At 41.2% G+C, this 144,179-nt stretch overlaps 2 protein-coding genes across 6 annotated transcripts; one reads left to right on the top strand and one right to left on the bottom strand.

Moving 5' to 3' along the window:
• Positions 1–51,267: 51,267 nt before the first annotated feature.
• Positions 51,268–143,716, bottom strand: LOC121553172 (protein FAM204A). Of its 4 annotated transcripts, none has more exons than XM_041866111.2 (7): positions 143,433–143,716; positions 77,582–77,672; positions 77,010–77,052; positions 76,468–76,570; positions 68,969–69,058; positions 52,045–52,154; positions 51,268–51,591 (listed from the first exon to the last, which is right to left on the bottom strand). In XM_041866111.2, exons 1-7 carry the CDS (start codon positions 143,436–143,438, stop codon positions 51,540–51,542), a joined length of 495 nt encoding a protein of 164 aa, XP_041722045.1. In that variant the 5' UTR covers positions 143,439–143,716; the 3' UTR covers positions 51,268–51,539. The 4 variants fall into 4 exon arrangements, with proteins under 4 accessions (XP_041722045.1, XP_045067454.1, XP_041722043.1 ...); XM_045211519.1 differs by lacking the exon at positions 143,433–143,716 and adding an exon at positions 81,010–81,108; XM_041866109.2 differs by lacking the exon at positions 143,433–143,716 and adding an exon at positions 78,124–78,812.
• LOC121553170 (phosphoinositide 3-kinase adapter protein 1) lies at positions 115,898–137,174 on the top strand. 2 transcript variants are annotated; one of them, XM_041866107.2, is made up of 17 exons: positions 115,898–116,025; positions 118,821–119,246; positions 121,121–121,362; positions 121,739–121,883; positions 122,089–122,231; positions 123,098–123,230; positions 126,446–126,642; positions 126,882–127,068; positions 127,176–127,247; positions 127,398–127,631; positions 127,738–127,800; positions 127,888–128,087; positions 128,214–128,286; positions 129,600–129,767; positions 130,246–130,316; positions 130,664–130,764; positions 136,905–137,174. In XM_041866107.2, exons 2-17 carry the CDS (start codon positions 118,823–118,825, stop codon positions 137,017–137,019), a joined length of 2,568 nt encoding a protein of 855 aa, XP_041722041.1. In that variant the 5' UTR covers positions 115,898–116,025; positions 118,821–118,822; the 3' UTR covers positions 137,020–137,174. The 2 variants fall into 2 exon arrangements, with proteins under 2 accessions (XP_041722041.1, XP_041722042.1); XM_041866108.2 differs by having other exon boundaries at positions 115,898–116,061.
• Positions 143,717–144,179: the final 463 nt, after the last annotated feature.

Genomic DNA, 144,179 nt, shown 5'->3' with positions numbered 1-144,179 from the left:
GCCGTTTCCAGCTACAATAGCCATTTGCAACATTAACAATGTCTACACTGTATTTCTGATCAATTTGATGTTATTTTAATGGACAAAAAATGTGCTTTTCTTTCATAAAGAACAAGGACATTTCTAAGTGACCCCAACATTTTGAACGGTAGTGTGTATATATATATATATATATATATATATATATATATATATATGCTGTATATATATAATATGCTGTATATATATTGTGTTGAGCTTTGTCAGTTTGTACTTAGTGAAACAGCATGATGTTGCATCCAATGGTATACGCTAGGGTCATGACACAGATCCTTAATTTGACAATTTGTCAAACACTTTCATGTATTACCCTATTAGAAAACAGTACCTCAATCTCTCCATCTTGTGTGGGACGTAAACATGAAAGGCATTGCATTCCAACATCACCTGTAGCCTTTTATTATTTTCCCCTGATAGAGTAAAAACTGGCATATTTAAAAAAACAAAAAAAACATCAAGTCATAAATTAAAGAACAGTAACGTATGGCCTCAGTCTATACTTTCCAGGGGAACAACGCTGAAGCACTATAAACTGTCCAACATGTAAAGGGAACCTATATTGCATGGCAGCCAGGTCCACATGTTGAGCCATATTAGGCATCCCCTTTAAAGGCCACAGTCTACCAAGGGTCTCTCGCCACGGTCAGGCAGATGGTTCTGGTTTAGCCTCCTTTCTTCAACACTATATAGGTTGTATTACATTTATTAAACACTTTAAAAAAATCTCTGGCTGCAAGGTTGTCCATCTGTTGTGGGCAACACAATATACTATGAAGGAAGTATGAAGACCGGTGGGGAGAGGGGAAATCGTTGTGATGTCAGTGCTGCTCTTAATGTGGTGCAGGTCTAAGTTCGGGATGGGATGATTGATTTAAAAGGGCCCGCTTTTAGCTGAGCGAACATTTAGATCACAGATGAAAATTTAATACAAAAAAGAAGGAGAAAGACACACAAATCACCCCTAGCTTTACTCTCTGGAATGTTTTTGCGCACAGGTTTGATATATAGTGGTGCAGATGTGCGACTGGCCGTGACGGAGAGAGCTAAAAGAGTTGCTAAACCAGGGGAATGTGTCAGCCTGGTGGCTCCCAAAAAGGCCTTTTCTTAATAACCCCTGATTCAATAGTGTTTATCGGGGAAGCATCCCTATCCTATTCACCCTAAAATTCACCTTTGGTGTGGTGGCAGAAATCAGTGCAATAAAGGCCAACACAATGATGCTGATGCACATATAGTTGCTTTGGCCATGCACAACAACAACAAAAATATATCAAATCCCATGAAAGGCTGAATAGGTCCACTGTCATGTTGTATTTTCCCATGTGCGAACACACACACACATTAAACAGCTATTCAACAATTTCAAAAATGCATCAAAAACATTATTTAATACATGTGGGAAACTGACAAATGTTAGGTCTAGTTGAAGGAAGAATAAGGAAAGAAGAGTTATAGGACGAGTTATATATCCTCAATTCTTTCCGAATTTACATAACCCTGTGTTGAATAATTTGCAAATCATTAATTATATGTGAATGTTTTAAAATAATATTCAATTTTTCCATATGAATATTGAAATGGTGCATCTTGACGGTATTGTTCATACCTCTTGTCAAATGCCGTCCAATGTGTTCCTGGGGGTATCATCAGCAAGGGTATGACAAACAAATTGAATAGATTACAGTAATTAAAAGAGTTGATTCCACTAATAGCATGACCAATGCAAGCAATTATGGGTGCAAATGCATGCAATTAAGAGGAATGAGACGCACCATCTTTCCAACATTTGATGTGGCAGTAATTTCACTGGTTGCTTTAGTCAGAGAGGAAGAGGCTAAGCGAGAGGTTTTACTCCACCCAAAACGTTGGTCAACAAAACATTTAATTGCCAATTTTCTACATGAGGCTTATTTGATCTAAAATATGTTTCGTAATGGTTAGGTTGTTACGAATGCACTGGTATAAGGGGATGCATGTGGCATTTCGGCAACTTTAAATTGGAGTTGTGCCTGTTGTCATTGAGAGGACTCATAACCCGTTTTAACATGAGGGCTTCCACCATTTTAAAGTAGTCAACTGGGTGGGGATTCCTATGAGTTGGGAGCAATCAGCCAATGATGAAGAAGAATATTGACTACTTTAAAATGGAAATAGCCTCAGTGGCACTGCCCATGTTGTCACAGACGCTATAATGGCACAGACACAATGATGAGTCCTCTGTCTATCTCTATGGCCTGTTGTTCATATGCGTATCTGCCCTCTCATTGGCTAGAATGGTCCCACCTGATCTCGCCTCCTCCCGCCTGCCTTACATCTTTGAGGACATGTATTTCCATTGTTAGAGCAGTCAAACGACTATCTTGTCAATATAATTGACAATATTTGCTTTAGTTCCGTTTCTAACACAGCAAATCCATAATCAAATCAAATTGTATTTATTTGCCACATACGCCGAAAACAACAGGTGTAGACCTTACAGTGAAATGCTTACAAGCCCTTAACCAACAATGTAGTTTTAAGAAAAATAAGTGTTACGTAAAAAATAGATAAGTAAAAAATAACAAATAAATAATAAATAATTAAAGAGCAGCAGTAAAATAAAATAACAGTAGGGAGGCTATATACCACCAGTTAGTCGAGGTAACTGAGGTAATATGTACATGTGGATAGAGTTAAAGTGACTATGCATAGATAATAAACAGAGTAGCAGCAGCGTAAAAGAGGGGGTGGGGTGGGGTGGGTGGGAACAATGCAAATAGTCCGGGTAAACATGATTAGCTGTTCAGGAAGGAGTCTTATGTCTTGGGGGTAGAAGCTGTTAAGAAGCCTTTTGGACCTAGACTTGGCGCTCCGGTACCGCTTGCCGTGCGGAAGCAGAGAGAACAGTCTATGACTAGGGTTGCTGGAGTCTTTGACAATTTTTAGGGCCTTCCGCTGAAACCGCCTGTTATAGAGGTCCTGGATGGCAGGAAGCTTGGCCCCAGTGATGTACTGGGCCGTACGCACTACCCTCTGAAGTGCCTTGCGGTCAGAGGCCGAGCAGTTGGCATACCAGGTGGTGATGCAACCAGTTGTATAACTTTTTGAGGATCTGAGGACCCATGCCAAATCTTTTCAGTCTCCTGAGGGGGAATAGGCTTTGTCGTGCCCTCTTCATGACTGTCTTGGTGTGTTCGGACCATGATAGTTTGTTAGTGATGTGGACACCAAGGAACTTGAAGCTCTCAACCTGTTCCACTACAGCCCTGTCGTTAAGAATGGGGGCGTGCTCAGTCCTCTTTTTTTTCCTGTAGTCCACAATCATCTCCTTTGTCTTGATCACGTTGAAGGTGAGGTTGTTATCCTGGCACCACACGGCCAGGTCTCTGACCTCCTCCCTATAGGCTGTCTCATCGTTGGCGGTGATCAGTCCTACCACTGTTGTGTGTCGTCGGCAAACTTAATGATGGTGTTGGAGTCATGCCTGGCCATGCAGTCATTGGTGAACACGGAGTACAGGAGGGGACTGAGCACGCACCCCTGAGGGGCCCCCGTGTTGAGGATCAGCGTGGCAGATGTGTTGTTACCTACCCTTACCACCTGCGGGCTGTCCGTCAGGAAGTCCAGGATCCAGTTGCAGAGGGAGGTGTTTAGTCCCAGGGTCCTTAGCTTAGTGATGAGCTTTGAGGGCACTATGGTGTTGAACGCTGAGCTGTAGTCAATGAATAGCATTCTCACGTAGGTGTTCCTCTTGTCCAGGTGGGAAAGGGCAGTGTGGAGTGCAATAGAGATTGCATCATCTGTGGATCTGTTGGGGCGGTATGCAAATTGGAGTGTGTCTAGGGTTTCTGGGATAATGGTGTTGATGTGAGCCATGACCAGCCTTTCAAAGCACTTCATGGCTACAGACGTGAGTGCTTCGGGTCGGTAGTCATTTAGGCAGGTTATCTTAGTGTTCTTGGGCACAGGGACTATGGTGGTCTGCTTGAAACATGTTGGTATTACAGACTCAGTCAGGGACATTTTGAAAATGTCAGTGAAGACACTTGCCAGTTGGTCAGCGAATGCTCGGAGTACATGTCCTGGTAATCCGTCTGGCCCTGTGGTCTTGTGAATGTTGACCTGCTTAAAAGTCTTACATCGGCTACGGAGAGCGTGATCACATAGTCATCCGGAACAGCTGGTGCTCTCATGCATGCTTCAGTGTTGCTTGCCTCGAAGCGAGCATAGAAGTGATTTAGCTCGTCTGGTAGGCTTGTGTCACTGGGCAGCTCGCGGCTGTGCTTCTCTTTGTAGTCTGTAATAGTTTGCAAGCCCTGCCACATCCGACGAGCATGGGAGCCGGTGTAGTACGATTCAATCTTAGTCCTGTATTGACTCTTTGCCTGTTTGATGGTTCGTCTGAGGGCAAAGCAGGATTTCTTATAAGCTTCCGGGTTAGAGTCCCGCTCCTTGAAAGCGGCAGCTCTACCCTTTAGCTCAGTGCGGATGTTGCCTGTAATCCATGGCTGGGGTACGTACGTACGGTCACTGTGGGGTGACATCATTGATGCACTTATTGATGAAGCCAGTGACTGATGTGGTGTACTCCTCAATGCCATCGGAAGAATCCCGGAACATATTCCAGTCTGTGCTAGCAAAACAGTCCTGTAGCTTAGCATCTGCATCATCTGACCACTTCCTTATTAACCGAGTCACTGGTGCTTCCTGCTTTATTTTTTGCTTATAAGCAGGAATCAGGAGGGTAGAATGATGGTCAGATTTGCCAAATGAAGGGCAAGGGAGAGCTTTGTACGCGTCTCTGTGTGTGGAGTAAAGGTGGTCTAGAGTTTTTTGGGGTTGGGGATGGGCATAAACTGCGAGCTAAGGCTCCGAACATCGCGGGTTCAATCCCAGAGCTAGGCACTTGTTTTGTCATTTTCTTTTTTTGTTTTAACCCTAACCCAAACCTTAACCCTAACCAGTTGGAATTATATTTGTGATATGCCTAAATTTAACCCTAAATTTAACAAAAGTCTCAGGATTAATGCCTAAATTTAACATTGAGGTTTGCGCAGTTTGACTGACAGCTATAGTAACAGATAGCAACACACTCCATAATCTACAGACGGCACCACACTCCGTAATTAAAAGGCAACATGCCATAATCTCTGTTGCCTGCAGTTACTACAAATGTCTCGATTTGCCTTAGAGGTTGCTGTAACAAGGTGAGTAGGACGGCGCCAGGCGCAGGAGGTGTGATCTAATTTTGTGAAGAAGCGTGGCCCATGCATTGATTAGATCAAAGAGGAAATGAGTAGAGGATAACTATAGCGAATCAAATCAAATCAAATCAATTTTTATTTGCCACATGCGCCGAATACAACAGGTGTAGACATTACAGTGAAATGCTTACTTACAAGCCCTTAACCAACAATGCAAAGTAAAACAAATTAAAAAAGTGTTAAGCAAAAAAAATAAAAGCAAATAACTAAAGAGCAGCAGTAAAATAAAATAATAGTAGGGAGGCTATATACAGGGGGGTACCGGTGCAGAGTCAATGTGCGGGGGCACCGGCTAGAATTGTAATTGTATTAAGTGCACGGTAATCAATGCAAGGGCGCAGACCCCCATCTTTCTTCTTCATGAAAAAGAAACTTGAGGAGGCGGGTGAAGTGGAGGGATGTATGAACCATATCCTCCGTTTCAGCCTGCGACAGGGGATATACATGACTCCTGGGCGGCACAGCGTCTAACCGGAGGTTTATTGCGTAATCCCCCGAGCGATGGGGTGGTAATTTGGTCACCTGCGTTTTGGAAAACGCCAAATCGAGGTATTCGGGGGGAATGCGCACGGTGGAGGCATTGTCTGGACTTTCTACCATGGTCGCACCAACGGAAACAGCTTGACACCTACCCTGACACTCTCGCGACCACCCCGTGAGAGCCCTCTGCGGCCATGAAAAGGGGGGGGTTGTGTAGTGCTAGCCAGGGAAGGCCCAACACAACAGGGAACTCAAGGGACTCAATAATATGAAACGTGATTTGCTCATTATAGGTCTCCTGCGTAATCATAGTGACTGGTGCTGTAACCTCCCTAACAAAACCTAACCCTAATGGTCGATTGTCAAGTGCTTTGACGGGCAATGGAATAGACAAGGAACCAAAGTAATACATAGACTATGAGCTAAAGACCTGTCCATAAAGTTCCCAGCGGCGCCTGAATCTACCAGCGCCTTACACTGGGGAACTACCGTGTAATCAGGGAAGTTGACATGGATGGTTGAATGCGCAGCAGAGGGCTCTGAACGAGTGTGGGTTTGTGCTACCAGGGGTGACGCGAGAGTGCCCTGCCTGCCTCCTCCAGAACCAGAAGAACTCTGACAACATCGTGGCAGAATGTCCTCTTCTGCCACAAGAGTGACACTGGATCTGTTGTCCTCCATTCTCCCGGAACGCTGCACCACCCAGCTTCATCGGAAAGTGAGCCGGGGTGAGGGGGGGTGAAACGGGCAGGCCCCTTCCAGGATGTCCTATCGAAGCCAGCAGGTTGTCCAACCGGATGGCCATGTCCACCAGTTGGTCGAAGGTCAGAGTGGTATCCCGGCAGGCTAGCTCCCTTCGGACGTCCTCACACAGGCTGCATCAGAAATGGTCAATGAGGGACCGCTCGTTCCACCCGGACCCAGCCGCTAGGGTTCTAAACTCCAGGGCAAAGTCTTGCGCGGTCCTCGTCCCCTACCTCAGATGGAACAGACGCTCGACCGCCTCTCTTCCTTCGGGGGGATGATCAAAGACTGCACGGAAGAGGCGAGCGAACTCTCCGTAGCTGTCCAACGCGTCTCCTCCTTCACTCCAGACCACGTTGGCCCACTCCAGGGCTTTCCCCAAGAGGCAGGAGACGAGGGCGGACACCTTCTCCCGATCCGATGGAGCAGGGCTGATGTTGTTGAAGTAGAGGTCCAGCTGCAGGAGGAAACCCTGGCAGCGGGCAGCTGTCCAGTCGTATTCCCTCGGTAGAGACAGGTGAATACCTCTGGTTGCTGGTGTGTGGGTGGCTGGATCCGGTCGCTCAGCTGGTTCCGCAGGGTCGAATCCTCTCTTCTCCAGGCGATCCATCGCTTCGCCCAAGCTGGCTAACATGGTGGAATGCTCCCGGACCCGCTCAATGACTCCAGGCATATTCCCCGCTCCTGCAGACTCCATGCAGTTTGGGTTTGTTATTCTGTAACAAGATGAGTAGGACAGAGCCAGGCGCAGGAGGTGTGAATCAAAGAATATGGTGTATTTGGCCAATACAGCAGTCCGCAGCGATGCGTAAACCAAATACAGTGCGACTTAAATACGTACTGGGAAAACAAAACACATGGGTGAATATCCCAGCGATAAAAGAAACATAATGCTCAAAATGAGCTAACGACACCTCCACATGGAAACAATAACACACAAAGACATGGGGAGCAGAGGGAATACTTATACAGAGACTGGTGAGGGGATATGAACCAGGTGTGTGTGAAAAACAAGACAAAATAAATGGAATGATGAAAAGAGGAGCGGCATTGGCTAGAAGGCCGGTGACAACGAACGCCAAAGCTTGCCCGAACAAGGAGATGAGGCAGTTGCATTGATAATTTGTTATACTGTAATAACTGCACTTCACTTCTATATACTTTAAATATCTTAGCATCCATTTAGGCTAGTTGTAAAGAGAGATATGTAAAGATATTAGAGATAAAGGATTATGTCAACAAATTACACAAGTTACAATATCAATGTAAAGTGTATTTCTGAGTTCTTTGTAACAGAAAGGTGTCTGAACATATGGTCATTAATGTACTTGTACATATGGTCTGCAAATCTGGTTGAAAGAGAATATCAATTACATGTCCCTGGTCTGGAGGTCTGGATGATTGCTTAATGTTTTTGAGTTTATAGTGACACGGCTGCTCAAAAACTGACACAAATAATGTATAAGCATCAAATCTGAATATACAATTAATGTAATGTGCTTTTTGTTCTCTTGTCACCTTACTGACAGCGTTACTTGCTGTCTTATTGTGGGATATCTTACACAGTCAGTCTGAAAATGGTGATCTGCTGAACTGTACCATTGCATATCTGAGTTGGGCAGAATGTCTCCAGTTCTATAGGCTGCCATGTGTTAAGCAGCCACGATGCCTAGAGATTGACAGAGCTCTGAGGTCATGTCTTGTGGGGGCAGGAACAGGTGTCCTTCCTGCTCCAGTTTAAAGAAGAAAATCGACCAAGGCCTAAAGGAAGCTAGCAGGCAGGCCCACATGTGTGTGCCCCGCGGCCTCTCCCAGCCTCTTACAGGATGAAATGATCCTTCAGTACAGTGCTGAGGAGGCATTTGAGGTGTAGAGTTCAGAAGCATGCTAATGACAAGTACATGTTGGGAGAGAGAAGAAAAACTGCCAGCTTTGAATAAATTGGGGAAGACATCAAGGGAGGTCATTAGGCAAAAAAATATGCTGTACTAGAGGGCGCTTGCAAAATATCCCGCTGAGATTGGTCGAAATAGCATATGCCTCAAAGCCAGACTCTAAGTCTCGCGCTAGCTAGCTAATGAATGTCGGCCGAGAGAGATTACCAAATTGATGACCTTTGTATGCACGCTTATGCTAAAGGCCATGAGCATGTGTTCACAACCTTGAATGATATGTTTCACAGATAACACCATGGATGATTTGACGTGCACCTCCAGTGTTACGTCAGTTTATGTAGTGTCAGAAGCACAAACTTGGACGTTTTTAGTGACATACAGATGTCTTGACTTTTTCCACATTTTGTTACGTTACAACCTTATTCTAAAATGGATTAAATAAAAATAAATCCTTAGCAATCTACACACAATACCCCATAATGACAAAGCAAAAACATTTTTTTCGATGTTTTTGCAAATGTATAAAAAAAACAAAAAAACATAAATACCTTCTTTACATAAGTATTCAGACCCTTTGCTTTGAGACTCGAAATTGAGCTCAGGTGCATCCTGTTTCCATTTGTCACCCTTGAGATGGCTGTTGTCCCCTGTCTGTTGCTGTGTGTCGCTACACTACTGTTGCATGGTGGATATATGCTACATATTTATGTCAAGAGACTAGCTCTCAAGCACAAGTATATTTGTTGTGATGAATAGCTAATTACATCCTACAATAATTACTTACATTCAATACACACAGTGGTAAGAACAGACATTTTTCCTATTAGCTCTTTATATCCTTACAATCTGAAAAAATAAATATGCATTTATTTTATAAAATAGCTCATTTTCCCATAGCTTTTAAATGCTCAAAATTATTCCATTGGATTCTACATAGCCTCAAGTGGAAGATGTAACGTGTTGAATGAGTCGTTCGAAATTACCATTGGAGAAGAAAAAAGGTAGGAACCACATTTGCATACTATTGACATATTTGCGCAATGCCTACATGCAAGAGAGAATATATTTATATGAAAGCGAGTATAAACTTATGGTGATCATGTATTTAAAAAACAACAACATAGTATTACCTTGGCATGAAAATCCAAGGAGTGGGATGTATCATTACATCTCCTCAGCTTCAAAGCTGTAAAGCAGAATTTAATAAACGTATTACCAGTCACTATATGGATGAACATCCCACTCAGCAAGTTAGTCTGTACATGTAGTAATTTGCTTACATTAAAGACCCAGTTCAGTCAAAAACGTGATTTCCCTGTGTTTTGTATATATTTCCACACTGAGGTTGGAATAATACTGTGAAATTGTGAAAATTATGATAATGCCATTTTAGTGTAAGAGCTGTTTGAAAAGACAGCCTGAAATTCCAGCCTGTTTTGGTGGGATGGAGACCACTCCCAGACAGTCAGCTAAATTCTTGCATGAGAAATTGCTCTAGCTAAGAAGCTATTTTTGTTTCTTTTTGACCATTTTGATTGAAAACAATCACAGTACGGTACTTAATTGTTACCCAGAAATGATTTGATATTGAGATAAAAACGGCTGCATTGGGCCTTTAAGCATTGCATTTGTATCATATATAACATATAAACAATAAATGTTTGAAAAAATCCAAATATTCCAAAATGATAGTGGATAGTCAGGTAAGTGAATATATTATTTGAAAGGAGAAAGAGAGAGAGAGAGAAAAGAGAGAGAGAGAGATGTTTATTTCCAAGTCATTGTTGCATTGTCACTCGATAGAGCAATTGAATGCAAAAAAAGTTGATATTTGGCCATTAAACACTATCTACTGTAGAGTAATGTCAGTAAGGTCACCTGAGATAAGATAATAATGCTTTACCAAATTCATAGTCTTGAGCCAGACTCTAAGTTTTGCGCTAGCTAGCTAATGAATGTCGGCCGAGAGAGATTACCAAATTGATGACCTTTGTACGCACGCTTATGCTAAAGGCCATGAGCATGTGTTCACAACCTTGAATTATATGTTTCACAGATAACACCATGGATGATTTGACGTGCACCTCCCGTGTTACATCATAGTTTAGGTAGTGTCAGAAGCACAAACTTGGACGTTTTTAGTGACATACAGTGTCTTCGGAAAGTATTCAGACCCCTTGACTTTTTCCACATTTTGTTACGTTACAACCTTATTCTAAAATGTATTAAATAAAAATAAATCCTCAGCAATCTACACACAATACCCCATAATGACAAAGCAAAAACAGGTTTTTAGAATTTTTTGCAAATTTATAAAAAATAAAAAACATAAATACCTTCTTTACATAAGTACTCAGACCCTTTGCTATGAGACTCGAAATTGAGCTCAGGTGCATCCTGTTGCATCCTGTTTCCATTGGTCATCCTTGAGATGTTTCTACAACTTGATTGGAGTCCACCTGTGGTAAATTCAATTAATTGGACATGATTTGGAAAGGCACACACCTGTCTATATAAGGTCCCACAGTTGACAGTGCATGTCAGAGCAAAAACCAAGCCATGAGGTCGAAGGAATTATCCGTAGAGCTCCGAGACAGGATTGTGTCGAGGAACAAATCAGGGGAAGGGTAACAAAAAATATCTGCAGCATTGAAGGTCCCCAAGAACACAGTGGCCTCCATCATTCTTAAGTGGAAGAAGATTGGAACCACGAGACACTTCCTAGAGCTGGCCGCCCGGCCAAACTGAGCAATCGGGGGAGAAGGGCCTTGGTCTGGGAGGTGACCAAGAACCCAATGGTCACTCTAACAGAGCTCTAGAGTTCCTCTGCGCAGATGGGAGAATCTTCCAGAAGCACAACCATCTCTGCAGCGCTCCACCAATCAGGCCTTTATGGTAGAGTGGCCAGACGGAAGCCACTCCTCAGTAAAGGGCACATGACAGCCAACTTGGAGTTTGGCAAAAGGCACCTAAAGACTCTCAGACCATGTGAAACAAGATTCTCTGGTCTGATGAAACCAAGATTTAATTATTTGGCCTGAATGCAAGCGTCACTTCTGGAGGAAACCTGGCACCATCCCTACGGTGAAGTATGGTGGTGGCAGCATCATGCTGTCTGGATGTTTTTCAGCGGCAGGGACTGGGAGACTAGTCAGGATCAAGGCAAAGATGAACGGAGCAAAGTACAGAGAGATCCTTGATGAAAACCTGCTCCAGAATGCTCAGGACCTCAGACTGGGGCGAAGGTTCACCTTCCAACAGGACAACGACCCTAAACACACAGCCAAGACAACGCAGGAGTGGCTTCAGGACAAGTCTCTGAGTGTCTCAGCCAGAGCCTGGACTTGAACTCGATCGAACATATCTGGAGAGACCTGAAAATAGCTGTGCAGCAACGCTCCCCATCCAACCTGACAGAGCTTGAGAGGATCTTCAGAGAAGAATGGGAGAAATTCCCCAAATACAGGTGTGCCAAGCTTGTAGCGTCATACCCAAGAAGACTCAATGCTGTAATCGCTGCCAAAGGTGCTTCAACAAACTACTGAGTAAAGGGTCTGAATACTTATGTAAATGTGATGTTTCCATTTTTGCTTGGTCATTATGTGTAGATTGAGATTTTTTTATTTAAATAAATGTTAGAATAAGGCTGTAATTTAACAAAACGTGGAAAATGTCAAGGGGTCTGAATACTTCCCGAAGGCACTGTATATGTCAGTTTTAGTGACATATAACTACAATGGTTACACAGTATGTCACTATTTTTTCATATTGTAATGAGAGCATGTTGATAATAATATAATAAATAATATAATAAATAATATAATAAATAATATAATATAAATAATATAAACAATGTTGATGTTGTGAATATAGTGGATTAATAAAAAATCACAATGCAGAATGTTGCTTATTCCACTCAATGCGCACACCTTTTTAGAGGTGTATATTTATACTGAACAAAACTATAAACGCAACATGCAACACTTTCAAATGTTTTACTGAGTTATAGTTCATATAAGGAAATCAGTCAATTGAAATAAATTAATTAGGCCCTAATCTATGGATTTCACATGACTGGGAATACAGATATACATCTGTTGGTCACAGACATCTTTTTTTTTTAAAGGTAGGGGCGTAGATCAGAAAACCAGTCAGTATCTGGGTTGACCACCATTTTCCTCATGCAGAGCGACACATTTCCTTCGCATAGAGTTGATCAGGCTGTTGATTGTGGCCTGTGGAATGTTGTCCCACTCCTCTTCAATGGCTGTGCGAAGTTGCTAGATATTGTTGGGAACTGGAACACGCTGTCGTACACGTCGATCCAGAGCATCCCAAACATACTCAATGGGCGACATGTCTGGTGAGTATGCAGGCCATGGAAGAACTAGGACATTTTCAGCTTTCAGGAATTTACAGATCCATGCGACATGGGACCGTGCATTATCATGCTGAAACATGAGTTGATGGTGGCAGATGAATGGCATGACAATGGGCCTCAGGATCTCATCACGGTATCTCTGTGCATTCAAATTGCCATCGATAAAATGCAATTGTGTTCATTCTCCGTAGCTTATGCCTGCCATACCATAACCCCACCACCACCATGGGGCACTGTGTTCACAATGTTGACATCAGTAAACTGCTCACCCACACAACGCCATACATGTGGTCTGCAGTTGCGAGGCCGGTTGGACGCACTGCCAAATTCTCTAAAACGACGTTGGAGGCAGCTTATGGTAGAGAAATTAACATTAAATTATCTGGCAACAGTTCTGGTGGACTTTCCTGTAGTCAGCATGCCAATTGCACACTCCCTCAAAACTTGAGACATCTGTGGCATTGTGTTATGTGACAAAACGGCACATTTTAGAGCGGCCTTTTATTGTCCCCAGCACAAGGTGCACTTGTGTAATGATCATGCTGTTTAATCAGCTTCTTGATATGCCACATCTGTCAGGTGGATGGATTATCTTGGGAAAGGAGAAATGCTCACTAACAGGAATGTAAACAAATTTGTGCATAACATTTTAGAGAAATAAACTATTTGTGCGAATGGAAAATTTTGGGGATCTTTTATTTCAGCTCATGAAACATGGGACCAACACTTTACATGTTGCGTTTATATTTTAGTTCAGTGTAGTATATATTTTCAATGTTTTTATGATCAGTCTCAACTTGTATGTCCCATAACATTTTCCAAAGAACAAAACTGACATTGGATATATAAAAATTGTACCAATAACAGAGTGGGAGATCTGTGTACATTCAGTATGAACCTAATGTTTGCAGTCTTTGTACACGCCTCTTGTATACATGAGGTATCTGGTCATTGCTCCCTGGAGTCGTACCTTGTGCAGGTCATGGAGACATACAGGTCTCTGCTGGTCTGTCACCATCACTCTTACTCTCCCACTCTGGGACACGTCAGTAGTTCACTGCAAACTTACATGACCATAGGACAGCAATAATGTTTTTTCCAGATGTTGTGATCAGGTCTCTATGTGACTTGTGTACTTTAATACTACTATCTCTTAGCTTGATCATCACTGTACTGTAGACCTTTGCTTTTGTATGTATGTTAGTGAGTTTTGCTAGCCTGGGTGCCAGCCTGTTTCTCTGAATTGTCATGCCAAAAATGTTTTTAGCTTGACAATGACAATGGAGTAGGCAAAAGCACAAACTGATCTGGGACCAGGCTAGAGTTTTGCATGCAGATTATATTGATATTGATATTACTGATCTTTATTGCATGACAGCTGAGGTGACAAAACATGATGCAGTTACTAAGGAAATTAGTCTCAAAAATAGTGTTGTTTCTTGTGTTTCTTGTATCCTTTCAGTAAAAAGGGCATGCCCTATCAGAGTGGCATGATGATGAGGAAATGATGGAGTATTGTCTGATTCTAAAGTTGTATCCACCAGCTATTGAAACAACAATCATCAAGCTGAAACTCCAAAAAGACTGAATTAAAGCTCTGCGCATAATACAACCCAGAATACAAAGACTTTATTGCAGATGTTTTCAGAAAGGAAACATTTTATGCCCTTGGACAAAATCAATGATGTTGTGGACAAACATGTGTCGAAGATATTTAGTTCCTGTGTAGACCATCCCAGTAACATAACAAGCCCAGCACCCAGCATGCAATGGCTTACCAACTCACTATTCCTTTAGTTTAGTGTATCGTTTTTTAATTCCATCTTCACATCAGCTATAGGGCTGTGAACTCTAAGCTTTGTTGTCAGTGTGCTTGTAAATAAAAAATAGGATTATAATTAAATATTTTCTATTGGACCACATTATAGCCCCTGCTACCCATAGAAACATTTTCAATTATAAAATATTTAAATCTCAGCCTTATACTGAAAAGTCACCCCAAAATAAGCCCTTTGCCATACATGTGCAACATTCCATTAGAAAGGCCAATTTGATGCTGATCATGTGCCCTTGTTGTATGATACCTTGAGCAGTTCAAAGAAAATCAATGCAAAGAGGGATTACATATTTCAGTATTTTGCTAATCATTTATGAAATGCTTAATTATCTCACCCACATGTTGAGTGGATTAGACTACATTGATTTTTTCTTTCTCTGTAAATAGTACTGTACCTAAACCTGACAAACTATGTAATAGATATTCTTGTGTATGATAAACATAGTTGGCAGAGCTTCATTGAGGTTCATATTGCATGCAATGGGAATGTCTAATCCTTGAAATGTGTGGGTGGGGTGATTAAAACAGACAGCAGCACTGGAAATATGTTTGCTTTGAAATTGAATATGATATGACTATGTCACTATGAATAATTGGCAGAGAATGGGAGCCCACTTAGATTTAGAACTCAAATGCAGTTTATGAGTAATTGTGTTAAGTGAAAATAAAGTGCACTTTTGTTCTTGGGATAATTGGCTTTTTTAAATGTTGCACGAGTGATTGTGGCCCACTTGGGCTCCAGTTCTTTTGGAGTGAGCCCTAGCTCCCCCAACGGGTAACATCGCTTGTTGCACACCACTTAGAAGACAGGAGTTAAGCATCATATTATAGTAAACATTATGGAGGTCTTGCTGTGACAAAATGTGTGGATCCAAATAAAACAATTATAATTTTCACAAATTATATTCACATTTTCTTACCACAACATTTTAAAGCTGCAGGGTATTGTTCATGCTCCCAGAGTGAACATGTAGTGGGCTAACACAAACTATGTTTATTGATTGTACTAGTTTTATAGTGTTTGGATACATTTTCTATAAATAATACGCAGTATCGATGGACATTTTCTCTTGTTACCAGTTTCCAAAACTGAAAGGGAACTACTAAAATCTGAACCAGTCTCCTTTGGATGTCGTCATATAACCATTAATTTACGCGTTTGAAAAGTACTTTGCACAGTTGTCATTTAATTCACCACTGTGTTATTAGTTCCCCACTGGCGACTAACTTAATCTACAGCTTTGATGCTTGTATATTTTAGTACCCATCATGAGCAGAGAAGGTGGATACCGATGAAGGTCTGCAGAGTTTTTTCTCATGTTCTCCACACACCCCACCCCACATCATGTCTGCCTCACACTCGATCCCAAAGGTTTGGGCCAGAGCTGGCCTGCTCTGCCTGCCGACCGACCACTCAGAGCCTGGGCACTGGATAATTGGAATCAGTTATTCAAAACATCTCTAAATGTGATTTAAATGGTGAGGATTTATGAACGTAGAAGGAAACCATTAAAGCGGGGAGGCAAATTCCGATTTAGGAGCAGAAGACGACGACGAGGAACGAGGAAAGGGGTAGGGGGAGGTGAAGTAAGGGGGAGAAAGCAATTACTCTATGTAAAGGCCACGAACAGAGCTCCTGCCGTCACTGAGAAATCAAATCTGTCAGCAATTAGGAGGATCTGAGGAGGCCAAGCTGCACTCGCCAATGGACAATGGGGCAAGGGGAGAGGGGGTTAGCAATTATGAGAACTGATAGAATAGCTTTATTTATCTAAACAGCAGGTTAGTTGCCCAATCGGCTCTTTTGTCACTTGCTGCACACATGTGAAAGGGGCACCACTTAATCCGAATGGTGTTCCTTGTCGCAGCCAATCGGTATTGTAGGTGGGGGTAAGAGCTGGAGAGGAGATGCTATTTCCTTTCAACGCTGGGTCAGAGTAACCCATTGGGTTGATCTAATGCTCTTGCAATGCTTCCTTCACTCCCAAGAGCTGATCCGAATCCTTTACATTTGAAGCTATTTATTAAAGGGTGGGGAAGGGGGGCACACTCCTCTAAAACATGTACTCAGTATCAAAGACTCCAAAGACTCCTGCTCCCTGAAGAGGCCAAAAGCCTCACGTTGAGGACAAGTCTTAGGAGGGGTATTGAAGATCTGCAGTGCTTACCTTTCACTTGAGACCCTACTGCAGACAGGGCACATTAATAACTACTCAGCAGTTCGCTCAGAAATATATAGGATAAGCTCACAAGCTTGGGGAGATTTCTCTTTCTTTAACACAACAAAGGCTTGCAAGAATCTTTACACAAATGTAGGATCATGCACATAAAAGCATCAGCATAGCTATCTGGATCATTTCCCCTCTTTTATGTTCTAATTTGGTAAGGAAGTTTGTGTCTATGTCTATACCAGGTTGTATTGGTATTGACAAAGCCAAAGGTCTTAACCTAGCCTAATAGTGTCAATAATGGCAGATTCAATAGGACCCTCACTAGATTCCAAGATATTGGTATTTAAATACTTTCTGACATTTACCATACACCATTGGTATGTTCTGTAATGAAACCATTTTAAAGTTATTTATGGTAAGACGTACAGTATGCCTTTGGGTGTCATCTGTTGTTAATGGTTCAAATCTAAGTCTTAGAGGAGAACATCAGAATGATTTGAAAACTGTGAGGAAACCTACACCTGCATACATCAAGGATCTTGTACAGTGACTCCAATTCAAATGACACATGCTTTCTTACAACGCCAGCTATCTGCTTTGACACAGGAGAAAATAGAATGTGAGGGAACACGTCTTTAAAGTGTCAGGAGATTCATTATGAATCATTTTTTTTCTCAAATCAGTCCAAAATGGAGAAATATGTAATTTGCTGATGATGTATGTTCATTTCAGTAATGACGTACAATTGTAATTGAATCAAATTAATATTTCTCTGGTTTGAGTACATATGTATTATCAAAAGAAAAGAAAAAACATCTAGACTAATGCATACAATCGGGCGTCATAACTTCATTATCCTGATGCTGACATAGGCACAATTCTAGAAATAGCCAGAGATAGAAAAAAATAAACTTTTCATTTATGGAGCTCATATCAACATCATTCTTCAAGTGTTGTGTTACATGAAGCGATTAATTAAAAGTCCAATTGGAATTATTGAAATTTTAACTACATTTGTAAATATCAGGAATAATTTACATTTGAACTTTGAAGTAAGGAGTTTCAGCTACTTGATACATTTCTTAAAATTGGTCCAAATCAATCTATTCATTTATAATAACATCATATTGCAATGAGTCCATGGAAAGTGCTTGATACAGCATAAGCATAATGCATTATATCAAATGTATATTATGAAGTAGGTCTTCTGTGCCAAGGATACTTACAAATACTTCACAAAGCAAACCCATGTCAACTGTTGCTTCTCCAGAGGAACCTGGACCTGCAAGTGAGGTCTGTGAAAATAACTTATTGATTACAGTACAAGACATGATCCCTTATTGCAATACCTAAAACAACCCAAATGGAAGAAGCATATGAACTCAACAGATCCTCTTGGCAAGTATGAATATCTCAAACTTACATTTCTGGTTAAATACATGCTTCACAGTATATTTACAGAGTTGAAATTGACACCATATACTTCTTGAATTTCACAAATGCATAAAACTTTATGATTCACCATATACCACCCTATTACTTCTGATATATTCAAGAAATATTTTTTATTACGTAATTACAAGGTACAATTTGTCATCCACATGCTTGACTCTGCAGCACACCTTGCAATGATACAGTAAGATTGTCAATAAAGTATGTGGACGGTCAGTACCACAGCAGGCAGTATCTTAAAATGTGATTCATAAATGGGAACCAGATGTCCAAAAATGAAATCCCATAAATTATCTAAGGTTGATTATCGTTCTTCATTTCGCAATTGAAAAATGTACCAGGACATCACTCATGGCTCTAAGCAGATTTCCAAAGATTACAGGGCTGCATATTTTCTAAATGGTGCAAGTTTTTAATGTGGTTTAGAACAGAGAACTCCACGGAGCAGGCCTAATAAGCTGGGGAGACCAGTGTCCCATTCTTTAAGTAGACATTTAGGTATTTGCAAGTCTCTCACACATGCTCACATGTGTTCACCAACTACACCGCTGTCATGGTGACATACAGGCCATCCGAGGGAGTATTCATTTGCGTTCGACCTTATGCATGATGGAGCCCTTTTCTTATAAACAATATATTACAATGTTGTGTTGGTACACTGTTATGTGTTCTATTCATTTAGATATAGAATTGGAAAGAAAGAGTATCTATTCAGGTAAATTCAGAAACGTCATCATATGAAGTCATATGTTCCCTTTCAAATATACGCAAACAAAATCCAATACTTTTTTCAGCATTTATGTCAAGAGAAATTTGTCTGATTGAAAGACTTGTCAGGGGGAAATAGGTGGGCAAGGAGAACACATGAAGAACTTTGTTACCTTTCTTCAAAATGCTTTCACAGCTTAAACACATTTAATAAGACTCTTTTGATTGACAGGAGCGAGGTCTCCCACAATGTCTTCTTCTTGCTCTCACATTCCTCCTCAGCAGCTGTGTGCTGTTTCGATCCGGCACAGCTCACGTACTAACTGAACTATTAACTATTAACCATTTATTCATCTGTGACTGTGCAGTTCAGTTGACTGCACACTAGTCATGCCTTGTATTTGTGATGCAAGTACTACTTATACTGCATAAATTGTGTTGGGGGTGTGCAATCTTTCATCAAAGTTCTCTACAGTTTTCTACAACAATTAAAGGAGTCCTCCAATTGAGAGGAAAAGATTTATAGAATAAAAGTCCAAACCGAGTCGTTTGCATTTATCTTTGTGTTAATGTACATTTATCCAGGAGTTATCTAACCATGTATTGGTGTTGTGTCAGACGGAGTTTCCAGCTCTGTGCTGAAGCCAGGCTGAGTGAGTGTGAGTCAGAGGCACTGTGGAGGTCTGTGCAGGTGGCATAGCTGCAGAGCCCGGCGGGGCTTTCTCTGCTCCCTCTCCACAGGTGCTTATTAACACATAGGAGCTGCCATATGTACCTGAGGGGGCACAATCAGTCTTTGCCCGTAATCTTCACAACCTGACCAGGCCTTGCTAACAGGGGCACATGGAGTAGCGTTTATGTTAGCGAGGCAAAAATATAGCTCAAATATTTTTTACATTTTTTTTGTTGAGGTGCAGGACCACCTTTCTCTGCATCTCCCCTCTATTTCCATATTCACCCTGTTCGAGTTAAAAGTCAGCTTGAGAAGTGATATGTATGTACCGAACAAACAAATAAAACAACACCTCACAGTACGCCTCTCCACTCACTATCTGACCTAAATAACTCTTAGGCTTATGTACTGAATATGTACTGTTGTGTGGGTAACTGACAGTAGGACCTTTTTTTGATTCTATTGTTTTTATTTTAAATGTGTGTAGTTCAGTCCTTGAGCTCTTCTTGTCTATTGATGTTCTGTATTATGTCATGTTTTATGTTTTGTGTGGACCCCAGGAAGATTTTATCTGAATAAAATACTAAGAACATGTAAGAGACATCTATTCTCAGAGGCCAAGAATGATTCAGGTTCGGCACATTTCATTGCAAAGTGTTCTTTTAACAGATATCAAACAGCTTTCGACTTCACCAGCGGTCGAAATGTCTCACACCTGGTCAGCATGACAGAAACCCATTGTCATCTTAACAGCCCCCCACTTTGTGAAATGTGAATGGTTCCGCTGTGAATATGTGCGAGGGCAAGAGTGGGGGGTGTTGGGGAGGATGGGAGCTGTCCGTGTTTGAAGTGGGCATATGGTCGTCGCATTTGCATTTAATGCCCTTCAGATTACTTGTTTTAACTCGTGCTAAACACCTCACTCCGTTGAGGCTAATTTGATGAGGTCATGGTGTGACCCGATGACCCCCCTCTCTCCATGTTCTCTAAGTGAAACCAGCTGAGCCAGAGAGAGAGAAAGAGGGCCTCTGCCCCACTGACTGTGTGTGTGTATAGCCCAGGCTACCCCATCCCCAACCCAACAATCTGGAGCTCTGTGCTCACTTAGCTGCACAGTGGGCCGCTGTGTTGTGTCCTCATGGAGTAGACTTAGACCCTATTCCAACCCCCTAAAAGCTAAAGAGCTTCACAATCCTCTCGGCCAGCGAAAAAGAAAAGAGTAGTCAAGTGTAGTCAAAACACATACAATTGATTCTGGAAAGAATAATACATGTATCAGTTCCATATCACACACTTTCCACTTTGAAGATGTTTGCAGGAGATGTGAGCATGACCTGCAGGACCCTCATTAGGTTATTTATTTTAATTTCCAAGTATATACTTTCTTGTGTTACAAAACATTAAATTACTGCCACGTGATGTTCATCGAACTTGTCCTCTGAGAGGCTTACAGACCTTTCCCACAAGGAAAATTTGTCATTTTGAATTGTTTCTAATCTTCATTCTCAAAGCTGATAACTGTTTCAACTGAAAATGAAAAGCAATGAATGACTTGTTTTAGAAGTTGAGCGTGTTTAGGATGTAAAACGTTTAGATTTTTTGGTATTTGTATCAACACTATGATTTGGCAGAACATTTGCATGAAGTTTCATTATAAAACACTGATGTCCTTTAAAAATAATAAATGGTCATCAAGCAGAATTAACAATAGTGTAATTATAATGTTAATTTAACTGTAGAAGTTAAAATAAACATGAGTTACGAAAAGTGTTTACAATATTAATTTTTCTCTACTCGAAAGGTGTTTGACTGATGCAATATATCCAAAAAGAAACTTACAGTACAATACAATTCTGCTTATGTATTTGCTTTAGATCACAATATCATCTAGAACACAACTGACACATACACTCGCAGGAATGCACACTCACACACACACACACACACACATGCCCACGCACACACACACCCACACACACGCACACCACACCATGAAAGTCCCCACATACAGTATAGAAAAGCACTCTTAGAAACGTTCAAGGTTGTTGAGGACACCGATATGCAGTGAGAGAGCAAGTCCATGCTGCTGGAGAGTAGGCTCAACTGCTGTCCAGAGAACAGTCTGAAGGGGCTACGTTTTTCTAACCTCCAAGGCCACTGCCGCAAGGGCGCCTCAAGGGAGTCCCTCTCGTGTCAAAAGGGGAAAGCCGTGCAGTCTGAAGACGGCCCAAGCCTTTTGATCAGTTCACAAGTTACAGGTTTGCTCAGACCTTTTTTTCATGCAAATGGGAGTTCATCAAACACAGTGCCGAAAAACATCTCTTTCTTCTGTGCCTTAATAGGATGTGCTCTTAACATGGGAATTTTCACAGCCAAGGACTTGCCTCAAGAGTGTACTCAGACTACTGAAAAATAGCCTCAATTTAGGCTACAGGTGTAGACTGGTCCCTTCTAAGAACTTTTTTTTTGGTCCAAAGTTCTTTCCAATTGTTTCCTTTGTGTCCTTAGCAGACCACATTGACTCTCAATTAAGGGATTAGGACACACTACGTTCAAACACTTTCCCACAGTATCGATAATGATCATTAGGTTGAATTCGTTCTCTTCTGTAAACTTTTTTTAGTCAATGTTTAATAGTGCGGCTGTGTTTCTGAATATTCATTTTGTAACCAGTATTTCCTTCATCTTATTTTGTAAAAATGTTTTACAATCAATTAAGGTTATAGTTTGAGCAACAACTACATTCTATTGGACGATCAGTTCAGGCTTTTTATTGGGTGTGTATGTGTTTCATATCATGTGTGTGCATTGGCTCTCCAAAGCTTTTAATTATGCCCCTCTTAAAGTTCATGCTGGTGTAAATTGGGAAGGGGTGAGTCGAAACTCTTGTCAAGGTCATGTTCCAACGGAAAGCGCCAACAATGCCACAGCTAATCCCTCCCCCTCCAACACGGTCGGACCCGGGTCCCATCGCTTGGAGGACTCAGAGGCTGGTGAAGCCTAGAGGACAAGGGGCCCGGCTCGCTCCTAGTCATCCTCGCATTAGGCATCCTGGATTATCTGACAATTAGCACCAATTGTGGTGGATGGTATTAATGTAATGTTCTATATATTTTAATACTGTTTCATTTCTGCTCCTCTTTTCTTCCACACTTTCTCTTCAGCACAATCGAGATTGTCAGCACTCTCCCTCTGTCTTTTCTTATTTAAAATAAAAGAGTTGGGCTTTAATGAGGTATTAAAGAGCGTAGAATATGCCCTGCCAGCGCTTGTTGGAGAGAGAGAGAGAGAGAGAGAAGGGAGTAAATCATTTTATGGGGGATACTGTGAAGGACTTGTTTGAACAGGCCCCAAGCCTACCAGTGTTCCCTAATATTGGTGGAAAAGCCTGCTTTGTGTTGGAAGAACGTGTTGCCTAACTAGTATGCCCCATATGGTGTTAGGGTTCGGTGAGTTAGGATTAGGAGACTCCATTACATTACCCTAATAACTGGATCAAGCTGCCTCATCCAGTGCAACTGATCCTCAAGTTTTAGTGCTCATGGCTCGTTAAGGCATTTCAGTGGTTGATCTGAGGACTATTATTACAGAAAGTAAATGTTTGAAACCTACTGAGTTAGCTATTCATTCTTTGTCTCTCTCTATTCGATGTGCACATATATTTGTATTTTCCATATAAAGTTATGAGTCATATTTCACCTTTACCCTTAACTTTTCATTTACAAAAAACTCATATGAATCTCAATATCTGTAACTTTGAACCAACTCTGTATGCTAACACTCAAAACCACTATAAGAACACAATTCATGAACACATATGTACAGTAATTGTCATTTTCGAGACTACTTTAAGAGCATCTCAAGTCGTTTTCAACATCCCAAAGTGAGATTGTGGTACAAATTGACAGCCTTTTCCCCCCACACCTCCATGATTACTGTGGAAAATGACAATAATTAGTCGGCTATGTGGGGATTTCCAGATGGGTTAGAACTCTATGGTGCAATTGACTTCATCCTAACTTTAGTGCTACCTCAGAGTATTTACAAAGGACATCACAGTCAAGTACCACCCTAAAATTCCCCTTATGATTGCAAGTCTTTCTGTCTGAGTTTATTGGTCGTTACAGACAAATATAGTTTTGTGTAGTTAGCAAATATCCTTCTGTGTATACTTCTTGATTATGGAAAACTGTACATTTGTGCCACATTCATTCATTACAATATTAATGCTTGCACATGTTGCACCCTTTAAATAGATCAGCATATGATTTTTAAGCAGACTATATTTTAAACTAAAATGTTAGTTTCTTGGATCACAATTGCATTTCTAGGACACAACACATAGGGTACTTAACAAGCTATGGTACATTTACAAAACTTATGCTATACACCATAGTGTTGTTCAAGCAAAATATGTTTGGGTATAATTTAAATATGTCCTGGATATATGTAAAGTAATTGCTTTAGGGAAGGTCAAATTATTTGTTTCTATGCGTTATGGTGTTCTTCTAATGGTCCCAATTGCTTACAGTAGCAGTGATTTTACATAGCGACAAATTTATATTTTCTGTGTGTGCGTGCCCATGTGTACTGTATGTGTGTGTGTGTGTGTGTGGGGGGGTGTACAGTAAAGGATTCTTATTAAAATGCTAAACTTAGTGCATTTACATCAAAGCAAATTGCTGGAGAATGACCTTCATTACAATGTTTGAAAAAAAAATGTTATGGTCTGTATAAGGATGCGGTAGAGGCATGAATGGATTACATATAAAGCCCATCTCCTTTGATGTTAACTGTCCAGACCAATTAGGCCTGGGGACATCAGTGATTTCTGATGGTTTCACGGTTTCAGGTTGCAGCATGAGCTTTCACTGTGCTGTTCTGCACCGGAAAACCAACCAATCTACTGAGATTTGGCTGAAATCAAAGCAAATATCTATCACGTTTTTTTGAAGATACAATTCACCTATTCACTGAAAATCTTGTAAAAGTTGCTATTACAGTAAATCAAATCAAATGTTCGTTGTCACGTGCGTTGTAAACAACAGGTGTAGAGTAACAGTGAAATGCTTACTTACGGGCCCTTCCCAACAAAGCAGAATACAATAACAAAATACCAAAAATAATAATAGAAAACAAATGTGTAACACAATAAATACATGCACAATGAGCAATGATAGCTTGGCTATATACATGGGGTCTAAAAGAGTTTGTGCAAAAAGGGTCAATGCAGATAGTCCGGGTAGCTATTTGGTTAACTATTTAGCGGTCTTGGGGGTAGAAACTGTTCAGGAGCCTTTTAGTCCCAGACTTAGCCCTCCGGTACCGTTTGCCGTGCGGCAGCAGAGAGAACAGTCTATGACTTGGGTGACTGGAGTCTTTGACCATTTATAGGGCCTTCCTCTGACACCGCCTGGTATAGAGGTTCTGCATGTCAGGGAGTTCAACCCCAGTGATGTACTGGGCCATACGCACTACCCTCTGTAGCGTCTTGCGGTCAGATGCCGAGCAGTTGCCATACCAATCGGTGATGCAGCCAGTCAAGATGCACTTAATGGTGCAGCTGTATAACTGTTTGAGGATGTGAGGACTGTGTTGGTGTGTTTGGACCATGATAGGTCCTTAGCGATGTGGACACCGAGGAACTTGAAGCTCTCGACCTGCTCCACTACAGCCCCATAGATGTGAATGGGGGCATGTTCGGTCCTCCGTTTCCTGTAGTCCACGATCAGCTCATTTGTCTTGATCACGTTGAGGGAGAGGTTGTTGTCCTGGCACTATGGTGTTGAATGCTGAGCTGTAGTCTATGAACAGCATTCTCAATAGAGATTGCATCATCTGTGGATCTGTTTGGGCGGTATGCAAATTGGAGTGGGTCCAGGGTTTCTGGGATGATGGTGTGAGCCATGACCAGCATTTCATGGCTACAGATGTGAGTGCTACGGGGCGGTAGTTATTTAGACAGGTTACCTCCCGTTCTTGGACACAGGGACTATGGTGGTCTGCTTGAAACATGTAGGTATTAGTAGGATTCGATCTTAGTCCTGTATTGACGCTTTGCTGTTTGATGGTTCGTCAGGAGCCCATAAAACGTTGGCTATGCATCCAAGTGCCATTGTAACTTGTTTTACTGAGGTTTCTGTTCCTATGTTTATGCAAAGGATCATGTCTACAATGGAATAGCTCATAAATGTTCAAATAAACCTTGACTGGAAGCAGCTGTAAAGCAATAAAAAGCTGTCAATTAAGGGAAATCACACTTTGCAAGTTGTACGGTCTAAAAGGAATTGAAGTAGGTGCATCCACTGTACATCCCTGAGTCAAGTTTTAACTTAAAACTGGTTCAGACTTTCTCTGTTGCTCTTTCCCAAAGTTATTATTACCAACCTGTCTCCAATATGAGAACCTAGTGTCCAGAGGTATGTGCGCTGTATGGGTGGGGTGTTATGCTCAGGTGGGGCCAGAGGCCAGTGGTCATTAGCAATCCAGCTTCCCTTTATAGTGTTAATATGGTGTCAGGCTGTGGGCTAAAAAGCCTCGGCCACAGCTGGCACCTTCGGTGTCTCCATGGCCGGTGTTTTCACTACTGGAGAGAAAACAATCCACCCGCTGTTCCCCCTGGTCCGCTGGCTGACCTTGCCCTTGGGCCACACCACCATACCCAGCTGCTGTCGCTCTGTGGCAGGGGGAAAACGGACCAGTGTGTCCCACTTGCAGGGACGTTCTCTTGTCTACGCTGTGGGCCCTTCCTGCAGGTGTTCTAGGGCCCTCTACCTCCCCTCTGTTTGATTATCTCACAGGCCCAGCGCTTGGGACTTCTTAAGGCTTCCCTCCACCCCAATCCTCTGACTGATTCAGGACCTCCAAATACCTTTTAGAGCCCTAATCCAAAACACTTAAGCCCTTCCTGATGGGTTCGACTCCAGGTCCTGCTGGTTTAACCAATCCAAAGAAAGCACAGGAGCTACGAGTTCTACCTACCTTTAACCTTTTTGTATTATTATTTGCTCTCATAACTTATTTCTGCTGGGAAACAATATCTAGGTAGAGTTATTGTTATAGCACACTTATAAAAGTGTGTGTGTGTGTGTGTGTGTGTGTGTGTGTGTGTGTGTGTGTGTGTGTGTGTGTACAGAATGTGAATATACAGGTACATACTGTAAACATATAGTAGTTCATGCTTGGTCAGCATGTTTAAACATGCAAATATAAGAATACACACGTAATACAAATGAACATTTGGACACACCTGACATGTCTGCAGACAGGAACACCTCCCTGGAAATGTCAGAAGCCTTGGGCTAAAAGTAAACAATATGTTTTGAACGAATAGTATGACAGTGTGGAGTTGCCGCATCTATTACAATGAAAATGTAATAGATGCGAAAATGTAATATAGGGTAACAGCTTTTATAATTGTTTTAAAGATGCAAAGTAATTGTCATTTTTTTTGTTTCTTTACATGTCTTGCATATTTTACCTGTAAGTGCTGCACTCACACAAGAGGCCGGAGAAATGTTACTGTTTCTTGTGTATACTTGTGTATAAGAGTTGGTGTACGCACCCAAACTGCCACTATCTCATTGCTAAACACTATACAAGGGTGGTATTTCTTCAGCACTGCTTCTACCTCCCTCATTTTGTTTGGGTAAATAGTGGTGTCCAGGCCTCCACCTGTTTTGGGCTGCTTGAGAAATATACTTTTTCTGAAAAGTCCCTTGACCTCTGATCTCTGAGGAGCAGAAAGGGGCTGCCAGCGAACCAGTGAGCCAGTGCCCTCCTGTGTGGCCAGCTACCATTTAACCCCCTAATTGTTCCAAGGCAGCTCCTGGCCCTCAAAAACTTGGTTTCCGGAAATCGCTCTTAAACAATCAAATAAACGCACATGCACGGAATTCGCTATGCCCAAGGCCTGAGAGAGAGAGAGAGAGAGAGAGAGAGAGAGAGAGAGAGAGAGAGAGAGAGAGTTTGTGTGGGCACACTCACTGATTTTCTCAGTGGTTTGCCGAGAGAAACAACATATGACAAATTATGTGGGATTTTCTAAAATCTCGAGGCCATTTTGGACAGAGTATACAAAATATATTTTGACAGATTAGTAAGCTTAGTATTGCTGTCCATTTGAAAAACAAATATACAGTTGTCGTATTCACTAGGCATATCAACCATCAAGAGTCAAGCTAAAAAAGATTAAGCATAGTTCAAGAATTCACTAGGTGGCACCCAATCTGGTCTACTCAGCGTTCAGTTGCCATTTCACACAAATCCTATAAAGGCTATGAAAACAGTGTTATTACAGTCCTAATGATACACAAATTCAAGTTCAAATAGGGTGCAGTAATATTAAGTTCAAACACAGTGCAGTAATATAATTCCTACCTTAGGAAAGTGATCAGTTGAATGTTTATCTTCCTTTGTTTACATTACACCAGAGAAGATGTCTCAAGATGTTGTTGTGCATTTAGTAGTATTGTCTCACACCAGGCCTCAGAAAGTGTTGTCGATTTCCTCAGTACTTTTTATCATGCTATGTGCTGTGGCCCATCAGGCTCTCTATGTGGTTGGCTGCACTAGGCAATTTTTTTCCATCCCTACACATTTTCTTTTTGCTTTGGCATTCACCTCCGGTGTCAGGCTTAGAGTGTTTCCCAGCAGCCTTTCTGATATCAGTCCTCGTCGTGATTGCTTCCCAGGATCAGAGCAGCGAACGCCAAGAGCAGGCGGCTCAGCATACCACACATGCTGCGAGATCAAAGGTCATTCTTGGAAGCCTAGGATTATTGGGGAGGTAAAAATATATTTTTTATCCTTCTGCTTTGTTTTTGATCACCCTAGCTGACCCACCTCAACCTGTACTCCCACGTCACCTCATCTTAGACCTTAGACTCAGGTGTTATTTCTCAAGAGGGGCTCCTGTGGGGCGTAGGGGTTGAAGTTCGGTAACTTAAACAAGAGACAAATGCAACGCAACCTTGAGCACCGGCAAATGAGATTTGGAGAGAGTTCTAAAGAGATGCCAAGGTCAGTTGATGTGGGAACTGGTGTTCTGTCCCGAATCTACTGGAAATAGAGACTGAATCAAAGGCAGCTCATGACTGATACTTCCACGGAGGTCACATCTATTTTATTACTGCAAGCAGAAAGTATCAAATATACATTACAGTAGCTAGCATATCCACATTGACAGATACTGTACATGATAACCTCTTCTTTATTATGTCTGTAAATGACTGGGTTATCATACTAGTTACTGTGCAAGTAGCTACTAATGTTTCCACAATTGTTTCAGAAGAATTGTTAGTGTAATGTAAAATGTTTCACTTTGTCCCACATTTTTTATCCTAAAAGTTTTAAGGAATTTACTGTGAAATGCTTGAATACAATGCAATAGCTTAAATCCTTCATAAGATCTATCCAGCCTTTAACTTTAAATGTTTGAAGCTAAAGAAATATACAGTTTTTATATTAAAAAGCAATAAAGATAATTGCACGCTGGTAGGAACCCTAAAAGATCATACGTTTTGTGCAAATTGCAAAATGATTTGTTCAAAATGATAAACAATACGATGAGACGTACTTTCTCATAAGACATTCTTATCGCTTACTGTAACTCAGCCTTTACATTTTTGCACAATTGAAATACTATAATATTACTTACAGTATTTACACTAACAATTACGTAGTAAAAAAAAGCCTGAATATTCATACAAAATAAATTGTGAAAACAATGTCTGAAATGGTGGTGGGTTAATTAAATGCCACAAACAGATGTAGTTGTTTTAACATACTAACACCCATCATATTACCTGTATTGATAAGTCATATAGGCTATCTTTAATTCAAAATGTGCAAGAAACTGTATTAAATGCATATGAAAATTGATTACATAGTATCACTGTCATCACGATTTACAATTAATGACAATTATAGATAATGAGCATGACAAGTGGTAAGTATAGAGTCACAGTTTATGCTGACATAAGCCGTTTTTAAATAGTTAGCCATTGGTTTGGATAAGATTTTATTTGTGTCTTCTTGATTAAAACAACCCTCACCAACCAACCACAACTTCCTGTAAATCTGTATTGACTAATGTGTATTCAAACAGTATGATTGAGTTGTGAAAAGCTACACGTGGTACATATCTTCATTTGCTAAATGAACATGTTCCGTTCAGTATGTACAGTGCCTTCAGAAAATATTCACACCGTTTTCCACATTTTGTTGTGTTACAGCCTGAATTTTTTGGTCACTGCCCTACACACAATACCCCATAATGTCAAAGTGGAATTATGTTTTTCGAGATTTTTAGAAATTAATTGAAAATGAAAAGCTGAAATGTCTTGAGTCAATAAGTAGTCAACCCCTTTGTTTTGGCAAGCCTAAATAAGTTCAGGAGTAAAAATGTGCTTACAAGTCACATAATAAGTTGCATGGACTCACTGTGTGCAATAATAATGTTTAACACTGAGGATGGATCAACAACATTGCAGTTACTCCACAATACTAACCTAAATGATCTGTTCAGAATAAAAATATTCCAAAACATGCATCCTGTTTGTAACAAGGCACTAAAGTACAACTTTTTGTCCTGAATACAAAGTCTTATGTTTGGGGCAAGTCAAATACAACACATTACTGAGTACCACTCTCCATATTTTCAAGCATAGTGGTGGCTGCATCATGTTATGGGTATGCTTGTAATCGTTTAGGACTGGGGAGTTTTTCAGGATAAAAAAGAAACAGAAAGGAGCTAAGCACAGGCAAAATCCTAGAGGAAAACCTTGTTCAGTCTGCAGTGCAGTTTGACAGTGTTGAATACTTTTGAAAAGAATAGTGGGCAAATGTTGCAAAATCCAGGTGTGGAAAGCTCCTAGAGACATACCCAGAAAGACTCACAGCTGCAATCACTGCCAAAGGTGCTTCTACGAAGTACTGACTCAGGGTGTTAATACTTATGTAAATGAGATATTTCTTAATTTCATTTTCAATAAATGTGCAAAGATTTATAAAAACATGTTTTTACTTTGTCATTATGGGGTATTGTGTGTAGATATGTGAGATAATATATTTAATACATTTTGAATTCAGGCTGTAACACACAAAATGTGGAATAAGTCAAGGGGTATGATTACTTTCTGAAAGCACTGTAATATTGCTTCATTGGGTAGAGTTTATACTTTGTACATGTTTCTCTTTAACCTTGTAAAATAACTTTTGTGATTTATATCATTTTTGTATTGTTCTTTTGAACAATGATTATAAAAAAATGAGTATTAAAGGTTAAGAACTTTGATATGCAATGTCTGTGTTTTTGTTATACTTTGAAACTAAAGTAATGCCATTATAAAAAAAAAAAGTAGCATCAGTTTTGTGCATGGTGTCTCTAAAAGCATGTGTTACAATTACTTTAGGTTATCGTATTGATTAAATTGTTATAGCAAAAATTAATTATAGGGTCTTCACAAAACATTTATCATACAGCTTTGATGACCCACTGTCCATAACCCATTTATACATACTGTATTTACTGTACATTTTCCACAAAAACAGAAATCATTAAATACAGGTACACAGTATGAAGAGGTTGGTTGCTTGTCTTGTTATTGGCTAAATATGTACTGGAGTGTATTGCACTAACTACATGAATGCTACAGTGCTAAATCAAAATATAGCTATGTTGAGCCGGAGCGCTCAAGTCATTGAAAGCTATTGTTTTAAAAGGGAAGAAATCATCTTTGTACAGCTTTCAAAGGAACAATACATTTGAAAAGTCAACATTTTCACGCCCATTTTAGATTTCATAAGAAGATCCTCTTCAAGATTTCAAGAGAAGATAAAGAACCTTTCTGTCCTTTCTTCTAAAATTCATTGAAATAACTGTCTATATTTGAAAGACAAATAATGATTTGTCATCATTGAAATTATATAGACTGTTATATAGACTGAGTCTTCGCTGGTCACATATGACTTCCTGCTGTGTGTTAAGGTCAACAGGAGTAATGTTATAGAGGAGGGGAGGCTCTGGAGTCAGGACTGCGGTAGAAGACAGACACTGTCCCAAAGAACTATGGGTTTCTCTCCCTCTCCTTCTCCAAGCCCCCTGTGATTCCAATGCTATCTCAGCGTGCTATAAGGGAGTCGGCAGGCCTGAGAGTGCCATTAAGTGGTGGGTTATTTACACATCGTAAGCCATTCTATTACATTGACATCCAGAGGGCCATTTTCACCACTGTTCTCAGTGCGCCAGGGCCTTGCGCTCTGTTTGCTCTCGGCCCTGCATACTGATTGGGTGATTTTTGTGTTATGACATTCCAATACTGTGGACCATGCGTAAGGTCGCTCCTCTGATATAGTCTGAAAGCATTCGTTATTTGGGGAAATATTAGACAAAAGGTCAGTGATGGGGTGGGATTGGATGGGGTGGGGCGTTATGGAGTGGAGGTGGGATTTACAATTGGATGGGGGATTAAGTTCTCCCTCTTATGTCTCTTAGAATAAATCCACACGTTGCCATCCAAAATATCTTGTTTAAACTGGGGAAGACCATGAAGCAAATCTTTGACTTATTTAAAATTCATTGAGTTCAGCATAACATTGCTGGTCAGGGTGAGCCCTGAGACTTTAAAGGTGACCAGTACTCTCTGATCCAAAATGTTGGCATTTTCTTCTCATTGTCATCCGAAAGCATCAAAATATTTGACGTCTTATAATAGGATCTGTAACTAGTGTTGACATAGGTGCCCCCAGGAAAATAAATCTGGTTTAGCTATTGGTGTGAGTGACCCTTGACTTAACCCATAGAAAGCCTTAATGTAGGGGATGGATTATTAAGTTCCCCACCTACATGTACTCTAGTACCTGACCACAGATATATTAGTGTAGCACAAATCGGTATGACACAGTATAGCAGTGGCGGTTAAGAGCGTCTGGCCAGTAACCAAAAGGTTGCTGGTTTGAATCCCCAAACCGACTGTGAAAAATCTGTCGATGTGCCCTTGAGCAAGGCACTTAACCGTAATTGCTCCTGTAAATTGCTCTGGATAAGAGCGTATGTAAAATGTATAGCGAGTGTCGATACATTCACTTTGATGTATGTGTTGAAAAGCTGCAGAATTTACTCAGCAACACAAGAAGCACAACAATACAAGAATGCACTCTCTCAATGAACTTATGCTGTATTATGCATTATGTATTTACAAAAATACAAATAACACAGCATACACGGGACAGTAACTCCCAGCACCACAAAGGAGACACGCTTGGTAGTGTGCGTATTAACCCTCTTCTAAAGTACTATGTACGTATTTAGCCCATGTGATTTTGCATGATATTTTGCAGTTTATAACAGGTTATTATTATTATTATTATTATTATTATTAATAATACAATTTCAACCTCAAAGCGTTGAGCATTCAGTGTAACTAAAAGTTACAGGTCATTAGAGGGGAATATGCTGTCCAACATATGAGACAAAGCTGTCTATATAACTGTAAATGATACGTTTACAGTTCATTATGGGGGATACACAGTGGTCCCACAGAACCTTAACACCAAATGTGTCACTAGTGTGATGAAAGACTTCACCGCTCAGACATAATGCAACAGTTGTGAGCCAAAATTAAAGGACGTGTCAAGTCCCTCTGCTACTCCAAGAGTACAGTATGAGTCATTTGAAATCGATAGGCCACTCCAACAATCTGGTGTTAGGGACAGAAATGTGCACCAGCCATCATGTTGTTAAAGTAATTTACAACTGACTTTTATTGGTCTGTCCCTAACAATGAAATTTCCCATCTGTAAAGACAGCCATAAAAAATGATAACAGTGTACTGCAAGTGCAAAGTTTTCATTCGTGGAAAAAAATACAATAAATCATGTACGGAACCTGTGAGAAGGCAGATTGGAATCTATCGTAAAGTCTCCAGACTGTTCTCCACTCCTGTCTCACATCCCCTGGTCTCTCCTCTATCCAGCAGCACCTCACCAGAGAGTTGGACTCAGCCCCAGTGGGATCCGTCTCTGTGGTTATCATACACCATCTAGTGGCTACAGCAGGTTAAAGGCGATGCAGCAGGCCACCGTGACCAGCACCACTCTGTCTTAACCTGGCGGTGTGGAGAGGAGCCTCCATTCATGGAAAAGGAATGAACAGGGTTGATGATAATGCACTGCGAAGCCCAACAATACAGCCAGTTGCGGTATTATCATCTGTGTTCTAGTTCTATGTTAGTCACGTGATGGCTAAGAAAAAAATGCAGATGATGTGGATGTGATGGTAGAAAACAATTGTTTGGGAAATATTTTATAAATCATAATAATAGTTAATTACAATTAGGATAAAAGTACAGTTAATCACCTAAATGATTCACAATGATTTATTTATTTGACAAACATTTTATATAACCTTTAACCTGTAAGTACAAAATATGTGGTAAATACACATGCCATGCAAATACATGATCACATTTCTCATGCCATATGGCTATGCCATGCAATACCATATGCTATTGAGATTATACTGAATTCATATAGGGCTAAAATACAGACATGAAAGGCATAATTTGTTGCTATAGACACAGCAATGATGTACATATAGATACTCAGTGAGCATAACTCTCCTAACCCTCAGCCTGATCACTGTAATCCTAATCTCAACATGGGTTTACAGAATTATAGGTCAATTTGAGTTCAAAGGGGCAAGGGTGATTGAGATACTGTATTAGTTGAGGAGATGAATACAAGGATTCAGTATAGTATAATGGTGTACGCAGAACGTTGCCTACAGGTTCAAGGGGAATGGTATAAACATGTCAAATTAATGTTATCTTTATCATTTTAGAGGTGTTGAGATATGAGATTCAGGTTGTCCAGTCTAGGTTGCTTTGAATCATGATGTGTGAATTGAATGTGATCTCTAAAAAGGAATTGAGATTTGAGCAGAATGTGGTTCACATTACAGAGACACATTACAGAGATATATAAGAATGTGTGAAAGCAATGCACTCGCGATCCCCTCATTTCACAAGCCTATTATCCAATTGAAAACTGATCCTCAGTGAACTCCCATTGTGTGCCTCTCTCAAAGAAGAAATGTACAAAATTGATCTCAGGTCTCAAAAGTTGAGGCTGTGGAGTTTGAGTTACAGATGTGACCATTTTTTGTGTTGAAAAAAAACTAAGAGTTCTTGCACAGAGAACCTGTTAGCCAGAAGTGCTCCACCTGTTTCATAACCTTGTTGAAGCTGGAGCACCATTTTATCTGACTTCTTTGCCCTGGAAGAAAATGTCTCAGTGTGACAATGTCAAACAGGGTGTGCTAATGATTCATCCCTGTACAGTAAGCATGTCATGGTAAAAGAGCTCCCACTTGGTGGATCTCCTAATGGGTTGTGACTCCTGCTGTCAACGGCTCAGCTACATGCTCTCTTCCTGTAATTTCCACCCATCTTCACTGTTCACTGATGTGCTTTCAAAACCAATAGTTTACGTCAAACCAGGAAGAGGAAGTCTATCGTGTTTGTAACAGCAGGTTTATAGAGTTTATGGATAAACCTTTATAGGAGAACAGAAACCTCTGGCTGATAACTCTACATTATCGTTAGGAGAAGAACTACAGAGGATGCTCTCTCTTCAGACAATATATTTGAACACAAACATATTCCCATTTTATGTCACATACTTTAAACTGACATTACAGTCTATAGTTAGATTTCCCATTTTGCTCTACAGCAATACCCAATAGCCATGACTGGGAATCAACCAGGACAACAAGTAGAGCGTGAAACCCTTCTTTCTCAGTGTGAAATAAAAAGGTGTCACAGGACACCTCAATGTTTAGCTGAGAAAAAGAGAACTCAGCACTTAAGATATTTTCCAAAGGATTTATTTTAATCAAGCCGGAACCTCCATTCCATTTGTTCATCTGACTGGTGATGCAATCCCTGCAATCCAAAAGCCCTCCACTCATTAGATTGTTTTAATGTGACTGAAAGCACTTGTGCAAATAAACAGCCAGTTACAGTGAATAGAAAGGAATCCCTGCGTCCAAGCATGAACCAACAGTGACTAATTCCAAGTTGTGCCTTTTAATTTATTAATCCCATGCAATGCAGTTTGCAGGTCTTTGAAAAGACTTATGAATTACATCTAATAGGCTTCAAATCAAGTACTAATTAAAACTGCATTAACCTTAATGAATCGGAAAAATGGAGACCCCAAATTATTGGAGTTGTGTTTATACAACAGCTGGTTTCAATAATACATGACGCAACCTGCTCTTTGGGATGAACTCCTCTTCTTAATGTGAACCTCCTGTGTGTCTCTGAGTGTGTGTGTGTGTGTGTGTGTGGGTGTGTGTGAATACGGTGTGTTTGTTCCTCCTCGTTATTACAAGCCTCGTTAGAGGTTAACTTAGCAACATTAAGGCATCTTTAGAACCAGGAAAACAGACGAAGCAGCATTGTGCCAATCAGCGTCACAGGTGTTCATAATTGTCTGACTAATTGCTTCATTACTTATTTGAAGGCCTGAGCCCCGTTGAGCACCGTCTGTGGTTCCATCACATCTGCATTTTGTGAAGCCCACTTCAGCTTCCATGGGAAGTCTCTCCAGAGTTTTAACATGTATCTGCTTGTTACCTTGATTTCCCACGAGGACGTCATTTATTTATTCGCTGATTCCAACTCAAACGCCTTTAATGGAAATTCCCATGGCGGTATATGAGCTATGCGCGAGGTGCTTATGACAATTTGTTGTCGGCTATCTCATTAGTATTTGAGAGAAGAGTGTTGTAAAAAGACCACATAAATGATTCCATTCAAGTCATTGTTTTAGTCCTATTGTTTAGGTTGCAGTGTCCTAGTGAGATGTAGGCTAATACTGGCAGATCTTTCATGACTGCTGTGAGTTACAGCCTCAGTCTGTTGCAGAGGGGACCCAGAAGAGACCTGCCGTCCACTGAGACCTGCCATGCTAATGAATCAGGGACCACAAATGAGTGGAGGACCTGAGGAAACACTGTGATTTTCTATCACTGAGGCATCAGCATAACCGCCAGCTAACCAGGGATCTGATTTCAACCTATGATATGATCTCGGTCATGTCAAGATGTGTGTAAATGACAAAACAAAGATACTAATTTGTCACCATTTTGAACTAGAATGTCCATGGCCATCAAAGTATGCTATGCTTGTATGGTCATTATATTTTGAAGTATGAACAGAGCAGGAGGTCATCAATAGTAATGAGACATTTAAACATGCTGTAAACAGGAAGTACAGTGAGAAATCCCATCTCCTAGACCAATATGAACCCCCCCAGGCATATGGATACCCATGTGAAATTACTTGAAAAAAGACCACTCCAACCCGAGCCACCTTTGCCCACCCACATAGGCAATGAGGCAGTTATGTATCCATGCTCATGTATTCAAGTCTGGACTTGTGCAGACCAATTATCTCCTAATCATCTATGGATGTGACCTGTGACTTATGGCAGATGTTTGTCAAAGCCCTCATGTATCTGTCTGTATTTCAGAGGGATTTGAAGTGATGCTGGGAATGTAAAATGTCTCCTAACCTCTGATGAATCAGTCTTTTCCCAGCATGAAATGCTTCTGGTCAAATGTTATTCATGTAATATTTGTCTATGCTGGTTATCCCATTGAGATAACATCGATGTGTCCCAAAATGGCAACAATTTTAACATTCAAAATAACAATAGTGACACAATGGCAACATATACACTTAAAATTCAGTCCCATTAAATTACATAAATTACAATAAGTGTTAGCTAACTATATATCTTGCAAATCATCAAATAATGAACTAGTGTGGATATTGCATCTCTCTAGCAGTTTGCATGCCCCTGTTACCATCATGTTAGACCTACATACAACACGCCTTGTTCCTCTATGTATAGCCCCTTCTATCTATAGGTTATCAATAATAATAGTCAGATAATAATAGCCTGTCATCTCTATGACTTTTGCTCCAGAGATTCAACTGGAAGTCCCTTTCAAAAACAATAAACACATTCATCAAGACCTGAGTGCAAAACTTGAAAAGTGATGCACATACGGGCTTACAAAGCAAGACAGGCACCTTACATATTTACATCATCTACACCGTCCTCTAAAATTGTTATTTCCAGAGGAAAGCGTTAATTAAATTACAAAGCATTTAAAAGTAGAATATCTGTCTTCTCCTTGCCAGATGATGGTGGGCATGTCCAAACTTGATTCTCCCTGACAACACAGCTAATGGTTGTTATAGTCATTCAGGCATGCTTAAGCCTTTAGAGAATTCAGAAGTGTCTCATGTAATGTCAACATTCTAGCCAAAACATGCTATACATGATTTAAATCATGGATCAGATCATTACAATTATTGCTACGTAGGGGATAATGGTAGTAGAGTTGTAAAGAAACATCAGACAGATTAGACTGAGGTACTATGAAGTGGAGCAAAAAGAAAGAAGAAAAGTAGTTTGACTTTAAATATATTATATGAAATAATAATATGATCAGTAAGTCAAAGCATTGTCCATGTTGTTCCTTCAACAATGGGTATTTCAAAAACAAGTGGTGAAATATTTCATGTTCTTTGCAGTTTATGTGCTATAGACTTGGCGTCAATACAATAGCTATGGGAAGTGATTTATTTTCTTAAAGCAATTAAATGCCTACTTGATCATTTTTCTGGGAACATATTATGAGAATGTGGCAAAGAAATTAAAAGAGCACTCCATGACTAAACCTATCCCTAGGATTGGGTTGAAACATCGCATTTATATGGAAGCCAAACCTTTTAATCTACATTGGCGGGGGAGGGGGGAGAGGGGGGGGGAGTTGAGAAAACAATTCTGAAATGTGCATTCTATTTATGTATGCAGACGATTATTAATTTCAATTTATGTAACCCCACTTACTCCCACAGTTTAATTAATGATGCTTGTTATCAGCTGTGTTTAAGAGGTAATGGACAATGTTGAATTTTGAGTGTTTACAGTGCTGGTAAAAAATCCTGCTTTACCCCCTTTGTAATGCATTGCCAGCGAGCAAGGAGATTAACAGTGTTTGTCATTCTTCCTACTGCTATGTTATAACGTAAACCAAGGAGAGTAGAGAGGGAAAAGCGACGAGCGTACAACTTGGTGACTTGAAATAGCTACCATGGTCAGAAGAACAGGCATCCCACTCCATCACCTAATCCACACCGTAATTCCTGATCTAATTGGAGGGCCAGCTAGGGTCCCACAAAAACACAAGAGGAGGAATGGATTGTGAGAGGGGAGGAAAGAAGGAAGGGAAAGTGGGGGTTGAGGAAAACATGGCTGTGTCAAGGCCTCGCAAACCATCGCTGGGGACAAGCTCTGTGGCTGCTATGTTGATCTATCATCTTTACCATGAGAGATCATCATGATTCGTCTCATCTCATCTCACTGCAACTTCCACTCCGTGGACAGCTGGCGGATATGAAACCTGATTTCAATCGGCCTCTGTAGTGCCACCACGTAGTCTCTTGACAATAACTTGCCTGTACCATCTACTGCAATGGAGCTTATCATATACTGTACAAGTAAGTTTCAGAAGGTTTTATCAGACAGCACAAAAGTTATGGAAGGCAAAGGAAATAGACAGACAACACAACAGTGTATATTTACCAATACATTTTATTCCCCATCACTTATAGTGATGCAATAGATGCATGATTGGAGGACTATCACTCAAATAATTAACATAATTCAAAGACAGTGCTGCTGGAATAAAGAACAGCTGGCAAAACAGGATTATTGAATAATCATAAATCACTTCACCAGGGCATAATCATATTATGACCCACTTAGCTCTTGAGTCCTGTATCTTATGGGTACTTTACAAAGAAGAACTAATCCTTTATATGACATTTTGAGTTTATCCCATCAAAAATTATTATTTTAACATGAACATTATGCAGAGCACACTATATCGATAACACCACATGGTGAAAGTTTAGATCAGTTTACATCCTTTCAATTGACTGGATTGAGAGTATTTAGTCTATTTAGGGTTGAAAAGCATCTGAACAAAGGCAAAATAAGACAAATGTCCTTCCCCAAAGATGCAACGACAAAACAATGGAAAATATTTATGACTGAATAAATCTGTAAGCAGTGCAACGTTTTTGCATTTAGTTTTACATTGGATTACAAGAAAACCTCATCTAAAGCAATGTTCTTTACCAAATTAAATGAAGTAAGCAATTAGAATAAAGTATATTGATTGATAATCCCCCCTTATTCTTCGAAAAAGGCATAGACACTACATATTAGAAGAGGTAAATGGAATGCTAAGAGATGGCAGCTTACCCCTTTCATCCTTTCAGACCTATGTAACACAAATACTATTACAAAGACTAGCCTTTCTTGGCTTCAAAGTGTCTGTCTACTAAAAAAGATCAGACAGGGGTACTTGCTGCAGGTGCTTTGTTAGAATGTCCAGAGTTGATGCAACATAGGATGAGGCTTGGTACATTTCTATAGAGAGGTATTTTATAGCCATAAGGTGTAGTCTAAGGAGGAAAGAGTCAGAGGAACTTAGATTATAAAGTTAACAGTACACTGATTCATTATAGCTAGGCCAACCTTGTACAAAATTAATCAATTTATCTAATCAGTTTTTTGTTTGTTTACTGAGGTACAATTCATACAAAATGTTTTTTTCTTTCAAAGGAAGTTTATTCCAATGCTATTACGTATATATCATAAAAATAAAGGGCTATTTGCTGGTGGTATTGTTGCATAGAGCATTTTGATATATTGCACAGCTCATCATTTACAACAGGATAATTTGAGCATGCTAGCTGATCCTTTAGACTTCCAGTCATTGCGCTAAACATAGTTAGCAATGGCTCCAGAAACTACCTTCAACTTCCTTCAAACTGCACGCAGAGACAAAATAATAATAAATAATAATATGCCATTTAGCAGACGCTTTTATCCAAAGCGACTTACAGTCATGCGTGCATACATTTTTTTTTTTGTGTATGGGTGGTCCCGGGGATCGAACCCACTACCTTGGCGTTACAAGCGCCGTGCTCTACCAGCTGAGCTACAGAGGACCACAAAAAGATGGTATCGATGAGTTCATTGACAAAATGAGTTCATTGACAAAATGTCACACTATCCCTTTTATATAAGCTAGAAATAATAGAGGTCCAAGAATTAATCCCTGTGGAACACCACATTTGATCTCGGAGGGAGTTTAATTCCTTTTAGATTGCTGGAGAACCACAACAAGGACACAGCAAGAAATCACTCACACTTAACATTTGACAGTAGAATACGATAAAAAATGGTATCAAATGATTTGGCAATACAATGTTACCAATGGTATTGTTAGTTATGCTGCCACTTACACAAATGATTACATGGGACCTCCTGGTTAGATACAGTAAACTCCCTGGTGATAACTCCTTTCATTAACAATATAATACAGTACATTGATCCAGGAATAAGATAGACAGTGCTTACCAAGGTCAAGGAAGCTCCCAAGCATAATTACTAATACGGCAAACACAAAGGCATTGTTATTGGACAACTATAATGCCAGATATTACCAGAGCAACACGGCAGTCTATCAGGGAACAGCCTAGGAAGACATAGGGCGGGCATCAATTTAGCCTACTTATCTAAAGTCTCTAATTACTTGGTTTATTTGATAAACAGAACAAGAAAAATCCTTAAATGATTCCGCAAGATCCAAAGGGGATTAATTTCTCACTCCTTGAAAAAACAAATCACGGGTAGAATCCCTTATTTCACTCTTTAATCACGCATTAATTAGGAGCAATAGGGGCACCAGTTACACTTGGCATTTTGGAAGATTGGGGGAGAAAAAAGCCTCTATTAGCCTCTCCAGAGGAAGAGGCAAACACATCAGGCTAAGACAAAGGCTCCACAATCATGCAGAACAGCAGGAAGTGAGGGTTGGGGGAAAGAGGGTCTGGGCTCATGAAAGTCCTACACAATGCTGATATTTCCTCAATGCAGAGCCACACTAGAAACCATCAACGACACGGTCTAGAACACTGTTATATTAAAAAGAACAAGCCCAAACTCCAGTGGATTACACGCTGTCCAGGCATTATTATGGTGAAGTTACGGCATGGCTTGGAATTATATTTCCATGGCAATTTCCAACCGTCCACTAGGGGCAACGTGAGTGCCTGGGTGTTGGGGATGGGTTTAAGGATGAGCTTAAACCGTGAACTATGGCTCTGAGCATTGCTGGTTCAATCCCAGTGCTAGGCATTGTTTTGAAAAAAATAAATATATATATACATATATGGTTTTAACCCTATCCCTATCCCAAACCTTAACCCTAACCACTCCTAAGCTTAAGTTTCGTCTTCACTTTTGCGCAATTTCACTGACAGCAAACAGATGGCAAAACACACCGTCATCTCTTTTGCCTGCAGTTATGGCAAAGGTCTCCAAATGCCTTGGAGGTTGCGTTGAAAATATCTATGTGATTGTGTATATTATGGCCATTAAATTAAATGTATTGACTGATGTATCACTGACTTAATCAATTAATTGATTACCAAGTCACGGATTAGTGAAATGTCTACTCAAAACGTAATTTCTGGTGCAGGAGGGTACGTTATGTTTTCTTGTTCCCTTCACTGACTTCACCTTGTGCCTCAATCAGCAACATTTACTTAAATAATTGTAAATGTGCTCCTATTAGCAACTTGTACTCAAAAACCATGTGAGAGTGACCATGTACACCCCTGAAATTCACAAGAGCGTTAATATCATCTTCATCGTATATAGCGATTGAATATCATCTATCGTATTTAAGCCTCTATTGCACTAAACTAGCATTGATAGAGTTTATAATGGTGGCCAACCTTCTATTCAGCGTTTACCCATCTTCTTTACCATTACATCCCTGAATATAGCGTTGTAGAGAGGAATACCCAATCTAGACAGGGGAGAACAGTGGGATGCTGTCCCCCAACACCTGGCCAAGCTTCAAATGATAGATGGCTTAGTGATATCCGTTGACTCGTCATTAGAATCTTTTAGTTTGTTCCTTTACAAAATGAAAAGTTGTAAGGAACAGAGCGAAAAACAAGGCTCTTAAGTATGTTTTGAAATCATTATGCTCTCGCTCCGTTTTCTTATTTCGCCAGCTTCAATAAAGAGGTAGCTTTGCAAGCAATCTTGGCCTTGCTTGTTTAAGGTAATTACTACTTGTCCTCCCATCCTTCCAGCCCAGATGATGCATGAAAATGACCGTTCCCCTACTTCAATCAACGCTGAGAAAAGAAAAGGGAGAAAGGGGAACAGAAGAAAACAGATGGGAGTGGGGTGTTACTGAGAGAGGGAAACTCTGTGAGACACACACAGCTCCCTCCCTGCATGACAAGAAAGGGCACTGTCTCTGATTAATTAGCTGGAGTTGGTAATCAGTTTAATAAGTCTGAAGTTGACGGTGAGAGGTCCCGTTTGGCGGGGCTAAGCTTAGCGCTGCATTCGGGGCCCTCTCTTTCTTCCACTGAGTAAACACACAGTCTCTATTTACATAAACAGCTGTTTCTTTTTTGTTGGGGTCTATTTTGCCAAAACTGCCTGAAAGCCTCACACCACTGCATAAGGCACCACCAAACTAATACAATTGCAGTCTTTTGAAATATGTATAGGGTGAAGGCACCTTTGGTCACTGGTCCTATAAAGGAAGTATAATGCCTTAAAAGCTTACGTTAGCTTCTTTGTATTCAGTTCAGTTCTCTCCCAATCCAAACTCCAGAAATGGTCAGTCTTTTTCACTCAATCTGGATGGCAAATCTCATTAAAAACGTTTTGTCAGCTGAACATTGTGGAAAACATTACTTCAATGATCTGCCACAAAGCCTTACACTGCCGTAAGCATTGCATTACACTTGATAGAACATACTAGGACTGTTATTTTCTTGTTATAACAAAATAAATAACTTCCTTTAGCCAATGTGTGCGTTGGTATCTGCACTCATCATCATAGATGGGTGTGAGGTGGGCATCAAACATGTTCAGAAAGTCTAAGACCACCCAGGACAGCATTATCATGTCCTTTTGAAGATGATTCATCTTACATTTACATTTACGTCATTAAGCAGACGCTCTTATCCAGAGCGACTTACAAATTGGTGCATTCAACTTATGATAGCCAGTGGGACAACCACTTATATTTTTTTGTTTTACGGGGGGTGGGGGAAGAAGGATTACTGTTATACTATTCCAGGTATTCCTTAAAGAGGTAGGGTTTCAAGTGTCTCCGGAAGGTGGTCAGTGACTCCACTGTCCTGGCGTCGTGGGGGAGCTTGTTCCACCATTGGGGTGCCAGAGCAGCGAATAGCTTTGACTGGGCTGAGCGGGAACTGTGCTTCCGTAGAGGTAGGGGGACTAGCAGGCCAGAGGTGGATGAACGTAGTGCCCTCGTTTGGGTGTAGGGTCTGATCAGAGCCTGAAGGTAAGGAGGTGCTGTTCCCTTCACAGCTCCGTAGGCAAGCACCATGGTCTTGTAGTAGATGCGAGCCTCAACTGGAAGCCAGTGGAGTGTGTGGAGGAGCGGGGTGACATGAGAGAACTTGGGAAGGTTGAACACCAGACGGGCTGCAGCGTTCTGGATAAGTTGTAGGGGTTTAATGGCACAGGCAGGGAGCCCAGCCAACAGCGAGTTGCAGTAATCCAGACGGGAGATGACAAATGCCTGGATTAGGACCTGTGCCGCTTTCTGTGTAAGGTAGGGTCGTACTCTGCGAATGTTGTAGAGCATGAACCTGCAGGATCGGGTCACTGCTTTGATGTTAGCGGAGAAAGACAGGGTGTTGTCCAGGGTCACGCCAAGGTTCTTTGCACTCTGGGAGGAGGACACAACGGAGTTGTCAACCGTGATGGCGAGATCATGGAGCGGGCAGTCCTTCCCCGGGAGGAAGAGCAGCTCCGTCTTGCCGAGGTTCAGCTTGAGGTGGTGATCCGACATCCACACTGATATGTCTGCCAGAGATGCAGAGATGCGATCTTATCTCTCTCTCTCTCTCTCTCTCTCTCTCTCTCTCTCTCTCTCTCTCTCTCTCTCTCTCTCTCTTTGTCTCTTCACTGCATTTTCAAGCAGAAAAACCTGAAATTTCACAAAAGCAAGAGAGATGTGGTGCAGGTCTCTACACCATTTAAGGAAGAAAAATTTACAATTTCTATAAATGTGACACAACTTCTTCTAAATGAATTACTTTCAGATCAATCTTGTTCAGACAGGACATAATGCCATAAATCTGTCTTGCCTCCATAAATTGAAATATTTTACAATCTAATATGGGTTCTTGTCTTTATTTACAAAGTGTCAGGACTGTACATTAACCCTACCAAGTCTACTATGCCATGGGCACTTGCCATAAACAGAAATCAGTTTAAATGACATGTTATGTCCCACCCCACATGGTCTTATATAACAGCAATGTAGGCCTAATGATGGAGAGTTCAAATCATTTAATATTTTGCATAAAAACATCCAAGAAAATCGTACAAAAATGATCAAGTGAAAGATATGCTTATATTACTTGTGCTACTTTGCGTTCGTTTGAAAAAGTTGTTTATGCCATGGTACAGCAGTTGGTTCCAAATCAAACTCAAAGCCTCTGATAAGGGACTGCCACATAACCCATGCAGTTAATGATAGTCCGTTGTTACAACACAAAGCCAATCAAGTAGCTGATAGTGCACAGAAGAAATTTAAGCAGTGTTAAGTGGCCTATTGTCATTCAAATGATAAATATGCTTGGCAGAGGTTTTAGAATGGCTTTTACAAAGCATTGCTATTGTTTGTGTCGAGACAAGGTTTTAGGAAGTCAGAATTGAGGGAATTACTTTGGAGAGTTTCGAGAAGTTCCTTGGGGTTTGAAGACAAATTGGTTCCAAGCTCATTAGGCGTCCCTAACAATCAGATGAGCCTTAAACATCACAACCTTCTGCCTTGACTACAACGGCAAGGACAGGAAGCTGCAGACGAGAGTGATGAATGGTTCAAAGAAGCACTACATTTTGCACACATGTATTTTCTCCAAGCAGTTCAAGACTACCATAATAGGAACATTTACTTGTGTGTACATTACATCAATGCTAAGCTAACATTTTAAGGTACACATATTAGCCACTAACTTGTAGTTTATAAGTATGTATATAAGCAGCTTATAAGGCCTTTATGATGTCTTATTAGCCATATATTAGGCCTTAATTAAGTCAAACATTAGAAGTCATGTAGTACCAATCCTTAATAACCTCATTATTTGCCATAATAAAGGCATATTTACACTGAGTGTTCAAAACATATATGCTATTAAGACATCATAAAGGCCTTATAAGCTGCTTATAAACATACTTATAAACTACAAATTAGTGGCCAATATGTGTACCTTAAAATAAAGTGTTACCCAAATTTCAAGTGGGAACAAAACACAATTTTTTTTTGGTGACAATCTGCTTCATCCAATGTAAAAAAATAAATAATCTATGAAACAGTGAAAGACAATCCATAGTATTCTTTCAGCAGTGCTTGAACAACTCGACTGTAGCTGGTTGTTTTCAATCAAGCAAAGTTGTATAATTACGCAGCTTGCTGTATGTAGGTGGTTATTCTTTCTTTAGGAAGTAGAAAATGAATGGCCACAAAAGCCAGACTCACTGTGCTCATTCATGAGACAAATCAAGGTAACGTTAATTGCGTCACTTAAGTTCATTTGAGCAAATCCCCTGAAGCGATTTCTGATGACTTTGTGTTCATTTGTAAGACAAAGGAATACTTTTTGGTCTGTCAGTGCTGCATTGACCTCAAGGTTATGGTGATGCAGGTGTGTTTTTACTGTAAATGGCTGTTTCTAAGCTATTTATTCTACTCAGTAACTCTGCCCCAATTTCCTGGATGCGTGGTCACTACTCTCCCGTTTCTAGACACAGCATTTCAAAATAAAAGTCATATTACATGTTCTTGGACTACAGTTTTTCTAAAAGTGGCATATTATAGTACATGGTTTCAGTAGAGGTACTAAACAGAACCAATGGGTAAAACATACACAAATGCATACACATTGCATTATGTTGCATCCTACTGACTGTAAAACAAAGCGAGCAGGCAGATACATGTTTTTTTAAGCAGGTATTGCTCTGGTGTTGCTAAAGATGTCATTACCTTTGTGGGCATTGTTAAATAGTTATATAAAGAAAAATGAAATATTCATACAGATAAAATGCAATATGCAGTTTGCTTAGTGAAGATGAATGCATAATGACTGCGGGCTCAGCATATTTTTCTTGAGAACATTTTATTCCATTTCCAGATAGCAAAAAAAATAATTGAAAGTTAATTTTCATTTTGTGTTCTTTAAGTTATGTAAAATGATAATACATGATTTCAAATGCTTTTGCAATTTGCAGCTCATATAATGTAATAATTAACCCACATAATAACTAACCCACAGTCTTATTTTTAATTATTGTGGAATTGTATTTATAAGCATTCCTTTGTTATCAGATTATACATGTTATGTCTACTTGACCTCATTCCCATAGCTTGAAACAAGTTGCAGTTTTAGAAAACTTAGGAAAGTGTTAAATACAGCTAATCGAAGTATGATACAGTGGGCATATTTCTTGCTTGGTACTTGGCAGCTTGGGTATTGGAATTGATCATGAGTTCCAAACTTCAATTAGTGAAAGAAATAACATACATTCATAATTTGATGTGAAGCTTTGTGGTCACCCAAGAGATCCTCTGTTCTTGCACTGGATTTTATATGAAAACAGTCATATGAATCTGAGGTCCTCATTAATTACCCTGAGTTAGACAGATAATCTAAAAAATATAATAGTTTGTATATTTGCAATGTTGTTGCAAGGTATGTACTGTATTTCTCCATTTTACTTCCACATCCTTATTATATAGACAATAGACACTGTATAGACCATATTAACACTTACTAATTCCATTGTCTTTCACTCTCTCTGATACAGCCTACAATGGTGTTAAATTCTTTGAGAATGATCTTGATTCTTTGAAAGTAAGCCTTTGATTGCTGTTCAATACTGTTCTTTATAGCAGTTTTGAGATGACTTTTCCCATGCATTGAACGAGACATAATAACCTTATTGTAACATAGGTTAAAGGCACATACATACCTATAACACGTTATAAAGCATTATACCTACAGTCTTTAAATAAGACCACTCCATTGGACTGAAAAAAGTATGAACACCCAAACACTGTCAAACAAATATTTTCAAAGGACATGGGGTTAATTTGGCCCGGAGACTAATCTATTTTGGTGTGATTATTAATTGTGACAGACCCATAATCATTTAATGATTGTTGCATTCGAAATAAATGGCATGTATTTTGTGTTATAATTCTGCGCATCTTGACAAATAAGACCCATTAAACAACCCTATGGCCTTTTTCAAGAGTGATGATTACCCTAATTAAAACTGCAAAACATCTGTGAGGGCCGTGGATGTGCCAGAATTAAACAGGTCATTAAATCAGCCGGGGAAAATGTCAACATCCACATCGCCTGTCGCTCTGAGACTAGTTTACATTCATCAGGAATTAATGTTATGAATATGAAACACAACATACCTCCTTCAATAAGGAAGGAGCAGCATTGACACAAAATGCAACAAAATTCAAACGTTTTATTTGACTACAATTTGAGATTATACAAATTCAAAGCAAATGTTCTGTACATCCATCTATCTATGGATGTACGTGAGCCTATGAGAGATCCCTCTTCTTAGAGACTAGTCTATTGTCTGATATTTTGAATATTTCCCTTATCTGTAGCATCTCCTGGGGTCATATCCTGGAGCTTCTGGAGTTATGTCTGTTTATATGTTTGTTTGCTTTTATTACAAGGTACATGTGTCCCTTTTCACAGCAGAACCTACACAACAATGCATTTAATAGGATTGTTGTTTTTATTCCACTCCTAACAACAACCACTTTCCCCCATAAGTGTTTCAACATGTGCCCAAGGAGTTTGTCTATGCATTTCACAACAAATCAACATAGGTCAGAGGCCAAGCCTGGCCTGCAGTAAAAACCCATTGAAAATGACTCCTTAACATGGAGAGAAGGAAACAGGATTTTCCTGCTTAAAAAACTGTATCTTCTCTGCTCAAGGCATTATGTTCAAAGAGATGAATAAACAGAGATGCTATTGATACGGTGGCTACGTCGCTCTAGGCTGTACGCTGGCCATGTTCAATGAAAACATTTGTCTTGCTGACATTTAAATGGCTATATGGCTTTTTTACATATAGCAAAAGCCTATTCACAGATGTGAATTGCTTCTGGCCATTGTTTTGAGTCCACTGGTTCAACAGCATTATGCCAAGGACACAGGATGAGATGATGTACATATAAAGGGGTCTTTCCAAGAGAAGGTAAACATAACCTGAGAACAGGTCAAATGGAATATCACCCTCATGAAAAGCAGTCATTTTCTCTGAGAGTTGGGGGTTGTGCAATGTTTATGAAATGAACCACAATAACACACAGTGCTAGCAGTGCAAGTTCATTGTGAAACCATTTACATTACAGGAAGTAGTTTAAATGATGATCATCCAGAATGTTTAGATGCCACTCCTGTGGAAACACAGTGTTGTCATGGCGCCTAACACTTAAATGATCTTGATTGAATGACTTGCTTTTTAAAAATGTATTTCCAACACCCACAGTGTCGTGAGCTGAACACCGTAAAAAAAAGGGGGTCAATTTAAGGGTCAATTTAAAAAGTGGGTGTTAAAATGCTACGGAGATTTTGCTTGGCTTACATCCAGACTTTTGAAACAGCTAGACTTCAGTATTATTGAAAATGACCATAATTAACACTAGTAAATCCTGCTTGATGAATTACAAATGTTACATGTTAAAGCTATTTGTTAGAATGATTTGTCCAATTTGACATGGTGTAGATTTTAGTTTTAGGCACCATAAATGAACAGTCTAATGTTTTATGTATGAAAACCATTCCATCAATCTTTTGCTTTGTTCTCAATCAAGATGCATGTTTGACATTATTGTATTCAAAGTGAGGACAATAACCCATACTTTGATGTGATTAACATTGTTAAACTCTTCTCTCACTAAAGGACTGTTAAATAGATGAATTACCTCATCTTCATATCTAACAGCCTCTCTCACACACACACACAGTCCTATACTGTAGGCTCCAGTTTGGAAATTATTAGCAAGTCTTCACTCATTCAGACAATCGTCATCTGATGGTGTCAGAAACAAAATGAAAACATATACTGTAGAGCAAATTTGTTTTTTTTCCACAACAAAATTTCCACCCACAAATAAACAACAGTATCATGTAAAAGTGATTACGAAAACGATTGCCAATGATAACGACAGTTTTATGCTTAACACTAAAAGGCCCAGTGCAGTCAAAAACATGATTTTCCTGTGTTTTATACATATTTCTACACTATGAGGTTGGAATAATACTGTGAAATTGTGAAAAGATGATAATGCCCTTTTAGTGTAAGAGCTGTTTGAAAAGACAGCCTGAAATTCCAGCCTGTTTTGGTGGGATGGAGTTTTGGCCTGACATCACCAGTCAGTGAATTAGTTAATATACGATAAGAAAGAGTTCAGCTAGTTTTAAGACCACTCCCAGACAGCCCCAAGCTAAATTGTTGCTTGAGACATTTCTCTTTGATAAGAAGCTATTTTTGTTTCTTTTAGACCATTTTTTATTGAAAACAATCACAGTAAGGTACTTAATTGTTACCCAGAAATGAAAAACAGCTGGTTTTCTTGTCTGTGGAATTCATTGTAGTTCTCAGATGTTCAAAGTTTTAAGCTGCTTCGGTCAAGTAAATCTTTTATGCTGATGTTCTGCCCATTTTTCTTGCAGTGAGAGACTGATTCAGCATATACAGCAAGAATATGAGAATAGGATACAGCGTTTAGGAATGGGTGCACAAATGTGTGAAAAGCAAACAACTGAGGTGGATTAATCCAGATTGCCTTGGAGCAAAGCAATCATTTTGCATTGTTAACAAAATAATGTAGGTTTATGAATAATGGCAATTACCAGACTTGCACTTTTTCCGCATGCAATTTGAAATGACAATAATAATCATCGCAATCGGCATTGGGGGAAGCATTTGGGTTGGACCAGTTGGAGAGGAGGTCATTGCAGATCAAAAGAAGATCAAAGTGCAAAGAAACTATAAAGAGGAGCATCACATCTACTGGGTACACAACAACAACGTTGTTCATCGCTCAAACTCTTTACAGGTATAGAGCAGGCTTCTCAGAAATATCCTGTGCTTCTTGTTTAAGCTGAGGAACAATGGCATCTTTCTCAGCATGGGTGAAGGCCAACGCCAAAGCCTCTGTTTCATGTCTCATACCCTCTCTGTTGACACAATTTACAGTTTATGACTGCTCAGAACAGTTTACAGCAGCCAAATTTCATTTTGCACTGGCAAATCCTATCGCACATTATCCTGTACATTGCATTAGGACCCTAATCTCTTCTTTCTCTACCTCCTCAGAAGAAAGGAGCGCCTTCATGATTAACCCACTTTACAGCAATAAATAAACGCATCATCCAGTAATGTACACCAGATTTAATTTGAAGAAAAAAGGCCCAGAAATGCTCAAATCACAGAAATGTAATGGAACATAGCACACACAGCAGCCACCATGGAGTGCTCAGAGAATTAATTTGAACATTCCATAATTCTCATCTTATACAGACTTTATGTTTTTTTGTTGTTATTGTTCTGTACAGTATCTTGACGTTTTCTCACAAACTTTATTAAATTAACTGAGAAATTACACAAATCTTTACAAGAACCTTCATTTTCTTTCTCGTCGGTTTACGTCACATATAGCCCATGTTGCTTTTGGTTTCCCATCTTTGTTTGGCTTCAAACCTGAAACAATATTAAAATACTGATTTAGCAAAAACCTATTTTGAGTACTTGTAATAAAAATCCTGCAAAATGTATTCTCTTTTACAGAAATGACAACAATTAATTTCCGTATGAAATATACATATTTCCATGTTATCGAGAGCTTGAAATAACAGTAAGTTGAGTGTTGTTCTTATACATTGGCATAACAGATTTTACACATATTCGAACCATGACATCCACTGTGACAGTTCATAATGGTGTCCATCTAATTTTACGAGACGGCTACAGTACACGATTTCTCTGTATAGGCGAAAGCTAGCATGTACGCATACCTGTGCATGAAATAAGTGGGAAAGAAGCTGGCAAGCTAGGCAAATATGCATAATAAATGTGTGTCGCTAACAAACTGCGATTGAACGTAAATGAAATGAAGGAGATAATTGTGGGGAGGAGAGGAAAAAGACAACAAACCCCCAAGCGATTTGCTTCTTCCTTTTCTGGGCTGCCCGCGAAGCCTCCGCTTCCTGTTTGCTTTGCACAAAGTCACGGCAATCGGCGGCTTGAGCGATTTTCACGGCCAGCTATTGAGAGAGAGACAAAGACAAGGCCCATTAGAGGATGTAAATCAGTCTCTCTGGCAAGCAGAGCTCTTCCAACTGATGTGTCAGGGTGGCTTCCCATGAGTGCCTCCAGTCCCCGTTTTGTCTCACCCCGACCATGATGCAATGACTGCCATGATGGCACGTAGATCGTGGGTTGGTGAAGAAAAAACATGGTACATTCACACAGACAACTGCTTAACAGTAATCGAAAACAAGACAGTCAACCATTTACCATGAACGTGCAAAAAATTATGTCATGACATTTACTAAATCGTTTGAATGTACACTAAAGGAGACCTTGTGCAGTTCTTTAAATGAGAAGTTAAAGGAATGAACGTGACTGCAAGTGGCAAACACATTTTGTTCAAATCCCATGGAGGAAGTGCATGTATTGTTGAGCAGAATAATCCCAATAACCCCAGTCACACAGAAGCACGAGAAACAAAAGGAAAAATCCTGTCACTCCTGAGATAGGTTTATTATTCGACCGAAGGAAAAGTTTGATAAACACTTGGAACAAATCACCCTTTCTAAAATTCATAGAGTACAATCAGGGGAAATAAAAAAAGTCTTAAGGTAATGAAGAAATGTGCCACCATTTCTCAACTGGAAAAAAAAAACCTGCTGGTGATTTTTTTTCTTTCAATTATAATTAAGTGGGATAAACTTTATTAGAAAGACTGAAACTAAAATATCTCCTAATGCATGCTGGGATTAAGCAGGTCAGAGCGAGCAGCCAGGACAAATGTAACTCTAAAGGCTTTTTATCACCATATTTCAGGAACCAAGGGTGTAAAATGTTCTAATTTGGGATACATTAAAAGCCATAAAGGTCTTTCAAAAATATTAATGGTACTTTGCTTGGATTTAAGATAAGGGCTTCAGCTGGCTGCAAGTACTGGGCTCTGGCTGGGCCCTTGAGGCATTCATCTATACAGTCACTTGGAAGATTTGTAAAAGCGTCTGCATAACCTGAAGCTAACATACTATGACAGTTTTCTAATTCCTTGCCATTTTTTATAGGTTTTAAAGCCAATAAATCATGTTTTGCTGGAGAAAGGGAAAGTTATAATGGGTGATCATTCTCATGTTGGGAGTAGATTTGCCAGCAGATAATGCTCACCAGGGCGTTTTGAGCACCATGTTTAAGTGGTGTAGGTACTAAATGCAGTTGCTTGGCTGTGGCACACGCTGGGATCATATATCAGAAGATTTATTCAATTGTTGACAAATCTCCGAAAGGGACATTTGCCAAAAATAAAGTAATTGGGTAAAAGGCATAGTTTTGAGAGAAAATAAAATGAATTCGGAGGACACTAAATGGCTCCTTTTGATTTATATTCTTTACAACACAAGGATTACCCACATTAACCTGCTCTCCTGTGTGGATCATTTTAAATGCAAAGGTCTAGAAACCACGCCTTCCTAAACATTCTTCCGAAACCAAAATGAAAACCCTCTCACATACGCCCTCCACCCTTCCCTCTATTCTCTTTCAAATGCAGCCACTGAGCGGTTACTATATTTAAAGCGTTAAAGGTCTTTAATTTTTTATCAGTTCAGTCTACAATCCCTGATTGTCTTTACTGGGGCTCAACATTAATGTCAACCAAGTTACCTAGGCGACAGAACAGATCAAAGAGACAAAAAAGCCCTCAAATGTCTGATTAATCAAGCCTGCAAACAGCTTATTTCTTTTAGCCTGCATGCAAGTATGAAAATGAGATTCCGAGAGCAGTACATTGTGCAGATTTGTTCATTCTTATCTGAACAAAGCCAGCGGCAGCTTATTTCATGGATCACTGGCACTGTCAGCGCTGTGGCGCCGAGCAGGTGACGGCTCCTCTTTCTGTGGCGAGAACAAAATTAGCAAAAAGTCGGCACAAATTAGCCTCTCATATTTTCAGTAATATGACATTATTTTTCATTTACTTTTTTTGATCCACTTTTCAGGATTTTTTCTCCCCCTCCCCCTGCATCTTAGTGCCAAATCCTTTCACATCACAAGAAATGAAAAAAAATTGCTGCCAGAATAAAAAATACAAAGCTAGAAAAAAAGACATGGGCCTATACAACAGAAAAAACGAATGTGTTCTTTGTTTAAGGCAGTCACACAAGCCAATCTATGTTTCCTTAAAACCCATATTAAAAGAAGATTTTGTGTCCGATACCAAAACCATAGTCTTTTCTTTAAAAAGTATGTCCTGAGCACAGCCTCTGTTTAACACAAGGTTTATTCAAAGGATTAATACTGTGACCTTTGGAAGGTTTGCAGGCAGCATATTCATGCTGCATTATACTGCCGCTGCAGCAGCTTAGGACCACTAGGAGGGTTAAGACAATAGTAACGCTTTCTGTTGTCACTCATGTTTGGGTCATCATAGAGATTCAAGTGGACCTCCAAATACGGGGCCTCGCTATACTATATGTCACTTCAGCACAGACCATATTAAAGATAAGGCATGTCCAGACATGTCCATTGTATTGACACAATATAGTATTGAGTAATGCAAGGTATTGGTCATAGTCCCCGTTGAGCTGACCTGTATGCTACACCATAGCCTACTGCATGGACAGCATGGATGGGTCTTCTGTCAGTGACATCCCTTCCAAAATATGCAAGACATTGGGGATCATGCCGGTAGTTCTACCAGTTTACCAAATCACATTTTATTTGTCACATGCGCCGAATACAACCTTACAGTGAAATGCTTACTTACAAGCCCTTAACCAACAATGCAGTTTTAAGAAAAAGAAGTGTTAAGAAAGTATTTACTAAAATAAACTGAAGTTAAAACATGACTGCATACAGTGTTGACAATGACAGAATGAATAGTTATCAGTAACTCCTGGATCTCTGGATATCCCAAGATACACATTACAAACAACAGCAGCTTCAAAAGACAATGGTAGGGAGGGACGATTTAACTTAAAAACACAAATGCTTTTCTATACGAATACAATGTTCAAGCTGGTATTAACAACATGAAATAAATGATGGCTTTAAGGAAGAAATGGCCTTAAACCCATTCATAAATGTCCTATCCAGGGAAGCCTCTTCCAATTAAAACGTGTGAGAGGTGGATTAACAGGGGCTATGTGGCTTTGCCACACTAAATCACCACCCCGAGCTGCTCTGCTGCATTTGACGTGTAAACGATTAATGACCAGCCTAATTCCCTTATCACACTACCTTAATGCCTAAATAATGTGGCCTTAGTCAACTTTGGAAAGCAGGGCTATATAAGAATGGAATGAATATCAGATTAGCAGCTCATATGTAATTTCAATCTAATTTCGAAGAATCGAGGTAGGGAGGAAAAAAGGAAAATGGGTTTCTAGTCTGAAAAGTCTGATTGTTATACTTCAAATTGACCTTGTTTATGACACGTAAAAGCATCACTGGGACAATGAAGCATAAAGCAGTCTGTCCACTAAATTGCTTTGATGTCATTCAATCTATTTCCAATTATTGGTTGTCCTATCTGTGCAGGTTAAACAAAGAAATGACTATGCTGATAAGAAGAATTAGGTCTAGTTCAACCCCCTGAAAAAGCTAGGGAGGAAACATGAAAGTTAATATTCTGTGTATGTGTAGAAAATAAAACATTCGTGATCAAAGAGATAATGGATAACCGAAAGTCTTGACAATGATTTGAGTGAAGTCTTGCTCAAATTGAATGCATAGGCCTAAAGCTTTGCCTATACAAGTGTTAAGATTATGCTGATGTGCTCTTATTTCACTGTGAGCCAAATGTGTGTAGGGCCACTCAATATATTGTACATAGTAGCTACTTTAACCCAACACCTAGCTACAGTACCTCATCAAGAGGTTCTGAGTTTCTTTCGGCATAACGGCTACCAGGGGTTGGGATGACAATCCCATGACCAAAGTCTGAGACCCGGTCAGGGCTACACCTGAATTTGCGAATTGGTGTCAGAAGTGTGATGGCGCTACCGTGAGGCCATCGAAAGTGTGCCCAGGCATTAGGAACTTGAGATGGAGAAGGAAAGTGTAGAAGAGGGGTAGTGTAGCGACTTCAACCCAACACCTATCAACTTTGTCAAAAGGTTGGGATCCCTTGGTAAGCTAAGGTGTTGGTTGCAGGAACCGGGTTTTAAGTCCTGGACAGGGGTCAATAGGAATGTAACAATTCACCGATACGCATCGGTCCCCGGTTCAAATGTTTACAATATGAGTGCATCGGTCTGCGGGACCCCAAACTGATCCAAATGTAGCATGCATCGGAGTCAGAAAATCGATTCAAACGTCACGAATTGCCGGTTCACAAAAATGTTTTGCTCAAATGACTTTTTATACCTTCTGAAAATACCTCATATTTTGTGACAACTGTGTCCTCTCCTTCAGTGTCGAACTAAGCATGTAATTATGTTGACAGTCATTTTGCATGCCGAAGAACCCCAGGCAATATCAGTAGCCTAGTTAAACTGTACGCTGTTCACAGCTTCGCGTGCTGACCAACGAGAGGTAGGTCTATTCCTCATATGGCACATCTGCGCTTCACCTTCAGCATTCACATGTTTGTGAAATGGCTTGCGCAATATCAGGCTTTATTAGTTGAGTGACAACCAATGTAATTTGCTAGGTTATTTTTATCAAATGCACTGTTGAAAAAGGTGTTTTACTGGAATAAAAACAGCCTAAGCTACCGCCGGAGACAACTCTCATCTGGCTATAGGTAGGCTACATGCATATCGGGGCTTAGCCTAGATTAGATTTCATTTCGACTGTTCAGGTTCACCATCAGCAATTGTTTTGGTAGTTTTGCTTGAAACAATCAGTATCTATGGTATTTTTTTTTTGATATACAGGGTAATGTTGATCATTTCATAACAAGGACAGAAATCACTTTTGCTACACGCACTGCATGGTCGAAACGTGGGAGAAGAAGAGTCCATCAAAACGTACAAACTGTCTAATAATGTAAAATGTCTAAACCATTCGATTATGAGATGGGGGTGAAATTCAAAGTTGTGCTATACACTCAGTGGTCATTTTATTAGGTACACCCATTTAGTACCGGTTCGGAACCCCCTTTACCTCCAAAACAGCTTGAAATCTTCGGGGCATGGAAACATAGGTCCATTGATACCAATTGAGCAAAGGTGTTTCAGGAAAACATTTCCCACACCAATACACCAACAGCCTGTACAGTTGACACCAGGCAGGATGGGGCCATTGACTCGTGCTGCTTACGGCAAATCCTGACTCTGCATGACGCAACGTCCGGACCAGGCGATGTTTTTCCACTCCTCAATTGTCCAGTGTTGGTGATCTCGTTCCCACTGCAGCCGCTTCTTCTTGTTTTTAGCTAATAGAAATGGATCCCGAGGTGGTCGTCTGCTACAATAGCCCATCCGTGACAAGAACCGACGAGTTGTGCGTTCCGAGATGCCGTTCTGCACTGTTTTCGAGTAATTCTTGACCTAGAGCGGAAATTCTTGTTAAGGTTCCACCTCGAAGACTGACGCAGGCTGGTAATACATATTCAGGAATTGGGGGTGGGAACGTTGTGGTGATTTCCAAGTGTAGCAGAGAAATAACAACAAATAGGGCACTGACTGACAGCTGTCAGTGTAACTAGCTAGCATGCTAACCTTAGCTAGCTAATTAAAGTTATGTGAGCACCATTTCAGTTAAGACAATCATTATTTCAGAAAAAGAAATACCTGTCAAGAGATGAGTCTCAGCTAAACCGTGCCTATTCGAGCTGTTGACATGTTGATGTTTGTCTGACTCTTAACGTTTGATAATTCCAGTGAAACCGTGTCGGATTCCAGACATCATTCATATTTGGAAAACGCACACAGACATTATCAAATAGCTATATTCTTTGTTCTCTAGGTTATCATTTCAGCAAGCTAGCTAGCTATATATCAATGCATTATCTAAATTGCGACTGCGAATCCACAATAGAAATAGAACGAATATAAGCTCTGGTAATATGGATAACCTAACTATTGAACGGTTTGGAGCGTGTATTGAAGCAATGCAAAAGTTCGTTTTGTATGGCAGGTGCCCCGGGAGGGTTGAGATTTCTCTTTACGATCAATGAAATGGTAGAAAATGAGCAAACCCTGCACACCTGGCCATCCAAAATGAATTTGCCTAAAACGTTATTGGTCAAAACCATTAATCTTGTAGCGACAGGGGGAGTGGGGTTCTAAAATGCAATCATATCACGCAATTTAACATTTATGATTTTATGCAGATTAGCTAAAAAATCATTTCAATTTAACAAATTACCCAATGGATTATGAATTATGATAATTTGCTGGTAAAAAAAACCCAGTTTGGACAACATATTTTTATCTGCTCCATGACAAGGCGGCCAAGTGCAGGGTCGTCATTAGTTAACACAGCTAGTTAACTACATTTTCTCTACTTAAAATCAGATTTGAAACCTAACTCTCACCTTAACCCTAACCACACTGCTAACCTTAGCCTAACCCTAACCTTGAATTAAGACCAAAAAGCTCATTTTTGTTTTCATGAATTTGTATAGCCAACTTTGACTTTGCGCCTGTTTTATCTAGTGGAAACCCAAATATAGGCTACAGACAAAAGCTGTTTGGCTCTCATACGACTCACGTATTCAGACCCCTTGAATTTGTCCACATTTTGTTACGTTACAGCCTTATTCTAAAATTGATTAAATTGTTTTTCCCCCCCTCATTAATCTACACACAATACCCCATAATGACAAAGCAAAAACAGGTTTGTAGAAATGTTGGCAGTGATTACAGCCTCGAGTCTTCTTGGGTATCACGCTACAAGCTTGGCACACCTATATTTGAGGAGTTTCTCCCATTCTTCTCTGCAGATGCTCTCAAGCTCTGTCAGGTTGGATGGGGAGCGTTGCTGCACAGCTATTTTCAGGTCTCTCCAGAGATGTTAGATCAGGTTCAAGTCCGGGCTCTGGCTGGGCCACTCAAGGACATTCAGAGACTTGTCCCGAAGCCACTCCTGCGTTGTCTTGGCTGTGTGCTTAGGGTTGTTGTCCTGTTGGAAGGTGAACCTTCGCCCCAGTGTGAGGTCCTGAGCGCTCTGGAGCAGGTTTTCATCAAGGATCTCTCTATACTTTGCTCCGTTCATCTTTCCCTCGATCCTGAATAGTCTCCCAGTCCCTGCCACTGAAAAACATCCCCACAGCAAGATGCTGCCACCACCATGCTTCACCGTAGGGATGGTGCCAGGTTTCCTCCAGACGTGTCGATTGGCATTCAGGCCAAAGAGTTCAATCTTGGTTTCATCAGACCAGAGAATCTTGTTTCTCATGGTCTGAGAGTCTTTAGGTGCCTTTTGGCAAACTTCAAGCGGGCTGTCATGTGCCTTTTACTGAGGAGTGGCTTCTGTCTGGCCACTCTACCATAAAGGGCTGATTGGTGGAGTGCTGCAGAGATGGTTGTCCTTCTGGAAGGTTCTCCCATCTCCACAGAGGAACCCTAGAGCTCTGTCAGAGTGACCATCGGGTTGTTGGTCACCTCCCTGACCAAGGTCCTTCTCCCCCGATTGCTCAGTTTGGCAGGGCGGCCAGCTCTAGGAAGAGTCTTGGTGGTTCCAAAATTATTCCATTTAAGAATGATGGATGCCACAGTGTTCTTGGGGACCTTCAATGCTGCAGAATTTTTTTGGTACCCTTCCCCAGATCTGTACCTCGACACAATCCTGTCTCAGAGCTCTACGGACAATTCCTTCGACCTCATGGCTTGGTTTTTGCTCTGACATGCACTTTCCAAATCATGTCCAATCAAATGAATTTACCAGAGGTGGACTCCAATCAAGTTGTAGAAACATCCCAAGGATGATCAATGGAAACAGGATGCACCTAAGCTCAACTTTGAGTCTCATAGCAAAGGGTCTGAATACTTATGTAAATAAGGTATTTCTGTTTTTTATATGTAATACATTTGCAGAAATTTGTAACAACCTGTTTTCACTTTGTCATTATGGGGCATTGTGTGTTGATTGCTGAGGATTTGTATTTATTTAATCCATTTTAGAATAAGGCTGTAACGTAACAAAATGTGGAAAAAGTCAAGGGGTCTGAATACTTTCCGAAAGCACTGTATATACAATCACACGCACGCACGCACACACACACACAGACAGAAGTCAGCTCAGACAGATCCAGCTCAGAGGCCCAGATCATGAGCTCCATCAGCAGATTTTAATTAAGAATGGAAAATGAATGTGTTAAGCAACAAATGTTAGTGCATCGAATCGTATCGCATCGAAACACATCGATTCGTTCCTCTAATCAAACAGAACCACACCGAATCATTTCAAACTAAAACGTATCATTCCTGTATCATATCGGAGCCCATGTATCTAGATACGTATCGAATCGTCTTGAAAGGAAAAGATGCACATCCCTATTGGTCAATATAGAATTTCAGTCAAATGTTTTGTGACGACAAAGAGTCCTTATTCTGTAGGTGTAAAAACATAAGTCCAAGTCCATCAAAGCATTACTGTCATTGGTTGTCTGGTGAGACCATTCGACTGCTAATCTAATGAAAGCCATGAGCAGTATATCCTGCCCATATTATTTTTTATTCAGGATGCATTGTCATATTCTCTCAATAAAGATTACCATTATTGTCGTTCAGGGGGCAGTTGTGTAAGAGGTTTATGTAATCTTGCTGCCAATTTGACAAACAGCATTACATGACATGCAAAAAGAGAGTCACTCCTGGGAAGATACTGCCGAAACAGCCAGTGGTATAATGCATGTCTCTATTTTTCTGTTGCCTAATAATCTGATGCTAGATAATGTCATCTTTAGGGACTGAAAAAGAGTCTGAAAGTTTGCCCGCTTTGTACATATTCCATTATCTTGCCTCTTCTGAGTAGGGAAGGCTTATTAGCAAGCTTTGAACTCACACTTACAATAATGTACCATCAACAGTTTTATAAGCTAATTAGAAAAACAGTTTAATTAATGACTGACTGGCAATAAAATGGCAATCATGAAAAAAGAAACCGAGAGTGCTAAGCTTCCACTACCACCAATTAAGGCCTAATTACAAACAAATTATATATGTGTTTTGCTGTGGGCTTTAATTTAAAAAATGGCTTTAATTAAAAGAGAAAACATGCTAATTAATTAAACAGCACAAAAATCTACATTGAAAAGTATGCTTTGTCTATCAAGTAATTAATGAAATACAATAATCCAAATGAGATTCCCGAGCATTTGATAAAAGCTTAGTACCCATTTCAAAATTAATGGGAGAACATTTAATGTGAGATACAATAAAAGTTCATTCTGTGATAAATTGCTTATGCTGAAGGAAAAATGAACAAAGAAAATACTTTCCTTAACTGTTTCTCAGTCGCCCGGGGGCCTAGCATGGGTAGAGGAAGAGAGCCTCATGTTCTGATGTGGGGCGGGGACAGCTCAAATCTGATAACGAGTGTTTTCCACAAAAGCAATGCTCATTACATTTGTATTACAAACAAGCGGCATCGCAGGCGAAGGTACTGAAAAGGGAGAACACACAAATAACATAAATAACATGAAACACTTAGTTCAGCTCTTCGTCTCGTCTAACTAGCCATGTCTCGCCTAACAAAGCCTGTTGTGCCACCTTTGTTTCACAATACTTAAACAGTGCTTTCCAAAGGGATGCATGTCATGGGTGGTTCAGCATTCTTTCGTATATCTCTAGTTTCATTGAAATGGTAGAAGTAATGAGGGTTATAATAATATCAAATCATTTTGAGTGGTATGAGAAGTGCTGATAACCCCATGCAAGTTAGCCTGTGGACAAGGATGGGCCTTCAAGCAACCACCATTTACATGGCTCTAGGCCTATATCTCAGACCGACGATCTAATGCCAGATGACTGTTAAGTTGGTACTTTACACCTTATTTAGATACTGTAAGAATCTGGATTGCCACAAGCAGCACCTGTAGATCATTTGGCTTGGCTTCCTGTGTTCAAAATGTCACTCCTAACTATCTATGGTATGCTTAAGAGTGTCATTTCTCTGGGATCTGTACATTAATCTACCAGTGGTTAGCCAAGTGGTTATGATGAACCATGCAGGTGTTTCTTTCCAGAATTTCCATATTCTTTAGCTTCTGGAATTCCTGAAAAGGACAATTCCCGCCCTCCTATTGTGTCAGACTAGAGAGTTTCTGTTTTGAAGTGGTAATGCTACGCTAATAGCTGTGATCAGTGCTAGGGGGAAACTGGAAGCACTAACATGGTGTGACATTCTTTTGTCTTGTATTATTCTCACTTACTCTATAAAGTACTGCCGCAGAGTATTTCAAAAGGGAGCTTATTGCTCGGTTTGTACAGGAGAGGGAAATGATCAACTGTTGCGGGATGGATGTCTGCTTAAGAGGCAGTGAATTGCAATAAGCATTGGATTAAGTAGAGCATAGCTATTTAACCTACCTACATCTATGGTTAGGGTTTCCTGTTCAACTCTATAAACCACATGTGTGTAATGCATTATGAATGAATAATAGGCATGTATGCACTTGTGTAGGCAGTTATAAGGAGCCATGAGCTGTTATGAACTCTTATAACAGTTGCTGTACTACTGGATATCAGTTTTAACCGAATACAGCCTTCTTTGTTTCATTTTCAGGAATGCTTTCTGGAATCCATCTTTCAAATAGAGCTGCTGAATCCTATCAACTCTCTTGACAGAGGGTGTGCGAGTTATATATAGCACTTAATATTACGCTAATCAAGGAATTAATTAATTACTCTATATGTAACCTACAGCTGTGTAAAATAATGTTCAATAATCAAAGGATGGAGTCGCAAGTGCCCTTATTGGAAGACTTGCACCACTTAATATACTGAACTAGTATTAAGAAGTATTTTAGGGGCCAGGAGCTATTCCTAGTATTTTGGGACTTCTATACCGGCCTTTGAGAAACAAGAAAAGAACGGCTCGGCAAAAGATCAACAAACAAAACTGCACGTGAGAAAAGAAGAAAGACTGCCAATCCTATCTGCAAACAATGGTTTTCTAAAATGTAAAAGGTATTAAGGATGAAAACTGAAGGCTTCATCCGCAAAAAACAGTCTCAGTAAGGTACCAGTTAATAATATGAACAGATGCCTACGAAGGAACGTGATTGCTTTGTATCACCTTTTGGTGGACTTAATACTTAACTTCAACTTTTAAGAAGAACATAGCTTTAAAAAAAAAAGTACTAAAACAAAGAATTGCAGCCTCTGGAGAATATTTCAATATATACTTTAATGAGAACACAATCTCAAAGCAACCTGTAATATCCTTGCAGTGTGTTTCAGAACTCGGACAGATGAAAGCGCATGTATCAGAGAATTTGTAAGGAGCGTTCAAAAAAGGTTTTACCAAATTGTTTTCATATTCAGATTAAAAGAAGAAAGTAAAGGCAACAAAAAATTATTAATTGATTGCGCAAGCTCAAAACACGGCAGAAACAAACAATTCCTTTATTTGGAGGAACATTTTGACAGGCTTTCTTTCAATCTTCAGCCATTTCACTTTGGTTCAAAGAGATAAGTGCAATGCTGGTAGATTGAGTATGAAAATTCTGTGATACGTAGTTATTCACAGTGTACTAGGTTTTCTTTACAAACAATGCCTTGGGGGATAGTATTTCACAGCTATCTATTCCTTTTCCGTTCTTTCCGTGTTAAAAACCTATTCTGCCACTAAAAAGCCTAACATAATGTCTCTCAAGTGTTATGACCGTAAACAAATTAAACATATAAGCCATTACATACAGTATCAAATGAGACTCTTCAATAATAACCTTGAAATTGATTCTGGCCCCAGTTGGGAATATTGATGCTCTAAATGTTTTTCACCATAGGACTGTCCTGAATCAACACTAGTGTCTCAAACATCATTTGCACAGTGCAATGATGTTGAACTCAAGACGGATTAGACATGTGGGTGTAGAATTCTCCACTTACATTTCTCCAGAGCATGTTTCATACACCACATGCTATTATTTATCAATAATTATGGCCACGTAGCCACAACCTTTAGCCAAAGCGATTTACAGTTAATATACTTTCGGTTCTGTACGTGTCCAACACAGGAATTTAAGCTGCAACCTAGGAGCTTCCAGCAGCCACTTGAGCCATCTGTAGCAAACTACAATTCTCTCAAGTTTATCCACAGTATAGATAGAGTTTATTCGGTCCAACATGCACTACTGAGACTGAGCAAAACATCTTTGAAAAAGGGACATTGCAGCAGTAACACATAAGTAGGGTTGGAAAACTACTGGTAATTAACAGGTCATCTATGGCAACTTTGGTAATTTATACTTGAGTAACTTCTTAAAAATATATTCATATATAGTACTCATTTTTTATATCTGTGTCCATATTGTCCAAGAGGTTCTAGTGGATAGACCATATGGTTCAAGAGAAAATACCCTAATGAATTAAAAACATCTAAACAACAACGGCATTATTTTTTAACTCTTCCAACGATTGACTTTTTTCACAACTGCCACCAGCTTGGCACCAAAACACTTACAACAAAGAAATATAATTTATATAAAAAAATGTAAAATATATTTTATGCTGAAAGTCATATTAAACACCACTGGTATTCATTAAGTTGATGGTTTTTATTTATGATAATGTTTTACAGCTTTGACATTCGTGTAGCTCAGTTGGTAGAGCATGGCGCTTGCAACGCCAGTGTTGTGGGTTCGTTTCCCACGGGGGGCCAGTATGAAAAAAGTATGAAAATGTATGCACTCACTAACTGTAAGTCACTCTGGATAAGAGCGTCTGCTAAAATGACTAAAATGTCAAAATAAAAAAATGAATCACATTTCTTTATTATTTCATATATTTGACATGTGATAAGGCCACACAAAGGGACAGAAATAATTACAGACACCTGTGATAATCTGAAGTACCCAAACAGGCCACTGTGCTAAAATTCCCCCCAAAACTTGAAAGTTACAAAAATTCTGGTAGTTTACTGGTAAACGTAGAAAGTTACCAGTAATATACCCTCCCTTTGCCACCCTACACATCAGTAGGCTTGGGCGGTATACCGTATATACCGTATACGGGGGTATTTGGAAATAGCCACGGGATGGTCTTTCAATACCGTCAAAACTATTTATTTGAAGTTCTTTTTATAAATTTGAATATTTGTAGCTACTTTTTAGGTAAATACCTACAGTGAATTTGTGCAATATGTTAGGGGATAAAGATCACGTTCTTCATTTCAGCTGTCACATAATTAATTATTATGAAGCTTACCAGTAGTACACAGTCACATGGTGTTTGTTTACAAGCACACAACGACGAGAGACTGGAGCCTTGTGAGTCACTCACTGTTGTGCAGCACACCCAGTTGATCTAGTTACAGTCTGGAATTCACAACTAAATGTTTGCCAGCTAGATATCTTATAACTATTCAAGTGAACTGTCTAAAATATGCTAAATGCTCTGCAGTTGTGCATTTCGTTCGCTAATTTAGTAGCTAGTTAGCTATCTAGCAAAGGTTAGCTTTTTCCAAAATCAAGTTTTGCTTGCCAGTAACAGCAGAGAATCCCCTCCTGGAGCAAGAGCCTTGCTGTCTAATATTTGTTTTGTGCATGCAGCAAACTGTGAGTAGCATTTTTGAGTTACTTGTATAACTTTATGAGCTGGGATGTCTGTCCTGAAAAAAGTTTAGGTCAGAGACTGTAGAAAATGTTGATAATGTGATCGTTAGCATTTAGTTAGCATTTAGTTAGCATTCTCTATGGGATTTTACATGTACTTGTGCCGGTATTACCGAATATCCCAGTATGGCACAAGGTCGGTATGAGGGTATGATAATCTGGATACCGCCCAAGCCTATACATCAGTATCCACTTCTATGCAACATAGTTAACATACTACAGTAGAATTAATGTGAAATCTCTATCAATGTCCTACTCATTCATGGTACTGTATGCTGCTGTATTTTCCCATATTTTTTTACAAGACGTAGGTGGAATTTGTAGGTCAGTTGTCATCAGCTCTCATTGTCATTTAGAAAATGTTACTGTCAGGCTAATAATGGCCTCAAAAAAGTGTTACAGAACAATGAACACAGTCTCTGTCTCACCAATTCTGTTGTATGTGATAATTTCTTATTAGTTATTAGTTCCATCCCCCCCCCAGACACAAAAAAAATAACTTCAGTCAATTCACTGTTCTCATCATGAGGTAAACACATCTACAGAGTGAGCTATGGCTGCCAGACTGCTGTCAAGCCCATCCTTCATGTTCCTGGCAAGCCACAAGGGAGGTTACAGAGAGGCGAAGAACCTCAGCTAAGTCTACCCAAATCCACTAGTGCTCTAAGAGGCTTTCTGGAACTACAGGTGCCACTGTCATCCACAAAGCAAGTCATTTAATTTTTCTAGTCTTTTCTATGGCCACTTGCATTATCATATTTTATAGTCGGTTTTATATTATGCTGGGTACAATAATCAGCCTTCAACATCAGGCTGCTTGCATGTAAAATCAAATCACTTACTGTGCGTGTCCCTCTTCAACATTTTTAATAGACAACAAGGTTCATGTTTGATAGAATACGAAGAGCATCACGATTTGCGTGCATTGACTAACTTTTGTTGAAGTTCAAATGTTTACCTGAATGAAGGTTTAGGTACAGTGCCTTCAGCAAGTATTCACACCCCTTTACTTTTTCCACATTTTATTGTGTTACAGCCGGAATTGAAAACGTATTCAATTTAGATTTTATTTTGTCACTGGCCTACACACAATACCCCATAATGTCAAAGTGGAATTATGTTTTTCTAAATGTTTACAAATTAATAAAAAATGAAAAGCTGACTAACAACCCCTTTGTTATGGCAAGCCTAAAAAAGTTCAGGAGTAGAAATTTGCTTAACAAGTCACATAATAAGTTGCATGGACTCACTCGGTGTGCAATAATGGTGTTTAACATGATTTTTGAATGACTACCTCATCTATGTACCCAACACATACAATTATCTGTAAGGTTTACTCATTCGAGCAGTGAATTCCAAACACAGATTCTACCACAAAGACCAGGTAGGTTATCCAATGCCTCGCAAAGAAGGGTACCTATGGGTAGATGGGTCAGAATTACAATAAACAGACATTGAATATCCCTTTGAGCATGGTGAAGTTATTAATTACACTTTGGATGGTGTATCAATACACCCAGTCACTACAAAGATACAGGCATCCTTCCTAACTCAGTTGCTGGAGAGGAAGGAAACGGCTAAGGGATTTCAGCCTGAGGCCAATGGTGAATTTAAAACAATTACAGAGTTCAATAGCTATGATGGGAGAAAACTGAGGATGGATCAGCAACATTGTAGATACTCCATAATACTAACCTAATTGACAGAGTGAAAAGAAGGAAGCCTGTACAGAATACAAATATTCCAAAACATGCACCCGGTTTGTAACAAGGCACTAAAGTAATAGTGCAAAACATGTGGCAAATCAATTCACTTTTTGTCCTGAATACAAAGTGTTATGTTTGGGCAAATCCAATACAACACATTCCTGAAGCATAGTGGTGGTTGCATCATGTTATGGGTATGCTTGTAATCGTTAAGGACTGGGGAGTTTTTCAGGATAAAAAAGGAATGGAATGGAGCTAAGCACAGGCAAAATCCTAGAGGAAAACCTGGATCAGTCTGCTTTCCACCAGACACTGGGAGATGAAATCAACTTTCAGCAGGACAATAACCTGAAAACACAAGGCCAAGTCTATACTGGAGTTTCTTACCAAGAAGACAGTGGATGTTCCTGAGTGGCCAAGTTAGAGTTTTGACTTAAATCTACTTTAAAATCTATGGCAAGACCTGAAAATGGTTGTCTAGGAACGATCAACAACCAATTTGACAGAGCTTGAAGAATTTTGAAAATAATAAATGGGGAAATGTTGCACAATCCAGGTGTGGAAAGTTCTTAGAGATTTACCCAGAAAGACTCACAGCTGAAATAGCTGCCAAAGGTGCCTCTACAAAGTATTGACTCAGGGGTGTGAATGCTTATGTAAATGACATATCTTTGCATTTCATTTTCATTTCCCCCCCTAACATTTCAAAAAACATGCTTTCACTTTGTCATTATGGGGTATTGTGTGTAGATGGGTGAAAAATATATATATTTCATAAATTTTTGAATTCAGGCTGTAACACAATAAAATGTGGAATAAGTCAAGGGGTATGAATACTTTCTGAAGACAATGTACATGGCTGACAGACTGAAAAGTGTATGCTATAGTGATGTATTAATATCAGTGCTTCTATAAGAGAATCACATCTCAGTTAATAAAATTCAAGTTGTGACAATTGAACATACTGTAATCCCCAACTATGAAAAGTAGTAGCAGTGTCTTCTTAACCGCAATTATGGGTGTGTGGCCTACTTTTTCTGCTAAATTAGCTTCCAACCGCTTGATCCCCAATTCCTGCCAAGACGAGGGGTTTCGAAACTGCAGGCAGTACATTTAGCGACCTGTGCACTTCAAAAGGTATGAAACTCGCACCTTGAGAATGTTTTAACAGTTGGCTTGAAAGCAATGTAGCCCTTCATTAAAAAGCTGAGCCAAAAGTCCTTTAGACACAGCCGAACTCCAAAACTAAGGGGGAGGGCTTTCCATTAACTCAATGGGAAAGGGCTGCAGGACTTCTCAATTAAGTGTGCCTGTGTGTGTTTGTTCCCCTATTTCTTTGCAGGATCCATTAGTTCAATTTGTCACAGCAGGAGCGCCCCAAAGATCTCTTATCGGTACAACATACCTCTCGAGTGGCGAGTCTGTCGCTCATCTCCTCCGCCTTCCCAAAGTCCCCTTCAGCGATGGCGCTCTCTATGCTCTTTTCTAAGCTGGACTGGAGAGAAGGGGAAAATGTGGTGATTTTAGAAATAGAAAGGGGGGGGAATCAAAGAGTAACTTCAAAAGTCCCCTGGGCCTTATTTTTAATATGATTGCTATTACTACAAATATGTAGATTTTCCTTCACAAATGAAAACCTTTTTGATTGGATATTAGTGGGGAAATCTTCAAAAATTCTACTGGAGATTACCAAACATAAATGTGACTCTTTAATTACACATTTCCATTACAGGCAGGAGTAGAAGAGGGAGCAAAGATGCCCCTGGTTACCGATGGCCGGAGTGGTTCTCCAAAAAAGGAGACTATCCGAAGAAGTATAGTAAAGAGCATTTCTAAAAAAAACGGTCCATCTTTCACAGAACACACAAAAGCAAGATGTTGTAGTTTTAAATTAGGGGAGCCCTCTCGGAAGCATCTTCATAAGAATGATTCAAGGACTCAACTTGTTTATAGACACACACTCATCCCTCAAATTAATTTGGACAAAGACAGCAAGTTGAGCCTAATAATGATATGGTAATATAGTAATAATTGCAGAAAAACAAATAATAAAACTACCTGTACTACAACCACAACTTTACAGTGGTCTATTTGCTGGCAAAGTGGACTGAATTAAAGACAATGTTCATGTTCCAAAGAAAATATATTGTAAATGGGATTTCTATCAATAATGGGGCTAATGTGTGACAAAAAAATTTTTTTTCAATACAAAAATACAAATTGCCAAATTGACACACAACTCTGCCTAACAACAGCATAGACCTAGGACTAGCATTTATATCCTTTAAAATTGCAGGAGTAGGGTAATATGGACACCAAAATGTATTTGTCATGTCATTTCATAACCCGATCACCAGATCATATTGTGAATAAGCACTCTAGGCTACTTTGTCATTTCTTGTCATTCTAGGTAACACTTCACTTGACACCCAGCGTCATAACACGTTATGACACGGTCAAAACCATGTCATAATATGTCATAACAGCTGACATAACATGGTCATAACACTTATGTTTAGACCTGTTTTGACATATATTGCGTTATTTTATGGCTGGTTATGACACCTACATAAGAGTGTCAAAACCCACAAAACCTACCACACAAGGCAAAACGTTCCATTACACCATAAACATACTGTTGACAAGTAGGCCATGTTTATTTAAAAAAAATCTGAAATGTATCATATTAGATCATCACTGTAATTGTGCACACATTGATGTCAGACATGCAACTAGCCCAATGCTCTGATGACTGGGATGAATGCAGGAGCAGATTTCAGGAGCAGGACAAGACACCCTCTTTTTTGACTGATGACTGTACTGGCTTATATGATTATGAGTGTATTTGAATCAATGTGGGTTTTGACCGATATCGACAAACCATTTCTGTATGGACCTCGCTTTGTGCAAGGGGACATTGTCATGCTGAAACAGGAAAGGGCCTTCCCCAAACTGTTGCCACAAAGTTGGAATCACAGAATTGTCTAGAATGTCATTGTATGTTGCAGCATTAAGATTTCCCTTCACTGCAACTAAGGGGCCTAGCCCGAACCATGAAAAACAGACCCAGGCCATTACTCCTCCTCCACCAAACTTTACAGTTGGCACTATGCATTGGGGCAGGTAGCGTTTTCCTGGCATCCTCCAAACCTAGATTAGTCCGTCGGACAGCCAGACGGTGAAGCGTGATTCATCACTCCAGAGAACGCGTTTCCACTGCTCCAGAGTCCACTACCGACTACTGTGGCGAGCTTTACACCACTCCAGCCAACACTTGGCATTGCGTATGGTGATCTTAGGCTTGAGCGCGGCTGCTCGGCCATGGAAACCTATTTCATTAAGCTCCCGACGAACAGTTCTTGTGCTGACGTTGCTTCCAGAGGCAGTTTGGAATTCGGTAGTGAGTGCTGCAACCGAGGACAGACGCTTCAGCACTCGGCTGTCCCGTTCTGTGAGCTTGTGTGGCCTACCATTTCGCGGCTGAGCCGTTGTTGCTCCTAGACGTTTCCATTTCACAATAACAGCACTTATAGTTGACCAGGGCAGCTCTAGAAGGGCAGACATTTTACGGAACGGACTTGTTGGAAAGGTGGCATCCTATGACGGTGCCACATTGAAAGTCACTGAGCTCTTCAGTAAGGCCATTCTACTGTAAATGTTTGTCTATGGAGATTGCATGGCTGTGTGCTCGATTTTATACACCTGTCAGCAACGGGTGTGGTTGAAATAGCCAAACTCATTTGAAGGGGTGTCCTCATACTTGTACTACTTGTATATATAGTGTATGACCGCCAAGCACTTCTGGACATCAGATCGACAGTTACTAACCTCAATTTCAACTTCAAAGACGATGTCAACTCCGTCTCAGCTGTTCCACTGTTCATACCGGTACCTATTCCTTTGTTCCATGGGCTACCAAAACGCTGCAGGCGTAGACGAGGTAGACGAGGAGGAGTCCTGGTGAAATTGAGGCAAAGAGTAAAGCGAACAGCGCTCCTGTCTGTTCCATTGGCAAATGTCCAGTCACTCGAGAATAAGATGGATGAGCTTCTTTTGAGATTCTCCTGCTGCTTCAAGTGTGAGGGAAATCAAGCTTTTGTTCACCTTATATAGAATACCTCATTGCAAGCTGCAGACCCTTCTATCTACCAAGAGAGTTCTCATCCGTAATTATCACGGCTGTCTACATCCCGCCCCAAGCCAACACCACTCTGGCACTCAACAAACTGTATGGGGCCATAAACAAATAAGAAACCACTCACCCAGAGCCAGTGTTTTTGGTGGGCGGAGACTTTAACGCGGGAAGACTTAAAACCGTCCTACCTCACTGCTACCAACAAGTCTCATGCGCCACTAGGGGTGCTGAAACTCTAGACCACTTTTATTCTACACACAGAAACGCATACAAAGCCCTCCCTTCAGCAAATCTTACCATGACTCCATTCTCCTGCTTCCTGTTTACAAACAAAAGCTCCAACAGGAAGTACCAATGATGCGCTCACTACGGAAGTGGTTGGATGAAGCAGACGCGGGGCTACAAGACTGTTTTGCTAGTACATACTGGGATATGTTCCGGGCTTTCTTGTATGTGTCCATGTCCGTGTCCTATTCCTTGTAAGCGGTAGGTCTTTAGTCCAGCAGGTGGCAGGGCATTAACACCCGCCACCTGCTGGTAGATTTAGGTATTGGCGGATAAGAATGTCTATTTTATCAGCCACGATGGGTGGTCAATTTGCAGGGCTCTACAGTGTGAGCATTACATTTGCGAATAAAAATAGTAAAAAGTAAAGTATGTGCGATTTATTGTAAAAAAAATGCTACAGTAGCTGTTTTCAAAGTATTTCTGCTGTTTTGTTTCATAGCTGCAAATCGCACAAAGAAATATGAATCCTACATCCCACCTCAGGTAGCAACACTGCCTGGCGGGAGAGCTGTGCGCTCTGAGTGAAGTGCTGAAAGATTATTTTGGGGATTTGCACAGTCATAAAAGATGGTCTAATTTACTCAAGTCTACAATGTGAGACTTTGTCCTCGTGTTTCTTGGCTATTTACATCATTTTGTCCACAAGCTCGGTTGCTTTTAAACGTTAGTTTGAGTCTGCTGCTTCAACTGATAGTGAAGAGATGCCCTAGTCAGATCCTAAATCTCCCACACACACAGACACGACTCAAGTGGCCCCGTTACCACGGTAACCTCCCACCCTTAAAGAGGCAGCTGAACATTTTGTCTGATATTTTGGTAAAAAGACCCAGGTGACAAAAAATTCAAAAGAAATTGAGCAATATACCACATTACTTCTTACTTATACATTTCTTGTTTTAGAAACATTACAAAGCATGGTCTTCCATTTAAAAAAACTAAAAATTTAAAAAAAGATTCATAATTGTAAAGTGGTTATCCCACTGGCTATAAGGTGAATGCACCTATTTGTAAGTCGCTCTGGATAAGAGCGTCTGCTAAATGACGTAAATGTAAATGTAATTATGGCAACCAAAACAATTTTGGCTGGTAGAAAATCAGAGTGGCTGGTAGATTTTTTTATCTACCTGCCACAGTGACTGGTGGACCAATTTTAGGCCCTGGTTCCGGGATTCATCCAATAGCATTGAGGAGTTTACCACAACAGTCACGGGCTTCATCAATAAGTGCATAGACGATGTCGTCCCCACAGTGACTATAAGAACGTATCAAACCAAAAACCATGGATTACAGGCAATATCCGTGCTGGACTAAAGACCTACCGCTTACAAGGAATAGGACACGGACAGATACAAGAAAGCCCACTACAACCTCAGACGAGACATGCGAAAGGACAATATAGGAGGAAGGTGGAATCCTATTACACCGGCTCCGACGCCCGTTGTATGTGGCAGGGCTTGCAGGCGATAACGCATTACAAAAGGGAAACCCAGCCATGAGTTGCCCAGCGATGCAGAACTACCAAATGAGCTAAATGCCTTATTCTCAATTCGAATAATATAACACTGTGCCTTGCGTGAAAGTCCCTGTTTTTAAGGATGACTGTGTGATCTCGCTCTTCGTGGCCAATGTGAGCAAAATGTTAACAATCACAAGACTGCCGGGCTAGATGGTGCATCGAGAAGTTCGTGAGGGTCTTAAGGGCCAAGCCGAATTTCTTCAGCTTTCTGAGGTTGAAGAAGTGCTTTTGCTCCTTCTTCACCACGGTGTTGGTGTGGAGGGACTTGAAGCACGGCGAGGAACTTGAAACTTTTGACCTTCTCCACTGCGGCCCTGTCAATGTAGATGGGGGTGTGCTCTCTCTGCTGTCTCCTGTAGTCCACGATCAGCTCCTTTGTTTTGTTGACATTGAGGGATAGGTTATTTTCCTGGCACCACTCCAACAGGGTTCTCACCTCCTCCCTGTAGGCAGTCTTGTCGTTGTTGGTAATCAGGCCTACAGCAAACTTGATGATTGAGTAGGAGACGTGCGTAGCTACGCAGTCATGGGTGAACGGGGAGTACAGGAGGGGGCTGAACACGCACCCCTGTCGGGCCCCTGTGTTGAGGATCAGCGTGGCGGAGGTGTTGTTGCCTACCTTCAACACCTGGGATCGGCCCGTCAGGAAGTCAAGGACCCAGTTGCACAGGAAGGGGCTTAGACCCAGGGCCCTGAGCTTATAGATGAGCTTGGAGGGCACTATGGTGATGAATGCTGAGCTGTAGTCGATGAACAGCATCCTCACATAGGTATTCCTCTTGTCCAGGTGATTTAGGGAAGTGTGCAGTGTAATGGTGATTGCGTCATCCGTGGATCTGTTGGGGAAGTATGCAAATTGTAGTCGGTCTAGGGAAGGTTCTTCAATTCCGGTCCTGGAGGGCCGAAACACCTCTGTTTTTCATCCTCTCCTTCTAATCAGGGGCTAATTCAGACCTGGGACACCAGGTGAGTGCAATTAACTACCAGGTAGAAATAAAAAACAGAAGTGTTTCGGCCCTCCAGGACCGGAATTGAAGAACCCTGGTCTAGGGTGTCGGGTAAGGTGGAGGTGATATGGTCCTTACCTAGCCTCTCAAAGTACTTCATGATGACTGAAGTGAGTGCTACGGGCCACTGGTCATTTAGTTCAGTTACCTTCACTTTCTTGAGTACAGGAACAGTGGTGGACATCTTGAAGCAAGTGGGGACAGCAGACTGGGATAGGGAGAGATTGAATATGTCCGTAAACACTACAGTCAGCTGGTCTGCACATGCTCAGAGGACTCGGCTTGGGAAGCTGTCTGGGCCGGCAGCCTTGCGAAGGTTATGACGCTTGACTGTCTTACTCACGTCGGTGATGGAGATCGGGAGCACACAGTCCTCGTGGGAGACGGGGGCCCACGTCAGCGGCTAAGGTGCTGTTTTCCTCGAAGCGGGCGAAGAAGGTGCTTAGCTTGTCCGGGAGTGAGGCGTCGGTGTCCGCGACGTGGCTGGCTTTCCCTTTCCAATACGGGATTGTCTGGAGTCCTTGCTACATACGTCTCGTGTCTGAGCCGTTGAATTGTATCTCCACTTTGTCCCTGTACTGTTGTTTTGCCTCTGTTTGCATTACGTTGGTTTGGATCAGTTTTAATCGGCACAGTAGGAACAACATCCTCTATGGACTTCCTGATGAACCAAGTCACCAAGTCAGTTATACGTCGACACTTTTAGAGGCAACCCGAAACATTTCCCAGTCCGTGTGATCAAAACAGTCCTGAAGCATAGATTCCGATTGGTCAGACCAGCGTGAATTTAATTGAACATAGCTATGTTCCCCCCTATATCTTAATGTAATTATATGAAAATGTTTTGCAGATTATTATCAATGACTTATTAACAGCTGTAAAAAGTTGTCCACCACAGGAAATTCTCACTGGTACCGTAGTTTATAGAAAGACCCAAATGGATTCTAAATGCCTAGTGTGTAATTGACTTAGGCTAAAAAAAAAATTAATCTAATATGAATGTGTAAATGACATTGATCACTAATGAGAATGTTGACTTCAAAAGTTCTGTTTAATTCAGCTTCTTGTTAAATATATCTTATCCATTCAAAGTAGTCAGTTTTTGCTGCAGAAACGCAGCAAAAACTAAATTTGATGGTACTTTGAGATAAACGGAATTCAAATAACACTCCAAATAAGCATTACAAGAACTTCCCATTGAATTAGGACAAATTCCTCATCTTATAAACTATTATTATATCTGCAACTATTTTGCTTGCACGACAATTTACATATCAAAAATATGTATGTCTCTTTCTTGTTCTATTACACCAGATTTATCAAGTACATAGATGTATTTCTAAATGGATTCAAGTAAGAAATTAACTCATTTGTCCAAGAGTTGCTTATTAGGGCTATTCTTAGGGGACACACACACAACAGCTATTCACCTATTCTTTCCTGCACAAAGACGCATGGCTGAGAGATACACAAATAAAAGCAGGTGAGTGTCTGTGATGCCATTTTCCATTCACATTTTCATCAAAATGTAGGCTAGATCCATGGGTCTGACAATTAGCCTCTCACACTTTAAGTAGCCCATGTTATTGTGCGTGTACTGAGTGCACTCTGAGCTTTCCACATACAGAAACAAGGTGAGCGGGAGCTGTCAGGTATTTGTAGAGACATTCAGTACAGACACTTCTCTCTACAGCAAATCTACATCTTACTTTAATCTCAACCAAAAAAGTAGAGTGGAGAATCATCCCAATGTCAAGATTAAGGTAATCTTATCATTAAATGTAACACAATCTTTTATATTTTACTCAATGTCAGGTTTGAGTCTAGAAACCTCTTAATCCGCCTGTCATATTGAATAAAACAATGAGAAGTTACACAGGCATGGAAACGGAAAGACAGAACATGTTCAATGCTTTTGCCATAATTTGATGGCATTAAACACAGGCAGACATTTTTACCTTGGGAGCAGGCTTGTAACAGGCAGGGGGTTGAAATCTATCATTGATGCCAAAGTACTGCGTCAGCCCTTCCCAATGCTTGTCATGCTCCACTTGAGGCTCTCTGGTGAGGAAGGAAAATGAGTGTTCATGTTTATTATCGGTTCAGTACACGACTACAGCATATGTTAAGGCTATAAATGGGTGCTAAGTACCAATTCAATTTTTTGAAAGCCAGAGTAGAATAGGCTTTCAGGTAGGCCTACACCAACAACAAGGCTACGTCCCGATTCTCCACCCTTTTCCATAAGTGTGCACTTGGACACTCCCTGTCATGGATTTAAAGCATAGGATTGGTGTAGCCTAAGCATTGGCTGGAGGGAGTTTCCACCATTCTAAACTCCATGCAAGAAAGTGTGAAAGCTTTAGTGCACACTTCGGGAGAATGGTGGAAAATCGGGACTAAGCCTTGAAGACTCTTTAGTAGTTAGTGGAATACTGTATAGAACTGTGTTTGAACAGATTTTTTGATACATTTACAAAAACAGATAGGCCTACATTACCTTTCATTGTTTGATTCCATGTTCTTAGTCCCTGATTCATCATCTGTTTAGTGACATGAAACACAAAGAAATGACTCTTGTAAATTCCAAAATCATCCAATTCTACAGTCCTTCTTCAAAATCACCCAATTTGACAGTCCTTCGTCGTATTGTGTCATAACTCATGACCTCAGAAATATTAACGTACACTGTGATCATATCCATTCAAAACAGTGAAAAGAGGTAGACTGGCTGACTATTTCTTTCAGTGACTTCCGATGGAATTGTATATTATTTAATTATGTTCCACTAAGATCCATTCCAGTTCAGCTTTTATAGCCATAACACTATTAACTCAATTGTAATTATAATACAATTTTGAATTTAACAAGGCCAAACACTTTAACAAAAACACTAACGTTAGGGTCATGAGACACTTAGAATTTGGACACAGAATGAACCCTCTTCTTTCCCCGTTTCCATTATTTCTGGGCTAGGACAAGTAGGTTACATCTGACCAGGGCAAAGACGTCCTGGATCGTTCTCTTTTCAGTGGCTATTGTGGGTATGTATTAAAAAGAAGTGCGATGTACCTTTCTTATGCCGTCGTCTTCTCTGCTGTCTTTTTTGGGGGAACTTCATTGTCTTGATCTCATCTTTTTTCTTCTGTAGCTCTTTAAATTTCTAAAGAACATGAAGTGCAACCATTCACTTTTAGCAACAACAATGTATACAATAAAAGCATTTACCCAAATCATGAAAATCTCCCTTTCAACAGTTGATTAATTATGTTTGTGTAATGTGTATATGGTAGAAGTCTTTAGACAAACAGAAAAACATACAATGTAGCTTTACAAAGATGAGTAGCTTATCCACATTTGACTTGCTTTTGAAAGTGGCGCTGATGTTGGTTAACGGGAATAAGTGGTACAGCCAGGCTATGCAGCCATTTTGTTATAACACATTTTTGATTTCCATGCAGGTTTCATCATTCATGGACTGCCTGTCCAAAATTAGTAGGGGATGCTAGCTATAGAGTTTATAGGCGACATAGCTAACTAGATAGCTAGCTAACGTTAGCTTGATATGCAAGATAGCTATAACCTGACTAGCAAGCATAACATGTGTGACATACTTGCCACTTCTCCTCGGAAATCCCGGGTAAGCAGTCCAACGACTTATCATTTTCTATGACGGGCGGGATACGAGAAGAACTAATGTCTACAAGTGTCCCACAATTTTCCTTAAGACCACGCGAAAGTCCAACTGCACGACATTTGTTTGAGGCTAACGTTTTTTCTTGATTTGCAACAACACTTTGTCTTTGGTCGTCCTCATCATTTGAACTAATTTCTGCATCGCTCAGACCTTTCGGTAAAAGTCCGCTATACATGCTGAGAATGGCAAATCAACAGCAACTCGGTTTATAAGGTGTTAGTCATAATCCAAAACAAACGGATATTTTAAAAATGGTCAAAATGCATCGAAAACTACATTTTCACTTCCGGGTGGACACTGTGACTCTTGCAAAACAACTGCTCCGATTGGGGAAAACAATATAGCCTCTACCAATGAAAACAGTTATTCTATCGCTGCACTAAAGCCCATGGTTGCGTTTCAGGTCGTCTTTATTACAGTCGCGCTGCGCATCTCAGATTATTGCCGAGATGTTGAACGCTAGTCCCTCTCAGAATTAACATAATTATAGAGAGATAACCACCATAAATGTGTTGGTATTCCATGATTAGATTAAAAAGACATATCCTATTGCAGCTATTGTATTTTTCAAAAGGTCAGTACATTTATTTTATTTTTTATTTGAGTCATTTAGCAGATGCTCTTATCCAAAGTGACTTACAGTTAGTGCATTCATATTAAGATAGCTAGGTGGGACAACCACATATCACAGTCATAGTAAGTACATTCTTCCTCAATAAAGTAGCTGTCAGCAAAGTCAGAGCTAGTAAGGGGTAAAACAGTCAAGTGCAAGTGTTAGTTCACGAAAGGCCTTATTTATTTATTTATTTGGGGGGGTCAGATGATAGGATGAAGAGGTAGGGTTTCAGATGTTTTCGGAAGCTGTCCTAGCTTTAGGGGGAAGCTGGTTCCACCATTGGGGTGCCAGGACAGAGAAGAGCTTGGACTGGGCTGAGCGGGACCTTCCCTCCCGTAGGAGTGGGAAGGCCAAGAGACCAGAGGTGGCAGAACGGAGTGCTCGGGTTGGGGTGTAGGGTTTGAGCATAGCTTGAAGGTAGGGAGGGACAGTTCCTCTTGCTGTTCCGTAGGCAAGTACCATGGTCTTGTAGTGGATGCGAGCTTCGACTGGAAGCCAGTGGAGTGTGCGGAGGAGTGGGGTGACATGGGAGAACTTGGGAAGGTTGAACACCAGGCGGGCTGCAGCGTTCTGGATAAGTTGCAGGGGTTTGATGGCACAAGCGGGGAGCCCAGCCAACAGCGAGTTGCAGTAGTCTACACTATGTTCAAGACACTAGGTGTATTCTATTCAGGAAGTTATTTTTGACTGTTTAACAAAAGCCTACACTCACTGGTTTGCCAATAAGGGTAATAACTATTTGGCTTTCCCGATCTAGAAATTCAGGCAAAACTAATTTAGATTCACCCAACAGTATCGCCAAGTAAGTTATACAGTGTTAGTAATTGTAGGTAAGTGGTTTGTTACAACTGGCAAGTCAATGATGAAAAAATATAAATCTGTTATTTATGCCATGTTCTCAGGAAGATAAGCATTCTATTTTGTGACCAATGGTTCACAATTTATTCGAACAGCTGAAGGCATTGCATTATCATTAGAATGATTAGCATGCAAATCTTGTATAGCCCTTGGCATTGGCAAAGGAAGATCTACCCTAAAATTGCTAATTCAGAAAATCACATCAGTCTTTTTTAGTTGCAAGTGATTGCCAAACCAATAATCTACATGAATTATGTCTATACAAAAAATATTTCCTAAAATGAAGTGTATATTCCTGTTTATTTCAATTGTATTGTAGGATGTGGCTGACAACAATAAATGTGTGAATATTCTCTCTGGACAATATTGATTGGTAGACAGCGAACATTGTTGTTTACAGATTTCCAAAATATGCATAACAGGGTGAAAGTCACAACTAATGACCCAGATCTTCCTTAAAGGTGACCCTCAATCAAAACAAAGGTGAATGACCCAGTACTCTCCTTGACCTCCCTGCGCCCTTTGCGGGAAATGTTCTCTACTCTACTTTAAAGAGAAATGTAATATGCAAAATAAACCAGGGTGATAGGGCTTATGCTATCCTAGTATATTAAAATGTCATTCTGAAAATGTCAAATCTCTATCTTATCCCCTGAAATATGCTACCATTAGCTGCTATCACTCACTCAGAATGATTGCCCATTTAATTACTCATGTGACAATGTGATGGAAAAAAGCAGGGTGAACTCTGAAGGTAAATGAGGAACCACAAAGTCAGGGTAAATACGTATTTAACAATATGGTGGCATTAGAAGCTTGAATTGTTTTGTATTGATTACCAGACTTTGTGTTCTATTTCACAGTTGAATTATTGCCTCTCTGAGCTGTCTCGCTCTCTCCTTGGCATGTACTCCAGCTCATTATTTCCAAAATGTCTTGGTAATTGGGAGTTGGCTGTTTAAAACTTGGAGTCTCTTATTAAGTTTTGGCCATGGTGGATAAGAGGCAGCAGTACTGTAAGTGCAGAGAGATAAACGAATCATCTTAAACCCCTAATTATTAGTATCTTAGTGTGACAGACTGTTTTTTGCGAGCTCACCAAATTGAGCCTCAAATGAGGAAAGGCATATCTGTGGAAGTGGTAATAATTTTAAGTAATCTCGATCTGGCTTGGGGTGGCAGAATTCATTAGTGCAGATTAGCACTGTGTGTACAAAGTAAATGAGATATCTAATAGCAAACGTGGAGGTCCAGGGATTCTTAATTTCCTGCCGAAGATGAGGGATGATGTTGAGGCGATTATACATATATTTTAATATTCTGACTTACCCTATATGGATCCGTGTGTGCCGTTAGCCAGTCAGTTATACTTTATCACCTAACCTTTGACCTTTCACACATAGCAGTCAGCCACTTTGAAAGTTGTATCTAAAACAGAAAATATGAAGCGCAAATCAGATTATGCAGTGTTATCCGACAAGGTAGCAAGAAGAATTGTTTTCTGCAATGATACGGAGGAAGCTAATTTTGTGTGTAAGGAGTAGGTTGGGGGGAAATAATAAGATTACAAAGAATAATTTGCTGATATAATTACACCAAAATTGGGTACACACAATCATCAAATACATGTATTGCTTGACCTGGGTTAGCCAGTGAAATAAATCCTCCTTCTATAGCCTTTGTTAATTTGTTTTTATCATCTCCAAGTGGTGTTTGTGCAGGCAGTTCAATTTGCATGTGTAATTCCACTGTGCAAATTGACAACAAGTAGATAATTCTAGGAAACAGGCTGGTTGCTGGCCCCAGCTATCTTCCCAAGCCTATTCATTTTGAGGAACCACTGAGGCATGAAACTCATACATCAACTATTTCCTGACAACGCTCAGGCTTATTGTCCCCTAAAATGTCATTACAGACATTATTTATTAAGCTAATTCATTTATTAAACCATATTTACTCTGACGGAATTTGTCACATTTTATCCATATCCCACGCATTAGAACAATGTTGTTTTTATGAGTCAAGTAAATTCTCCCAAAGTTTTGAATTAATCTTAATGGGTTTCACACATGACATTGTTAAAATATATAAACATGTAAATGGATCATGGTTTTCGAAAATGAGTGCAATCTAATGTCATCCTCAGAAAATATTGTTGTGTTGGTTCTCTGTTATTATAGTCTGGTCTCAGATCTGTATGTGCTTTAGCAAACTACTCTGACTTTCATCGACAATGATATAGTTGAACAAGTTGGCTAAAATCACATACTGATAAGGCCACCACATGCAAACTTGAGGCAACCATTGAATATAACATTGTTATGTTCGCTATGTAGCCCCTGGGAGTTATTGTTGTGTTCCTTTTGACTCACCGTAGATTTTCTACGGGAGCCACCGTACCTTAGCTAAACAGCTGTTGTTATGCTAGCTCACGAATGTGAGGATCTTAGAGTTGTGGCTAATAAACCAGAGCCGTTTATAAAGAACTAAGTCTCGTTCTTCATCCACCCGTCATTCCCACCATCTCTCTGCCTCCTCCGGACTCGTTTCTGCCTCCTCCAGACTCGTTTCTGCCTCCTCCGGACTCGTCTCTGCCTCCTCCGGACTGGTTTCTGCCTCCTCCGGACTGGTTTCTGCCTCCTCCGGACTCGTTTCTGCCTCCTCCGGACTCGTTTCTGTCTCCTCCTGACTCGTTTCTGCCTCCTCCGGACTCATTTCTACCTCCTCCAGACTCGTTTCTGCCTCCTGCTGCTCGTTTCTGCCTCCTCCGGACTCATTTTTGCCTCCTCCGGACTCGTTTCTACCTCCTCCAGACTAGTTTCTGCCTCCTCTGGACCCGTTTCTGCCTCCTCCTGACTCGTTTCTGCCTCCTCCGGACTCATTTCTGCCTCACCCAGGCGATCCTGTCATTCCCTGGGAGCAATGGAAAAGCCTGTTTGAAATGTACCTCACAGTTATAGGACTGTTTTCTTTGCGACTTGCGGTAACTCTCCATGGTTCTAAATCAATAATGTCAGAAACATTAACTTGCTTGACCATGCTGTAGGTCATGTACAGTTGAAGTCGGAAGTTTACATACACCTTAACCAAATACATTTAAACTCAGTTTTTCACAATTTCTGACATTTAATCCTAGTAAAAATTCCCTGTCTTAGGTCAGTTAGGATCACAACTTTATTTTAAGAATGTGAAATGTCAAAATAATAGTAGAAAGAATGATTTATTTAAGCTTTTTTTATTTAATCACATTCCCAGTGGGTCAGAAGTTTACATACACTCAATTAGGATTTGGTAGCATTGCCTTTAAATTGTTTAACTTGGGTCAAACGTTTTGGGTAGCCATCCACAAGCTTCCACAATAAGTTGGGTGAATTTTGGCCCATTCCTCCTGACAGAGCTGGTGTCAGGTTTGTAGGCCTCCTTGCTCGCACACGCTTTTTCAGTTCTGCCCACAAATGTTCTATAGGATTGAGGTCAGGGCTTTGTGATGGCCACTCCAGTACCTTGACTTTGTTGTCCTTAAGCCATTTTTCCACAACTTTGGAAGTCTGCTTGGGGTCATTTTCTATTTGGAAGACCCATTTGCGACCAAGCTTTAACTTCCTGACTGATGTCTTGAGATGTTGCTTCAATATATCCACATAATTTTCCTTCCTCATGATGCCATCTATTTTGTGAAGTGCACCAGTCTCTCCTGCAGCAAAGTACCCCCACAGCATGATGGTGCCACCCCCGTGCTTCTGCTCTACCAATAGTTTTGTAACAAAAATTGTGGAGTTAAATAGTAAGTGTGCCAACACCTCGCAGATACAGTGTAGGTAAACTAGTCTACATGATGAGATTATTATGGATAAGAGCGAGAATATTTGTATTTGTCAAACGGCAGTGATGGAATTTTTTTGTCACGCCTGCTCCCGCGCCCCCTCCCTGGCGCTCGAGGGCGCCAGACTGCCCATCATTACGCACACCTGTCACCATCGTTACGCGCACCTGTCACCATCGTTACGCGCACCTGTCACCATCGTTACGCGCACCTGTCACCATCGTTACGCGCATCTGCGCTTCATTGGACTCACCTTCATCACTGTTTAATTACCTCCCCTATATCTGTCTGTACCAGTATTGGTCAGTCACATGAATGAAACAAAACGTTAATGATCAATTAATTATGCTAAATCATGCAAATATAACTTGTCTGTGTATAGACGTATATAAGACAACTGCTGGGACTGCCCGAGCAGAACTCCTGGTTGACATGTGTACATTTGGTGCATTAAGTTGGTTGGAATCTCTCCAGCACGCTAACAATAAACAATGATTCATTTAAGATTGACTTTGAGTGTCCCTAGTGGTAATTTCCACGACATGGTGTAGAATTTCCACGACACATCGATCATTAGGTCACCAGAATAAGACCCTCATAGTTTATTGGAAAGGAGCACCAACATCACTGTGCACTTTCACCACCCTGTGAAGTTCATCATAACTTATTTCATCTGTAGCCTAATAAACTGCATAGTTTCCTGAGTCGTAGTGGGAGGACCACACCATATCATCACGTGAATCCAAGTTTATACAATGGTTATTATATCAATATTTGCGCATAAAGGCGTTTCCACCGCCATTTCTTGCATAATTAGCTTTACTGACACAAAAAGATCCCACCATGTAGAACAAACACATTTTCTGTCACATTTATAAAATTGTACCGAAACTTCTGGTTTCCATCACAGCTGTCCTGATTTTTTTTTTTTAACGGTATGACTTTACTCACATAAAAACTGTGGTTAGACATTTTTTTTAAATTGTTTTATCTTGTCCCTCTGCAGCTGACATATGGTGAGCAATATGTTTGGAACATCGAATCGCAATAAAATCACAGTATCAAATCGCAATACATGTAGAATCGTGAGAATCGCAATACATACTGTGTCGTATTGGCACCTAAGTATCATGATAATATCGTATCATATCGTGAGGTCCCTGGCAATTCCCAGTCCTAAGAGGTATGATTAGATATGCAGGAAATAGATTGCAGGAAAAAGCTGTTTCAGGTGTTTGAAAATTTTTAAATTCTCCAACTGACAGACCGGGGGCATAGCCCCCCTACAGACCACCATCCTCACTTACTTTCCTCACTTACTCAGATTTTTGGGGTGCATGATGCCCCTGGCAGTATACCCTCTAGACAAAACTGTTTCATACAAAATGGTGGTGCATTTCCTGGAGCCAGAGATGGAAGGACAGGGGAAAGAATCATTGACATGGTGAGGGTTGAGCTCCGCATATGGGAACTATTGGTGCTGTGTTATTTCTTGTCAGGTGTCACGACTTCCTCCGAAGCTGCCTCCTCTCCTTGTTCGGGCAGGCTTCGGCGTTCGTCGTCACTGGCCATTTGTTTTGTCTTGTTTATTACACACACCTGGTTCATATCCCCTCATCAGTACCTGTATAAGTGTTCCCTCTGCCCCCTTGTCTTTGTGTGTGATTGTTTATTGTGGAGGTTCGATTAGCTCGGTGTAGCTCTTTGTTATGTTGTATCGCCGGGTTATTTTCACCCGTGTGCTTCGTTTTTTTCCAGTGCGCCTGTTTTCCGCACTGGAGTGTTTGATGTATGGCTGTGTATAACTGTGTTTCTGAATAAACCTTTTATTCTGTGATTTGCCCTCCTGTGCCTGACTCCTTCAAATCACTCACCACATCAGGGTTTAGGGCAGGGATGGGCAACTGGCAGCCTGGGAACAATTTCCAAAAACAGGTCCCCCGACCCCCAAAAAATATATTTGTATTTTAGTTTTAAAAAATTGGAACTCAGTCGGGGTCTCAACTTACTGTTGAGAGTTAGAGTAGTAGAACACACAAGCAGTTTTTCTCTTGTTATGACAGTCAATTAGCCATGTCAGCTAACCATTTTTTTATTGGTGAATTAGTCAGCCGGATTGGTCAATTAGTTAGCCAGCTATCTAAACTTGTAGTAATCATGGCGGAATACTGACCGGGCTCACATGGCACGTGCCCAGGGGCCCTGACCTCCAGGGGGCGCCCATTGATTTTGTTAGTCACTCTCACTCAGATATCCCGAGTGGCGCAGTGGTCTAAGGCACTGCATCGCAGTGCTAGCTGTGCCACTAGAGATCCTGGTTCGAATCCAGGCTCTGTCGTAGCCGGCCGCGACCGGGAGACCCATGGGGCGGCGCACAATTGGCCCAGCGTCGTCCAGGGTAGGGGAGGGAATGGCCGGCAGGTATGTAGCTCAGTTGGTAGAGCATGGCGTTTGCAACGCCAGGGTTGTGGGTTCGATTCCCACGGGGGGCCAGTATGAAAAATATAAAAATACTGTATGCACTCACTAACTGTAAGTCGCTCTGGATAAGAGTGTCTGCTAAATGACTAAAATGTAAATGTAAATGTAAATATCATATTAAGATGGCATAAGTCATGGCAAAATGTGTATAATTGAAGAGAACATGTTTTAAAACTGCAACATTTTCTCTACGCCCCATGGCAAAATGTGTAGAATTGCAGGACATTAACTTTAAAACTTAAAATGTTCTCTCTGCCATCAAAACGGGTGGGGGGGCCTCCCAACCAAATCTAGCTTAGGGCCCCCAAAAGGCTAGGGCCAGCCCTGGCTACTGGTATAAGGCATTGAGTTAAGAGAATTAAGTAGTTTAACTGCACAAATGGATTGATTGCACAAATCAGTTGTCTGCATGTGTGGGTATGGATGTAGGTACGCAGACCCAGGAGCCACTGCAGACCCTCATGATGTGTTTAGATTTTTTGTGGCCCCTAGCCCCATCAAAGTTGCCATCCCTGGTTTAGAGTTCAATATGTCTAATGTTATAAACCCTGGAGAAGATGGCTTACTACTGTAGAAATAGCATGGCCTTCACACTGACAATAATAAATATATAAACACACATGACTAAATGGGTAAATCCTATTTTAATAAGGACTCTGATCTATTCCGCTCTGACAGCCACCTTTCCAAATGAGTGTCTAGTCAATGTTACACACAGACAGCAGTTAAATAAGTGAAGCTAAACGTTTCTTGCACCTAGCTCCCTGGCCTGTTACTGCTGACTTATGGATATGTCAGTTGAGCAGAGTACATGGCACTGTGAATAATTTGTAATTGTGAGAGATGAAGTAACACATAAGGGGTCATACATTTTAATGTTACATGTTCTCTGGATAATTCCATCATGCCATTCTCCGATACTTCCTTCTTTCAACTCACCTGTCACCCAAAAGCACTTATCACAGCAGTTATGTTGAGTTGTGTTTGAACTGTTTTACAATATTGATTAGGAGGCATGACATTTTAATTAATACCAGGTCTTGGTTTGCGTATGAGGGAGATGAGGGGAGCAATGGAGATAAGAATAAAGCACTTCATGTGAAAAGCTGGTAAAAGGGATAAAGCAAATGAGAAAGACGCATTGATTAACTGTATTTAAGGTGTAAAAAAATAGCAATATCTATCTGTCTGCGTCCATCTGTCTGTCCATCCATCAGCATGTCTATCTGTCAAAGTTGATTCTGTGATGCACAAAAGTCATTGAGACTTAACCAATCAATCTGTGTTTTCTCTCCACAGGTTGCATTTAATGTCTATTTAAGCAGGGAACTCGGCTTGCCAAGAGAGGGAGAGGAGTGAGAGAGGACTAGCGGGAGATGAGGTAACTTTGCAGCACTCCACTGAACAGCAATAAGCTTTGAGGGCTTAGCCAGCATAAACACATTAAACAGATGAGATTCATCAGCACTCTAGTGTCAAATCCATAATGCCCACAGGCAAATCTCAACAACAGCCAACTGCAGATACAGGGCTCTCCTCAACACACAGGAAAGCTGCTATCAATTCTGCAAGAAGCAAGAAATATATTTTTTAAATAAAGAAATTGTAAGTAAAAATAGGTCTCCAATTGACAGTCTTTCTGACCAAATACATATTATAAACTAGTCTAGACATTCCATCAAATGCATGCAAAGTTACATGGCATCATCATTTAACAACATGTTGTGAATGTTTTGTCACAGAAATATTACCTGCTGAGAATAAATTATGTGTAAATTACAAAAGATTGAAAAGCAATCTTTTAGCAGATCATGATACTAAGTCTTATTAAACAAAGGCTGGAATTCAAAACGAAACTAGGCATAGTGATGTTTATCCAGTGTCTTTACTTACCAACTACAGTAGCTATACTTATTACAGGAAAGTGTGATAGGTTAGACAGGCATGCTAGGGAGTGGTTAGGGTTAGGTTAAGTTTAGGCATGCTAGGGAGTGGTTAGGGTTAGGTTAAGTTTAGGCATGCTAGGGAGTGGTTAGGGTTAGGTTAAGTTTAGCCACGCTAGGGAGTGGTTAAGGTTAGGTTAAGTTTAGGCACGCTAGGGAGTGGTTAGGGTTAGGTTAAGTTTAGCCACGCTAGGGAGTGGTTAGGGTTAGGTTAAGTTTAGCCACGCTAGGGAGTGGTTAGGGTTAGGTTAAGTTTAGCCACGCTAGGGAGTGGTTAGGGTTAGGTTAAGTTTAGCCACGCTAGGGAGTGGTTAGGGTTAGGTTAAGTTTAGCCACGCTAGGGAGTGGTTAGGGTTAGGTTAAGTTTAGCCACACTAGGGAGTGGTTAGGGTTAGGTTAAGTTTATGCACGCTAGGGAGTGGTTAGGGTTAGGTTAAGTTTAGCCACGCTAGGGAGTGGTTAGGGTTAGGTTAAGTTTAGCCACGCTAGGGAGTGGTTAGGGTTAGGTTAAGTTTAGGCACGCTAGGGAGTGGTTAGGGTTAGGTTAAGTTTAGCCACGCTAGGGAGTGGTTAGGGTTAGGTTAAGTTTAGCCACGCTAGGGAGTGGTTAGGGTTAGGTTAAGTTTAGGCACGCTAGGGAGTGGTTAGGGTTAGGTTAAGTTTAGCCACGCTAGGGAGTGGTTAGGGTTAGGTTAAGTTTAGGCACGCTAGGGAGTGGTTAGGGTTAGGTTAAGTTTAGCCACGCTAGGGAGTGGTTAGGGTTAGGTTAAGTTTAGCCACGCTAGGGAGTGGTTAGGGTTAGGTTAAGTTTAGGCACGCTAGGGAGTGGTTAGGGTTAGGTTAAGTTTAGGCACGCTAGGGAGTGGTTAGGGTTAGGTTAAGTTTAGCCACGCTAGGGAGTGGTTAGGGTTAGGTTAAGTTCAGGCATGCTAGGGAGTGGTTAGGGTTAGGTTAAGGTTAGGTAATGGTACTCCCTTTATATTAGCTCCATCCTTGTGTATTTTATTTTACTCCTCTTGTGTTACTATTTTATTATTATTTTAAAACTCTGCATCTTTGGGAAGGGCTCGTAAGCAAGCATTTCACGGTAAAGTCTACACCAGTTGTATTCGGCGCATGTGACACATACAGTTTTATTTGATTTGATTTTAAGGTTAAACCACGCCAAAATGAAAACGCCATTGGATTACAAACCCGGTAATCCTGTTCCAAGACACTTCAGCCCAAATGAGCAAACAGTCTAGTGGACCAACGATTCAAACTTGGCCGTCGCTAGCCTATACAGAGAGCCAATAGCAGAGCCACGCCTCGCAGTAGTGTGATTCGCTAAAATTTAATCATGACAAATACTTTACTCAGTAGGTCACTCCCATAGAATTCTATGGTCACTCCCACTAAGGCCAATTTTGAGTGGTTGATATCCCAGGCTTATATTCGCTGTGCGCAATAGCCTGGGGGCGAGGATATATCCCCCGTCACCCTCAATTTTCTTGAAAATGCAATCCATGTACAGTAAAACACGTGTTTGTCGATTTGCTAAAAGTTCAACATATTTCATCTTTAATTAGGTTAATCTCTGAGCTGCACAGCTGGAGCAGTATATCATACCCTGATAAAATTATACATTTAAATTGAAATATTTCTCCTTGGAGGTACTTTAAGGGGGGCCCTTCAACTTTATTTCACCATTTATCTGTTGTCTCATTTATTTCTAAATCGTTATAGTCCTTTTGGATAGTTTCACTGGAGGCAGCCAGATCAGTATGAAATTAAGCTCAGTTTGAATCTTTACATGCTGCTAAGATGAGCTGAGATTCAATCATCAGTTGCCTACCCTACCAGAGTGAGTCCCCTCTGATGAAATGGACAACATATTCATAGGTTCACTTACATGGTTGATTATAGCAGCGGAGATAGGAGGTACAACCTTTCTTCCATGTATAACTTTTTTCAATGTGAAAATGAAGATTTATAATGGCCCTCATTGATTGAGTCTGGAAGTGTAAAAACAAAAGGGAGGAGAACTCATCTCACATGGTGGAGAAATACAATATGAACAATCTTGTCTTCAGTTAGTTTACTCCTATACTCTCTGATGTGTTAATGCGTAAAACAGTCCTATTCATTAATTTCCAGCTGCTTAATGTATCATTTACAGCAGAGAGAATGTTGTGTTTTTCTGCTAATTTGTGTTCATGGCCTTGTAATCATTCCATTACCTTGCCTGACATAAAATAATGGGGAATATTACCTGATGAATTAATTTACGCGATAGCATCTGGAGTAAGAAGCTTAAATGCCATCTTAAATTACATGCAGGCATTGGAAAACTTTCAACTTGTCTCATTTGCATACGAGGAGCACTAAGTGGAGCCTTGCTTCTCAGAGAGGCCGGCACACTCCCGGAGAAGGCTAATTGATGAAATAATTATAATAAATTATAAATCACATAATTAGTGAGCAGAAAATATTATCCACAATCTTTTTTTCTCCATAACAGACATATCCCTCTCTATTGTTTGGTCATACTTAAATGTACAGCCAACAATTAAGCTATAACTCATTAGCACCAAACTGTTGGTCATTAGCATCAAACTGTGGCACTGGTCCACATCACAAGGAGTGCATCATTGTGTACCAATCATCATAAATTGTTATGTTTGTCACGTCTTCTTCTGTATAACCTCTGACAGGTGAAAATACTCCTCTCAAAAGTGGATTATACAGTAACAAGTCACTTTAAGACTTCACAAAGGCATACCAGTGTAAAAGGAGTTGGGTTGTCGTGTTTGGAAAGTGTTTCAGAAATATATCCAGAATAAATTGGGCCTTGTCGTAATACTAACAAAACAAAATATGGCTAGTATGGCTGGAATCTTTTCACACAATCAAGTTGAACCTTACCAAACTGGCCGATTTTACAGCTTGGCTAGGCTTCATAGTGTGAAAAGAGTACAAGTTGGTACCAGTCTTGAAAGTGATTCTCATACAAAGGTCACCAAATCACAATGTAAATCACACTGCACTGAAATTGTATTCCTGCAATAGATAACTGGAAACAAGGAAATTATTAGTAAACACATTTACAATGTTCTATTAAATAGCAGAAGTGTTATAATGAAATAACTCCATGCCCAGTTTACACCAAATAGTCCATCGAAGGCTTCACCCTATTAATTTAAACCTAATTTATTTCCCAATGAAAGTATTTGTACAACAACTTGTTCCATTTCCATTTCATTTTAATGTCTGAGATGACATTCTGTTTGAAAATTACTCTCTACAGTAATTTGAATTGACTAAAATGAGGGAATGTCAATTTAGAGAGTGGAAAATAAAAATGCTCAGCTGACTGATATCATCTCTTTACTTTTGGTCAATGGAAATGTTCATGTCCTGAAAAAGCAGCAATGACAATAATGGTTCTGGTCTAATCAAAATTTAAAAAATCAAATTTGATTGGCCACATGCGCCGAATACAACAGGTGCAGACATTACAGTGAAATTCTTACTTACAGCCCTTAACCAACAGTGCATTTATTTTTAATAAAAAAAAGTAAAATAAAACAACAACAAAAAAGTGTTGAGAAAAAAAGAGCAGAAGTAAAATAAAATAACAGTAGGAAGGCTATATATACAGGGGGGTACCGGTGCAGAGTCAATGTGCGGGGGCACCGGCTAGTTGAGGTAGTTGAAGTAATATGTACATGTGGGTAGAGTTAAAGTAACTATGCATAAATAATTAACAGAGTAGCAGCAGCGTAAAAAGATGGGGTGGGGGGGCAGTGCAAATAGTCCGGGTAGCCATGATTAGCTGTGCAGGAGTCTTATGGCTTGGGGGTAGAAGCTGTTGAGAAGTCTTTTGGACCTAGACTTGGCACTCCGGTACCGCTTGCCATGCGGTAGCAGAGAGAACAGTCTATGACTAGGGGTCCTCTTCATTTTAACTAGGAAATCACTGTAACATTTTATAAGGTTCGTAGCCAGAATGTCACTCAGGTGTGTCCATCTTGAAATGGCAAAACCTGCTGAATTGTATTGATGCTCAGAAGTATTGTCCCACTGGGCAAAGACTTCAATTCTGCGTTTAGTTTTGATTTACATTTGATTGAGTTGTCAACTAACATGAATTCAATGTGTAATCAACAAAAATTTGAGCCACGTCATTGGATTTATGTTTACATTCCTTTATGTTGGCTTTTGCAAATCCAATCAGTTTCCACGTTAATTCAACGTCATGACATTATTTATTATTTTGAAATGGATTCAACCAGTTTGTGCCAAGTGGGGTACCAATTGTTACTGTATTACCCCTATGTTATGGTATAATAGCAGCATCCTCTGTCAGGGCGTGTTGTAGGTGTAATGTAGGAATCAAACGCAGGACTCAGACTGAATGTTCCAAAGGCTGTATTACTGGCCAAACTAAGGCAACAGGACAACTAGCCCGAAAGCGAAAAAAACACGCACGAAGGCGAAAGGTAAATTGCGCACAAACAGGTGCGACAAAATGTAACTGTGCACACACAGGTGCGAAAATGCTCCAGCGCAGTGGAGAATAAGCTCAACCGAGCAAAACACAATACTGACGGAAATAATTACACACAACACTAGACAAACACAACGAGAAACTTATAGGACACTAATTACGCCAAAACAGAAACAGGTGTGGAAACAAACAGACAAAAGCAAACGAACATGAAACATACAGCGGTGGCAGCTAGAATTCGGAGACGACGAACGCCGAAACCTGCCCGAACAAGGGAGAGAGGCAGCCTCGGCCGAAACCGTGACAGTACCCCCCCCTTGACGCGCGGCTCCAGACGTGCGCCGACTCCGGCCTCGGGGACGACCAGGAGGACGCGGAGCAGGGCGCGTCGGATGCCCCCGATGGAATTCCGTCAGGAGCGACGGGTCCAAAACGTCTCTCCTCGGCACCCAGCACCGCTCCTCCGGACCGTACCCCTCCCACTCCACTAGATACTGGAGACCCCCATCCGACGTCTCGAATCCAAGATGGATCTCACGGAGTACGCCGGTGCCCCCTCGATGTCCAACGGGGGCGGAGGAGTCTCCAAGATCTCATCTTCTTGGAGTGGGCCGCTACCACCGGCCTGAGAAGGGACACATGGAACGAGGGGTTAATACACTTATACTCCACAGGTAGCTGTAATCTATAACATACCTCGTTCAACCTTCTCAGGACTTTAAATGGCCCTACAAACCGCCGACCCAGTTTCCGACAGGGCAGGCGGAGGGGCAGGTTTCTGGTAGAGAGCCAGACTCGATCACCAGGTGCGTACACCGGTGCCTCACTGCGGTGGAGATCAGCGCTCGCCTTCTGACGTCGGAGGGCCCGCTGCAGGTGGACGTGTGCAGCGTTCCAAGTCTCCTCCGAGCGCCGCGCCCACTCATCCACCGCAGGAGCCTCGATCTGGCTCTGCTGCCAGGGTGCCAGAACCGGCTGGTAACCTAACACACATTGAAATGGAGTTAGGTTAGTGGAGGAATGGCGTAGGGGAATTCTGGGCCATCTCGGCCCAGGGAACGTACCTTGACCACTCCTCCGGCCGGTCCTGGCAGTATGTTCTGAGAAACCTACCCACATCCTGGTTTACGCGTTCCACCTGCCCATTACTCTCCGGGTGGTAACCCGAGGTGAGGCTCACCGAGACCCCCAACCGCTCCATAAACGCTCTCCAGACTCTGGAGGTGAATTGGGGACCCCGATCAGCCACAATGTCCTCGGGTACCCCGTAGTGCCGGAACACATGGGTAAACAGTGCCTCGGCAGTTTGTAGGGCAGTAGGAAGACCCGGCATGGGGAGCAAACGACAGGCCTTAGAGAACCGGTCCACAACGACCAGGATGGTAGTATTCCCTTGGGAGAGGGGAAGGTCTGTTATAAAGTCCACTGAGAGGTGGGACCATGGTCGTTGTGGAACGGGCAGGGGTAGCAACTTACCCCTAGGTAGATGTCTAGGCGCCTTACACTGGGCGCACACCGAGCAGGAGGAAACATAAACCCTCACATCCCTTGCCAACGTGGGCCACCAGTACTTGGCACTAAGACAGTGCACTGTCCGGCCGATACCCGGATGTCCAGAGGAGGGTGACGTGTGAGCCCAATAGATCAATCGATCCCGAACCTCGAGCGGAACGTACTTCCGACCCTCCGGGCACTGTGGTGGACTAGGGTCGGTGCGTAACGCCCGCTCGAGTTCAGCATCGACCTCCCACACTACCGGTGCCACCAGACACGACTCAGGCAGTATGGGAGTGGGCTCCACGGACCTCTCCTCCGTGTCATACCGCCGAGACAGCGCATCTGCCTTGCCATTCTGTGACCCAGGGATGTACGTGATCTTAAAAGTAAACCTGGTCAAGAACATACTCCATCTTGCCTGGCGAGGGTTCAGCCTCCCTCGCCGCCCGGATGTACTCCAGGTTACGGTGGTCCGTCAAAATGAGGAAAGGGTGTTGAGCCCCCCTCAAGCCAGTGCCTCCACACCTTGAGAGCCTGTACCACGGCTAACAGCTCCCTGTCCCCTACGTCATAGTTCCGCTCCGCCGGACTGAGCTTCTTAGAATAAAAAGCACAGGGGCGGAGTTTAGGTGGCGCGCCAGACCGTTGGGAAAGCACGGCTCCTAAACCGGCCTCCGACGCGTCCACCTCTACCTGGAACGGAAAGAGGGATCCGGATGCGCCAGCACCGGGGCCGAGGTAAACAGGTCCTTCAGCCTCCCAAAAGCCCTGTCCGCCTCGGCCGACCACTGCAGACGCACCGGACCCCCTTCAACAGAGACGTGATGGGAGCTGCCACCTGTCCAAAACCCCCGGATAAACCTCCTGTAGTAATTTGCAAACCCCAAAAACTGCTGCACCTCCTTCACAGTGGTTGGTGTTTGCCAATTACGCACGGCCGACACCCGGTCTACCTCCATCTTCACCCCCTGATGCAGACAACTGATAACCCAAAAAGGAGACCGACTCCTGGAAAAACAGACACTTCTCTGCCTTCACATACAGGTCGTGCTCCACCAGCCTCCGCAACACTCTGCGCACCAGGGCCACATGCTCGACACGGGTAGGTGAGTACACGAGAATGTCATCAATGTACACCACCACCCCCTGCCCCTGCATGTCCCTGAAGATCTCATCCACAAATGATTGGAAAACTGACGGAGCGTTCATCAACCCGTATGGCATGACCAGATACTCGTAATGGCCCGAGGTGGTACTAAAGGCTGTTTTCCATTCATCACCCTCCCTGATGCGCACCAAGTTGTACGCGCTCCTGAGATCTAATTTCGTGAAGAAACGCGCCCCATGCAACGACTCAGTCATGGTCGCAATCAGCGGGAGTGGATAACTATACTTCACCGTAATCTGATTGAGACCACGGTAATCGATGCACGGGCGCAAACCACCATCCTTTTTCTTCACGAAAAAAGAAACTCGAGGACGCGGGGGAAGTGGAAGGCCGTATGTATCCTTGTCTCAGCGATTCGTCTATGTAAATCTCCATAGCTTTCTTCTCCTCCTGAGACAGAGGATACACATGGCTCCGTGGGAGCGCAGCTCCTGCCTGGAGGTCTATCGCACAATCCCCCTGCCTATGGGGTGGCAACCGCGTCGCCCTCGCCTTACTAAACGCAATAGCCAAATCCCCATACTCAGGTGGAACGTGCAATGCGGGCACCTGGTTTGGACTCTCCACCGAGGTAGCCCCTACGGAAACGCCCAAAACTCTACCCACACACTGAGCAGACCACTCCATCAGAGCCCTCTCCTGCCACGAAATAGCTGGGTTATGGGTACTCAACCAGGGCATGCCCAGCACCACCGGATACGCAGGAGAGTCAATCAGGAACAGCTGAATCATCTCCTGATGATCCCCCTGCGCACACATCCTAAGTGGCGCCGTGACCTCCCTGATTAAGCCCGTACCCAACGGACGACTATCTAGGGCGTGAACGGGAAAAGGAACATCAACAGGAATGAGGGGAATCCCTAACTCTAAACAAAACTTTTTATCAATAAAATTCCCAGCCGCGCCTGAATCTACCAGCGCCTTATGCTGGGAATGAGGTGCTACCTGTGGAAAACGTACAGGCATACAAAAATGGGCAACAGTGAGCTCTGGGTGAGTGGGGCGCCTACTCACCTGGAGGGAATCCCCAGTGCGGGACCTGTCGTCATCTACCCTAGGAGGCCATCCCCAGCACCTAGCCGCGGTGTGTCCTCCCCGACCACAGTTGGTGCAGTGGATGGACCCCCTAGCCTGCCGACTCCTCCTCTCTCTAGCGCCAGCGCCCCCGAGCTCCATAGGACACGGCTCGGAGGCGCTGGAGGGTGAAATGGCGGACCCTCCGCAGGACGTCCCGCGGGTAGCCAGTAGGTTATCCAGCCTGATGGACATGTCAACCAGCTGGTCGAAGGAGAGGCTGGTGTCCCTACAAGCCAGCTCCCGACGGACGTCCTCTCGTAGGCTACATCTGTACAGATCGATGAGGGCCCGATCATTCCACCCTGCATCTGCCGCTAGCGTACGGAATTCGAGCGCGAATTCCTGGGCACTTCTCCTCCCCTGCCGGAGGAAGACCAGACGCTCCCCCGCCGCTTTCCCCTCCGGGGGATGGTCAAACACCGCCCTGAAGCGGCGGGAGAACTCGTTGTAAGTAATCGTCGTGGCGTCGATCTTCCTCCACTCCGCGTTGGCCCACTCCAACTTCTTTCCGGCCAGGCAGGAGATCAGGGCGGACACGCTCTCATGCCCTGAAGGTGCCGGGTGCACCGTGGCCAGGTATAGCTCCACCTGGAGTAGGAATCCCTGACACCCAGCCGCGGCTCCGTCGTAGGCCCTCGGGAGAGATAGTCGGACTCCTCGAGGTTCCGGCGCTGGAATGGGCGGGCTGGCCGATGGTGCTGGCAGGGCGGGAGGCGGTGGAGGCGGACCCCAGCCTCGGAGGGTGGAAATCACCTCCTGCAGGGCGGTCCCCATCTGCAGGAGCTGATCTTGCTGGTCCCGAACCTGGGCCTCCAGTCTCGTCTGGGCTGCTTCGGCTCCTGCTGATTCCATAGAAGGTGTGTAATTCTGTCAGGGCGTGTTGTAGGTGTAATGTAGGAATCAAACGCAGGACTCAGACTGAATGTTCCAAAGGCTGTATTACTGGCCAAACTAAGGCAACAGGACAACTAGCCCGAAAGCGAAAAAAACACGCACGAAGGCGAAAGGTAAATTGCGCACAAACAGGTGCGACAAAATGTAACTGTGCACACACAGGTGCGAAAATGCTCCAGCGCAGTGGAGAATAAGCTCAACCGAGCAAAACACAATACTGACGGAAATAATTACACACAACACTAGACAAACACAACGAGAAACTTATAGGACACTAATTACGCCAAAACAGAAACAGGTGTGGAAACAAACAGACAAAAGCAAACGAACATGAAACATACAGCGGTGGCAGCTAGAATTCCGGAGACGACGAACGCCGAAACCTGCCCGAACAAGGGAGAGAGGCAGCCTCGGCCGAAACCGTGACATCCTCAAACTCCTTTCCCTGAGCATTTCCTATTTATACATTTGAATTTTCTATTTGCCATTTGCTGTGCATTTGCTATTCTCAAGTTTTTCTTTTGAAGTCCACCCACTAAAGGCAGCCATTCATTCTATACTCAGAGATAGCCGGTTTTGTCAGAGTTTAGGGATCTTACATTTCCCCGTTACAACTAGTATGTATGACAAATGTTATACATGTACTGTATATCTTTAGAGATCAACAACAGATCCACAAGGGATCCCCGGCATTGTTAGCAACATCCTTTGTCCAGAAACATGAATTATTTCTCAACTGGGGATTCATATTGTAGCTGTTAGTTAGTTGTCGTTTTGAATGGAAACAGATCCTCAGAAAGCAGTATCATAGTTTTCAAATGTTTTGTTATTGGGAACACTTTCAGGTGTTTTTATTTATTTCTTGAGCCCAAGGTTAGCTTGTGATGCATTGAAGGATTGTTCTTTTCATTTTTCATTTAAACAATCCCTCTGCTAATTTTGCTCATCTGTAGCAATGTGCTCAGGTAAGCTCTCCATCATAGCACAGGGAGAGAGAGAAAAAAGCCCCCAGATTGTGAAAATCTCCTGCCTTTAGAGGAAGAGAGGAAGAGAGAGAGAGGGAGAGGAATGCCTTCCTCATTACACTGCTGTCATTTACTCTTCATCCCCCGTACTCTTTAGTGGCATTAAGACGGGATGTAAATTTGACAGTTAATGCTGTTAGAAAATGGCTGGTTCAAGAAGGGCAGGAATTAGAGATGGGCATTAGGCACTGATAAGCTCCTTTCCTCCGTCGCGGCGGCTGCTTAACATTCATGGGAAAGTCATCATCAAACAACGTTATCGCAGCTCTGTTGACGGCTGAGGAACATCATCACTATGATAATTTTTTTTATAGCTGTGAGCCAAAAAAGCACTCTTTTATTTCAGCGGTTTGTTAATGAGATAGGAGCTTGTTGGTATGGGCAATGCAAACTTGCTACTCTCCAGCGTTTGTTTGAGTCCCCCAGTCTCCCGTCCCCCTCTCCCACATCCCTCCTCCTCCCCCTCCATGCTGTTTAATGTTGCAGGGGGACGTTTTTATGTACTCCAATAGAAGTGTTCTGTGTACATTGCCGAAGGAGGGCCTTTATGTTTACCTTCACAGATCAGTTGCTCAAAGTGATGTCAACAAACACTCTCTAAGCAGCAAGGTACCTGGCATGTGGCACCTGTCAATCACTTACTAGCATATACGGTCACGGGTGCAAGGAGGGGTTGTACTAAATGCAATAAGATATACACTGAGTGTACAAAACATTAGGAACACTGACCAGGTGAATCCAGATGAAAGCTATGATCCCTTATTGATGTAATTTGTTAAATCCACTTCAATCAGTGTAGAGGTGACAGGTTAAAGAAGGATTTTTAAGCCGAGTCAATTGAGACATGGATTGTGTATGTGTGCCGTTCAGAGGGTGAATGGGCAAGACAAAAGATTTAAGTGCCTTTGAATGGGGTATGGTAGTAGGTGCCAGCCGGTTGTGTCAAGAACTTCAACACTGCTGAATTTTTCACGCACAACAGTTTCCCGTGTGTTTCCCATGTGCATCAAGGGGTGGTGCAATTCAATATTAGGAAGTTGTTCCTAATGTTTGGTAAACTCAGTGTACTTGGTTGACCTATAGATATTTTATTTCTGGTATATTTCTGGTATGACCATCATAAAGCTTCGTTCCCATGTCCCTCACCAACAAAAGTGGTTATTATGATCTCTCAGGCCTTTGTTCTATAGTTAATGCTCCTTTGCTGGATTTCAAAGAGTAAAATGTTGTTTAATTGTTATTTTGTTTGTTTAGTGCTGATTTAATTTGACTAATGGTGGAATTGCGAAATAGACCCTGTTATGTAGCCCATTATTTGTATTCACTTTGAAATATTCACTTGCTAAGCCAACCAGATGAGTTACCCACTGGGCACAGATGTCGATTCAACGTCTATTCCACATTGGTTCAACGTAATTTCATTGAAATGACGTGGAAACAACTTGATTCAGCCAGTGCCCAGTGGGAAGTGAGTGATTTATGCTGCACATCACTATTGGATTGTCGTCCTTGATGCATTGGATCCTGTAATCCTGTATTTTTCAATTTGATGGCCCAGAGCAGAGTTTCTACAGCATTGGAAACCATTACAAGTTGAATGATGCATAGAGTGTTGTCGCTGCCAGCACAAAGCAGCTCTGTTTTGGATGGGGCTGCATACACTGTGGACTGTAGATACCCCAAATCAGATTTCGGATTTATGACTTTTTTGTTTGTTGAATGGTTTAGCAGAAATTTGATCTTTTGAGATCCCTACCAAGGGAGCCTACCAAGCATATCTAACTTGCTTTAATTAGTTCTAAAATGTTCTGAATGTGAACTGTACTGAAAATGGTGATATGCTACTCGTTCATTCACTTTTCAGATATTCCATAAATCATAAACAATGGACCTTTTTTTCAGCATACAGCAATACGCCCTAGTATATACACGTACTTTTCAACTGTTTGGAACATGACTTTGCAACATCTCCTGCTTTGAACTCAGACTAACATAAATGTTATAGCCTAACTGAATGTTTTGCTGGTTAGAGTTGTTTGTTTTATATCCATCCCCATGAGCTGTTAATTTCCCACCATAAGGTAATTCTATTGCTTTCCAAATAAAAACATTTCCTCATGGCCTCCAAGTCCTAGGGCACAAACCGGGGGGTTTGTAAATTCTCTATTGGTTTTTAGTGCTTCCCTGCTTTTACCTTTATTGAACAGAGAAAGGACAACTTTGTAAATTAATTGATGTTTATTTCTTACCAGTTTGTACCCTAGGCATATTTCATAAGGATACCCTTGAGTGCACCCATGACAAAAGTAGGCTACAGTACATATAAATATTGCTATACATTTTCTTAGAAGAAAATGTGCTACATGGCCAAGAAGAGCTTACAAACCAATTTCAATTGATTAGCTGCCTATTTTCATCTCTCACTTAACCTAAGCATTCCCTATTTAGTGTATCTTAATCTATATATTGAGTAAATACTTTTAAACAGAAGACAACTGTTTTAGTACCAGGTTTTATTAGTGTCTGGCATGCCTAGTTAGGTTTCTTCAGGACATGTAACCCTCTGTAAACCAAAACTCTTTATGCCCAACTCTCCCATTAAGGAAATATGTTAGTAATTCCCTTCTGATTGCAGAGAACTTGCATTAGAGACCAAGCAGAGTGTTTTTTGGGGTTAATGTGGCTTCCACATGTCATGAGACCAATAGGGGCGTGTTTGCCTGGGTTTGGGGGGAAAAAAACAAGTTATGGTCCACTTGTGTAAAGTCATAAATACCTAGCAAGGTGGACTGATAGAGTACTGTAGAGGGTTATGATGGGGTTTAAAATGGTGTTATTTAATGAAAAGTGAAAATGAAATCTTCATCAACCCTTTATGAAGCCTATATAGATGCTATATACATAATTCATAATTCAGTAAACGTTGTGATATATAAAGATAATGACACATTTAGAGAAGTATCAGATCTAAGTGCCTTTTATGCCCTTTATGTGGTATGCTTATAAATGATTTGTGAAGCATCTATGTAGTGCTTATGAAGACTCTAAGCTTTATAAGTTGTTTATTTAAAGAGGGTCCGGTCGACCTTTTCTGAATACATTTACTTCATTGAATTACTGTTTTTCTACAGTACCTGTTTGTTTCAGTAGCCCATCTCTTAGTAATGACATTGTCAAAAATCCTCTGTGCCTTTCATCCATCCCATACCCTGCTGCTGTATTTGTGATCCCTTCTTTCTTTCTCTCTCTCTCGCAGTTTCCCTCTTTCACTTCCCTTGCGTTGGTGTTCAAATTCTGAGGGAATGAATGGATTACTCTTACTGAAATAGCTGTAACTCAGATTTGAGGTCAACAGCAAATCCATTTAGAAAAAAAAACACACAAATAACCCCACTTTTCTCTCTCATCCACAGTGACCTGCTTTTCAACAGTTCCTCATCGTGTGGAGCAGAGCCAAGAGCTTAGTGCCACATTGATAGGAGGTAATCTGCAACACTTCTTCCCTAATATATTTACATTATTGTGTTAGACTCAAATAAGCACCCTATGAGGATGAGAGGTCGAGTGTTGTTCAATGATTACCAACAGGACTGACAGCAAACATATCACAAATGAAAGGGGAAGCAATGGGTAAGGGTGGAAACATACTGTGATGCAATTCTTCACATTCTGGATTCCAAAGAAAGGCTTAGTTTAGTGACTTCACAATAATGTGTCTCAACCCTTTCATCAAAAAGCATGCTATAATGCTTTAATTAATTTACAGCAAAACTGCAACTTATTCTTGGGACGAGAGGCTAAGGCTATTAGCTGATGCTAATTATGGATATCTAAATAAGAAGGATGTGCTATTATGACCTAATCACATGTGTTCTTGAAAATGGTTGACCATAGATCAATAACAGATGAGGTCAATAGGGCAGAATGGGACTGATATCTGATGGAGGAGTACAGTGCCATAGCATGATATTTACGGTTTTATACAGATTTTAGAGGTAAGACACAGACGATTGGAAAGAAGCAGAGAAGGGATAACAACTTTTGTGAAAATGCAATTAGTTTAGGGTTGTATTGTAGAAACTGTGTCCCTGCATAACTGAATATGATGAAGAGGACCTACATAAAGACTTCATAACACATTCATAACCCACACATAACTAATTCATAATAATTGCATTCTTATGTCAACAACTAATGTATTGGTTATATCACAGTAATGGACCTTATCAAATTGCTACAATTATGATCTGCTGCTTATGAATATGTTAAGTAAGGTTATGAATGTGTAATAATGTCCTTATGTAGGCTAGCCTACCATTAAAAGTGTTACCGTTTTTTCTAGGTTATTTATTTGGCATGGCTGAATTATCAATCAATTACAAATGCTACTTTCTAAGTAAAATACTCAGAATTTGCGGCAGTTCTTGTGATGCACGGGTTCACAATTGATTTGTAATTAGCAGGTAATACTTCTTAATTGAAACTGATACTGTTTTAATAGTTTTTAGGAGTACAGTTTCAACAGAAACAAATCCACTCATTCAATACAATAAAACTGGTTGCATGAAAGAAATAAAGTGAAAAAGCAAAGAGCATGGAAGCCAACGAAGTGTATTACACACATATTAAAGTAATTTTCTCTTTGCCTCCCAGACCTGGCCAAAACACTTTTAAGTTCCCATTGTACTCCAAGGTATGTCGTTTTTTAAAACTTGTTAACTTTGAAGTAAGCTTGAAAACGCATATAGGTAGAGAGGGGATGGCATCAAATAATCAGCAACTTCAAAAAGCATGCTGCCACTTAGCTCTCCCAAAGCTAATGTCCTCGAGACATTCCGAATGGAAATTATTCAAACTCATTTAGTGGCAGCAAATTGGTCTAAGTTCAATCAGAAAACAGACTGACACTGAACAAGAAGTGCATCCTAATTATACTTGTTTGTCAAATGAAAATTTCATTTGGGCAGAAATGAAACCTTCCAGCAACTTCTTTTAAGGTGAGCTCCTAGTTGTATTATCAGCTAAATGCAGTAAAATCCATAATCATATGGTGATAATGAAAATGGAGCCAATGTTAACATTCAGGCTTCCATTTCCCCGGGCACATGGCGATAAAAATTAAGTACCATAGTCCTCTGCCAGGCACGTTGACACCCGGGCTGGTCTTTAGCCGCTTAGATGCGTTTTTGCATTTTAAAAACTTTATCAAAGCACTGTTGCCTTGTGGAAAATGTCAACGTGAAATGCACTGAAGGCAAATTGGAATTTCATTAATTGTAAAATTATTGCTTTTGACTGATGTATTACTATGCTTGTTAAGAGTTGGAGAGTGTAACGCTCGTCTGACTGCTCGGCAGTCTCGCCTCCTCTTGTTCCGTGTCATTTGCTGAAAGTTAGAGATCTACTTTCTGACCAAAATGGAAACATAAAGAAGTTGTAGTAAAGGGCAAGTAAGACAGATCTAGTCAGGGGACATTCATCTCTAACATATGAGCATTATCTTTGTCTATTTGGATCTGCCTTACAGAGAACAATTATGGGGAAAGAGGAAAGACGATGGACACATGATCAGAGATATTGTCTACTTGTAGAAACGTACTGTTGCTTACATTAGAAACTTACTGTTGGAGTGTATTTTTGTAAATCTTAAACTATTGTGCAATCAGTTACAGCGTGAGCTACAACACATCACATACATATGGCATTAGACACAAGGGTTGTTCCTAGATTAACCAATGTTATTATACAGAGAGGTGACCTTCCATGGTCTAGTTGGTAATGATCCATATGGTTCACCATAAAGATAGACTGTATTCAGAGAGCTCCTATCAACCAGTGTTACCAAGAGTATTGAGCTGCAATTACAACAAGGCTTAAGAGATGCCTTTGTGTGCAGGTATCAGAGAGTCCACAGAGTGTAGGTATCAGCTGATATACCTGCCCTCACAGAGCGTGTGTGTATTGATTTACCTCTTAATCCTCTGTATTTCAATGATGTAGAAGTGAAGGAATCAATGAGTTGACTTCAAGTCCAAGAGATTTATCAACAGCTAATGGAGGCTAAATATTTTCAGTAAATTGGGTGAAAAATTATTTACTTAGTTGTTTTGTATGACACATTGACTCTTGGGGGATTCGAAACCCGGCTCTCTATAAAGTAGTTACAGTGACCCAAGTTTGGAAGCCGCAATTATCTTTCATTTGTTCTTCCACAACCTCTGCTTTCTTCACTCACCTCAGGTTTGCTATTTACCATACACTAGCACAATTGCAAAAGTAATGTGCTATACATTGAAACTATACATACAGAATTGTCACATGGCTCATCTCGATTATTCACATCCTTAATTGGATTTGTAATGATGTTTTAAGCCAACTTATTTCAATATTACACTTTTTCAAGCATTGGCCTTTAGGATAGACAGAGAGCTGCATACGATACATTTCTTGCATCGATGAGAACAGTTGCAAAAGTATTTGCAGTGGAGCTCTGACCTCTTGTGAAGCATCCAGGTAGTGCACTAGTGTGCTAGTTCATCGAGAAATACAGAATGAATTAGGAATCATGTTGTCACTGTGAAAACCATCCAAACTCTTCTTGGCAAATGTTTCTGTATCTAGAGTTTGTGTGAATGCAAAGTATGATAGACTACATTTTACAGTATGTGGAAAGATAATTTAACCCATGACTACCCATGTAAAACATTGAAGTCACTGTACGACTTCACAGTATGTGCAATTGGATAGTTTGAGTTTTCTGTTTGCTGTTTGATCATATTTGATAAAATAACTGCTTAAGTATGTAAAATCTTACGTTTTCTACCTATTATCCAGCATTGAGAGCTGAGATTCTGTTTCATGAGATCTCTACAGTACACAAAATACTATTATTCAACACCAACAAATGTTGCTGACAACTACAATATATTCCATATGACAGTGGGGATAATCAATGGTTGAAAAGCATACCGCATGCCATAGACAGCTTTATTTTCTCACCTCTGTGGTGCAGTTGGGTATTTTTAATCCTTGACATCATTTAATTAGATACTGGATTAAGCAAAAAAATAAGGCCATTTATAGTTCCACTTCATGGCCACGAGTTCAAACTCCTTAAGAATGAGCTAATGCATTTAATCATACGCCTGCCATGGGTGGCACCTTGCTAAACATCTATTCACTATTTACCCTATTAATAAAAATATACCTCTGATATACCACATTGTCAAGGATTGCACAAAACGTCAGTATGTATACAGAATATTATGTAGCATGAATACATTTTCTGCCATAAACTCTGTGCTTGTTTGGAATCTGTTACAATATAATTGAAGGTGGACTACCTGTACACATTATACTGCCATCTTTCTATATTGAGATGGGCAAAAATAATGTAAACACTGTTACCTTTACAATGAGGCCCCCTGCAAACGTTCTATTCAAAATGAAACAATTATCTCCAACTAGACACGCACCGGGCCCAATATAAATAAATAAAGCAGGAATAATCTGCTGGACAGCATGAATAGTGTAGGCCAAGGCTGACATCCAAATTGGCTGTCTTATCATGTCCAAGTGATTCCAGCAGAGCAGAAACAGTAGATGAAAGCAAAATGATCTTTAAATAGTAGTTTAAGATGGTGGCTCGATAAGTTGTTCCACAACAGTTTTGATCAACGAAGCATGCATTCAGTATATTGCCTATTTAGATACTCCAGATTAGGCTAACTGGTCATTTTAATGGTTGATAAATAATATTTTCTCAGTGGTAATCTCTTCACAACTTAATTGTATTATCAATGTTACTGTAGCAGGCAGCAGCTCAAGCCTGTAGGAAGTGGAGGAAAGTGCAAAATATATATATATATTTTTTTTTTTTAAGAAAGTAGACTTATTGGTTGTCATAGTCTTTATTTTTCTGCTGTTACAAGGCAAACATATACAATATTAGCAGTAACAATTTGTCATAAGTTACTGTCAATAGCGGCCACCACTCATTTGTTTTAGTAAAATAGGTAGTAGAAGGGATTGTTTACTTTTTCTTTAAGTTTGAGTTTATTTTTAATTTACTAAGGGGTGTTGTCATTTCATCCAAACTGTTTTCTAATTAGTTTGCTGGTTATTAAGCAACGTCCAGAATCTCCTGGCTAGCAAAATCTGTCTAGGAAAGGCACGGAGATGCTAAAACTTGAACTGAAATGTGATCTATCCCTTTAAGGAAGACATTTAAAATCTAGATAATTATAACAGTACAGAATTACTTGGCTAAAACGTAAAACTACAACAACAGACAAATGACAGCAGTTTAGGAACCACCCCGATGTATTTTGACAATGGCAAATTGAAATAGGACCCTTCAGTGGCACACTTATCTTTGTATGACTCTGCCAATGACTACCTAATGTCTAAAAGCCCCTGAATAGGATTTGTTGTGATCTCTTATGAGTAAGCCTCTCAATAGAACGTCCTGTTGAGGGAAATGCCAGTGCTATTCTCCTTCCTAGACAATGCAATGTTTGTTTAAATAATAATTGGAATCTTATCCTGCTGTTTGCTCATCATTTCCTGTGTGTGGTTATTCTCAACCTAAACTCCATTTAAGTTTTTAATAACATTTTAGAATAGTTCCAGTTCAGGAAAACAGAATCTGAATGTATGTCTGACGAAGGTTTATTTGATTTATTTGAGGGCTACAAATGGAGCAGTTTTATCAAGGGAAACAAAATATTGCTCAGGTACTCCAGCACAACATACGGTATAATCTACCTATACGCATGAAAACACAGGGGAATATAGGAGTGACATATACTGAGTGCACAAAACATTATGAACGCCTGCCCTTTCCATGACATAGACTGACCAGGTGAATCCAGGTGAAAGCTATAATCCCTTATTGATGTCACTTTTTAAATCCACTTCAATCAGTGTAGAGGAAGGGGAGGAGACAGGTTAAAGAAGGATGTTTAATAAGCCTTGAGACAATTGAGACATGGATCGTGTATGTGTCCCATTCAGAGGGTGAATGGGCAAGACAAGAAATGTACGGGGTATGGTAGTAGGGACCAGGCGCACTGGTTTGTGTCAAGAACTGCAATGCTGATGGGTTTTTCACTCACAATATGTTCTGTCTTATAGTGACATAAAAGTAATATGTCACTGCAAATTACATATTACTAATATGTCACTTTTGGTGACATATACACTACCGTTCAAAAGTTTGGGGTCACTTACAAATGTCCTTGTTTTCGAAAGAAAAGCCATTTTTTGTACATTAAAATAACATCAAATTGATCAGAAATACAGTGTAGACATTGTTAATGTTGTAAATGGCTATTGTAGCTGGAAACGGCTGATTTTTAATGGAATATCTACATAGGCGTACAGAGGCCCATTATCAGCAACCATCAGTCCTGTGTTCCAATGGCACGTTGTGTTTGCTAATCCAAGTTTATCATTTTAAAAGGCTAATTGATCACTAGAAAACCCTTTTGCAATTATGTTAGCACAGCTGAAAACTGTTGTGCTGATTAAAGAAGCAATACAACTGGCCTTCTTGAGACTAGTTGAGTATCTGGAGCATCAGCAATTGTGGGTTCGATTACAGGCTCAAAATGGCCAGAAACAAATAACTTTCTTCTGAAACTCGTCAGTCTATTCTTGTTCTGAGAAATGAAGGCTATTCTATGCGAGAAATTGCCAAGAAACTGAAGATCTCGTACAACGCTGTGTACTACTCCCTTCAAAGAACAGTGAAAACTGTCTCTAACCAGAATAGAAAGAGGAGTGGGAGGCCCCGGTGCACAACTTAGCAAGAGGACAAATACATTAGAGTGTCTAGTTTGAGAAACAGGCGCCTCACAGGTCCTCAACTGGCAGCTTCATTAAATAGTACCCACAAAACACCAGTCTCAACGTCAACAGTGAAGAGGCGACTCCGGGATGCTGACCTTCTAGGCAGAGTTGCAAAGAAAAAGCCATATTTCAGACTGCCCATCTTAATCTTTTCTTTTTATGGGTGGTCCTCTGTAGCTCAATTGGTAGAGCATGGCGCTTGTAACACCAGGGTAGTGGGTTCGATCCCCGGTACCACCCATACGTAAAAATGTATGCACACATGACTGTAAGTCGCTTTGGATAAAAGTGTCTCCTAAATGGCAATTTTTATTTTATTTTATTCTGATAACCAGGTGGCGAATCGCATCTCTGCATGTCTGGCAGACATATCAGTGTGGATGTCGGATCACCACCTCAAGCTGAACCTCGGCAAGACGGAGCTGCTCTTCCTCCCGGGGAAGGACTGCCCGCTCCATGATCTCGCCATCACGGTTGACAACTCCATTGTGTCCTCCTCCCAGAGTGCAAAGAACCTTGGCGTGACCCTGGACAACACCCTGTCGTTCTCCGCTAACATCAAAGCGGTGACCCGATCCTGCAGGTTCATGCTCTACAACATTCGCAGAGTACGACCCTACCTTACACAGAAAGTGGCACAGGTCCTAATCCAGGCACTTGTCATCTCCCGTCTGGATTACTGCAACTCGCTGTTGGCTGGGCTCCCTGCCTGTGCCATTAAACCCCTACAATTTATCCAGAACGCTGCAGCCCGTCTGGTGTTCAACCTTCCCAAGTTCTCTCATTTCACCCCGCTCCTCCGCACACTCCACTGGCTTCCAGTTGAGGCTTGCATCTACTACAAGACCATGGTGCTTGCCTACGGAGCTGTGAGGGGAACGGCACCTCCTTACCTTCAGGCTCTGATCAGACCCTACACCCAAACGAGGGCACTACGTTCATCCACCTCTGGCCTGCTAGCTCCCCTACCTCTACAGAAGCACAGTTCCCGCTCAGCCCAGTCAAAGCTATTTGCTGCTCTGGCACCCCAATGGTGGAACAAGCTCCCCCACGACGCCAGGACAGCGGAGTCACTGACCACCTTCCGGAGACACTTGAAACCCTACCTCTTTAAGGAATACCTGGAAAAGTATAAAAGTAATCCTTCTTCCCCCACCCCCCAAAAAGTGGTTGTCCCACTGGCTATCATAAGTTCAATGCACCAATTTATAAGTCGCTCTGGATAAGAGCGTCTGCTAAATGATGTAAATGTATTGGCAAGTCTGATGATCAATTAGCCTTTTAAAATGATAAACTTGGATTAGCAAACACAACGTGCCATTGGAACACAGGACTGATGGTTGCTGATAATGGGCCTCTGTACGCCTATGTAGATATTCCATTACAAATCAGCCGTTTCCAGCTACAAAAGCCATTTACAACATTAACAATGTCTACACTGTATTTCTGATCAATTTGATGTTATTTTAATGTCCAAAAAAATTGCTTTTCTTTCGAAAACAAGGACATTTCTAAGTGACCCCAAACTTTTGAACGGTAGTGTGTAGGTACAATGATTAAATATCACTATTTTTACATTTTCTATTGAGACCATATTGGGAAATCCTCAGTTCCACTCGCCCACCCTGATTGGGTTAAAGAAGTGCAGTACTGATGCTCAAACTTGAAAAACTATTGTTGTTGATAGCCACAGAAACATACAGTGTGATGATCCAAATGTAACTACCAATTAAAATAATTTCAAATATGTTCTCATATTTTGTACAGCAACCTCAAACACAGAAGCTCATTTCTGAAGATGTATCTGTGTGACCTAATGTAAGTGTGGAAATAAAATTACCTGAATATATATTCATTAGGTATAAGACTCCATGTGCAGTGTCTAAAACCATTCTCAGATCGTTTTAGATTTCCTTCCATTAGCGTCTCATTGTGTCTGAGGGACTACGTTCAACAAGTGCTGGCCAGCTGCTTACCAAATGAGGTTATAGTGTTTCCCCTACCAACTGTACATTTCAATAATTTGTTGGAGGGGCCTCTCACTGTCACTTTTTATCATATTATCAATGACGACTCAATTTCACTCCGGCCACTCCAACTGGAGCGCTGACCCCGGCCCTATTACAGTCCTGTAATGAAGTGCAATGGAGTGGTAATTGGTCCACATTATACCAGATCAGGTAACATTAGACTTATTTCCTTATCACAATGAGCCCTGCTGCTGACTCTCAATGAGAAACGAAACACAGTCCCTTTCTTATGCAGGCTATCATCCAAATAACATTTCAGCTACTAGGCTATACCACCCCCTTCCTATTTCAGTTTTGCATTTCAAGATTGCACTCCACATCCTTAGGTTGCAACTTGTTTCTGGTTTCCCTCTTCTTTAAAACTCCTGAAAAACTCCCTTATTACTAATGCAGATATGTGGGAGATGTCTCCTAGGATGGGGAAGTACAGTAAGTGAGCTGGTAACATGAACGTCTTCCTGTAATGTGAGATGTACACAGTACAGTCCCAGTCTGACCCATTGTGCCCCTGTGGCTCCATCCATGTCTCAACGCCATGCATTGCAATATTGTATTGCATAGTCATACTCCACCTTTTTGAAATGACATCTCACTCTACTCTAAGAAGTGTTTTCTAATGGAAATCCCCAACCCATTATGGCCCATTTCTGATAAAGTTAATTAATTTCAGAATATTTCAAGATATCACTTCAAATCCCAATCATATCTTTGAGATGAGAAGATATCCTAAGGAAATTATAGTAAGAGTGAACAAGCAGATATTGCTCTACATTTGTTGAGAATGACAGTGGCCTGGGTTATAATTCTATGGGTCATACATATGTTTAACTTTTCTATGATTTTGTCAAATGATAAATGATGCAATATCCAAGTTTCCATCTGCTGGAAAAACTGAGCTGAATAGCACATTTCCCTAAAACAAGTTTTCCAAATCTCAAACATTCAACCTTTAGATTATTTCTCCTCTCAATAGAAACGTGACACTGCAAGGTAAGTTTACTGCATATCATGTACAGTCGTTGTCAAAAGTATTGGTCTTCACAAAGTTTGCTGCTTCAGTATTTTTAGATATTTTTGTCAGATGTTACTATGGTATATTGAAGTATAATTACACGCATTCCATAAGTGTCAAAGGTTTTTATTGACAATTACATTAAGTTTATGCAAAGAGTAAATATTTGCAGTGTTGACCCTTCTTTTTCAAGACCTCTGCAATCCGCCCTAGCATGCTGTCAATTAACTTCTGGGCCACATCCTGACTGATGGCAGCCCATTCTTGCATAATCAATGCTTGGAGTTTGTCAGAATTTGTGGGTTTTGGTTTATCCACCCGCCTCTTGAGGATTGAGCACAAGTTCTCAATGGGATTAAGGTCTGGGGAGTTTCCTGGCCATGGACCCAAAATGTCGAAGTTTTGTTCTCTGAGCCACTTAGTTATCACTTTTGCCTTATGGCAAGGTGCTCCATCATGCTGGAAAAGGCATTGTTCGTCACCAAACTGTTCTTGGATGGTTGGGGAAGTTGCTCTCGGAGGATGTGTTGGTACCATTCTTTATGCATGGCTGTGTTCTTAGGCAAAATTGTGAGTGAGCCCACTCCCTTGGCTGAGAAGCAACCCCACACATGAATGGTCTCAGGATGCTTTACTGTTGGCATGACACAGGACTGATGGTAGCGCTCACCTTGTCTTCTCCGGACAAGCTTTTTTCCGGATGCCCCAAACAATCGGAAAGGGGATTCATCAGAGAAAATGACTTTTCCCCAGTCCTCAGAAGTCCAATCCCTGTACCTTTTGCAGAATATCAGTCTGTCCCTGATGTTTTTCCTGGAGAGAAGTGGCTTCCTCGCTGCCCTTCGTGACACCAGGCCATCCTCCAAAAGTCTTCGCCTCACTGTGCGTGCAGATGCACTCACACCTGCCTGCTGCCATTCCTGAGCAAGCTCTGCACTGGTGGTGCCCGATCCCGCAGCTGAATCAACTTTAGGAGACGGTCCTGGCGCTTGCTTGACTTTCTTGGGCGCCCTGAAGCCTTCTTCACAACAATTGAACCTCTCTCCTTGAAGTTCTTGATGATCCGATAAATAGTTGATTTAGGTGCAATCTTACAAGCAGCAATATCCTTGCCTGTGAAGCCCTTTTTGTGCAAAGCAATGATGACGGCACGTGTTTCCTTGCAGGTAACCATGGTTAACAGAGGAAGAACAATGATTTCAAGCACCACCCTCCTTTTAAAGCTTCCAGTCTGTTATTCTAACTCAATGAGCATGACAGAGTGATCTCCAGCCTTGTCCTCGTCAACACTCTCACCTGTGTTAACGAGAGAATCACTGACATGATGTCAGCTGGTCCTTTTGTGGCAGGGCTGAAATGCAGTGGAAATGTTTTTGGGGGATTAAGTTCATTTTCATGGCAAAGAGGGACTTTGCAATTAATTGCAATTCATCTGATCACTCTTCATAACATTCTGGAATATATACAAATTGCCATCATCAAAACTGAGGCAGCAGACTTTGTGAAAATTAATATTTGTGTCATTCTCAAAACTTTTGACCACGACTGTATAGTAGGGTTGCGGTCAATACAGTGGAAGCTAACAGTGTGGAAGGGACAAGACAAATGGAAAGCAATGACAACGTCTAGTATTGTTTCATGTACTTCAACGCTAGTACTGTAACGCTAGTACGTGCAGAGGTATACAAAGTGAGCATAGAATGTTTGTCATTTTTACGTTTTCTTGACGGAACAATGGTCCAGAAGAACAATTAACTTGCCATTCTGAAATACTGCAGTGCAGCCCCAGCTCCCTGCTCTGAACTGAGTCTGGTTCTCTGGTAAGGTCAAAGCCATGCGCTGAACACTCACTGAGGAATAAAAGACAGGATATTGGATAACAAGGTTAAAATATAGAAGCAAAATATGTTCTTATTAATCTCAGGCTGCAGGGATTTGACTTGAGCCACTTATTAATAGACAGTGGTTTTGAGGGAGTCCAAACAAAAGATAAAGGGGTAGCTAATGGCAGAGTTAAAAGAAATTAGGAGATTTTTTCCCACAGGAAATTGTACTTGGAGACAGGTCATGGATCACCAGACTCTTCAGAGGTCAGGGGTGAGCGTTTATTAGAACTATTAAAAAGACAACCAAAGGGGATCAAAACAAAAACAATACAATCTGTTATTAACCCCCTAGAGTCGATTAACACACCGGTGCGTCAATCTAAGTAACATGATACAAAATCCCCATCAAAACCCGTCAGTTTAAACTAGAGATATCTGTGTTTTTTTGCATTGGATGCGTCTCATTCCACCGCATCCACCAATGTCGCACATCTGCGGTGAAAGGTGGCAGAGCTAGAGCGGTCTTGGTGTTTGTCAGACCATGAAACATCCCGAAAATCGGTCTTCTCACAAAAACATCTGTAGCGTCCGAATGGTTTGACCTACAAACTATTATCACGAACACGATGATGGACTCCGTTTTGCTCTACGACCCCCCACAAGTGACAGGGGACTTGTCTGAAGTCGATACAGTAGATCTGGCAACTTCTGTTTGTATTGTCCGAACCGTTTGGCTACACACTAATGTGACCCAACTGTGGAAAGGGAAGATTATCCCGAACATGATGGTGTTCTCCGTTTTGCTCTATGACCCCCACAAGTGTCACATGACTCATCTGAAGGTAACTTGTACTTGTAAAAAATACATATGGAAGTATGAAGTATCTGTCCTGAACTTTCTTATATCTCCCAGATATAAGACAAACACTTAAAAACCTTGTTTCTTATGATTAATTGTTTTGCCATTTATGAATGTGTTATTCTATGCGTTTCTCTGGGCTATAGTAGTAAAGGCCAAATTCAATATTTTATCAAATACAATTGACCATCTTAAAGCAATTCCATATGTCAGTTTATAACTCCCCAACGGCTTAGCGTTTTACGAATTAAAGAGAAAAGAGAAGTGCAAAGTGATTCCATGCCTGGGGGCACCAACATTATTTCATTTTTAGATAATTCATTAATATGTATCAGTCTCATATAGCTCTAGAATTGTAATTGTGGAAACGTCCGATATTAGGTAATAGAGTAAACATTTTAGAATCGATGATGAGTATGTGTACACTATGTGGCCAGAAGTATGTGGACACCTGCTCGTCAAACATCTCATTCCAAAATCATGGGCATTAATATGAAGTTGGTCCCCCCTTTGCTGCTATAACAGCCTCCACTCTTCTGGGAGGCTGTAGCTCAGTTGGTAGAGCATGGCGCTTGCAACGCCAGGGTTGTGGGTTCTTTTCCCACGGGGGGCCTGTATGAAAATGTATGCACTCACAAAACTGTAAGTCGCTCTGGATAAGAGCGTCTGCTAAATGACTAAAATGTAAACGTAAAATGTAAGGCTTTCCACTAGATGTTGGAACATTGCTGCGGGGACTTGTGGCTTACATTCAGCCACAAGAGCATTAGTGAGGTCGGGCATCGATGTTGGGCGATTAGGCCTGGCTCGCAGTTGGCGTTCCAATTCATCCCAAAGGTGTTTGATGGGGTTGAGGTCAGGGCTATGTGCCGGCCAGTCAAGTTCTTCCACACCGATCTCGACAAACCATTTCTGTATGGACCTCGCTTTGTGCATGGGGGCATTGTCATGCTGAAACAGGAAAGGGCCTTCCCCAAACTGTTGCCACAATGTTGGGTGCACAGAATCGTCTAGAATGTAATTGTATGCTGTAGCGTTAAGATTTCCCTTCACTGGAACTAAGGGGCCTAGCCCGAACCATGAAAAACCGCCCCAGACCATTATTCCTCCTCCACCAAACTTTACAGTTGGCACTATGCATTGGAGGAGGTAGTGTTCTCCTGGCATCCTCCAAACCTAGATTAGTCCGTCGGACAGCCAGATGGTGAAGCGTGATTCATCACTAATAGCGGCCAGCTTTACACTACTCCAGCCGACGCTTGGCATTGCGAATGGTGATCTTAGGCTTGTGTGCGACTGCTTGGCCATGGAAACCCATTTCATGAAACTCCCGACAAACAGTTATTGTGCTTACGTTGCTTCCAGAGGCAGTTTGTAGTGTATGTAGAGTTGGAGCTGGAGTTAGTGTTTGTACTCAGTGATGACATGCTGCCCTCTGGTGGGCCTGTGTTACTGTGCTGCAGGGGTAGGCCGCAGGCACTTCATGTTTTTGATTTAACCGACCTGGAAGACCAGGTGTGTTGAATTTAGGCAATCACTGAACTGATCAATCAGCTCAGTTGGTCAGGTGTGGTGCCTAGTTGTAACAAAATCCTGCAGTACCTGCGGCGCTCAAGGAACAGGGTTGCCTACCCCTGCTGCACTGTATATAAAGTTCTGGAATGCCTCTCAGCGGTGCTTATGAGGGTTGTAATGTGGGTTTGGTGTGAGTAGTTAATGCCGATTAGTAACATCCATAGCAATCTATAGCAATACAAACTGATGTCTATGACAATATGTAAACTCACATGTCCCCTCAGTCTCTGACATGCTTTTTGTGGTGTTTTCCGGTTGACATTAAAAATCACTCATGACATTGAAAATCACTCACACACACGCACCGTGTGAGGAAGTGAAAAAAGGATAATGTGACAACTATCAGGTGTGTGGGTGGGTGTTAGTGGAAAATACAAGATATAATGACTGCTTTGTTGTCTTGGTATGTTGCTCTATCATTATTGGTTTGACTTGAGGTTTGTTTTAGTTTTAGTTGTTAGAAACCAAACTTTGTGAGAAGAGATAAAATATATAGACAGATAAAATATGTCACAAGCACTAGATCATGTCGACACAAATGATAACATGATACAGTAAACTGCATTTCTCTTACACTTATCGCAGGGGCATATCTCACATGTCACATCTGTTTTAGGAAGTGACAGAGTGTCACCTAATATCAGGAAACTAACTGTTTCTATTAATATGACAGTGCAGGGGGTTATTTGGTGAAAGCTGTTAACGCGAAGATACTACATTCTGTGAGGAAGAAAGAAAGGCTTAACTCCAACAAGTAAGAGCCATTCACAACGGCAGATGTTTTGTGCCGTAGGGTGAGTTGAGCAACTGTTTTCAAACTTCGCAATTGGGTAAGAAGTGAACTTGTTTTACATCTTACATTTCTTAATTTTTTGTCTGACGTTAGCCTGACAATAAAATACAAATGTTTCAAATTCTACAAACTAAAGCAATACTATAAGCGCTCACTGCACACTCATGGTTTTAAAGAATTTTACGTTTTCATTGAGAAACTTCAACATGATATCTACCTAAAACTGCCTCAAGAATCTAACAATGCTTTTTTAGTTTGACTGACTGTATAATGTAAGACCATTGACAGATTTAGGTCAGAAATAAGGAAGTTAGTATTTTACTCTTCCTGTAGTTATGGTTGACAGCTGCATTGGTGACATGTCATCTCAGCAAAAGCTTTGCAAAACAATGTCTGTACAGTATGATTGAAGCACATTTAGGATCGGGGTTAACCCACGTAAAAAAAAATACTACAGTTTACCATAGAATACTATAGTACGTACTATACAATTCTATAGAATTCTGTAGTAAACGTGTAGTATACTATAGAATCCTATACTTCACAATGTAGTATCCCTTGATCATGTAGTGCTTACTATAGACTTTTGTAGTATACTGTAGAATACTATACTACACACTGTAGTAACCCCCTCAATTGTGTAGTGCTTACTATATAATTGTCTATTATACTGTAGAATACTATACTACACACTGTAGTATCCCCCTCGATCGTGTAGTGTGCTTACTATAGAATTTTGTAGTATACTATACTACACATTATAGTATCCCTTGATCATGTAGTAATTACTTTAGAATGTTAGTAGTATACTGTGTAGAATACTATACTACACACTGTAGTATCCCCCTCGATCGTGTAATGTGCTTACTATAGAATTTTGTAGTATACTATACTACACACTATAGTATCCCTTGATCACGTAGTTCTTACTTTAGATTTTTTAGATCGATTGGACTGCTAGCTAGCTTTTCTGCTAGCTGCTAGCTTTCTCAATGCTGTTTGATTTGAATACTACAGTCATGTATGCAAAAACACTGCAGTAAAAAATATAGTATACTACAGTCATGTCAGCAAAAACTACAGTGAATATTATTGTATGCTACAGTAATGTCTGCAAAAACACTACAGTGAATACTATAGTATTCTACAGTCATGTCCTCAAAAACACTACAGTGAATACTACAGTAATGTCTGCAAAAACACTACGATGAATACTATAGTATACTACAGTCATGTCCACAAAAACACTACAGTGGATACTTTAGTATACTACAGTCATGTCCGCAAAAACACTACTATGAAATACTACAGTAAAGTCCGCAAAAATACTACAGTGAATACTATAGTATACAACAGTCATTTCCACAAAAATGCTACGGTGAATACTTTAATAGACTACAGTCATGACCGTAAACACACTATTGTAAATACTACAGTATAGTACAGTAATGTCTGCAAAAACACTAGAGTGAATACTATAGTATACTAAAGTCATGTCGGCAAAAACACTACAGTGAATAATACAGTAAAGTCAGCAAAAACACTACAGTGAATACTATAGTATATAACTATAGTAATACAAAAGTATTTAGACCATAGTATTTTTTTTATGTGGTAATCATGTTGGTTTAAACAAATGACAAGTGTTCTAACCGTCAATACTACAAATATAGGAGTTTCTGACAAAGAAGCTTTACAGTATGCTGTTTCTTTAACTTTGAGGTTTTACAAGGGTGAACTTGGCTTGATTAAGTACAGTAATGAGTTACAACCAATTACTCTGACCAAAGTTGACTCTGGTCAATGTTTGCTCAGCTACTTATTGACTGTACTCAGTGTTGACATCTCAAACAGCATGCCTATTCATTCTTTTAACCACAGCAACCTTGAAATCGCATAGCTCGGGCTGTTTTGGACACCTGGTATTGTGTACAGTTTCTGTGCAACATTAAGCATAATCCCAGGATTAATACCTTGACTTTTCTTTTTCTAAAATAATTTAAGAGATAAAAAAATATCTATGAATATGATTTGATATATAAAATTAATGTAGGTATATTAAGGACAGCTATACACTGTTGTCCTAAATTATTGACACCCTTGATAAAGATAAGCGCAGACGAAGGATATCAAGGATCTGGAAGGATTCTGTACGGAGAAATGGTCTAAGCTCCTTCCCAATGTGTTCTTCAACTCATAAAACATTTGTGACTGAATCATCATCCATCTCTTTAAGAATTCACATGCAAACGCATGAGTCGGCATGGCATTGTCCTCCAGAAAGTAGTCCCTCTATTATCCCCCTCCATTTTCTCAGCCAATCACGGATCCTGCCTTTCTCCCTACATAGCTCAGTGCTTTCTCCTTGGCTAAACTCATAATTGAGCATTTGTATTAGTATTTGTAATTAAGGCATATGAAAGTTCACTTGTTCAAGAAGGCATTTCTGCAAACTTTTCAGCAAAAAAGGCCCTATAACGGCCCTACTGTGAAGTAGGAAATAGAGTCAAATGCCTACATTTTAGGAAAAGGCTTGGTGCCAAAAATGTATTACTTGTTAAACAAAATCTCTTTCTCTGAGCAATTGTATTAGTATAAAATAATAAAATGTCAAAAAATGTTGAGCATACAATAAATCTCAGTATTTGAAATATTTATCTTATAGTCATTTTTGCTAATCTTTATCAACGGTGTAAATAATTTCAGACCCCACTGTACATAAATAAATAAATAGTGTTTTGATAATTAATTGATAAGATATTAAATCTATTATTAAAATAATTTTCTGTCTTCCAGCAATGTCTGGATTCCACTCCACGTGTGAGCTGTTGATTGTCCATTCTTTCGAGGCTCAGGAATGGGCTACATATCTGCAGAAAATATTGAAGTCTTCACGCAAGTTTCCCAAGAGGTCCATCGTATTGTATGCAATTGACTGTGCTGACCAGCTACATGGATGTGACTTTAACATTTTCCATAATAGTAAATGCATCGTGCTGCTGCTGACAACGGCAATCCTGGACATTCTAAATTACCCTAAAGTCCTGGGAACTTTTCAGAGACTCCTTCATCCTCCACACAGAGTGGTTGCACTGTTGTGTGGGATGTCAGAGGATGACATTCCCACTGAATGGTTTGAAAACTGGCGGAGCTGGAGAAAACTGTATGCTGAAGACGAACCTGCTCTTTACATCTCCACCGTTCTAGAATCCATCGCTGACTGTATGTTCGCTTTATAATACCCATGTTGTTTTTCTGCCTTACTTTGTTTCAAGTTTCAAGTTTTAATGTCACATGCACAAGTACAGTGAAATGGCTTTCTTGGGAGCTCGGCCCCAGTAATGTACTGGGCTGTCCGCACAACCCTGGTGCTATTGCCATACCAAGCAATGATGCAGCCTGTCAATATGCTCTCAATGGTACAGCTGTAGAACCTTTTCAGGATTTGAGGGCCCATGCCAAACCTTTTCAACCTCCTGAGGGGCAAGAGGCTCTGTCGCGCCTTCTTTACAACTGTGTGTGTGTGTTTGGACCATTTTAAGTCTTTAGCGATTTGGACACAGAGGAACTTGAAGCTGTCTAACTCCACTGCCCCCCCGTTTCCTGTAGTCCACGATCAGCTCCTTGGTCTTGCTGACGTTGAGGGAGAGGTTGTTGCTCCGGCACAACACTGTCAGGTCACTGACCTCCTCCCTGTAGGCTGACTCATCATCGCCGGTGATCAGGCCTACCACCATCGTGTCGTCAGCCAACTTGATAATGGTGTTGGAGTTGTGCGTTGCCACACAGTCGTGGGTGAACAGGGAGTACAGGAGGGGACTAAGCACACACCCCTGTGGGGCCCCTGTGTTAAGGGTCAGCGTGGTGGAGGTGATGTTCCCTACCCTCACCACCTGGGGTCGGCCCGTCAGGAAGTCCAGGATTCAGTTGCAGAGGGAGGTGTTCAGACCCAGAGTCCTAAGCTTGGTGACGAGCTTGGAGGGGACAATGGTGTTGAACGCTGAGCTGTAGTCAATGAACAGCATTCTCATATAGGTATTCCTCTTATCTAGGTGGGTGAGGGCAGTGTGGAGAGCAATTGAGATTGCATCCTCTATGGATCTGTTGGGGCAGTATGCAAACTGGAATGGGTCTAGGGTGGCTGGAATGGTGGAGTTAATGTGTTCCATAACCAGCCTCTCAAAGCACTTCATGATTACAGAAGTGAGTGCTACAGGGTGGTAGCCATTGTGGCATGAAGCCTTAGAGTTCTTAGGAACAGGGATGATTGTGGTCATCTTAAAACATGTGGGGATTACAGACTGGGACAGGGAGAGGTTGAAAATTACCGTGAATATGCCTGCCAGCTGTTCTGCGCATGCTCTGAGAACGCGCCATGGAATACCGTTTGGGCCCGCGGCCTTGCAGGTGTTGACCTGATTAAAGACCCTTCTCACATCGGCCTCAGAGAGCAAGATCACCCAGTCCTCTGGGTCGGTAAATGCCCTCACACCCAACTCGATGTTGTTGTTGTTAAAGCATGCATAAAATGCATTGAGTTCGTCTGGTAGAGAGGCATCGTTGGGTCTTCCTATGTAATCCGTATAAACTGTAGCCCCTACCACAAGCGGCGGGCATCGGAGCCTGTGTAATAAGATTCCACCTTATTCCTATATTGTCCTTTTGCTCGTTTGATGACTCTGCGGAGGTCATAGTGGGACTTCTTGTACTTATTCCTGTCTTCGGCCGTAGCATCAGGGTTGTCTACGATAGCTCTGTGTGCGGTAGCCCTGTTCTTTAGTTTAGCGCCAACCTCGGTGCTAATCCAGGGCTTTTGATTGGGGAAGCAGCGAACCCTCACCGTTGGTACAACGTGAAAGTATATAGCCAGATTCTCATAACATTCAGCGATACAGTAACTTGAATCGTTTATGTTTATGAGTTTTTGCGTCTCTGTTTAAAGTGCATGAGTAATTTACCATTAGTGTATCATACTCACAGAGGATCACTTACCCTCTGGTTGTGAACTTACAGTCTAAAAGTTTTGTTAATTAATTCACCCATTTTCAACTGAGAACAACTGATGATAGGTTTTTATTTTGACTTTGTATTCAAAGGTAATACAGAAGAGGCTGAACATGAGGTGGAAGCTACAGCAAAAATAGAAGCAAAAACACAGTGTGAGATCCCTGTAGTTATGAACCCCAAAGCTGAGGGGACAGAGGAAGGGTCAGTGACAGAACCAGAGTGTATCCAGGACGACAGTGACGATGTGAGAACAGAGATCTACCCAAACCAGGCAACGAGCCCCACACATCCCACCTGCCTCACTGTTCAACCAAACAGAGTTTTATGCGGGGTAAGAATTGGTTAACATACTTTATAGACAACGCTGTAATGGTACTGAACAATGTTTAAAGATTTCATCTGGAAAACACCGCATGAGGAAAAATGTATCTTACATAACAGGTACATGATACTGTCATAAGTGTTAAAGTTGTTGGAGTGTATAATGTCGGACAACCATTCCTCTTGGTACTATATTTAATTTGTGTGCATTTTTAAAAATAATGTATTGATTAATATCGAGACACACCCTCAAATCACCCTCAAATTGTAATCAGCTCAGGATAACTTTATTTGCAATTGCAGTTTTTTGAGCAAACAACTATTAAGCATAGAATGCAATGTTTTCTGTATCTAATGTCTCCATGATATCTGTACCTGTTTCTCAGGACCATGCAACTATTTTTATCATCTTTTCTAATAAACTGGACAACCAGTTGAAAATGGAGGTGGAGTTTTCCTCTGAAGATTCAACTGCAAAACGGGTTCTAGGGATTTATGAGAATGAATACACTATCAGTGTTAATGCGCCTGGTAAGTAAACAACCTTTAGAGGCTTTCAATCACAAATCTAAAGAGGAACTTTGAGACCACTTACCCCAGTCTTCTGTTTCACTTTCACATTCCTATTATGGACATTACTTCCACCAATGTGAATAACTTGAAGTGATTTGATAAGCCAATAGGCCGTACAGTAGATATACAGGATGCTAACTCAGATAAATGCTATCCTTCCCAGATATGCCAGCAGGAGAGGTGACACTCACTCTGTATAGCAACGGCTCACCAGTCTGTTTGAGGCTTGTAACATACTACACAGTCATGGGAGAAATCAGCAGTTACCTTGAACATGCAGCTGCTCCCTTGGACTTTATGTGTCAGGTGAGAGTCAGCTCAGTATAGAGTAAAAACATGATGCTCTACAGATGGTCATACTATCAACAACCTATCTGTGGTCTAAGGCACTGCATCGCAGTGCTAACTGTGCCACTAGAGATCCTGGTTCGAATCCAGGCTCTGTCGCAGCCGGCCGCGACCAGGAGACTCATGGGCGGCGCACAATTGGCCCGGCGTCGTCCAGGGTAGGGGAGGGAATGGCCGGCAGGGATGTAGCTCACTTGATAGAGCATGGCGTTTGCAATGCCAGGGTTGTGGGTTCGATTCCCACGGGGGGCCAGTATAAAAAAACAAATGTATTCACTAACTGTAAGTCGCTCTGGATAAGAGCGTCTGCTAAATGACTAAAATGTAAATGTAAATGTTGATAAGCAACTGCTTGCTAAGGTTACGGTTAGGGTTAGGTTTAGAATAAGGATTAGCGTAAGTGTTAAGGTTAGGGTAAGGGTTAAGTTTAGGGTTAACATAAGGGTTAAGGTTAGGGTTAGGGTTAGGGTAAGGGTTACGTTTAGGGTTAACATAATTGTTAAGGTTAGGGTTAGGGCTAGGGTAGGGTTAGGGTTAGTAGATAGTTGAAATGTTACTGATAGTCTGCAAATAGTCTGTTAAGCATCTACAGATGGACTATCCAAATAAAGTGTTACCTAAAAATACAATACTGAATACTGACAAATTCCGATTTCAACAACTAAATATATTGATTTTGATTGAGACATTGTTCAATGACATTGAACGTGTGATCTCACACTGACCAAAACCTCAAGAAAGCCCCAAAAATATTTGGTTAAATTCTTTAGACTGGACGTATTATGTTTTCTTTAATAGAGTGTTGTTCATTTCTGTGTTTCTAGGCATTCAATATAACATCCAATACCACAGAGTCACTTGACAATTTGCTGACAGACTCATTACAATGCAGGATCCCTGCAAGTGGACTTCATGTGTTTGGAATCAGACAGCTAGAGGAAGAAAATATGGCTGCAAGTAAGTGCCTAACTTTTTTACCAGAAAATATAATGGAAAGATACATTTGTCTACACACCAACAGTTCTATCGAAACTGGTATGCATGTTTTTGTGATAAGGCAAAACAATGTGCTAGTTAATTGCTAGTGAATACTTACACTACATTGTTGTGAATGTTTCACAAGAGAGTAAGCAGAGTTTCTCAAACAGTTTAACTAATCTTAGTTAGGCATTTATAAGTCATTCTTCAAAACCAAGACAATAAAAAATAGAGAATGGAGTAATACAATCTCATGACAGTGTAAGACAGTTGTAATAAGCAAGCCCAAAATGCATTTGTAAGTTATATTCTTATTTAATTCATTGAAAAGTATCATTTAACGACAGGGACTCTTACGGATTGCCTTTAAATGACAGATTGTGCCTCTAAATGTACTCTGACAGTCAAATGTGTCCCTAGTTGGATGTATAGTGCATTCGGAAAGTTTAAAGACCACTTGACTTTGTCCACATTTTGTTACGTTACAGCCTTATTCTAAAATTGATTAAAAATATATATATATATTCTCATCAATCTACACACAATACCCCATAATGACAAAGCACATTTATTAAATATAAAAAACTGGGCCTCCCGAGTGGCGCAGCAGTCTAAGGCACTGATCAGTGCTAGAGGCGTCACTACAGATCCGGGTTCGATCCCGGGCTGTGTCTCAACCGGCCGTGACCGGGAGACCCATGAGGCGGCACACAATTGGCCCAGCGTCGTGCCGGGTTAGGGGAGGGTTTGGCCGGCTGGGATGTCCTTGTCCCATCGCGCTCTAGCAACTCCTTGTGGCGGCCGGGCGCATGCACGCTGGCTTCGGTCGCCAGCTGTACAGTGTTTCCTCTGACACATTGGTGAGGCTGGCTTCCAGGTTAAGCGAGCAGTGTGTCAAGAAGCAGTGCGGCTTGGTGAGGTCGTGTTTTGGAGGACGCATGGCTCTCGACCTTCACCTCTCCCGAGTCCGCACGGGCGTTGCAGCGATGGGACAAGACTGTACCTACTAATTGGGGAGAAAAAGGGGTAATAAATAATGAAATATCATATTTACATAAGTATTCAGTACTTTGTTGAAACACCTTTGGCAGCGATTACAGCCTCGAGTCTTCTTGGGAATGACGCTACAAGCTTGGCACACCTGTATTTGGGCAGTTTCTCCCATTTTTCTCTGCAGATAATCTCAAGCTCTGTCAGGTTGGATGGGGAGCGTTGCTGCACAGCTATTTTCAGGTCTCTCCAGAGATGTTCGATCAGGTTCAAGTCAGGGCTCTGACTGGGCCACTCAAGGACATTCAGAGACTTGTCCCGAAGCCACTCCTGCGTTGTCTTGGCTGTGTGCTTAGGGTCGTTGTACTGTTGGAAGGTGAACCTTTGCCCCAGTCTGAGGTCCTGAGCATTCTGGAGAAGGTTTTCATCAAGGATCTCTCTGGACTTTGCTCCGTTCATCTTTCCCTCGATCCTGACTAGTCTCCCAGTCCCTGCCGCTGAAAAACATCCCCACTGCGTGATGCTGCCACAACCATGCTTCACCATAGGGATGGTATTGGCCAGGTGATGAGCGGTGCCTGGTTTCCTCCAGACGTGACATGTGACAGACGTGACACTTGGTCTGAGAGCCCTTTAGGTGCCTTTTGGCATATAAAGGCCTGATGATCAATGGAAACAGGATGCACCTGAGCTCAATTTCGAGTCTTATAGCAAAGGGTCTGAATTTTTATGTAAATAAGGTATTTCTGTTTTGTATTTTTTATACTTTTGCAAAAAAATCTAAAAACCTGTTTTCACTTTGTCGTTATGGGGTATTGTGTGTAGATTGATGAGGATCTTTATTTATTTAATCCATTTTAGAATAAAGTTGTAAAGTAACAAAATGTGGAAAAAGTGAAGGGGTCTGAATACTTTCTGAATGCACTGTATTTAAACCCATTTTAGCAGACAGTTAGTCAGTCAGATTAGGGTGACTAGGGTTATGGTTATGAAATTAGATAAATGGGACACTTAGAAAAAAGGTTTCTCTACCATTCACCTGCTGTAATCCTATATGGGACATCTGAATAATCTGGGACATGGCCACTGTCACTGATTATCAAAATGCTTTATCTGGACATCCAAAAATGTTATCTGGACATAAAAAAATGCCATCTGGGTCATTCCACGAATAGAATGCCTTTTATGCCCTAGTGACATTTTTTATAAAAAACTATATTTAACAGTTGGATCACGTACATCTACCCTCTAATTAAACCATGTAAAAAAAAAAATCCAATAGTAGTTTATTTTATGTTTGTTTTCTCTTAAAATCCCAATTGTGGCATGTCCCATGTCATGTTTGTCTGACCTTTTAGGAAAAAAATGTCCCTATGTTTTCACTATCACTGTAAAGCCCTAGTTATTTTGTTGCTTTGCAACAAAGTCATTTCTGAAGATTATTATTTATTTAATGTGATTAGTGACTAATTTACATTTGTCCCTCAGGTTAAGGTCAACCCTTTAACTGAACTTAACTCTCTTTTTAATATGGTAAAAGTTGTCTTTTTTAAAGAAATGTTTCTAACGAAACATTGAACATCTAAAAGTCAAGTAATAGTATATTCTTTCTGGCCATTTCCAGAAATGTAGTGTCGAGCATAACACGTCAACCCTGTTACCCATAGATAGATAGGCTAGGAATGTTTCAACAAGTTCAAATGTTTTGTTAAGCTTGCATTTAATTGCCCCTCCTTATTGCACACAACAAGCTTCTATTCCCCCTGTCACAAGGGGAGTTATGGCTAATTTAAGATGAAATCAACCCTGTTACGTCAACCTTGTTACTTTAATTGTCACCTTTTATAGTCATTGTTCTTAATTTAACCTATGGAGATGGGAGAACATGGTTATTATGAAGTTGGACATGTGCTCTTTATGACAATATTAAAATTGGGTGACATTTTTGGGGGACAAAATTACACTATCCAAAAGGCACTCTGTTCGTGCACTCTTAGAAAAATTAAGTTATATCTAGTACCTAAAAGGGTTCTTCGGCTGTCCCCATAGGATTTCCCTTTGACAAACCCTTTTTGGTTCCAGGTAGAACCCTTTCTGGTTCGAGGTAGAACCATTTCAACTTATATCCTGATAGTTTTCAAGTCCTCAAGAACGTTCAGAACAAGTGGAATAGATGACATCGATTAATTTGTTTTGTCACTCAGATCAGCGAAAGGAGGAGCTTCCCACTCTGCTTCATTTTGCTGCAAAGTATGGGCTGAAGAAGCTTACCACAGTCCTGCTTCAGTGTCCAGGTGCCTTACAGGCCTACAGCGTGATGAATAAGAATGGAGACTACCCAAATACATTGGCAGAGAAGAGCGGCTTCTCTGACCTGAGACAGTTCATAGACGACTTTGTGGTAAGTCCATTGTTAGTATTTTCATTTCGTGATGTATTTATCTTGTATCTCTGTAGTGTGATCTCAATTATGTCATTGACCACAGCCAGCTCACTGTCACTTGTACCAAATGGAAGTGCATTATGCTTATACTCTGAATTGCACAAGAATTAATGAAAAGCTACTGGTAAATGTTATTGTTGGAACGTTCTGAAAACATATATTTAGTGAAGACTATGTGCACGATATCTCCTCTGTAGGAGACAGCTGACATGCTGAAGTTTCATATCAAAGAATCCATCTCGGCTGAAGAAGATGAGGAGGTGTACGAGACCATTTCCAACTCCTCTCAAGATATCATCATGAACGACTCCCTAAACCCTGGGTGTCAAGAAGACATCTATGAGACCATGATGGGCTTAAACCCCGACTGCATGGAAGACCTATGTATGATTAATTATGACTAATCACATGAAGTACCATCTCTCTTTGATGATGATGATGTTAATGATAATGATGATGTTGAACATCTTTTAATATTTTATTTCCCTCAGATGAGGACATGGAGAAGGCATTAGGAGAGCCTCATAACCCAGAGGAATTCATACTTAGAAAGTTCTTTCAAGGTAAATTTACAAAATACTGTACTGTATTGTACTGTAATTGGACTTGTGGACTTAAGTATGGTTTATAGTCTAGATATTCAGATCCTAAAATGCCTCTCTCTTTTTTACAAGTGATGTGGCTTTTTTTGTTTGTTGGTAAACCTGATGTAGGTGTGCCCCAAGTTGAGGAGCATACAACTAATGAAGAGGTGGGAGACCAGGTGGAAGAACCAGAGCGGTTTGAGGAAGAGGAACCTTACAGCATGTATGTTTCTGATCAAATCTATGACACGGTGGACGAGATTGCGAGCTATATCCCGGAAATTGTCAACCGTCCACCAGCCCCCATTCCAAGACCCGAAACATGTTCAGAGCCTGAGGAGTCCAATACCTACATCTCAAGAGGTAGATAGCTAAAGTGTTCTCCAAAGGTATTAGCTAGTGCATGAGTTGCCAAACCAGTGTTATGTATTTTAGGTCGAGGTGAATAACTATGATTTTTGATTCACAGTGTTTTCAGCAAAAGAAGAATCAAATCCACAGAGGGACCTCAGAGAAACAGAGTCAGCCACTGGTATGTATCAAATATACATTGTTATTTGTCCTGAATCACATCTTCTCCACTAATTAGTAAACAATGTATGTGCCTCCAAACCTCCAGTGATGCCTGTGAGAGACAGAGCCTCCACCTCCTCTTCCCACGACCCCTATGCTGAGACGAAGACCCAAGGCCAGAGGCAGCTTATAGCCTTGCAGGAGAAGGTGAAGGTGGGGGTCATGAGTGTGGATGATGCTGTCAAGGAATTTAAGGCCTGGCAGTTTGACGAGGATAGGAGATCTCAGTCTCTGCGCAATCAAAAGGTACAGTAGTAGATTATAGTTAATACTCATATCTCTTGGCAGAACACAATAAACATATATTTTCTGTGGCTCAATGATAACCTGAAACACTACCTCCATGAATAAAGACAGAAAAATGTGTCACAGGAAAACTTGAAAAGATTACGACACAGCATTACCAGACGCCACAAAGAGAGGGAGAAGTTTGGGAAGGAGATCGGTAAGAATATTTGGAGACTACTAGCTAGAGTGAGGGAAAAAAGTATTTGATCCCCTGCTGATTTTGTACGTTTGCCCACTGACAAAGAAATGATCAGTCTATAATTTTAATGGTAGGTTTATTTGAACAGTGAGAGACAGAATAACAACAACAAAATCCAGAAAAACGCATGTAAAAAATGTTATACATTGATTTGCATTTTAATGAGGGAAATAGGTATTTGACCCCCTCTCAATCAGATTGGAATGGAATTCCGAGTTGGATGACCGTATTTTCTCAGTCGGAGCTCATGTTTTTCATTTGAGTTCCCAGTTGTCTTGAAGTCACTGAAGTCTGAGAATGTGGCAGAAGTCATGCAGGATTGACAGCATGGCCAATGTATTCAACTTTTATGGCCCATGGTGTTGAATGTTTATCCTTTTAAGCTTGGAAAAGAGACCCTTAAACCCAGACTTGGACCACATACCCATTCCACTGAATAGCAGGCTAGTGATTGCTTTGCAAAGCTTGCATTTAGCCACTGATTCCTTCCAAACCACTCATTGTTGAATTTGCGATTTCCAACTTGTTGTGTAATGTTTATGTCCAATGGCCGATGAGCACCGATACGTTTTATCTATAATTTCTCTTCATTATTTCTCTTCATATGACAAGGATTAAAAAGGATTTGCCAGTAGATTGTCAACTTGATTCATGATGATGACTGCTAGCTTGCTAGCTAAGATTTTGAAAGTATGATGTTGACATGATCAGTCCAATCAAAGCTACGGTAGATACAACATGATTTGACGTCCTTTTATCTGTGGCCAATGAACTTGAGCCTTCTTGGATGGGCACTTCTAATGTAACTCTATGGCAGCACCCAAGGGTCTGGAATTTTCTAGCTCTACCCGTAGATTTTGCGGTGAGGTAGTGTCCCCATGAGTGACAGAACACTGAGCCAATCACGGCGCAACTAGAGAACATTATCAACCCCTATGCTCCATATTTTCCGCTGGCTGCCCCACCACCACCACAGAAAGCACTGAGCTAGGCTGAAACACCTTCATTTTGGTGCTGCCTTACTCAAGAAAGCAAAAAAGAGACGGTGTTTGCAAACTGATGTGTGACACGTATTAATGGCAAAATAACATGCAAAACAGGCAACAACCAAAACACCTGTTTTGAGTTGGGGCTCAAAACAGGTGGGGCTCTGCGCCACCTGCCCTGAATGACGGGTCGCCACTGGTACTTTGTAACATCTATGTATGTATGATATTTAGCTTGTTGTTGATGAGTGATGCTTATTGTTGATCTGGCCTCTACCCTGTGAGGTCTGGAGATAACCGCCCCACTGCAGAGGAACCTCCACTTGGGCTCCAACATGGTTGTGGAGTGTTCTGTGTACGAGCCCACCCCACGGGTCATTGCCCAACCCCCTCCTGTGACCCGGCCAAGCAAGAGAGGCACCTGGAAGACTGACAGCACCTCCAGCACATCCAGTGAGTACATTCTCTGTTGTTTTAATGTCCCTATGAGCCTAATGTCAGAATGGTAGTAGAAAATGACAACTGATGTAATTATTAAGTTGGTCTTTTTTTAGTGATTTTGATGTTGTATATATTATTGTTATTATAAAAAATCTGTATTAGTACCAAAATAGTGCTTTTGTAAATATAATTTTTGTTTGGAGAAGTGATGAAATCTGAAACACATTTGTTGTGCTGATCAACTCTGATTATTTCCATATCCCGTATGGTCATTATGTCTAAAAGATAAAAACCTGTAGCACATTACTCTCCCCATTATTGTTGCTCTACTCAGCTCCTCTCTCTAAGTGGCTTTCAGCTCTAGCTATTAATGTGCACTCTTGGGTGTTCATAGCTACCTACCACAAGCTCTTGTTCAAGAAACTGTTTCACAATGACTTGAAGTGTCTCTTTCTTTCCTGAGCTTACGTTTTACTTTTACTTTCCCAAGGTAGTGGCAGTAACAGACTCAGCACACATAGTACGATTAGCTACAGCAGTGGAACTGACCCTGACTTTGAGGTGAGGCCAAATTGTCTCTTCAAAGCCCAGTTCACACAAAACACTTTTGGTATATTTCTGTCTTTGTGAATGCATGGTTCAGTAAACAAGCTTATTTGTATTCATACATGTAGTTGCTGGAGAGATATTCAATCCAATGGAATCAACTTACCGCAAAAAAAACATTCAGTTATACAGTACATTTGTAATTGACATCTTGCAAAAAAAACGATCATACTTATGAAGGCACAATGTACTTATTTATTATGTACTCTTGTCAATGTATTTACAATCTGTCAACTGCGACAGTGCTTTTGTAGATTCCCTGATTATTACTTATGCTGTGTATTGATTTGATCCATGGAAAGGACACAGTAGACTTCCTCCCTCTACCCCCACGACCCCCATGGACCGCTGAAGCCGCACCTCTACCTCCTCCCCCCAGAATCCCCCCACGACTCCCAGACAGGTAAGCCCACTCTCTGGATAAGAGAGGCCCTTTCATACGTTCCTGTGTCAGGATCGCAGAAACTTGCTGTAACTTGATTACAGAATGTTATATTACATGTAATGCAATATGGAATTCCAGAAAGGCAACATTGAATCAGTAATATGACATCATCATAGATAGCAAGGTGACTTCCTCCTCACAGAAATCAACAACCAAATGTTACTTAAACATGCAATTTATAGTATTACAGCTGTAGCGGGTGATGTTGGACTGAGTCAGACGCAGGAGAGTAAATCACGGAATAAATGGTTTAATCAATAAACAGAGGTACGCAGCAATGCGTAATACACACCAGTGCGGACAAACGGCGCCCTGGGAAAATAAGGCACACGGGTGAATAACCCAGCGATACACAATAGAAACGAGCTCCACCGAGCTATAATCTCCTCTACAATAAACAATCACACACAAAGACAAGGGGGCAGAGGGAACACGTATACAGGGACTGATGAGGAGATATGAACCAGGTGTGTGTATAAACAAGACAAAACAAATGGAATGAAGATATGAGGAGCGGCAGTGGCTAGAAGGCCGGTGACGACGAACGCCGAAACACAGAGGGTCTAATATTGCAGTATAACAACCAATGTTACAATATTACAATGTGATTTATTAACGCTGTAGATAAATCAAATCAAATCAAATGTTATTTGTCACATACTCGTGTTTAGCAGATGTTATGGCGGGTGTAGCGAAATGCTTGTGCTTCTAGCTCCGACAGTGCAGTAATATCTAACAAGTACCGTAATATCTAACAATTTCACAACAAAAACAAAATACTGCAACGTTTCCTAAGAGCTAGTCGCGAGGCCGCCATCTTCGTCTGCGCCAGGATACAGATAACAGCTCAACAAAGAGTAAACCATTAATTGAATTTGAGAATATGACATATTGAAAAGACAAGCACACTTGAGAAACATATCAGTGAGTATTCTACACTGTAGGCTACAAGCAGTGGTAAAAGTTAGATGACAGAAACGATAAAGAGGAAATATCGCCCACCACTTACTGGGCTGTCAGAGAGGAAACCTGATGTGTGAAGAGGCTATATACAAGTGCAACATTTTCTTCATGAGCTAACATGAAAACTTGTTACATGGTAGAGAGATGGATAGATGTTGAGTTTAGTTTAACATAAAAATGTTTATATTATGCTACGAATAGAGAGTTTTACTTGTCTAGTTTCATGTTCACTGTATTCATATGAACATTTGCATTATAGAGCCTTGGTCAAAATGCAGTATGAATGTAGTCATAGATGTCTATAAGCAGTTATTAGCACCAAAGTTGTCCATTACAATACATGATGCACTGCTCATAAGGAGTTAAACATGCATTATGAAGAGGGTATTCAAAAGCAGTGTTACCATTTATTCTTCCTAATTGTAATGAAACTGGACAGAATATATATTTGTAGATAGCTATGTGCATCTTGCATCTCATGTGAGTAAACTGAGTTGATATGCAACTGCCAACCACAAAACCAACACCGACCATAATGATTGCAAAAAAACACTTATGATTCTTTACCCTAGAAGTTGAACTGTGTCATAGGCTATATTTTGAAATGTAAAAAAAAATATGCATATCCAGTTATTGCAGCTGAAAGTATGTCTGATTTCTTATAGAGCTGAGACTTACTGGACTAACTGTGAGACAGACAATCAGCTACACTACATGACCAAATGTATGTGGAAACCTTCTTGTTGAACATCTCATTCCAAAATCATGGGCATTAATATCGAGTTGGTCCCAGCTTTGCTGCTATAACAGCCTCCACTCTTCTGGGAGGGCTTTCCACTAGATGTTGGAACATTGCTGCGGGGACTTCCTTCCATTCAGCCACAAGAGCATTAGTGAGGTCCGGCACTGATGTTGGGCGATTAGGCCTGGCTCGCAGTCGGCGTTCCAATTCATCCCAAAGGTGTTTGATGGGGTTGAGGTCAGGGCTGTGTGCAGGCCAGTCAAGTTCTTCCACACCGATCTCGACAAACTATTTCTGTATGGACCTCGCTTTGTGCACAGGGACATTGTCATGTTGAAACAGGAACAGGCCTTCCTCAAACTGTTGCCACAAAGTTGGAAGCACAGAATCGTCTAGAATGTAATTGTATGCTGTAGCGTTAAGATTTCCCTTCACTGGAACTAAGGGGCCTAGCCCGAACCACGAAAAACAGCCCCAGACCATTATTCCTCCCCAACCAAACTTGACAGTTGGCACTATGCATTCGGGCAGGTAGCGTTCTCCTGCCATCCCCCAAACCCAGATTTGTCAGTCGGACTGCCAGATGGTGAAATGTGATTAATCACTCCAGAGAACATGTTTCCACTGCTCCAGAGTCCAATGGCGGCAAGTTTTACACCATTCCAGCCGACGCTTGGCATTGCGCATGGTGATCTTAGGCCTGTGTGCGGCTGCTCGGCCATGGAAACCCATTTCATGAAGCTCCCGACGAACAGTTATTGTGCTGACGTTGCTTCCAGAGGCAGTTTGGAACTCGGTAGTGAGTGTTGCAACCAAGGACAGACGATTTGTACGTGCTACACGCTGCAGCACTTGGCGGTCCCGTCCTGTGAGCTTGTGTGGCCTAACACTTCGCGGCTGAGCCGTTCTTGCTCCTAGACGTTTCCACTTCACAATAACAGAACTTACAGTTGACTGGGGAAGCTCTAGCATGGCATAAATTTGATGAACTGACTTGTTGGAAAGGTGGCATCCTATGACGGTGCCACATTGAAAGTCACTGAGCTCTTCAGTAAGGCCATTCTACTGCCAATGTTTGTCTATGGAGATTGCATGGCTGTGTGCTCGATTTTATACATCTGTCAGCAACGGGTGTAGCTGAAATAGCCAAATTTGAAGGGCTGTCCACATACTTTTGTATATATAGTGTATAAGGGGCTCTACAGTATGAGACAGTAAAAGGGTGCAGCCATTAAAAAATATATATTTATAATAAAAAAATGTTACCCCCTTTTTCTCCTCAATTTCGTGATATTCAATTGGTAGTTATGATCTTGTCTCATCGCTGCAACTCCCCAACGGGCTCGGGAGAGGCAAAGGTCTAGTCGTGTCCTCCGAAGCATGACCCGCCAAGCCGCGCTGCCTCTTAACACCTGCTCGCTTAACCCGGAAGCCAGCCGCACCAATGTGTCAGAGGAAACACTGTTCAACTGACAACTGAAGTCAGCTTGCAGGCGCCCGGCCCACCACAAGGAGTTGCTAGAGCGCGATAAGCCTAGAAAAGGCCCCCTGGCCAAACCCTCCCCTAACCCGGACGACACTGGGCCAATAGTGTGCCGCCCTATAGGACTCCCTGTCACGGCCAGCTGTGACACCGCCTGGGATCACCTTGGCCATTTTAATAATTCCCCTGAGAGATACACTCTTTTGAAATGACCGGAAATACTGTTTGTCTCACATGAACATATGGAATTGTTTTAAGAAGGTCATACCAAGGATAATTTAGCAATTTGATTTAGAATTTTAAGACCCCTTGAAGTATAAAAAAGTATATATAAAAAATTATTTGATGAAAATGTGTATTTGAACTTAGTGCAATTAGCCCATACAAACGCATTGAATAACATTCACTACATGGAACTGTAATGAATACTCAGGGAGAAAAAGGTGTAGATTCACACGCAGAGCGCGGCAAGTGTTTATTACGCCTTCGCAGAAGGCAGGAAGTGGTCACAGGCAGGCAATGGTCATACACAGGTAGGCAAACAGGCAGGTGAAACAAAACTATGACTGAAGGCTAAAACTGGTTCTCACAAACGAGCTAGGAAAAGTCTTAGTAGAGTCAAAACGAACAATACCTCACAAGGCACAAACAGAAAGAACTGAAGTAAATAAGGAGCTGATGAGACCAGGTGAGTAACTAACACAGGTGAAATCAATGAACAAAAATGAAAGACAGGGCTACTGTCACGATCGTCGAACAGAGAGGACCAAGGCGCAGCGTTGCGGGTGAACATATTTATATTTATTGACTAGATCACACGATCAAAACAAAGAACGAAACGTGAAGTCCTTCGATACACAAACCAAAAGGAACAAGAAACCACAAAACACAAAGTGCAAGACAAACAGTTAAATATGGCTCCCAATCAGAGACACCCAGCTGACACTCGTTGCCTCTGATTGGGAGTCACTCAGACCAACATAGAAAATTAAACATAGACTTACACACCCTGGCTCAACATAACATAGTCCCCAGAGCCAGGGCGTGACAGTACCCCAAAGGCGCGGACTCCGGCCGCGCCAAACAACCACAACAGGGGAGGGACCGGGTGGGCACTCCGCCTCGGCGGCGGATCCGGCTCGGACATGACCCAGGCACGGGTTGTGCTGGACTGACGACGCACACCCCTGGCTTGATGCGTGGAGGAGGAACGGCCGGACCGGGCTGACGAGCGCACCCCTGACTGGTGCGGGGAGCAGGAATGAGCCGGACCGGGCTGACGACGCGCACCACTGACCCGGTGCGGGGAGCTTGGACGGGCCGGACCGGGCTGGCGACGCGCACCACAGACTTGGTGCGGAGAGCAGGAACGGGCCGGACAGGGCTGACGAAACGCACCATAGACTTGGTGCGGAGAGCAGGCACGGGCCGTGCCGACTGGACGACGCCGCACCCCTGGCTTGGCGCGTGAGGCAGGAACGGACCGGACCTGGCTGACGATGCGCCCCCTTGGCTTGGTGCGTGGAGCAGCGACGGGCCGGACCTGGCTGACGACTCGCCCCCCGGGTTTGGTGCGAGTAACAGGAACGGGCTGAACCAGGCTGGCGACGCACACCGTAGGCTTTGTGCGTGGAGCAGGGACAGGTCGGGCTGGGCTGGCGACGCACACCGTAGGCTTTGTGCGTGGGGCAGGCACAGGCCGGGCTGGACTGGCGACGCACCCCGTAGGCTTGGTGCGTGGAGCAGGGACAGGCCGGGCTGGGCTGTCGACGCACACCACTGACTTGGTGGGAATGGCAGGAACAGGCCGGGCCGGGCTGACGACGCGCACCACTGACTTGGTGGGAATGGCAGGAACAGGCCGGGCTGGGCTGACGACGCGCACCACTGACTTGGTGGGAATGGCAGGAACAGGCCGGACCGTACTGGGGACACACACCACTGGCCCCACGCAGGGATCAGGAACGGGCCGGACCGGACTGGTAACACACCCCCAGTACCTCTCGCCGTGCCTCCACACTTTCCCTCTCCTCTGTGCCCAGTGGCCCCCTAACCTGGCGGCCTTCTCTGCCAACGCTTTGCACCGCTCTAACCCGTACACCTGCTGCCCCGACGCCGTGAGCCCCCCTAAAAAATTTCCTGGGGTCTCTCCTCCCTCTTGCCAGACTCGCAATCATCTCCTCCCACGTCCATCCTCTCTCCTCGTCACGCTGCTTGATCCAGTCGAGGTTGCCACGGAGATCTGCCAGCGATGGCTCCTGAACACGCTGCTTGGTCTGGTTAAGGTGGTTTCTTCTGTCACGATCGTCGAACAGAGAGGACCAAGGCGCAGCGTTGCGGGTGAACATATTTATATTTATTGACTAGATCAAAACAAAGAACGAAACGTGAAGTCCTTCGATACACAAACCAAAAGGAACAAGAAACCACAAAACACAAAGTGCAAGACAAACAGTTAAATATGGCTCCCAATCAGAGACACCCAGCTGACACTCGTTGCCTCTGATTGGGAGTCACTCAGACCAACATAGAAAATTAAACATAGACTTACACACCCTGGCTCAACATAACATAGTCCCCAGAGCCAGGGCGTGACAGCTACGTTCAAGAACACAAAGAAACAGGGCTACGTTCAAGAACACAAGGTGAAATAAGAAAATAAATACAGAACCTTACAGGAACAACAGATAGTCCCCAAAAAACAACAGTGTCTGTCCTATAGCTGAGAGATATAAGAAAGATCAGGCGGATGCGGTGGAATGAGACGCAACCAATGAAAAAAACACAGATATCTCTAGCTTAAACTGACATATTGTTATGTTTGTTATTATGATGCTAATTAGGGGGTTTCATCTCTGTTTAATTTGTCAAGCCAAGTGTAACCATGTTGTTATCTGTTATACATTTTAGGGCTGCAGAGAGTTTGCTGGAGGAGCGTTACATATCATGCCCCTCTCGAGCTCTTCCTCAGAGACCACCTCAGAGGACCACCTCTCCCCCTCACATACCCCGGAGAACACGATGATACACAGCTCTGTTGTTATATGATTTTTGAATGACTGCCCTCTAAAATATCTATCAAGATCTAATCAGGCAGTGTTATTTACAGTGCTGTCACGCCCTGGCCTTGAGAGGCCGGTTGTCTTTAGTTGGTTTGGTCAGGGCGTGAGAATCTATGCTAGAAATTCTATGTTTATGTTCTAGGTATTGTATTTCTATGTTTGGCCGGGTGTGATTCCCAATCAGGGACAGCTGTCGCTCGTTGTCTCTGATTGGGGATCATACTTAAGTAGCCTGGTTGCCTACCTTAGTTGTGGGATCTTGTTCCGTGTTTAGGCTTGTATGTGTATAGCCTGGGGACGTTACGTTGTTTATTGTTTTGTTTATGTTTATTGAGTTTAATAAACGTGTTCGCATACCACGCTGCACCTTGGTCTGACCCGTCTCTCAACGATCGTGACAAGTGCCTTCAGAAAGTATTCATACCCCTTGACTTATTCCACATTTTGTTGTGTTACAGCTTGAATGAAAAATGGATTAAAAAATAACTAATAATTACCATCTACATACAATACCCCATAATGACAAAGTGAAAACATGTTTTTTGAAAATGTATTGAAAAGGAAATACAGAAATATCTCATTTACATCAGTATTCACACCCCTGAGTCAATACTTTGTAGAAGCACCTTTGGCAGCAATTACAGCTGTGAGTCTTTCTGGGTAAGTCTCTAAGTCTCTTAATAACTTCAACATGCTCAAAGGGATATTCAATGTCAGCTTTTTTTTTTTTTTTTACCAATCTACCAATAGGTGCCCTTCTTTGTGAGGCATTGGAAAACCTCCCTGGTCTTTGTGGTTGAATCTGTATTTGAAATTCACTTCTCGACTGAGGGTCCTTACAGATCATTGTATGTGTGGGGAACAGAGATGAGGTAGTCATTTAGAAATCATGTTAACCACTATTATTGCACACAGTGAGTCCATGCAACTTATTATGTGACTTGTTAAGCACATGTTTACTTCTGAACTTATTTAGGCTTGCCATAACAAAGCTTTTAATTGATCTAAAAACATAATTCCACTTTAACATTATGTGGTATTGTGTTTAGACCAGTGACACAAAATATATGTTTAATACATTTTAAACTCAGGCTGTAACACAACAAAATGTGGAAAAGGTCAAGGTGTGTGAATACTCTCTGAAGGCACTGTATATGAGCATCAGCATGCATGAAGGTTTGAGTGTGTAGAACAGAACCACATAGAACATCATCATCAAGTCAGTCAATTCAGGAAGTAAACTGAAATTCGTATTTAAAAGGGTAATTTGGGATTCAAACAACAACAAAGCGCACCCCGTCACTTTTTTGGTGAACAGCTGAGGGATGGGACTGTATAAATTTAATCGAAAAAAGGGCATCTATTTTCAATTACTTCTAAATAAACTAAAATGGAGAAGCTATTTATTTCAAAAGTTTTTCCATTAAAAAATGTTAGATTTAAATCACTTTCTGAATTGACTGACTTGAACTGTAATGACCCCAACCCTACCATAGACGCAGTGGTACTGTAAATAATTTTGTAATAATGTCATGCGTTAGAATTGTAAAGGGTTTTCAACAAATTGATCAAATAAGGATTGTATTATTATACAATCCATCACCCCAATGAATTTAGATTTTACAAATGCATACAAATGCAAAGATTAACCATTTATGTAATCTGTTTTAAAATAAATGTTTTGAGTTCATGTTTGGTACGCACCACAAGACATGAACATGAACATTCATTTCCTTTAAAAGAGTGCCATCAGCAGACACGCATTTTACACTGCACACTGTACATAGTATGTATGGTACAATATGAGCCACGTGATGGCGCTCTGTACATGACAAACACCGTTTTTTGTTTGAAATGAGAGTGATGTTTGGCATGTTAGGCTGTATTGCAGTATATTTCTTTCTTTCTTTCTTTTGTAATACATACACACTATCAATGATCTATTGTCTGATGCTTTGATGTATATTTCAGTGTCAACCTGCACACTATTGTTCGCTTACATTCGAGTGTATTTCATGCATTACCATGTAGCTTAATTGACGAGTGAGCCCAAGATGGATCCAATAAGCTACTCTTATGGTGTAGTCATTTCTCACATTTGCACCTGTTCTCGAGTCACTATGCACAGTGGTCCACAGTGGTTCTTCAACCAGAAATACGCTTAAAAAAAACACCAATTAATCAAATGTATTCAATTAATCTTACATGAATTTCAAATTTTACAAGAATGTATTTAATCAAATGATCCATCAACATTCTAATGATGACAAATGTGTAAGGAGCCTGTAATGTAACAGACATCCCATAATATGACATAATGAGTCCTGACGCCACCTACATCCTTTCGCCTGTCCTCAAGGAGGGAAAGACGCATGTATTTGAGCAAGGAGTGAGATGCAAACCGTGTAGGGGAGATTGGTGGGTGTGTGTGCCTGTGTGCTATGTAGTGTAGCTCACTGTGGTGCCTGTACATTGTAGCAGAGACCTCACTGCCGCGTGTGGCAGCGATATTGATAAAGAACACTGGATTACCACTCTACAAAGGTAAACGTTTGTCATTTTATTGTCTGCCTTTCTCATATGCTGAATTTTCCGCGTCAGATAAATAGCGTACATAAGACAATTTGCATCATGCCAATGTTGGATAATTTCGCTCCCTTGCCGACACAAGCGCTGACAAATGTGTGTTTGATTTTGTGTCACGACTGACTTACATTAATATCACGAGTGTTTGATTGTAATTCTAACATTTGCCTATTACCTGCATTGATGCGCTAAATACCGCAGTAAAGACACATCCATCTGATATCTGCAACCATACGACTGCTGCTCATCCTTGTGTCGCACTAGGCACTATAGTGTTGTAAAATAGAGTATCCTAAATCTTGGAACTAAGGAATAAAACGTTTATTTTTGTAATGGAACGCTCTTTGCACGTTTTCGCTGCTTACAAAAAGACAATAGCTACAAGCCACATGCACATAATTGAACACCATCACTTGAACTCTTTCCAAATGATTTTACTCTTGATTAGTTCACAATATTGAGGATTTTTTCATAATAGCAGAAATAACATATGGCAACATAGTATGTAGGTAAATACATTGGGCTTCATGTAATACACATCATGCGGCACTGATAGGTAACCCCATTCAACTTTTGTGAGTACAGTACAAAAGGGACAGTACAGTATAATGACATGTATGGAGGGTTGTCTACTTACAAACTAGCATCTCAAAATGTGAGTGTGAAAAATGAGTCAGAGCTCCTAAATTCCCATTCTTATTATCATCTCTTTGCATTGCATTCCCCTGTACAGTATAGGCCTACCTGGTTCTCTGTGTAATCAGTGTGGATGTGTACAAATGACACAATGAATAAGATACAGCTGTCTCAACCTCCATACTGTGCTCTGCAGTTGGACTTAATATGATTACTGCATAACTCAGTGTATGAGCTACAGTATATAACAAGCAAACCAAGAAGAGACTATATTTTAGTCGACGCTCTTATCCACAGCGACTTATGGTTAGTGAGTGCATACATTTTCCATACTGGCCCCCCGTGAGAAACGAACCCACAACCCTGGCGTTGCAAGCGCCATGCTCTACCAACTGAGCTACACGGGACTACTCATGGTCACTTAGTGGGAGATGATAACCTCTGGACGCTGTTCCTTGATTTAAAAAATGAATGTTTTTTAAAACAATTTATGAAGATTCTGGATTATGCTATTTTTTATTATCTTCACAAACCCGCACTTCACACATAGAGATGAAAGCAACTGAATGCCCCATAGGGACTGAATGTACAATAGTTATTGACATACTGAATGGCTACCTCCATGTTCAGACAGTTTATTTGACAAATAGGCAGGCTTCCTGATTAAGTGCATGTGACCTGAACTTTCACATAACAGGGAGGGGGCATGGAGGCGTTCAATAACCACTGAATGACTGACCTCAGGATTGACCTGTGAGCCTCTCAGGATGGAGTGCAAGACAACACTGCCTCATTCACATGTGTCTACACAATAGTGTTTCTGTGTAAACATCTACACCCATTCAGACCATGTATACCATGACTCTGCCCTGTCCTGCAAGACCACTTTGAGTACTCCTGTGAACCAGTAAAACCTCTAATCCAGGGGGATAGGTCCGCTCAGGACTGTAGTTGTAAACCATGCTACCATGTGAGCCAGCACACCTTTCAGGCAACCTACCATAAATCAACACTATATACAATGGAGGACTGTTGTCTATTGTCTAAGGAAATCTCTCTTTCCCTGAAACATTCAACATGAACATGACATACTGATCAAGATGCTGAATGGGCGACTCATTCTTTAATAGTTGGTGAAGGATCTATAGTGCTAAGAAACCCTATGTGCTACGTCATTTAGATGAACGAGTCCCCACATACTGTACTCTCTTTAACTCATTAGCAAGTAAAAACCTTCATATCAGACCTATCCTCTTAGTCTTTATCAGGCATCGCTCAAACTTTGGTGCTAACTTTTATCCATCCCAAATATTTCGTCATGTATGGCCATACTCTGCCTCAGTGTTCATATGTTGACATGTCCAATGGCACAGGTACATTGCAAACTCAAATGTCACCCCATAATATGTGAACAGTACGAAATTGTATGCACTCACTACTGTAAGTCGCTCTGGATAAGAGCATCTGCTAAATTACTAAAATGTAAAATGTAAATGTAAGTACACTGAATAGTTATTTTTTGAGAGTATTGTCTATGACTAGTTGTTTCTGTCTTATGTCTTCCCAGGCGGATGATTAATTATTTGTGTTGAGCGGTAAATATTTGATAAACCCTTTAGAATCATGTTACTTGGACCCCTTTGAAGTGAGAAGAACAACCATGAGACACGAATCAAAACTGAATTTCAGATTTGTCTCAAGAGGTGCTTTATATGCCCTTTATAAGGTTATTTAACATCTTTAGGATCTTAGTCAGAAGTGTGCATTTTCTATCGAAACCAAAGACAGTTTATGGTAGGCTATAGCTAGACAGATTTTCTTGGAATTTTTGGGATGGAGTCTCTAAATGCATTTATCCAACATTTTTTTCAATGCAAACAGAAACCAAGGCAGGGTTAAAGCTAGTATATTAATCTAGCAGTTATTGTCAAATATTATACATCAAATACCATAATCAGGAGCTTTTGTTATGTCATATTGCATGATGGCATATGGTTTGCTTACAGATCCTAGGCAGTACCAGATAGTGAGTGCATTTGAAAACAACATTCTCTTTATTCTAAATAACTGATGGATCTTTGGGCAGGCCGGATGTTTCTGCCAGACACACCAGAAAGGTTTCTGTTTCCATTCTGTGTTAATGTTACTGCATGTTGCTTAGCAACCTCCCTCCCCCCTTTTCTCCATCTGCTCCCATTGGCCAAAGTGGATAGTGCTGCTTGAAGTGTTATGCTTTGGCTTTTCGAGGTCTGTGTGCACAAAGAGAAGCCCACCAATGGAAGTGAGTAACCAAGAAAGTGAATAGACAATTTATGGTTTGGTGATTGATTTCTAGTCACCCTCTCGCTGGCACTGCAAGCTGTGATGAATAAACAGAGGAAAATAAAACATTTGTTGACAGCCGTTTCGACAAAAGCATCCAGTCTTGCCATATGCCCCAATCTGCATCATGCGGGCACAGTAGAATATCAAATGAAAATATAAAAGCCAAGCATGTACACTGAGTGTACAAAACATTAGGAACACCTGCTCTTTCCATGACATAGACTGACCAGGGGAATCCAGGTTAAAATTGTGATCCCTTATGTCACTTGTTTAATCCACTTCAATCAGTGTAGATGAAGGGGAGGAGACAGATTAAAGAAGGATTTTTAAGCCTTGAGACATGGATTGTGTATGTGTGCCATTCAGAGGGTGAATGGGCAAGACAAAAGATTTAAGTGCCTTTGTCCCCTGTAGCTCAGTTGGTAGAGCATGGCGCTTGCAACGCCAGGGTTGTGGGTTCGTTTCCCACGGGGGGCCAGTATGAAAATGTATGCACTCACTAACTGTAAGTCGCTCTGGATAAGAGCGTCTGCTAAATGACTAAAATGTAAAAATGTAAATGAATGGGATATGGTAGTAGGTGCCAGGCACACCGGTTTGAGCATGTCAAGAACTGCAACACTGCTGGGTTTTTCATGCTCAACAGTTTCCCGTGTTTATCAATAATGGTCCACCACCCAAAGGACACCCAGCCAACTTGACACACCTGTGGGAAGCATTGGAGTCAACATGGGCCAGCATCCCTGTGGAATGCTTTCGACACCTTGTACTGTCCATGCCCCGACGAATTGAGGCTGTTCTGAGGCCATTTCACACCGGTTACACTCACCCCCATTTGACCTCCTCCTTCTCCGCAGCAGCCCCAGCAGCTGTGCAGAGCCCAACTGAGTGATCCGGGACAACAGCATCAATGTAACAGTCTTGCTTCAGTCCCTCTCCTCACCCCAACCTGGGCTCGAATCAGTCGAATCAGGGACCTCTGAACACATCAACAACTGCCTCCCACAAAGCATCGTTACCTATCGCTCGAAAAAAGCTGGGGTTCTTGCAGAGCAAGGGAAACAACTGCTTCAAGGTCTCAGAGCGAGTGACGTCACCGATTGAAACGCTACTAGCGAGGCACCGCTAACTAGCTAGCCATTTCACACCAGTTACATATAGTACTGTAGTGATAAAGCTGAGTGCCTGCTTATCCAAATGAAAGATAAAGCTATCATTCTTGGAGCTGCCAGATAATAGGCTATTAGTGCCCTTTAGTGCTCGAGTCAGGGTAAGAGGATAGACAGACATGGGGTGGCACACTTAAAATAGGCAGATATTGAGACATTTTTAGAGACCTGCGTTGTTATTTTTGTCAAAGCACTTAAAATGACTGGATTATCGCATTGCTCTTTTTAGATATGTGTAGGTACTGTTTCCTATGACAAAATATTCAAGTAGTCAGGTCACACAACCACTCAGGGAGTTATAACAGGTAGGACACTCAACTGTAAGCTTGCATTCCATGTCAAAACACACCCCTGAAATAAGGGGAAACTTTGAACACTCTCTCAGGAAGTAACCTGACTATTAATCA

The sequence above is a fragment of the Coregonus clupeaformis genome, chromosome 37, assembly GCF_020615455.1.
Source record: "Coregonus clupeaformis isolate EN_2021a chromosome 37, ASM2061545v1, whole genome shotgun sequence".
In the NCBI taxonomy this organism is placed as follows: Eukaryota; Metazoa; Chordata; class Actinopteri; order Salmoniformes; family Salmonidae; genus Coregonus; species Coregonus clupeaformis.
This window is presented reverse-complemented; position numbering and strand designations above follow the sequence as displayed.

What these genes read in the sequence shown, in the direction of transcription:
- LOC121553170 (XM_041866107.2), top strand. Translation starts at nt 118,823, where the DNA reads ATGTCTGGATTCCACTCCACGTGTGAGCTGTTGATTGTCCATTCTTTC. An exon ending in CAAACAGAGTTTTATGCGGG is followed by an intron (nt 121,363 to 121,738) that starts GTAAGAATTGGT and finishes CCTGTTTCTCAG; the next exon opens with GACCATGCAACTATTTTTAT. An exon ending in CAGCACCTCCAGCACATCCA is followed by an intron (nt 129,768 to 130,245) that starts GTGAGTACATTC and finishes TACTTTCCCAAG; the next exon opens with GTAGTGGCAGTAACAGACTC.
- LOC121553172 (XM_041866109.2), bottom strand. Translation starts at nt 78,381, where the DNA reads ATGTATAGCGGACTTTTACCGAAAGGTCTGAGCGATGCAGAAATTAGT. An exon ending in AAGACGACGGCATAAGAAAG is followed by an intron (nt 77,053 to 77,581) that starts GTACATCGCACT and finishes GTCACTAAACAG; the next exon opens with ATGATGAATCAGGGACTAAG. An exon ending in GTTACAAGCCTGCTCCCAAG is followed by an intron (nt 69,059 to 76,467) that starts GTAAAAATGTCT and finishes CCTTCTCTCCAG; the next exon opens with TCCAGCTTAGAAAAGAGCAT.